Source organism: Anabrus simplex, chromosome X (genome assembly GCF_040414725.1).
Source record: "Anabrus simplex isolate iqAnaSimp1 chromosome X, ASM4041472v1, whole genome shotgun sequence".
Taxonomy (NCBI): domain Eukaryota; kingdom Metazoa; phylum Arthropoda; class Insecta; order Orthoptera; family Tettigoniidae; genus Anabrus; species Anabrus simplex.
The window spans coordinates 144,139,798-144,283,976 of NC_090279.1; positions in this window are offsets into that span (position 1 = coordinate 144,139,798).

Here is a 144,179-nt window from a genome sequence, read left to right on the forward strand (position 1 = left end):
AAATACTAGTACTACTTATACTAATAATAATAATAATAATAATAATAATAATAATAATAATAATAATAATAATAATAATAATAATAATAATAATCATAATCATAGACATCTCGTGCACCAAGTTATGGAGGGCTTATCATTCCTGTAAAAGTATCCACACCTCCAATAACCTAAAGCTGAAGCACTACAACTCAGCAATGAGACTCTGTGTACTCTATGCCTCCGTGTGCCTCTTGATCGAATCGAAAGCCGCCCCCCTCCACGGAACTAGAACTTAAGAGAGGAAGATCTTGAGGCGGATACTAGAACCCATAAGACAGAAGGATGGCACCTACAGGATCAGGCACAACAACGAGCTCTACGAACATCAGGAAGACATGGTCACATGTATGAGGAAAAGGCGATTGTCATTCTACGGGCACATGAGCCGCCTGAAACCCTGCAGGCGCACCAACAGAATCCTCATGGTCTCTGGAGAGGCCTGGTGTGGGTCTTTTTCCCGTAGACGGCCTATTAGGTGACCTGCATGTCTGTGAAGATGAGGGCCCTACCTCGGATTATTTCTAGTGCTGAATACGCCACACAGTTTATGACTGTTACTTCTATCTTATGAATAAGGTACCCTGAGCCCACGCAGTTTACACTCCCGTAAGGCAATGCAGCTTTGAAAACAGACCAATGTAAAGACAGTTTCGTCCGAGTGCTTACAGAATACTGTTATCGCAACTCCGAGCTCACTGCATTACCTTGATTGTTCCTTGATTCAATCTCACTTACTATACTACCATCCTGCTTATGCTCAGGTGGACTAGACTGGATCACATTTCAAAGGATGCAATTAGAAAACGTTTTGGCGTTGCACCGATTAGAAGAAAAGAAGTCGTCTATGCTGGTTTGGGCATGTGTTGAGTGCAGAGAACCATACCTAGGCAAAGTCAGCGTGTACATTTGGAAGTCGCTGGAAAAAGGTCTAAGGAACGACCAAGACAGCTATGGGCTGATACAGTGGACAGTGACCTCTCTTCTTCTTCTTCCGTGCCTTATCCCTCTCAGGTAGGGTCGGCTTTTCTGGTCATTCTCTTCCAGTAGCTTTGAATATGTACTCCACCACTGGCACTATTCAGGTCCTTCCTGATGCAGGTTTTCCATTTGAATTCAGGTCTACCCAGATCTGGGTAGCCTTCCGCTGCCTGCCTCTCCAGTTCGTGAGCCACATAATGGTCTGGTTTTCGCTGAAGCTGATCGAACCATCCCAGTCGATTTCCCCTCAGTGTTTCATAGATTGGAGTTACTCTCAGAGAAGGAGAATCGTGTAATTTTGAATTCTACCTGATTACTCGACAGGTCCAACGGAGCATCTGCATCTCAGTTTCCGTTCTTCTTTGCAGCGCAACACTCCGAATCATACAGAATGACTGAACGGACAACCATTTTTTTGCTAGTTGTTTTACGTCGCACCGACGCAGACGATGGGATAGGGAAGGGCTAGGAGTTGGAAGGAAGCGGCCGTGGCCTTAATTAAGATACAACCCCAGCATTTGCCTGGTGTGAAAATGGGAAACCACGGAAAACCATCTTCAGGGCTGTCGACAGTGGGATTCGAACCCACTATCTCCCGAATACTGGACACTGGCCGCAATTAAGCGACTGCAGCTATCGAGCTCGGTCGAACGGACAACCATTACGTAGATTTTGCCCTTCAGGTGAGGAGGGATCTTTCAGTTGCATATAACTCCGGTAGCTGCCCACCATATCACCCAGCCACTGTTCACCCGATTGGTAATATCTCTGTAGGTGTCTCCGACATCCTGTATCGATGATCCAAGATATGTGAAGGTATTGGTGCACAACGAAATGAAGGCTGTAAATCTCCATCCAGACATGGCCCCAAACCGAACTACATGGAGACAACGAATCCACACAGCGGACCCTGACATCAGGCGGGTCAAACGCTAAATAATAATAATAATAATAATAATAATAATAATAATAATAATAATAATAATAATAATAATAATAATAATAATAATAATAATAATAATAATAATAATAATAATATGGGAAGATTATTATTACTATTATTATTATTTATTTTATTATTTATTATTTTCCGTGTCCGTTAGGGTCTTCTAGGGACCACTCGCCAATTTCAATGCTTCATCCTATTTGTTCTTTCTACTTCTTCTTCTCACTATGTCTCCATTTTCGCTCCTCGCACCATTTTGAGCCTGTTTTCTTTCCCTCCCGATCTTAGCATCCTTCCCTTTTTAACATTTTCTTTCTTCCTTCTTCTTCCCTTATATTGTTTCTATATATACCTATATTTACTTCATGAATCCATTTTGTTCTTGACGTCTTGTTCCAAAGATATTTGAAGATCTATTTGGGTAACCTGTTGTCATCCAATCTGTATAAATGTCCACAAAAGTATCAATTGCCTCTTCCGCATTGTATCTGTTATATTTTCTATCTTCCGGTATGTTTTATCATTACTTCTTGATTTCCACAGTTCTGTAAGTTACTTCTTAGCGGACCAAGTACTTTTTCCGTATAATTCTCTTTTCCAGTACTTCTAATTTTTTCAGCTTGTAATTCGGTACTAGACATTCACTCGCGTATAGGCAATCCGGTTTGACTACTGTGCTGTATTTTGAGATTTTTAGATAAGCACCTTTTTGTATAGATATTCCTTGTTATACAACATGCCCTTTCCATCCGGTGCATCCTTCTTCTACTGCGGATTTTTCTAAACCTTTTTCTTGAAATTGTTTCTCCCAAATAATTTAATTCCTTTACTTTCCTTATTCCTTATAATAAATTCTGGAGTCATTTTTATATTTGACAGAATCTTTTTCTGCAGATAATCCTAAACCTCTTCTGTTGGCTATTTCTTCCAAGAGAATGACGTGCATTACTGCATTTGTAATAACAATTTGTTCCCAGTGTTGTTGCTGATAGCTTGTGTTTTTTCAGTTTTTCATTCCAAATTCTTACTATTTTCTCCAGGACGCAGTTAACGGGGAGTGGAGATAAACTATCACCTCGCCTTACGCCTTTATTTATTCTGAAAGGTTTAAATATTTCACCATAAATTTTACTTTTCATAAGGTGTCTGGGAGGGTATCACGAATTAGGTTTGCCAATTTGCTTTTTAACTCCGAATTATCGGAGTATTTTGTCTAGAGTTTTCCTATCAACAGAGCCAAGAGCTTTTTCAAAATCTGTAAATGTTACTACTATATTATTATTATTATTATTATTATTATTAAATGCGAAAAAGACCAGAAAAATTATCGCGCAATGCTCACTTAGAAGTTCTGCATTTCGCTGGCCTAGATTGAATACCTCGTATCTCACAAAGTTCTTCCTATCCATTATTTCCCATAAGACTTGTCACGCCTTCCAGCCACATTTGAGTATGCAGTCCATCAGAAAATTGTTCGTTGGGTTTATTTTCCTATGCTAGCGAGCAAAGGAAAATGAACCTTATAAACATTATACTCTAGGAGTTAGTAAATAAGTCACGCAAACACACTTTCCTATAGTACGGTACGGTAAAGTTCATTTTCCTTCACACATCGGCATAGGAAAAAAGAACACAACGAACATTGTTCTGATGGACTGCATATCCGTGTGTGGCTGGAAGGCGTAACCAGTCTTAAGGGAAACAATAGATAGAAAGAACTTTGTGAGATACGAGGTATTCGTTCTAGGCTATCGATTTCCTTCTTTGCCAGGCAACCTTCAGTTCTTCTCTCACTGTGGTTCTTCGTTCTTCTGTCCACTTGGCTCCTGTCTTTTTGTGGTTTCTCTCTGACTCTACTTCCCACTTGCTAATTTTCGTTCTGTAGCAGGTTCGGTCTGCGATGTCGGCCACTTTGATTCCTGATTTTTCCAGGTCTTGGCGAATTTCCGATGTCCACCTATTTGTTCTGATGTTTTCTGTTGCCTCTTGTAAGATTCTTATCAGTCCGTTTTATGGAAGGCGTCTGATGTGCCCGTGAAATTTCAGGCGTCTTTTTCTGATGGCGGCCGCAAGGTTTGAGAGCTCCTCGGTTTTTTGTACGAGATTGCAGTCGGTATCCTTCGTCAGTCAGTTATGGGCCGAGAATTTTTCTGATGATTTTACGTTCCTCTTTTAGGATGTCTTCGAGTAGGCCTATTGTTTTTCTGTGGAGATCCAGTGTTTCACTCGCGTATAGAATTTCAGGTTTGACCACGGTGCTTTAATGTCGAATTTTGGTGAAGATTGAGAGGCATTTTTTGTTGTAAATGTTTTGCGTTCGGCCGAGAGTTCTCTTCATTTTCTGGGTGCGGACCTCGAGTTCCTTCTGTTCTTTTCCTGTTGGTAGGTCTACTAAAATTTCTCCGAGATATCGGAACTCTGTTACTTTTTCGATTGTGCCAAATTTCGTGTTCAATTTCTTGAGGTTGCAGTGGTTGCACAAGACCTTGCGTTTTGAGAAGGAGAGATGTAGGCCGAATTTTTCTGAGCATTTATTTAGGGTTTCGATTTGGCTGATTGCCTGTTGTTCGTTTGTGGAGAGGATCGCAAGATAATCTTCTAAAGCGAGACAGGAAATTTTTACATGTTTCCTTGTCATAATTTATTGTTGCCAGTTTCCTTAAGCTTTTATTATTATTATTATTATTATTATTATTATTATTATTATTATTATTATTATTATTACTATTATTATTATTTATTTCGAATAACCCATTTGGAGAGTACGATGAATCAACTTTGGTTACTTTTCATTGTGTTCGATTTCCTTTGCTTCCAGATTTCCTTCATCCTTCGAGAGTGTCGTTCCTTCTCTTCTTGAGTCCATTTTCTTCTAGTTGTTGGTTTCTTCCGCTCCTGAAACGCTGCCTTTTGAACTGCTTCTCTAAAATGTGTTCTGTTTTTTTATTGTATCTCTTTTAATTTCAACGTTTTTCATATCTTTCTCAATTTCAATGAACCATGTGCATTTAGATTGGTAACTATTCAGAAGGTTGAAGATGCGCTTGGTTAGTCTGTTGTCATTCATTCTGCAAACGTGTCCAAAAAATTGTAGTCTTCTTTTCATTACGTCAGATAGTTTTTCCATTTTTAAATATACGAGTATCTCTCTGTTTGGTCTTAACCTGTATTCTGCATTATTATTTTGTATTATTCTTCTTTCAAACTTCTCTAGTTTTTCTAGATCTCCCGTTCTTGTTAGTTTAAGTGTTTCTGCCGCATATAAATTTTCAGGTCTGACTACTCTTTGGTAGTGTCTCAATTTTGTGTTCCAGGATAAAGATTTTTTTGTTATATACATTTTTTGTCATGTGAAACATCCATTCCATTTTGTGCAGTCTAGTTTCTATAGCTGTTTTTTTTCTTTTGTGTCATTCGTTATCCACTCTCCTAAGTATTTAAAGCTATTTTTTTTTACATATTATGTTATCATGAACTGTCATATTTTGCGGGGCATCACTCATGTTTGTCATGAACTTTGTTTTTTCAAATGATATTTGTAGTCCTATTTTGGCTGCATGTTTTTTTAATTCTCTGATTTGTTCTTGAGCATTATCCAGTGAGTCAGTAATTAACGCCATGTCATCTGCAAAAGCTAGACAATCAACAGTGATTTTATTTGGATTTCTTCCTAGTTGAACACCTTTAGTATTGATGGCTTTCCTCCATTCTCGAACTTTTTTCTCTAATGCGCAGTTGAAAAGCAGAGGTGACAAACCATCTCCTTGTCTTACACCTGACTTTATTTCAAAAGGTTTTGAGAGTTCACCCCTAAATTTTTCTTTGGATGTTGTGTTTGTTAACGTTGCTTTAATTATTTCAGTTGTTTTATTATCAAATCCTAATTCCTTTATAAAGTCAATTAGTGCATTTCTGTTAACTGAATCGTAGGCTTTCTTGAAATCCACAAAAGTAACTACATATTTCAAGTTCCTGATTTTCCTCATTTCTATTATGTTCCTTAAGGTTAATAACAGTTCGGCACATGACCTTCCCTTCCTAAATCCTGCTTGATACTCTTCTAGTTGTGGGTCGAGAATTTCTTCTGCTCTTTTTAAAGGCGCCTTGGACAGTATCTTGTAGGTTAGTAGCAGAAGGGAGATTCCCCTATAGTTGTTAGGATCTGTTTTCTTCCCTTTTTTATGTAGTGGATGTATTAGTGCAGATGTCCATTCTGATGGTAAACGGTTTGTTTCCTAAATTGATTTGATGATTTCTGTCAAACACAGTACCATATTGTCACTAGAGTATTTCCACAATTTAGCAATGATATTGTCTTCCCCAGATGCTTTGTTACTTTTAAGTTCTTTTATGATTTCCTTTATTTCGTTTATTATTATTATTATTATTATTATTATTATTATTATTATTATTATTATTGCCATTGAGAAAATATTTAGAATCCTGAGAACAGCCTCGAATCAGAGCAGGTGGGATTTAAGGACAGGAATATGGTAAAAACTGGTGGAAGCCATTTAATATTTAAAAGGTGAATGTTTCGTGTGTGTTCCTCAGAGCCCCCCACGACGGGAACGCTTCAGAAAAACACGAAGCCAGATTAAAAGCTGGTGCAGTTACCATGGTGACCGGGGTGCTAGGCCCACCGCGCCTAGCGGCAGCTTCCTCAATTAAGTTGTTCAGCAGGCTGTCGGCCGCGGGGCATCACGGGTAATGAGCTGAGGACATGCGCACATTGCTCCAGCACACAATTAGAACCTTTTTCTCTTTCTTTTAGCTAAAGGAAGGGAAATAATATTTGGTGGAGATTTTTGCGCCTACATCTTCCATAACAGAATTTTAATTGTAATATCGCTAGAAGTTGTAATTCGTAAAAAAGAGGGAAATGGGATAATTTACTACAAAAATGTTACATATGCATATTATTATTAAAAGGTGATTTAACAACCTCCTAGTAAACAGATGTCAGTTCTAACGAAGACAGATTGATTTGAAAGCAGGTGGTCGGAATGTTTAATGAGCCAAGACACCAGTCACTCCAGAAACGGGTTAGAATTCCTGTGAAACAGAGTAATTATATGTGTGCATCAGAGGTAAACTTTACAGGAGAAGGAAAACACTTTTTTAAAAGTAGGCTTACGTTCCTTGACGACGGGTAAGTGGAAAGAAAAAATTGAAGACGCTTTCAGTGTTTAGTTTGGACGCGTAAATCGCCGAGAGTATTTAATATGATTATGTTTAATGTCTCAGTTGGCAGATAAAAAAAGAGGTTACCTGTGGAAAAAGAAATTTGAAAGGCAGTTTTCATAAAATAGCGTTTCAAATGTAGGCAAAACATGTGATGTCACCGTATAAGATGGCGCTGTGTTGACTGTGTTGTACACATTGAATAACGGAATAGAAAAATTTGATTAGGATTCGGCAAAAACGTGAAAAAGAGAGAGTTGAAACGAGAAAGTGATTGATGAAGGAATTCTGCTGTTGACAAGAATGAAGAAGAGATTAAACTTGAAGAAATCAATGAGCACTTTCCGAAATCAGAAATATTAGCAACTCGCCAACAAACATTCATATGGAATGAAGAGTTCTGTTTAGATAGAGCTCCAGGACAAAACTGATTTTATTTCTAGTAAGACTACGAAACCACCAAAACCCTACGACCGTTACAATAGTGACACTGTCGGCAGCCCTGAAGATGGTTCTCCGTGGTTTCCCATTTTCACACCAGGCATATGCTGGGGCTGCACCTTAATTAAGGCCACGGCAGCTTTCTCCTCATTCCTAGACCTTTTCTATCCCATCGACGCTATAAGACCTTTCTGTGTCGTTGCGACGTAAATCAAATAGTATAAAAAACTACAGTGAGAGTCTGCCCCCAATTTCTTGTCCTATGTTTGTTTCACATGCATGCTTTTTAATGAGAAGATTATAAATTTATTTTACGTGATGATACGAAAACAATTATAATATTTCAACATCAATTTATCAAATTTTCATCTTTGTAATTTGTCCTGGAAATATATACCGTCTTGGTGCATTTTACAACTAATATGAAAAATAGAAAATAGAACTCAAAATTAGCAAACCTTTGTGTCCTTATTCGGCAAAGTAAAGTTCTGTTCAAATAAAAGTAGTTAAAAAGCGCAGTTAATACCGTAATAATGTTGTTGAACTGAGATAGATTTGTGAGCACAAAGTAAGCAATTCGATTACAAATTTTATATCATTGTAGAGATGTTTTATTGTTGTAATGTTCTATTTCGTAAAAAGAAGAATTCTTTGTATACAGTGATGATAATAATCAGATAAAGAAATATTCTTTGCACTCAAGTCATGGTAAAATTTGACAATTAAATAAATGAAAATACAAAATCGTTGCAAAGATAATAGATGATTCACATGATATGCAATTCAATACTCGAAGTGTAGTATTTTTAAGCATATAACATTACAGATAATACTGTAACAGTTGACAATAGAATACAATAAATGTTGACAAAGCAACTTTAAGACATTTACCATTTTATTATTAAATGCAAAACTAAGGGAGTGCAGTCGAACGAATTTAGGTGATGAAGGAAAAATAAGATTTGGAAGTGGTCATAAAGGAAGTAGATGAATATTGTAATTTGGGTAGTAAAATAACTAACGATGGCAGAAATAAGGAGAAAATGAAATACAGACTAGCACATGCAAGGAAGGTCTTTCTTAATAAAATAAATTTACTTACTTCCAACACTAGTATGCGAATGTAGAGTTCTTGAAGACTTTCTCTGGAGCGTGGCATTGTATACAAGTGAAACATGGACGATAACTAGCTGAGAAAGAAAGAGAACGGAAGCTTTCGAAATGTGGTGTAACAGAAAAATGCTGAAGGTGAGATTGGTAAATCGAATCTTAAAGAGTGATATAGTGAATCGACTTCGTGAGAGAAGAACGGTTTGGCAAAATTTGACCAGAAGAAGAGATGGTATCATAGGACACACGTTAAGACACCCAGGACTTGTTCAGTTGGTTTTCAAGGAAAGTTTCTTATTCAGTTTGCTGTACGTCGCACCGACACAGATAGGACTCATAGCGACGATGGGATAGGAAAGGGCTGGGAGTGAGAAGGAAATGCCCACGGCCTTAATTGAGATATAGCCCTAGTATTTGTCTGGTGTGAAAATGGTTACACGAAAAACTATCTTTAGGGCTGCCGACTTGGGTTTTGGACCCAATACATCCTGAATGCAAGCTCACAGCTGTGTGCCCCTAACTGCACGGCTAGCTCACCTTTCCTTCTTACTGACTTTAATCCTAATTTATTTTGCGGTCATTTAATACTTCCCAAGTTTTCTTCCTGTCCCCACTACAACTTTCAAACTGCAATCTGTAATCCTTTTTTTTTTTTGCTTTATTAATATCAGCTATTATATCATTCCTCATTCTTTTATATAAACTTCTAAAATTTTCCTTATTTTCTGGATTTAAATTTGATGCATTTTTCCATCTTTTGAAAAGTCTGTCCATTTCTGTGATTTTTTCTATTATAGCAACCGTCAGCCACGGTTGAGTGTCTTTCCTTTCCTTCTGTTTTTTTGTATCCTTCTAACTGCATTGCAAACTTCTTGTAGGCCTATGTATCATCTCAACTCTTATTCTCATTTATTTCTTTTCCAATAATTTCTATTTCTGTTCTTTACATGGATTTACTCACCCTTTCCTGTATGTTATCTATAACTTTTTCACTTGGAACATATTATTATTATTATTAATAATAATAATTAATAATAATAATAATAATAATAATAATAATAATAATAACTAGAATACAGTAATAAAACCAGAATGCCTCTATGGATCAGAGACACTAATTTTGAACAGGAAAACTGATCTAGAAAATATTCAGAAAAAGGAACGCAAGATCATTAGAAAAATTTTAGGCCCAAAACTCGTAAATGAACAGTACCGCCTTAGAGGGGAACAGTACCGCCTTAGACGGAAACAGGAAATTAAACAATTTTTTAACATTCACAGCGACATCAGAAAACGCAGATTAAGATTCTTTGTACATATAAAAAGGATGAACCCAGATAGACTTACCAAGCAAATAGTTGAATTTTATGAAAACCGAAGTAGAGCCAAAACGGACACAATAAAATGGATTGGCGAAATTAAAACAGATCTCAAACTGGCAGGAATTACACCTGAAGACATCCAAAGCCGGGTTATCTTCAGAGCCAATGTTCATAAGTGGCAAGTTGACCAAGAGGAGGAACCAAGGAAAAAGACCGGAACAACATGGTCTCAAGAGAGAAAAGAAGCAGACAGCAAACGAATGAAGGAAGTGTGGGCACAAAGAAAGGCAAATGCCTGTCTCTAAGTACTTTGCGTAGTCCTAATGGGCTCATTCGCATATAATAATAATAATAATAATAATAATAATAATAATAATAATAATAATAATAATAATAATAATAATAATAATAATAATAATAATAATAATAATAATAATAGATATTGACTGAAATATCTGGCACGCTTATGTTCCTCGACTTTAAATGATCGCAGAACAAAGAATACAGTACAGACAGTTCTCCATTTCTAGAGTTAATTATTTTCAGGTCGGAGCTTTTTGTCTGTTTGTGTTGTGAATCTAGACAGGTAATTTTGCCAACCCAAATGTGTTTGTTAGAAAAAAAAGAAAATTAAATGTGTAAACATATCGTACTCCCAGGACAGACAATAATTGACTTGTGGATGGACAGTCACTTCAGGTTGAGATTTACGATGTCCTTTCCTCTTAAAATTCTGTCCGTTTTTAAGGAGCCACAAATTCACTTATACAGACAGAAGTTTTGTCCACAATGACAGGTTAGGGGGAAAGAAGGAGTTTATTAAAAGCTCATTCCTCCTTGTCGCGCGCTCCACATATGCTTCTCTTATGCTGGTAATTGACTTCACATTCGGTGGCTGTTACTGTTTCTAGGGGGCTCTGGAACAATGGGGAGGAGTATCATGGCCTCCTGGGTGGTCTAACCTAACCTAACATTTGCTGTATTATATTATTTATTGCTGCATTCTTTTGTATGGTTGGTGCTGCTTCTTCTTCTCTTGTGAGTTTCTTTTTTTATGTTTAAAAAAGAGAGAAAATCTTTCTCATCATCATCTCGTTGTGGCTGTTCCATCCATCTGGCCCTCTCTCTAACTAGGCGTGGGTGGGGATGATTATGGGGCCATATTTCAAAACAACAACCCCTATCCATCAGTCTTCAAAATGACTTCACCAAAAATCTGTTTGTTCCCGCCAGCAACCACCTTGACTATAATACTTAATAAGGCTCATGATAACATAATCGATTATCGGAATAAGTCAAAAATAATCACCGCAATACATCAAAGGTCTCAATTGACCAGTCCTCTGTGACAGTCTTGCGCGAGAAAAGTGAAGAGTTCGAACCCCGTGGGGTTTCAAGGATATATAGATAGGATAGAATGAAAGATAGTTTGAGATCATCGTGCTAGGTCTATGCTTCCATGTCCACTCATCAAATTAGAGGAGACAGCCAAGCTGAGTGGCTCAGACGGTTGAGGCGCCTGCCTTCTGAGCCAAACTTGGCAGATTCGATCCTGGCTCAGTCCGGTGGTATTTGAAGATGCTCAAATACGTAGGCCTAATGTCGGTAGATTTACTGGCACGTAAAAGAACTCCTGCGGGACTAAACTCCGGCACCTCGGCACCTTCGAAAACCGTAAACGTAGTTACTGGTACGTAAAGCCAATTACATTATTATTATTATTATTATTATTATTATTATTATTATTATTATTATTATTATTATTATTATTATTATTATTATTAATACCGAGCGAGTTCGTGCGGTTACGGGTGAGCAGCTGTGAGCTTGCATTCGGGAGATAGTGACTTCGAACCCCACTGTCGGCAGCCCTGAAGATGATTTTTCGTGGTTTTCCATTTTCACATCTGACAACGGCTACTTCCTTCCAACTCCTAGCCCTTTCCCATCGCATCGTCTCCATAAGACCTATCTATGTCGATGCGACGTAAAACAACATTGTAAAAAATGAAAAAGTAGTGGTCTTATGTAGCATTGCCATAATTGGTGATGACTACGAAATATGTCAGCCATAGGGAAATATTTAATAGCCGTGCGGAGAAACTGATTTTGAGCCATATGCGGTGACGCCATTGAATAATTCTTGAGAAGAAGTGGTGATTGCAATTCACTTACCGATATACTGTACATAATTTAGAAAGTTTTCAACATTATGCTTTCAATTTCAAATATATATATTGTATTCAAAATTCCGTTTATTTTGTCTTTACGGACGACTTTGTCATAATGACAGATTGTGCTAATAGCCTCCAGTCTAATATCTTGGATATTAGCCTTTCTAAGACAAAATTGGTGTCTAAGAGAAATGACCACCAAAAATCTGTTTGTTCCCGCCAGCAACCACCTTGGCTATAATACTTAATAAGGCTCATGATAACATAATCGATTATCGGAATAAATCTAAAAATAATCACTGCAATACATCACAGGTCTCAACTGGCCAGTCCTCTGTGACAAACTCAGGCGAGAAAGGTGAAGCGTTCGAACCCCGTGGGGTTTCAAGGATGTATAGATAGGATTGTATTGTATTATATTCTATTGTACCGTAGGCAAGTAATACAGTTAAGGAGGCTTTAAAGTAATCTTTGGCTCTCGATAAGTTTAGCAACACTCATTAATCTGTAATGCATGCAGGGTCTTGATGCGAAGGAGCTACGAGTTAGTGGGTATAATTCATATTTCCTCTATTTCAAATTCAGATCAAATAAGCCGTAATATTAAGCACTGAAAATACTTAAAGTTGTGTGTGAATTTGTATATGATGATGCTGGGTTTAGAATGTTAAACTAGTAGTATTTCTTACAATAATTTCTTTCCATGAGATTGCTTCTTGTATTTTGTTGTTGTTGTACTTGTAGGTCATAGTTTAAAATTTTGAAATACTTCACTTACGTGTGTCGCATCCGGGAGACAGTGGGTTCGAATCCCACTGTCGGTAGCCCTGAAGATGGTTTTCTGTGGTTTCCCATTTTCACACCAGGCAAATGCTGGGGCTGTATCTTAATTAAGGCCACGGTCGTTTCCTTCCAATTCCTAGGCCTTTCCTATCCCATAGTCGCCGTAAGACCTATCTGTGTCGGTGCGACTTAAAGCCCCTAGCAAAAAAAAAAACCTTACGTGTGAATTTCTATATGGCGGTGTTGAAATGTTAAGCTATTAGTAAGTCATTGTACTGGGCAACGTTGAGTATTGTAAGCCGTAGTGTTAAGCACTGGAATTACTTTTGGGAATACATAGTTGTCCACGTCCGTAGCGTAACAGTTAACTGCCGTCCTTGGAGGCCCGGGTTCGATTCCTGGTACTGACAGAAATTTAAGAATGTCAGGAGGGCTGGTATGTGGTTGGAATGGTACATGCAACTCACCTCCATTCGCGTTGTGTCTAAAAAAGAGCTGCACCACCTGAGGATGAGGACATGAGTTTGCATTTGCAACACAAAGCAGGAACAGGTAGATCACTTCAAGTATCTAGGATGTGTATTCTTCCAGGATGATAGGCCCTAATATAGCAAGTGAGATTGAATCAAGATGCAGCAAAACTAATGCAGGGAGCTCGCAGTTGCGATCAACAGTATTCTGCAAAAAGGAAGTCAGCCCCCGGACAAAACTTTCTTTACACAGGTCTGTTTTCAGACCAACGTTGGTTTACGGGAGCGAAAGCTGGGTGGACTCTGGGCAACTTATTCATAAGTTATAAGTAACAGACATGAAAATAGTGAGAATGATCGTTAATACAAACAGAAGGGAAAAAATTGCAGGGGGTATTCGAAATGAGGAGATAATTGCTAAGATAGAATTTAAGACAATTGAAATGAAATGTCGTATGGCTTTTAGTGCCGGAATATCCCAGAACGGTTTTGGCTCGCCAGGTGCAGGTCTTTCTATTTGACTCCCGTTGGCGACCTGCGCGTCATGACGAGGATGAAATGATGATGACAGCACAAAAAGGTTAAAATCCCCGACTATGTCGGGAATCGAACCCGGGATCCTCTGAACCGAAGGCCAGTACGCTGACCGTTCGGCCAACGAGTCAGACAATTGATGAAGCTGTACGCATGAATCGGCTTCGGTAGTGGGGTCATGTGAGACGAATGGAGGAGGTTCGGTTACCTAGGAGAATAATGGACGCAGTCATGGCGGGTAAGAGAAGTAGAGAGAGAGACCAAGACGACGATGGTTAGACTCTGTTTGTAACTATTTAAAGATAAAATGTTTATAGAATTAGGGCTAAACGATGCCACAGAATTAGTTACAAAGAAAGGATTGTGGTGGCGCATAGTAAAATCACATAGGCTTGTAGACTGAACACTGAAAGGCATAAGAGTCTATAATGAAGATGTATGTTAAAATTATATTATCCGTCCAATTACAATATTCAAATTATATTACATTAATTATAACATAATTTGCGTCGAAAATGATATAATTGGATTTGAATGCTTTCGACTTGAACTCATGGTTCGACACTAACCTATGTAGACCATTCCTTGTGACATCAAGGGTCTGATGGTCTATATCTTTCCAGGTAAACTGAATTCTTTCTATTGTATTAGGCCTATATTCTACCGTAAACAAGTAATACAGTTAAGGAGACTTCAAAGTGATCTTTGGCTCACGCTAGGTTTAGCAACACTCATTAATTTGTAATGGTTGCAGGCTCTTGATGCGAAGGAGCTACGAGTTAGTGGATATAATTATTCAGATTTCCTCTATTTGCAATTCAGATCAAATAAGCCGTAGTATTAAGCACTGAAAATACGTAAGTTGTGTGTGAATTTTGTATATGATGATGCTGGATTTAGAATGTTAAACTAGTAGTATTTCTTGTAATATTTTCTTTCCATGGAATTGCTTGTTATACTCTTGTTGTTTGTTGTTAATTATGTTTTAACACACTACTGAAGTCAACATTGCCACCGGAATATTTCCCAATTGCGAAGTACCGGTATTTGTTAATAATATTTAAAAAAATTTGGTCATGTATTTAAATACCCACACGTATGAAAAGCTGAACTTCTTTGACCTCCCCCAAGTACGTATCCTTGGTGACGTCGCTCGTTCCAAAGCCTCCTGGTTAGCTCGAGTTCCGGTAGCCGCGGGATGTTTGTTTAATAGCTGAATTATAAACTTGTTATGTCGAAGGTGGGGAGAATCCTTCCTTACCCAACTTGTATCCACTTATCCCCGAACTTCCATAATGTAAGAATGTGTTGAGATAATTTGGTTTTTATTTGTTTGTGTGGATTACCTGCTTGTTTTCTTTTTTCTAGATACTATAAAAGAACAAGTTAACTCGTTAAAAAAATTATTTTAAAACTCCTTCTTGTGTTGTAACGATTATAATTTCATCCAATTTTGTAACCTCACATATGATAATAGGAGGCTCTGCCTTATTAGTGTTGGAAGAAGGGGAAAGGTTCCAAAGTTCGAACGAATGAACAAGTAATCTACTTAAAAATTTAAATTGTTCTCTCTTGATGTTGACTGTAACATCTTAACTTCCTCGATCATTGCTGTATCATATTAGTGTTGAGTTATTAGATTTCATCGATCAGTGAAGTTATGGATGGCATCATAATTCTCATAATTCTGTCCAACGCTTTCTAACCTGACTAGAATTTTAGAGTCACATTCATAGAGACATATACCGGACGGGAAAAATAAAACTGTCGCGGATTTGACCCTTCTTAATGAACAAGAGAACTGCCCAACCCAGGAAATGCTGGAAACCGTGATTTTGATGCACCATTCGGTTGCTGTCACATGTCTGCGCGAATCTTCCGAGTGAGTGAGTGAGTGAGATGAGCAAATGTGTTTAGTAACGAGAAGAATGCAACAAAAAATGTAGCTCACGACCAAACAGCGCGTGTTCATTGCCGAGTGTTGTGCGAAGCACGATTCGTGGAAATCCTGTGCGGAACTGTTTGCACAGTAGTTTAAGCTTGGAAGTGTTTTGGCAAAAGATCCAGCAAAGCCTGCAATGCAAACTTTAGTGGTAAAATGACGTGTAACGGCTTCTGACGCCATAACTATTCGAAAAGAGCTCGAAAATCAGAAAATCAGGAGACGAGCTGCTCGATTAAGTGGTATGTTCCGAGCTGTCAGTGGAGAGATGGCGTGGGAGGACATCAGTAGATGAATAAGTTTGAGTGGTGTCTTTAAAAGTAGGAAAGATCACAATATGAAGGTAAAGTTGGAATTCAAGAGGTCAAATTGGGGCAAATATTCGTTTATAGGAAGGGGAGTTAAGGATTGGAATAACTTACCAAGGGAAATGTTCAATAATTTTGCAATTTCTTGGCAATCATTTAAGAAAAGGCTAGGAAAGCAACGGATAGGGAATTTGCCACCTGCAGTCAAGGGTAGCTTGGAACGAAGTCCGAGGAAGTCTCAACGTCGCTTATCTCTGCAAGCGGGAATTAAGAGATCATCGTGTCGAAACGGTATCAAAAAAAGACGTGCATCTGTGTCCTTAAAAATCGATCGAGTGGCCACCTCAATCGCCTGATCTGAACCCTGCGATTTTTTACATGTGGGACAAATTGAAGGGTCAGGTGTTCCCCAATAATCCTCACACACTGGAAGAGCTATTGCTGCTATCCCTCAGGCAGAGCTGCTACAGTTTGACAAATCAAGGGCAGCGCTGCATCGACGTCAATGGTGGCCAGTCAGCACCTTCTGTGGTGTTCATTAACAAGTGTCAATCCCGCGTCAGTCCTATTGTATTTCCAGGTCCCAATTTATTTTGCCCACCCCTTATACATATTCTATATTTACAATTCACTTTACGTTGCACCGATACAAGTAGATCTTATGGGGACGACTGGATAGGTGTAGGAGTGGAAAGGAAGTATTATTGGACCTTTATGTTTTCTTATATACTGTATATCAATGAAATGTGTAAAGAAATGGAATCAGAGATAAGGCTGTTTGCAGATGATGTTATTCTGTACAGAGTAATAAATAAGTTACAAGATTGTGAGCGGCTGCAGGGTGACCTCCATAGTGTTGTGAGATGGACGGTGGGCAATGGTATGATGATAAACGGAGTTAAAAGTCAGGTTGTGAGTATCACAAATAGGAAAGGTCTTCTCACTTTTAATTACTGCGTTGATGGGGTGAAAGTTCCTTTTGGGGATCATTGTAAGTACCTAGGTGTTAATATAAGAAAAGACCTTCATTGGGGTAATCATATAAATACGATTGTTAATAAAGGGTACATATTTCTGCACATGGTTTTGAGGGTATTTAGGGGTTTCAGTAAGGATGTAAAGGAGAGGGCATATAAGTCTCTGGTAAGACCCCAACTAGAGTATGGTTCCAGTGTACGGGACCCTCAACAGGATTACTTGATTCAAGAACTGGAAAAATCCAAAGAAAAGCAGCTCGATTTATTCTGGGTGATTTCCGACAAAAGTGTAGCGTTACAAAAATGTTGCAAAGTTTGGGCTGGGAAGACTTGGGAGAAAGGAGACGAGCTGCTCGATTAAGTGGTATGTTCCGACCTGTCAGTGGAGAGATGGCGTGGGAGGACATCAGTAGATGAATAAGTTTGAGTGGTGTCTTTAAAAGTAGGAAAGATCACAATATGAAGATAAAGTTGTAATTCAAGAGGACAAATTGGGGCAAATATTCGTTTATAGGAAGGGGAGTTCGGGATTGGAATAAGTTACCAAGGGAAATGTTCAATAATTTTCCAATTTCTTGGCAATCATTTAAGAAAAGGCTAGGAAAACAACAGATAGGGATTTTGCCACCTGGGCGACTGCCCTAAATACAGATCAGTAGTGATTGATTGATTGATTGATTGATTGATTGATTGATTGATTGATTGATTGATTGATTGATTGATTGATTGATTGATTGATTGATTGATTGATTGATTGATTGGAAGCGGCCATTGCCTTAATTAAGGGACAGCCCCAGCATTTACCTGGTGTGAAAATCGTAAACCACGGAATAAAATCCATCCTCGGGGCTGCTGACAATGGGGCTCGAATCCACTATCTCCCGACTGCAAGTTCTGAGCTGCGCGCCCTTATACATGCGGCCACGTCTATTATTATTACTTCCGCCTCCGTAGCGTAACGGTTTGTGTTAATAGCTGCCGTCTTCGGGGGCCTGAGTTAGATTCCCGATACTGCCAGAAATTAAAGAATGGCTGAATGGCTGGCATGTGGCTGATGTGGTTGATGTGGTACATGCAGCTCACCTCCAGTGGGGGTGTGCCTGATAAGAGCTGCACTACCTCGGGATGAGGACACGATATTATTATTATTATTATTATTATTATTATTATTATTATTATTATTATTATTATTATTGTGATGAACCATTGAAATAGAGATAGTTGCCATTTTGGCTGAATGACACTGTGTTCGGCCCGGCGAATACAATGTCTCCATGTGGCTTGTGGCTGCGATGTCGTGAGGAACAAGTGAGTACTGCGTGGGTAAGCCACGGGGTATCGGCGCGTTCGATTATACCCAGATTTTTGGGGTCAAACGTATGGGCTATTATATTTTTTAAATTTTTGGTATAGTAAAAAAAAGTGACAGAAGAGAATATCACAAATCGAGTTCTAATAAACCTTGTAGTATTATTACGAGATCTCGCCAAATTTTGATCCGATATGATATAATTGTTTGTACGTCTAGAATGTTTTTATAAGTTAGGCCTGTCTAATTATTCCTCATTCTTAACTAATAATTTATGTGATGTATTGATTCTGATTCGAATAAATAAATAAATTACGATTGTATTGTCGTCGTCATAATTTATTTCCTTAATGAAATTAATTGTTAAATTGCTTGTAAATTTGATTAGGTTACAATAAATGGAATATTTAGATACTGGATTTCCGTAGATGTAGGCAGAGACAGCGTCCATCCGTCCGTCCGTCCGTCCGTCCGTCCGTCCGTCCATCCATCCATCCATCCATCCATCCATCCAAGCTTGTGAAGTATGTGCTGGAGTTTCTTCTGTTGGGCAGTTCCAGTCAGTGTTGCCAACTTATATTTTCAAGATCCGCTAAATACTACTAAAAATCCGCTAAAATTCCGCCAAGAAATCCAATCTTTTATAATAATAATAATAATAATAATAATAATAATAATAATAATAATAATAATAATAATAATAATAATAATAATAATAATAATAATAATAATAGTGTCCGACTCGTTGGCTGAATAGTCAGCGAACTGCCTTCGGTTCAGATGGTCCCGGGTTCGATTCCCGGCCGGGTCGGTGATTTTAACCTTCATTGGTTAATTCCAATGGCTCGGGGGCTGGGTCTTTTTGTTGTCCCCAACATCCCTGCAACTTGCACACCATACATAACACTATCCTCCACCACAATAACACGCAGTTACCTACACATGGCAGATGCCGCCCACCCTCATCGGAGGGTCTGCCTTACAAGGGCTGCACCCGGCTAGAAATAGCCACACGAAATTATAAATAATAATAATAATAATAATAATAATAATAATAATAATAATAATAATAATAATAATAATAATAATAATAATAATAATAATAATAATAATAATAAATGTCTGTACTCACCTGATCTGTGAGTTTCACTGGGATTAACACCCTGCCTGCGAACCGGCGAGCTAAAACTTGTAGGCGTTTTAGTGCCGGGTGCAAACTGGGTGAATCTCCTACCTCAAGGGCCACACACAGGACAGTCCAATTCATTAAACGGTCTTCCTTCATAGCATAAATATAAATCCTACTCTCTCACAGTTTCATTATCTGTTGTCATTCGTCAACTAAGAGATAAGTACCCTTTCCCTACGCATTACAAATTTATGTTACCACGATCTCATAACATCAAATCCCAATAACATGTTTTCCTCATGTGACTGCTAGATTCTGACAAGAAATACGGAATAGCTCAGAGACTAGACTGGAATACAATTTTTTTTTAAAAGTAAAATGAATAAAACGCTAAATTCCGCTATAATAAATCTAGAATTCCACCAAAAAATCCGCTGTCCGCTAAATTGTATATTTCTCTGCCGACAGTCTTTTAATTCCGCCAAATTTAGCGGAAAATCCGCTAAATTGGCGACACTGGTTCCATTTGATTGGTGTTGTCAGTATTGTGGTGTGGCTGGTGACGGCCTGGCCTCCTTCGTGTTCTGAGACACTGCTTTATTACTTCATGACCGTAGAGAGGATGATGGTTTTCTATCTCTTGTTCGAGTTCCTGGGCAACGTTCGTTAGCAGAGCGGCTAACTTTATCGATACTGATCATTCCTTAAGTTTATTTAATACCCTTGAAGTGAGTATGGATTCTCTTATCAGCAGAGTACTGTTCAGACCGGAGGCAGTTGCATCATTGTATGGGGACTGTTCACGTGGGATGAAATGGGACCCCTGGTATATCTGACACGAATGTTACAGGAACCTGCTGTCAGATCACGTGCACCCATTTGTTCTCTGCAGAACACCTGTACGTACAATAAGACAATCCACTCTCCAGTTGTCGATTGCTTCATGGAACACTCCATGGACATCAGCATGCTTGTCTGGCCGCTAAAGTCACCCGACCTCAATCTCTGTGCGTTACGGAAGGCTGTGCAGTGATCAAGGAATAGTCGACTTTCCTCCCACGACCTACATTATACTACATAGACTGGCGAAAGACCTTCCCTCTTTGAAGAAAATTGAAAGCTGCTCTGCCATGTTCTCTGGTGGCAGCAAGGGAGATGTGCACTCATTAATAAATTATATATTTCTTCTTGTATTCCCTCTAATCGTTCAATTAATCGCAGAACCAGATTTAGGCATCTTTCCTTATTGACAACCAACAGCTATTCAAAGGTATGAGCTTCATTGATGTTTCCGTATTGAACTGAGATCACAGATATGAGATATCTATTAGGTTCAACCTATTCAATACTAATAACGTGTTGATGTTACTAATAAATTTTATTTAACATGGGGCCAGTTTCGACATTTAAAATGTCATCGTCAGCCATAAAATAAATCGCAAATATATAAGCAATGGCATAATAATCAAAACTATTGTGGATACACATTGAAATATGTTCATTAAAAATATTTAACAGTCCATTCACACCATGTGCCACGAGTGCCACCAGGAAACATGGCGGACATGTTGCAACTTTCCTCGGCTAAGAGCCCTGTAGGAGCCCATCCAACCAGTCTATGTAGTGTAATGTAAGTCGTTGCTTCCGACGTTTCCTGTATCTTGTGGTATCTCTGTCACGCCTCATTGTCATTGTCATGAGTGTGAAATGGGGTGTTAGAGGGATCTAGCTAGATATTTCTAATTCAATTGGTCATCAGTGGGTTATTCTGAAAATCACTTTTGGGTGCAGCTCTCTTTAAATTCACCTTTTTCTAGAAGGAAAAAGATCGATAATGTTACCGTACTCAGATGATCCAAGAGTTCTTAATTTGTTTTAATGAAGTCTTATTCCATGTCACGTCATTTTTTTAAATAATTGCCTATCTTTGGCTTTTAAGCTTATAAAAACAAGTTTGCAGAAGGAAGTATTAACTCAGTTTCACCGATTGCGAACTTTGGAGGATCCAAGCTCTTTGCTGTTATGTTCTATCGGCATTTATTCATATGTCCTACACAAAGAGGGTTGCAATGGTATGTCAGCAATGTACCAGCCAGCCAAAAGAACGATATCTACACTGCTGTTTGTAGAAAGTGAAACACCAAGACCAAGAGCTGTGATCACAATGCAATTTTTTCCACATATTAGGGACATGACAAGACACAAATGATTACAATTACAGAACTGTACATGCACGGTGACCGTGGAAATTCAGTACGGCGTAGCACCACCATGCGCTGCAATCAGAGCCACTAGACGTCGTGGCATGGAATCAAAGAGCGCCTGAATATGCTGTTGGGGAATACTCTGCCACGTGGTTTGTAGGCGCGTCCATAAGTCATCAACTGTGGCTGCAGGAGGACCTGAACGAACAAGGTGCTGACCGACCATATCCCAGACATGTTCAATGGGTGACATATCCGGCGAATGGGCAGGCCAGTGAAGCAGTGGTATCCGTCGTTCTTTGAAGAAGGCTTGCACATTCCTCGCCACATGCGGCCGGGCATTGTCCTGCTGAAATATGGCGTCTGGAACGGCCTGTAGGAGGGGCAATGCCTCGGGCTGTCATACCTCCCTGATGTAGTGGTCAGTGTTCAGATTGCTTTCATGATGTAGGAGATCGCATGTTATAGGCAATTGCGCCCCAAACCATCACTCTTGGCGTTTGTCCGTTATGTCGCTCAAAGTTACAGTCTGCGCGATGGCGTTCACCACGGCTGCGTCTAACGCGTATGCGACCATCACTGTAGGGCAAGTTGAAGCGGGACTCGTCCGAAAGATGGTTTTCCGTGGTTTCCCATTTTTACAGCAGGCAAATGCAGGGGCTGTACCTTAACTAAGGCCATGGCCGTTTCCTTCCTACACCTAAGCCTTTCCTATCCCATCATCGCCACAGCACCTATCTGCGTCGGTGCGACGTAAAACAAATAGCAAAATTTTTTTAAAAAAATTCACAGAGTCGGAAGAAAACTAAATGTGAAGGCTTACAATATTGAAAACTCATAAAACTGATCAACAATAACAATAATAATAATCGTATAGCCTCAGCTACCGTGTGCAAACATTTCAATTTGACGCCATCTGGCTGTCTGCTCGTCAATTTCGACGTTCCGTTTTACTCTAGGCCCCCACTAGATGGCAGACCGAGTAAACCGAAACTCTCTTGGGCGTCTATGGCTGAGATTTAATGAATTTTGTCGGGTAAACACCAAATGTGTCACCAGAGATCTTTTACATGCCGACATCGTACGACATGGAGTGTCGAATGGACTTTTTTCCGCCCTTCAAAAATCCGACTACCTCTGCCGGGTTTAAACCCACTATCTTGGGATCCGGAGGCCGACACTCTACCACGGATCCACAGAGGCAGCTAACAATAACAATATATTGACCATTGAGATGGGTTTTGTTTCTTCTGTTGCCACTCATCTCCGATGGATGGGATTACTGCTGTGTCCCGAGTAAAACAGCCTGCCTGAATATTAGCGGAAAGTAGCTGGGGAGTGAGATAACTTTGCACATTATATATGATTGTTCCGCCAACCATGGGTATTATAGCTATTTCTGAAATAAACATGGATTGCTTCATCTGTACGATACTTTGGGACCGTCTGAACTTCCCAGAATATTGTAAATAAAATTTCCCCCTCTATCCAATTGTGTACATCAGGTAATTGGTTTTTAATTACAATTACCTGACCCGATCTAAAATTTAACAAGATCAACGGTAGCTGTCCAATTACTCCCTAAAATCACTGGGCTATTAAATCGTTTCTGAGACGTAGTTTCCCATCGTGTGCGCCTTTCCACCTGCCACACCTCCTAGTTAAGAGCTGATCTCACAAAACTATTTACGGTTTTTTCGTTGAATAATTTTATTTCCACCATATGGCGCTCCCTAAGCTGCTAGGGGGGGGGGGGGAAGAAAACTGATTTAACTCGCTGTAAAATTATGATGTGATGGCTGCCGGTGTTACGCTACTGTCATCTGTTTCCAGAGCCTCGGGCAGAGCGTGATGTGATGAGCCTATTACTGCAGGGGGCTCTGCAAGGATTATGGGGCACGGACAATTCATTACATTTCAAATCTAAATGTAAATTCACTCCTCTGCTCTCATGCAGTAACGAGTAACAGGAAGAGGTTAAAGATATCCGGGTAGATACTTGAATGACCAGGAAGATGCGCTGCATGGTGACATAGCAGTCAACCAGAGACTCAACATTGGTGAGATTTAAGTATTTAACAAATCGACTCCCTGACAAAAAAAAAAAAAAAAAAAAAAAAAGTACCCAGAGGAGGAGGAGGAAACAGAATAAAAATTTGCATATTTGAGAGGGCATGTGATGTTATTTCAGTGATTACAAAATCGAGTCAAATTTACAAAAAAACTTATCACTACGTTGTTGCACTCCCTTTGGTCTGGATATATGCACAGATTCGTTTGGGAAGGCTATCATAAATCCCTCGTATTCTCTCTTGAGGCAAGCTGACCCAGAACTGTTATAACTGATCCTTGATATCCTGGATACTGGTACTGGGAAGGAGTTGACGTCCGAGCTGGTCTCACCCATTTGCTATCGGAGAAGATCTGGAGATCTTGCCGACCACGGGAGTACCTCAACATCACGCAGACGATTCATAGAGACACGTGTTGTGTGTGGACGAGCATTGTCCAGTTGAAAAATGGCACCACGATACTGTCGCATGCGAGGTAACACATGAGGACGCAAGGTGTCCATAACCTACCGTTGTGCCATCAGAGCTCCATAGATCACTTCCTGAAGTTATACCTGATTGCTCCCCACACCACGACACCGAGAGTAACCCCACTGTGCCTCTCCAAAACACTGAAAGAATGGGATGTCTCCCCAGGTCGCTGCCATACTTGCAGATGATGGTCATCCAGATAGTGAAAAACTGCGATTCATTGCTGAACAAAATGCGACGCGATTCATCATAAGTCTATGCTTTCTGATCACGGCACCACTTCAATCGCACCATTATAAGCATGCTGAAATGTGGTGAAATTTGCGCGTACGTATGCACTTATTTTTATGCTATTAAACACTTGTATGAAATGCAAACGTAAGATTCCTTTACTAGAAGTAGCGATTCCCCCACACCAATGCATAAAATCATGATCATCAATAAAGAATTGAATGACAACCAAATATATCACACTCCACCTACAACTGCGGTTGTTGCATAGTTTGCGGTACATAGTTTATCAACCTAACTCAATCTCTCAGTGTTCATTGTTAAAACATATTCGCACGTCTCCTATATAAGACACAGTGCTTAACCCGTGAGGGGTCGCGTCCGGTCGTTCCAACCATTTCTGTTTATTTTGATCAATCCTTCAGCGAACACTGTTTATTATACTTCCCACCCCTCAGTACCTTTCAATGGACCCGTCCATACTTCTGTCACACCACTGTTATCCCTCTCCATTCCTTCAGTGAGTGACAAGCTGGCTATCCGGTCGTTTAGTTCGCAACGTATTCAGCCATACGCAACTCATGGCGTGGACTTATTTATAATGCGGAAAGTGTATTGTTATCATTCATTGTTGAGTAGGAGCATTGTCTAGATGTGTGTTAAATGGGATTAAACATTTTTTCCATAAACAGAACTTGGAATTTTTATTTTCAATTCCACCAGCAAAAGGCAATCTCATTATAATTGTTATTTTAAAAAGTGTTTGTGTGTAAATAGTGTGATATTATATTACTGTAACAATAAATAGCGTATCAAGTAAGCGTTTGGTGTTGTATTGATTTCCGGTCGAAACGACCGTACGCGACTTCTGACGTTACACTCGGCACGCGACCCCTCGAGTTTTAGTCAATTCACATGGTAAATCACAATTAATAAGGTTTAAGAAAATCGTGTAAAAATACAAACGTGAAGAAATACAGTTAAACTCACATTTTTCTTTCATTTTACACTGCGCACTCTACTTTTCCTGTCCATAACTTGCTTTGCAGCACACTAACACAATCTTCTCCTATAAACCTATAGCGTTCGTCTGTTAAAATGAGCTTCAATGTGGAGAATGTATGATCTCTCTACATCTACGGACGTGACTGCACAGCAGTGAGTGTAGGTGTTAAACATTAAAGTAGATCCAATTTATCAGTACTATCAACATATTTGTTTATAGCTATCATGATGTCGTAGCTGGGATTTCGTTTGAGGATATCAGGATATTTTGTTTGCAAACGTAGTCCGGGGTTTCCTGGAATATCTTCCAGCTAATGCTTCGCTTTCTTCATAATATTCAGCGAATCACTAAGATGCAACCCAAGTGTTTCTAGCTTCTTGATTTTTCCTTGAATTATTACCACAGGTGTAATGTTCATTTAGAACAAGGCCACTCATTCCGAATTAGTTCATGGCATTCATTACTTCACATTTTCTTGTAGACGGCTTGTAAAACATGGTAAAATATGCATCATAAAAGTCGAAAACGTGCAAAATAAATCCCAAATTTGAAATGTATGAATTAATATCAAATATAAGCAAATATGCGTGTGTATAACACTCTCTTAACCCTGTCGCTTTCAAGCTCTCAGCTGATGGATGTGTGAAAACTATCAGCCATATTTACCCACCTATGCATACACTTCTTTTAAAATTACATGGAAGGCACACCAATAAAGATATCAACATGAAAGTTTATTAACTTACAGAGTATATATATATATATATCACTTATTATCAGTGCATATAAGTCATGCCCCTAAATCAGAATGCTTCAATTTAAAAAAATAACAAATGCGGAAACAAAGTTAAAAATTTCAGATTTTGAAAGTTTTGAAGTAATTCTGAGAAATGGTGTTCAATGCACAAATTTGTGATTGATGTTTGTAGAAAAGTCGTATTATTGTTTACTGGCATGGTATGTAACAAGATTCTATGTGCATTAGATCAAATGATAGATTAAATTATGTAAAGTGTTGCATCAATGAAAATGTCGGTCATTTTGTATAAAATACACATTTCTTACTGGAGGTGCTGGATTATTATCATCGTCATCTACACTTCCTGATTCAGAGAGAGAATCATCATTACTTAAATAATTGCCAAGATATTCACTGATATCGTCAGCTAAATGAACTCTCTTCGCCATGTCGCACGCGATAAATAACTAGGCCAAACCTAAATGAACTACTATATCCGACTAGGCTATATCTACACTTCGCTTACACTACGCACCTGATTACCTAAGAAAACTATTTAATTTTTGAACTAGCAAATAAATGAATATAATGCATATGATGCTGATTAATTTCCATATATAATCAGTATAATGAACAAAAACAGAGAGAAATGCTCGCATATTTATTGGCAACCACGACGTAAACAAGACTCCGAACTCCAGTGAGCATGTGTTTTAAACTCTAAGAATATCGAAATATCGATAAATACGGATAGTGGGCAGTTCCCGCGGAGTATAACGTGAGTTAAAACTTTGCTCTTCTTATTCCGTGCAAAATGCTGCTATATGACACGTAAATAATGAAATAATAACAAAGGCCAGTAACGATGGTAACGTCAGTTTTCGCAGGAAGCATAAGGTTTAAACTTAATAATTCATCCAATTTCACCTTCAAACGAACTTCCTTGTCGGTTTTGGAGATCTACATATAAGGAAATTTGCACACAAATCCGATGTCTAGTGATCACTCAACATCTGACGCTGTTGACGCCCGTTACATACCCTAACAGGCCTGGTGACAACACTAAGCACGAACAATTGTAATGCACCCTGGTGGCGGCTTTACCAGTCACAGAGAATTGCAACACTGATCAGTTACGTACCCACCGATTGTTTGTACGTATACGAAGTTACATTGACATCCAACCATTTCTTCTGGATGTTTCAATTTATTTTAGTCAGGTAGGTGATGTTGCAGTTGTTGATCAATGGTTGAAAATTGGCCTCCAGATCCTAAGATTATGGTTCAAACTTGACTGAAGTATTTGGACAGAAAAGAGTCCAAACGACACTCCTTGCAGTACGCACTGCTGGCATGTAAAAGATCTCGGGTCACACATTTGGTGTTGACCCTAAAAAAAAGTTAGGATTCTGGCATCTGGTTGAGTAAACAGAGAACTCCAAAACGGACGCGAAAAATTGGCGTCATCAGAATGCCCGCAAACGGTAGCTGAGTCCATACGGTTTTATTCTTTGGTCTTTTCGTTTCGGCCTACTTAGGATCATGGGCTTGTTTTAACTCTTTACACGGCTCTTCTGTTTCTTCCTGGCCCAAAAATCTTACATTTTCTGGCTCTGTGCCTGCTTCCTCTCCCGTGTCCAATTCGGTCTGATGGTACCTGTGTTGTTCTTGCTGGTGAGGAGCAGTGGGAAGACACTCTGCACAGTGATCGGTCCCGTCTGGTGTTTGGTGGAATGGCTAATTATTCATGGTCCGATTTCACTGCGGTGATCCATTTGTTCCTGGAGGCTTTACTTCTACCTTGTCGTCTGTCTGTGGGTGAGAGGTGCGCCATTGCTCTCCTCACTGGGATTGAATAAGAGGAGATCAAAAAGTTTCCGTTCAACGGCCGTACAGTCCTGAATCGGGATGCCAATTCCCAGAAGTTGGCGTGAGCATTGAGACACTCATCTCACTGACCCACCAGGTTGAAGATTCCCGTGTGGCACAATACCGCGTCCTGCTGCGTGAAGAAGTCCGAAACCGCCTGCTGCACATCCTCGTCCGACAGAAAGCGTGATAATCGCATGGGGAGCGATCAGGACTATAGGGCGGGCACTGGAGTGCCTCCCACTCCTTTTTCCGTAAATGATAAGGCTGACCTCCCACATAGACCGGCATCTTGTGTCGAAACGCGACCGTACGGAACTTGTGCACTATTTCACAAAGGTGGTTTTCGATAGACATGCTGCCCTATACACAGTCTTCATTCTCCGAAGGATGTCCACCGGTGTTTGTCCTTCGGCAGCCAAGAACACAATAACAGCACGTTGGTCCTGTTTGGACGCATTTGATAATAACGTTACCATAGTTCACGTGGCCGCGTTTAACGCACGCACCTCGGCACGACACGACTGCCACACTAATCCCTTTGCCTACATGTCCGTACTTAAATGCCCACATATGGGTCGCGCTGCGTTGCATATCGTGCATCAGCGCCTTCAAACGCAAACCTTTTGATCACGCCTGATATGTAGGTGTTTGTTTGATCGAAGTTCTGGTTGGTGTTAGGTTTATAAATACTTTTAGGGTGTGTTTTTGATGAGTAAATGACTGGGAAGAACATTCCTATTGCATCCGGGAACCAGCCTGGGACAGAGGTAGGGTACGGTATCTGGTATACTGGTCGTCCATCCAGGCACTGACCACGCCCAATGTTGCTGTACAAATTGCAACGGGACTATACCGCGGGTATTTATATAAACAGTGGTATGTGTATGTTAGTTTGTGGTTGTTAGAATTTGGAGGGAAAAGAGCAGCGGTCAATTATCGGCATTTGGCGGTGCACCTCGCCTCGACGACCTCCTATCTTTCTAGTGCTTCAAGGTTTGAGTTTGGATTATCGAATTTGCATAAGAAGGAAGCGTATTGCTGTTGTGTTGAAGATCTTGTTGGTGAGCCTTCAGGGATCCAGGCGAGTCAGGTGGCTGTAGCAGGCTAGTCGCCTGTTGCTCATGGATGTGTTTTTGTCTTCCTGATGCTCATATAGCTCATTGTCGTGCCTCATCCTATAAGGGCCATCCTTTTCTCTTATGAGTCCTGATATCCTCCTATGCATCTTAAGTTTTTATTATTTATTATTAACATTATTATTATTATTTCGTTATGCCTATTCATAGTGTGCGTTGGAAGTTGTTCATTGGCTTGATGACTTTCGCCTTCCTGTTCTTCCATAATATCTTCGTGAGCTCACTGTGTTGCCTCTTACGTTCTTCTGAGCACTTTGTACCTACTCCAGTCCCGCTGCTAGTTTTCACCACAAAAGTGTGTTTATTTACTGAGGTCCAGAAGAGTTGGCGGTTTTTCGTGATGTCTTCCCTGATGTTCAATTCATTCAGGTCTCCTCTTGTTTCCTCCAGCCAATTGTACATCCTCTCGCTGTGTTGTTCCTTTCTCTCCTTTGTCCAGAGGTACCTGTTTTCCTCCTTGGTGGTCCAGAAAGGTTTCCCTGCTGCTTGACCTAGCCTTTCCAGGTTATTACAAAAATCTTCCCACAAATTCTTTTTGGATTCAACAACTATTTGTTTTGCTCTATTTCTTTCATCTACGTACAAATCCCTGTCTGGCTCGGCCCTTGTTTGGTGCCAATTCTGATAAGCCTCCTTTGTACGTTTGCAAGCTGCTCTCAGTTCATCATTCCACCAAGATGTTCGCCTTTTCCCATCTTTGCACACTGTTGTTCCTAGGCATTCCTTGCTGTTTCTACTACTGCATCCCTGTATGCCACCCATTCTCTTTCTTCATCCAGAACCTGCTTACTGTCTACTGTTCGAAACCTCTCACTAATCATATCCATGTACTTTTGTCTAATTTCCTCGTCCTGGAGATTTTCTATCCTTATTCGTTTGCAGACAGATTTCACTTTCTCTATCCTAGGCCTAGAGATACTTAGTTCACTACAGATCAGATAGTGGTCAGTATCATCGAAAAATCCCCGGAAAACTCGTACATTCCTAACAGATTTCCTGCATTCGAAGTCGGTTAAGATATAGTCTATTATGGATCTGGTACCTCTAGCCTCTCATGTGTAGCGGTGAATAGCCTTATGCTTGAAGAATATATTCGTAACTGCTAAACCAATACTAGCACAGAAGTCCAGCAAACGCTTCCCATTCGCATTAGCTTCCATATCTTCCCCACATTTACCAATCATATCCTTCAGTTCTATTTCCAACTCTTGCATTGAAATCGCCCATTAGCACTATCCTATCCTTGCTGTTGACCCTGACCACGATGTCACTCAATTCTTCATAAAACCTGTCAACTTCATCCTCATGTGCACCCTCACATGGTGAATACACGGAGACAATTCTAGTCCTAATTCCTCCACCTGGCAAATCTACTCACATCATTCGCTCATTTACGTGCCTAACAGAAACTATGTTGCGTGCAATGGTATTCCTGATAAAGAGCCCTACCCCAGACTCTGCCCTTCCCTTTCTAACACCCGTCAAGTACACTTTATAATCTCCTATCTCTTCCTCGTTATCTTGGTGGTTTACCCTGGAACGTCTTTTGTTGAAGATGTCCGGTCCTTTAAGTCTCTTTCTGTTCCTCCTAGTTCCTGCAGATCTTTGTTTATTTCCATTTACCACGATGACTTGATATTCCTCTTTTTTCCAGTAAACGAGAAGTTGGTTTGCTAACCTGGCATGTAAATAAAATGCTAGCCGTCTCTTCCTGGTCACGTCCGTGATTTTTCACAGCTCTTTACAGCTCTTGGTTGGATCGCCTTTTATACCTTTTTTCTCCTGCGTTTCGGCAATCTTTGGACCACGTTTGAAAACCTTTGCGGTATTTTCTCACTAGTGTTTCTCCAGTCTCCTGGAAACCGGGTATCATCGCCATAAGACCTATCTGTGTCGGTGCGACGTACAAAAAAAAAAAAGCACGAAAAACTGGGGAGCTTTTTGACGAGTTATCTGAATCGATTTCTGTTCATGATGTAATCTTCATTTTCGTCAAGTCCAACCTCACTTCTAGAAAAAATAATTCAGCTCTGTATTCCTCTGCCTGAAGAATTTGAAGATTCTCTTCCTTAGTCTGTTACTGCCCAGCCTCAACAAGTGTCCATAGAACTGTAACCTTCTCTGCGAGATGTTTCAGTGAATAAGTTGAATTTTCTTTCTTTTCAGTTCCTAAACTCAGTTCATTGTGTGTTGTGTACTTCAAGCATGTATCTTGTTTAATTCAATAGGTCACCGTGCCGTACTCAAAGTGTCTACGCCCCTATAAAACAGGCTTTAAATGCTGGAAGGAACTGCGAATATAAACGGGAGTTGATCTTGTCCTCGTATATTATTCAGATGCGTATTTTAGCCCGCAGTGTGGAAATGCATAACAAGACAGTGAAACAATCAGTGGAAACTTCCATTAATAAAAAAAAAGTGGTTCATGATACGGTAAGTATCGAAGTGTGGGAGAGCTCTGTACGCCTAACTGATTTCAAAATGGCAGTTTGAAACTTCGATTTGGCTGGGTACGCTGTTAATCACCCTTCCAAATTTATTAAGTGTTCGCCCTGTGCCCGTTCTCTACTTGACAATAATCAAGGTAAATTTACAGTTCTCACCGAAATAAAAGACTACTGTATGATTCAAGCAACAATGAAGTGTTTTTAACACGTCCTTCGAAAAGTGTATGTGACATTCTCTTCCAGGCCGAGAAAATAATTAATGGAAAACTGAACTCAAAACCTATCTGGAGCGAAATCTTTTCGACTGTATCGATGCCATACAAACAATTTCGGTTGATCTTTAAGCAGCTAGCGCTTGTCTTCAACATGTTATCGATATCATCTCCAGACTTGTTTACCGTTACCTGCAGTGCCGATTTTTCTTCAGAACAAAAGAAATCCGGGGAGATTCACAATCTTGAACATCCGCCAAATCTTCACGCAAGCTTTCGAAAGTCCGGTAACCGACAAACTGGGTTAGTAAGTAGGGTATTACCTTTTAATAGTCCTTGGGTGTTTGTTTTTCACTGACTGACAGAGCAAATGCAACACCAAGAAGGAGTGGTCAGAACTTTATGCCAATTGCAGGGTAGACTGACGTCACTGAGGTATGCTCATGATGTGAAATGCGCCGCTGTGCTGCGCACGTAGCGAACGATAAATGGGACACGGCGTTGGCGAATGGCCCCATAAACATGTATAAGGCCTTAATCAGACCAATAATCATGTATGCAGCCCCAGCATGGGGGTTCACTGCAATGACGAACCTGGATAAGCTGGAATTAATACAAAATAAATGCCTACGAGCAGCGACCAGACTCCCTTTCGACACGCCAATACGCCAACTACGCAGTATTGCGAAAGTCAGCTCAATAAGGCACCAAATACGTAAACAGACACTAAACATGTACAGAAAGTCATGGAGTAATAAGATCAACCCGTTAATAAGCGGGATCGGACGCTACGACGTTGATCTGTACAAAAAGTATCCTACACCGAAGCACATTCTGTTCAGCCACAGGGTTGGGTGGGCGAGGGGCCGATAGCCAACCCACTCCCGCCAAGCTGACACCTATATACCACATACACCCACACACTGCAGACACCTATGTAAATATGTAAATATGTTTCAGCTGTCCTAGACCCAGGGACCAGGCGAGGAAGATTGACAAAAAGTACAACTTAAGAAGACGACGGCAACGCAGCCAGACGGCCAAGGACGTGTCAATCCACCCCCGCCCCCCTACAGAGACATGGGAGCGGAACACCAGCCCGCGCCCTATAAACAGCACTAATATCTATCTGTTATCTCTTTCCTATCTAGGCTGTAAGCTGGACATGAGAGCAGGCAAACAGCCGGCACTCCAATGAGAACTTGTATATACATATGTTATTAATAATCTTAGTTTTAGATCTGCAGTGACAAGTGTGTTCAAACAACACCGCATAGAGGGACATCGACAGGAGGAAGAAGATAGCCCCTTGCATGCAAGGCTTGGCTCTAATTCCCCCCTCTCCAAAAGGAGACTTGGCACCAGGGACTGCTGGCTGCTGGACAATGGGACGAACCTGTGGCCCAAAGCCCAGACGCTAGCAGACCCGAGCCGACCCGGCAGTGACAAGAAGGACTGATCCCCATAATAACAAAAATTGCAAGGAATTGGTTTATGTTTGTGCATGTTACCTGTTCCTAACTAACATAACCTCTGGTCTTTTTCCAGCCCACATCCTTGCATGTGCTATCAAAAGATGTCAGGTTTTACATGTAGGCTCTTTCTTCTTTCTGCCTATGTGGTTTTTCCCTGACCCTTCAATACCATACCTTAACACTATCCAACCAATACAAACTTTGCCGTGGTAGCGAGTCTGACTCGGAAACCGGCAGATACTCCTTGTATCACTTCCCACTCTTCCCTGCTATCTCTTTCTTCTTCTTAGAAATAATAGCATGTCGGAGGCCATGTAGATTGAGTCGTTGGTCACGCGGGGGGAGCGGGCTTCGGGGGCCCCCCCGAAGAAAAAAAAAAGCGAATGGCCCACTTCGTACCGTGATTTCTCGTGATGTGAAATGCGCCGCTGTGCTGCGCACGTAGCGAACGATAAATGGGACACGGCGTTGGCGAATAGCCCACTTCGTACCGTGATTTCTCAGCCGACAGTCATTGTAGAACGTGTTGTCGTGTGCCACAGGACACGTGTATAGCTAAGAATGCCAGGCCGCCGTCGACGGAGGCATTTCCAGCAGACAGACGACTTTACGAGGGGTATGGTGATCGGGCTGAGAAGGGCAGGTTGGTCGTTTCGTCAAATCGCAGCCGATACCCATAGGGATGTGTCCACGGTGCAGCGCCTGTGGCGAAGATGGTTGGCGCAGGGACATGTGGCACGTGCGAGGGGTCCAGGCGCAGCCCGAGTGACGTCAGCACGCGAGGATCGGCGGATCCGCCGCCAAGCTGTGGCAGCCCCGCACGCCACGTCAACCGCCATTCTTCAGCATGTGCAAGACACCCTGGCTGTTCCAATATCGACCAGAACAATTTCCCGTCGATTGGTTGAAGGAGGCCTGTACTCCCGACGTCCGCTCAGAAGACTACCATTGACTCCACAGCATAGACGTGCACGCTTGGCATGGTGCCGGGCTAGAGCGACTTGGATGAGGGAATGGCGGAACGTCGTGTTCTCCGATGAGTCACGCTTCTGTTCTGTCAGTGATAGTCACCGCAGACGAGTGTGGCGTCGGCGTGGAGAAAGGTCAAATCCAGCAGTAACTGTGGAGCGCCCTACTGCTAGACAACGCGGCATCATGGTTTGGGGCGCTATTGCGTATGATTCCACGTCACCTCTAGTGCGTATTCAAGGCACGTTAAATGCCCACCGCTACGTGCAGCATGTGCTGCGGCCGGTGGCACTCCCGTACCTTCAGGGGCTGCCACTGCTCTGTTTCAGCAGGATAATGCCCGCCCACACACTGCTTGCATCTCCCAACAGGCTCTACGAGGTGTACAGATGCTTCCGTGGCCAGCGTACTCTCCGGATCTCTCACCAATCGAACACGTGTGGGATCTCATTGGACGCCGTTTGCAAACTCTGCCCCAGCCTCGTACGGACGACCAACTGTGGCAAATGGTTGACAGAGAATGAAGAACCATCCCTCAGGACACCATCCGCACTCTTATTGACTCTGTACCTCGACGTGTTCCTGCGTGCATCGCCGCTCGCGGTGGTCCTACATCCTACTGAGTCGATGCCGTGCGCATTGTGTAACCTGCATATCGGTTTGAAATAAACATCAATTATTCGTCCGTGCCGTCTCTGTTTTTTCCCCAACTTTCATCCCTTTCGAACCACTCCTTCTTGGTGTTGCATTTGCTCTGTCAGTCAGTGTAATATGCTGGGAGCTATGTGCTATTTATCTGCATCTGTACACTCCAATAACCTGTGCTTTCCACAACGTGTGATGAAGGCCGTAGGTCTTATTTCTATGTATTATTTCATCCATTAGCTGCCTCTGTGGATCCGTGGTAGAGTGTCGGCCTCCGGATCCCAAGATAGCGGGTTCAAACCCGGCAGAGGTAGTCGGATTTTTGAAGGGCGGAAAAAAGTCCATTCGACACTCCATGTCGTACGATGTCGGCATGTAAAAGATCTCTGGTGATACGTTTGGTATTTACCCGACAAAATTAATTAAATCTCAGCCATAGACGCCCAAGAGAGATCCGGTTTACTCTGTTTGCCATCTAGCGGACCTAGAGTAAAACGGAACGTCGAAATTGACGAGCAGACAGCCAGATGGCGTCAAATCGAAATGTCTGCACACGGTAGCTGAGGCCATACGATTATTATTATTATTGTTGTTATTATTATTATTATTATTATTATTATTATTATTATTATTATTATTATTATTATTATTATTTCATCCATTCACCCTGCCGTGGTATTTTAATTGTAATCTCGAATTGTTCTTTAAAAGACAGTATAGGGCTATATAAGTACTTATTATCAGTTACGGAGTAATAGTTTCCTCTGGCATCATTCCTAAGACCAGCTAATCGGTACTGTGGAGCTTGCCCACTGCAGCGCTGCCTGGCGGGGCGCGCTTCAACTCGAGGAGTCCTTACACTTGTTCTTATATGGTTAGCCGGTTCGAGTCGAAAAAAGTGTTCACAAACATTATGTTGGCCAGCAGGGTAGAAGAGGGGTTGGTAAATTATTTCTGATCACTAGATTGTGTGCCAAAAGCCTGGATTCAATTCCAAAACCTCCTCGCAGTGGCCATATGGAGTGAGGGAATATGACGCTGTTGATGGTGATTTCTTCGTCGGATGGAGACGTTAAACCATTAGCAGACCACTTAGTGCCATCCGACAGGAGTAGGCTATGTGCCGACACCGAGTTTCACCCTCACCCTTCTTACTAACATATATAACGTAGTCCATTTCAACTCATTAACTCCTTTGATGAGATTGACGTCAGGAAGGGCATCCAGTCGTAAAAGCTGGCTACGAAGATTCATCTCACTTCATACACAATCCCATAGAGAAAGAGACCAAGTGTTGGACATACACATTTTCATGCATTATTATTATTATTATTATTATTATTATTATTATTATTATTATTATTATTATTATTATTATTATTATTATTATTCCAGTATCGCCGAATACCTGCCTGCTCAAGAGCACCTTAGGTAAAAACAAACCCCATGGTACTACAGCACTTGAAGAGCCTTGGCCTACCAAGCGACCGCTACTCAGCCCGAACGCCTGCAGATTACGAGGTGTCGTGTGGTCAGCACGACGAATCCTCTCGGCCGCTATTCTTAGCATTCTAGACCGAAGCCGCTATGTCACCATCGGATAGCTCCTCGATGCTAATCACATAGGCTGAGTGGACCTCGAATCAGCCTTCAGGTTCAGGTAAAAATCCCTGACCTGGCCGTGAATCGAACCTGGGGCCTCCGGCTAAGAGGCAGGCACTGTACCGCTACACCACGGACGGACAAAATAAACCTGGCTCGGAAAAAATTTATAAGAGTGGCGCCGAAATGGCACTTGTTAAGGAACATGAGAACTTCCCATCACAGGAAATGCTGGAAACCATAATATCGGTGCACCTATTGGTTGCTGTCACATGTCTGCGCGTGCGCAGATGCCGAGTACGTCACTGTGTCATTACGTGTGAGTGATTGAGAGGAGCAGACGTGTTTAGTGACAAGTTGAATGCAAGACAAAATGGTGCACACGATAAAACAGAGCTGGTTCATTGTCGAGTGTTATTCGTGGAACTGTTTGCGCAAGAATTTAAGACTGCAAGTGTTTTGGCAAAACTCCAACAAAGTCTTTAATTCAAAAGTTAGTGACAAAATGAGACTAAAACCCGTAACTATCCGAAAAGAGTTCGAACATCAGGGAATTTTGCTGGAATGAAGGAAAGCGTGGAACGAAGTCTGAGGAAATGTCAACGTCGCTTATTTGTGCAAGTGGGAATTAAGCCATCGTCGTGTCGAAACGTTATGAAAAAGGACCAGCCTCTGTATCCTTACAAATCAATCAACTGGCCACCTCGATCGCCTGATCTGAACCCTTTGACTTTTACTTGTGGGGCAAATTGTAGGGCTGTGTAGCTGATATGAACCGTAACTACCCGACTGGAGTTCTAACACCAGAAAACATTGCTTGAGTGAAGGAAACCCTGAAACGACGTCCGACGAGTTTCCCAGCGCCGTTTATCTGTGCGAGAGGGAATGAAGAGATCGTCCTGTCGAAACATTATTAAAAAGGTCTGCATCTGTATCCTAGCAAATTTACAATTGTTGTGCATGCGTTGAAGCGTCCAGACGAACCTTGGGCGTTGAGTTCTGCCGGTGGTTTCTGAGTGAAGTGGAGTCAGGACTTTTGGATCCTCAGTTTTAACGTAGACTTACATTCCTCAACTACGGGTGCATGGGAAGAAAACTTTTGGTGCTCGGGTTGAACACGTATATCACAGAGAGTGTTTAAGGATTATGTTTAATGTCTCAATTGACAGATGAAAGAGGAGGCGAAATTGGTGCTTAATACACTGACTGACAGAGCAAATGCAACACCAAGAAGGAGTGGTCAGAACTTTATGCCAATTGCAGGGTAGACTGACGTCACTGAGGTATGCTCGTGATGTGAAATGCGCCGCTGTGCTGCGCACGTAGCGAACGATAAATGGGACACGGCGTTGGCGAATAGCCCACTTCGTACCGTGATTTCTCAGCCGACAGTCATTGTAGAACGTGTTGTCGTGTGCCACAGGACACGTGTATAGCTAAGAATGCCAGGCCGCCGTCGACGGAGGCATTTCCAGCAGACAGACGACTTTACGAGGGGTATGGTGATCGGGCTGAGAAGGGCAGGTTGGTCGTTTCGTCAAATCGCAGCCGATACCCATAGGGATGTGTCCACGGTGCAGCGCCTGTGGCGAAGATGGTTGGCGCAGGGACATGTGGCACGTGCGAGGGGTCCAGGCGCAGCCCGAGTGACGTCAGCACGCGAGGATCGGCGGATCCGCCGCCAAGCTGTGGCAGCCCCGCACGCCACGTCAACCGCCATTCTTCAGCATGTGCAAGACACCCTGGCTGTTCCAATATCGACCAGAACAATTTCCCGTCGATTGGTTGAAGGAGGCCTGCACTCCCGGCGTCCGCTCAGATGACTACCATTGACTCCACAGCATAGACGTGCACGCCTGGCATGGTGCCGGGCTAGAGCGACTTGGATGAGGGAATGGCGGAACGTCGTGTTCTCCGATGAGTCACGCTTCTGTTCTGTCAGTGATAGTCACCGCAGACGAGTGTGGCGTCGGCGTGGAGAAAGGTCAAATCCGGCAGTAACTGTGGAGCGCCCTACCGCTAGACAACGCGGCATCATGGTTTGGGGCGCTATTGCGTATGATTCCACGTCACCTCTAGTGCGTATTCAAGGCACGTTAAATGTCCACCGCTACGTGCAGCATGTGCTGCGGCCGGTGGCACTCCCGTACCTTCAGGGGCTGCCCAATGCTCTATTTCAGCAGGATAATGCCCGCCCACACACTGCTCGCATCTCCCAACAGGCTCTACGAGGTGTACAGATGCTTCCGTGGCCAGCGTACTCTCCGGATCTCTCACCAATCGAACACGTGTGGGATCTCATTGGACGCCGTTTGCAAACTCTGCCCCAGCCTCGTACGGACGACCAACTGTGGCAAATGGTTGACAGAGAATGGAGAACCATCCCTCAGGACACCATCCGCACTCTTATTGACTCTGTACCTCGACGTGTTTCTGCGTGCATCGCCGCTCGCGGTGGTCCTACATCCTACTGAGTCGATGCCGTGCGCATTGTGTAACCTGCATATCGGTTTGAAATAAACATCAATTATTCGTCCGTGCCGTCTCTGTTTTTTTTCCCAACTTTCATCCCTTTCGAACCACTCCTTCTTGGTGTTGCATTTGCTCTGTCAGTCAGTGTATGTGACGTCACACGCAATACACTGTTATAAGATGGCGCTGTGTTGACTGGCGCGCTCAGTTGGAGGTTAGCTGTAGCTTTGAATAAAATTTATTATCCGCATAATATTTGTCATTTATTTCTAATAAGAAACCCTCAGAAACCTGCGGGCATTACAATAGTGACAGTCTACCGCCAACTTTTCATTTCTTCAAATGAGGCCATTTCCAGCATCTTCTGTGTTGTTCGTTAACAAGGGTCAATCCCGCAGCAGTTCTATTTTAAATATTTTGTGAGCAGTTTAATTTTGCCCACCAGGTGGATAGGAAAATTATATTCCTTGTAAACGTTGAAGTAGACTCCGTGGCTCGGACGGCAGCGCGCCGGCCTTCCACAGCTGGGTTCCGTGGTTCAAATCCCGGTCACTCCATGTGAGATTTGTGCTGGACAAAGACGAGGCGGGACAGGTTTTTCTCCGGGTACTCCGGTTTTCCCTGTCATCTTTCATTCCAGCAACACTCTTCACCATCATTTCACTTCATTTGTCATTCATTAATCATTGCCCCAGAGGAGTGCGACAGGCTTTGGCAGCCGGCACAATTCCTATCCTCACCGCTAGATGGGGGCTTCATTCATTCCATTCCTGACCCGGTCGAATGACTGTAAGCAGGCTGTGGATTTTCATTCATGGATGTTGAAATGTTCCATTCCGTGTTATTTTGTTTCAGATGGCATTTCATAATATTCAAAGAATTAGAAAGATATATAATTATTAATGCCCATAACACAATGAATAACTTCCTATTGTCTTTATAAACATACATTTCAAGAATACGAGTCTTGTAAATCATCAGAGCAGCGAACACAACCTTGATGTGAGCAATTACCGAGAAATAATGCAGAAATCGTGCGACCAGCACTGTGCTAATATATTAGTAACAATTAATATTAATAATTGTGTGTAATTCTATAATTAACCTATTGTTTATTGTTCCTTAATCGTGATCTGCGGTCGTGTTGTGTAATACCAAGTGACCTGGAGGGTAAGACGCTGAGTCCACGACGGTCAACGGTCCTGTGTACTTTTACTGTGTTTTGTATCTGGGTACCCCTTTCATAATTTTACTAACACTAGTACCCGTCATTGAAGAGACAATCATAATTATCTAAGTCCCCAGCTACTTTTCGCCAATATTCATGCAGGCTGTTTCACTCGGAACGCAGTAGTAATCCCATCTCTAGGAAATGAGTGGTAACAGAAGAGACAAATCACATCGCAACAACGGTCGATTTAATGTTATTGTTGAGCAGTTTTATGAGCTTTCGATGTTTTAATTCTCACATTTAATATTCTTCTGACTATGTAATGCTAGCGCATCCATGGTATAGGTAGTCCTTCCTCCTTTCAAGCCTCTCTCTTTTCTTATTCTTCAAGGGATCGTTCCTTTACCATTTTTCTCTTTTTTATAACCTTCTTCACAATTTTTCTTGTCGATGTGGACCAATGACCAAGCGGTTTATAACTTAAGACAATCATGGCACAAACCATTGCCAGTCAATACGATTGAGACCATTTCACTCAGCTTAAATAAAATTATTTATATCATAGAGTGTAGTGGCTTATTCTCCGATTTTACACACTGGTTTTCATTAATTTATCTTCAGCCATTTTCTCGTGGTGTGCGAACATACAGACAAAGATAACGCAAAATGGGAAAAAGTGCATTTCCTTCTTACTGTGGACACGACCGATACAGAAATACCATTCTTTTTTTTTAAATTCTGAGCAGTATACAGACAAAACTCTTATTTTATATTTGTAGACTAGATGGTGTACCCATGCTTCGCTACGGAATTCTACATTGCCTATAGAATTCTAGATAACGTCGTGCACACGTTGTGAATAAGATTTCAATAAATTGCTTAATAACATAGATATTTAAAATTTAAATTCTAGGCGCCACTATTTTTCAGTTCTTAGCAATGTGCAGTCCAAACTCTTATTTTATATTTATATAGATTTGCTTGCCTTTAGTAGTGGCGAAGTTAGAATACATCATCCTCTCTTAAACTTAACCACACTACAGCAAACATTATAACATCTTTCTGAATTACTAAAATAATTTGACTTCTCCTTTACCTCCATAATGGCTCCATGGCTAAATGGTTAGCGTGCTGGTCTTTGGTCACAGGAGTCCCGGGTTCGATTCTCGGCAGGGTCAGGAATGTTAACCATAATTGGTTAATTTAGCTGACAGGGTGGCTGGGTGTATATGTTGTCTCCATCATCATTTCATCCTCATCACGGCGCGCAGGTCGCGAGCCGAACTTGTTCTCGGACACTCCCGGCACTAAACGCCATACGCTATTTCACTTCTTTTACCTCCACAATCTTAAAGCATTGTCATCTTCACGATAGAACTATTATCTCCAGTGCTAACTTCTTTACTGCTGTGTGCGCTCCTCCATTCTTGATAATCCGTCGTTAACTATTTTCTTGGTCTTCCTCTTTTCCTTTTGCCCTCCATCCTTTCCTCCATCGGACTGGTGCACCAGGTTGAATGTCTTAGCAGGTGACCTACGAATCTATTCCATATACTTTCTAATCTTTTTATCAGAAGGTATTTTTTATTCAAAATTTTCAACACTTCTTCATCTCTTACCCTACTGGTCCAGAGTTTTTTTAAGCACGCGGCGCGAACACCACATTTCCAATGCCTGGTTTTTCCTTTAACCCTGAACAAGGATGTCCAGTTTCCTCATCCGTACAGTCCAAAACGTCATATAAATATTTTAATGTATTTCTTGCGAATGTCTGTGCTAGTTGCCTTAGATGTGAGCAATGATCTTTTCTTATGGAAAGTTTATTTGACTTGTGCTATTCTGCTTCTTACCTTATTTTCCCTCCTTCCATCAAATGAAATTAAGCTGCCATGATAAGGGAGATAAGGGCATCTTTTCCACGCCAAAGCTGAATGCTGCCTTTTCTTTTCCTTTTGTGGTACATTTCATTACTTTTGTTTTATTATTATGTATTTTCAGTTTGCATTTTTCGTTGAACAGATCGTTCATTTATATAACATTATATACAGGGTGAAGCGAAATTTGAGGACTCGGGCGTCGCAGCGCGACACCTCACATGCCAGCAATAAAAAAAAAAAACTCTCTCACAAAAGTTCGTCCTGCGAGTATATCCGGCAGCAAAAGGACATTGAAGAGTGGCAATCTGGCAACACTGTAACCGCATGTAGGGTAACTACCTCTGTCAGCACAGATTAGTCGTGTTGTACAGTTGGTGCAGTGTATAGAGTTTTGGGTTAGCATGCAGGAGGTCGAGGGTTCGATCCTGGGTTGAGGCGCGTCTTTTATATGCTAATTTCCATCGGACATTACATACTGTAACACAGTAAGACACCGTTTCTTAGGTCACATGTAACCTACATTTACAAAATTTAGTAACGCTGAACACGTTGTAACGCATCTAGTAGATGTAGTGGTGCGAATAAATTCACGCCCACGACGTGGAAAGGGCGTCTTTCAAAGCTGACCAATGAAAACGAAAGTTCGTCTGTTTCTAGGATCGTAGTATGTAAGTGCAAATGGTTTCTAGAGAACCCGCTGCAATCGCTGTTGACGATTAAGGTGCCAGATACCATACCACCTGGACTACATTTACCAAATAAAAAAAACATACACGCCTCAACCCAGGATTGACCCCTCGACCTCCTCTGCATGTTAACCCAAAACTCTATCCACTGCTCCAACTGTACAGCATGACTAATTAGAGGTGACAGAGATAGTTACCCTACATGTGGTTACAGTGTTGCCAGCTTGCCACTCTTCAACGGCCTTTCTCTCCCGGATATACTCGCAGGACGAACTTTTGTGAGAGACGTCTTTTTATTACTGGCACGTGAGGAGTCGCGCTGCGACGCCCGCGAATTTCGCTTCATCCTGTATATCAAAAACTGTTTTAAAGTAATATATACGTACTTGTAACTCGTCAAGCCAAATTTCTCCTGACCAGTAGTCATAGCTGCCATATTATGGCTTAGGTTAACTTTAGTGTTCAATCTACTCCGCACATTAGGAATGTATGATTTTATTGATTTTGTTAGCCTTTGTATGTAGGTATAAGAAACGGACTAATTGTTTTAACTAGTTATCTACATCTCACTAGTTTTCAAAAACAAAGAATTTTGATCACCCTTCCTTTCAACAGTAAATGTATTGAGAATCTTTAACCTGTTAAGGAAATCGAAGTTGCAGTGATAAGAATCGAAGGAGAAGGAGGAGGATCATCCGTCAAGAAGTAAGTGAGACAGGGCCGAAGTCAGCGCCTCTATCTTTCGACATGTATATGTCTTGTGGCTGGGGCCTTCCCAAAATTTGTGTAACGTGACGCGACAACAAGTGTGACGGAAGTGTAACCATAGCAACAGTGCAGGCTGTGATGTTAGGTATGGATGGATGGTCAGACAATGTTACCTAGCAGCAGTGCAGGCTGTGATGTTAGGTATGGATGGATGCTCAGACAGTGTTACCTAGCAACAGTGCAGGCTGTGATGTTAGGTATGGATGGATGCTCAGACAGTGTTACCTAGCAACAGTGCAGGCTGTGATGTTAGGTATGGATGGATGGTCAGACAATGTTACCTAGCAACAGTGCAGGCTGTGATGTTAGGTATGGATGGATGCTCAGACAGTGTTACCTAGCAACAGTGCAGGCTGTGATGTTAAGTATGGATGGATGGTCAGACAATGTTACCTAGCAACAGTGCAGGCTGTGATGTTAGGTATGGATGGATGCTCAGACAGTGTTACCTAGCAACAGTGCAGGCTGTGATGTTAGGTATGGATGGATGCTCAGACAGTGTTACCTAGCAACAGTGCAGGCTGTGATGTTAGGTATGGATGGATGGTCAGACAATATTACCTAGCAACTGTGAATTATGGCTGGTTTCCATCCGAACCGGGAGACATATTTAGGATCATTTGATTTTCGCAAAGGGAAAAGTAGTTTCTTATTGATGTTGTATAGAACAAGTGCTAAAGAAAATTAAAGCGAAAGTTGAAGAAAGGAAAACAATTAACGGAAACGAACATACATACATACATTATCATTATAGACTGTTATCCCTTTCAGCGTTCAGTTCTATACCTCTTATCTTTAGATCATTAGAAACTGAGTCTAACCATCGTCGTCTTGGCCTCCCTCTACTTACCTTCCATAACAGAGTCCATTATTCTACTAGGTAAACTATCCTCCTCAATTCGCCTCGCATGACCCCGCCACCGAAGCCGGTTTATGCGTATAGCTTCATCCATCGAGTTCATTCCTAAATTAGCCCTTATTTCCTCATTCCGAGCACCCTCCTGCCATTGTTCCCAGCTGTTTGTACCAGCAATCATTCTCGCTACTTTCATGTCTGTTACTTCTAACTTATGAGTAAGATATCCTGAGTCCACCCAGCTTTCGCTCCCGTAAAGCAATGTTGGTCTGAAAATAGACCGATGTAAAGATAGTTTCGTCTGGAAGCTGACTTCCTTCTTACAGAATACAATTGATCGCAACTGCGAGCTCACTGCATTAGCTTTACTACACCTTGATTTGAACTCACTATATTACCATCCTGGGAGAACACACAACCTAAATACCTGAAATTATCTACCTGTTCTAGCTTTGTATCAACAATCTGACATTCAATTCTGTTGAATTTCTTACCTACTAACATCAATTTAGTCTTCGAAAGGCTAATTTTCGTACCATACTCATTGCACCTCTTTTTAAGTTGCAGGATATTATTAGACTGCCGGTTTTCGGCACAACCTGCCATTAAGACCAAATCGTCAGCATAGCCCAGACTGCTTACTACATTTCCACCTAATTGAATCCCTCCCTGCCAATTCATACCTTTCAGCAGATGATCCATATAAACTACGAACAGCAAGGGTGAAAGATTACAGCCTCCTGTAAGTACCCTGAAGCAAGAACTCATTCTACCATCAATTCTCACTGAAGCCCAATTGTCAACATAAATGCCTTTGATTGATTTTAATAATCTACCTTTAATTCCATAGTCCCCCAGTATGGCGAACATCTTTTCCCTCGGTACCTGTCATATGCTTTCTCTAGATCTACGAAACATAAACACAACTCTCTATTCCTCTCGTAGCATTTTTCGATTACCTGGCGCATACTGAAAATCTGATCCTGATAGGCCATCTGTGGTCTGAAACCACACTGGTTTTCATCCACCTTCCTCTCAACTACTGATCGCACTCTCCCTTCCAAAATACCAGTAAATACTTTGCCTGGTATACTAATCAGTGAGATACCTCGATAGTTGTTGCAATCCTTCCTGTTCCCTTGCTTATAGATAGGTGCAATTACTGCCTTTGTCCAATATGAATGTACCTTACCAACACTCCATGCTAATCTTACTACTCTATGAAGCCATTTCATCCCCGCCTTCCCACTATACTTCACCATTTCAGGTCGAATTTCATCTATTCCTGCTGCTTTATGACAATGGAGTTTATTTACCATCCTTTCCACTTCCTCAAGCATAATTTCACCTACATCATTTTCCACCTCCTCATGAGCTTGGATGTTCGTAACACTACCAGGAAGATTTCCTTTTACGTTGAGATGTTCAAAATATTCCCTCCATCTCTCCAGTGATTCCCTGGGATCTATTATGAGTTCACCTGAATTACTCAGAACACTGTTCATTTCCTTTTTCCCTCCCTTCCTAAGATTCTTTATTACTGTCCAGAAAGGTTTCCCTGCTGCTTGACCTAGCCTTTCAAGGTTATTACCAAAATCTTCCCACGACTTCCTTTTGGATTCAACAACTATTTGTTTCTCTCTGTTTCTTTCATCTTCGCGCAAGTCCCTGTCTGCCTCAGCTCTTGTTTGGAGCCATTTCTGATAAGCCTCCTTTTTACGTTTACTAAGCTGCTCTCACTTCATCATTCCACCAAGATGTTCCCCTTTTCCCATCTTTACACACAGTTGTTCCTAGGCATTCCCTTGCTGTTTCTACTACAGCATCCCTGTATGCCACCCATTCTCTTTCTACATCCAGAACCTGCTTACTGTCTACTCTTTGAAACTTCTCACTAATCATATCCATGTATTTCTGTCTAATTCCCTCGTCCTGGAGATTTTCAACCCTTGTTCGTTTGCAGACAGATTTACTTTCTCTATCCTAGGCCTAGAGATACTTAGTTCACTACAGATCAGATAGTGGCCAGTATCATCGAAAAACCCGCGGAAAACTCGTACATTCCTAACAGATTTCCTGCATTCGAAGTCGGTTAAAATATAGTCTATTATTGATCTGGTACTTCTAGCTTCTCATGTGTAGCGGCGAATAGCCTTATGCTTGAAGAATATATTCGTAATTGCTAAACCCATACTAGCACAGAAGTCTAGCAAACGCTTCCAATTCGCTTTAGCTTCCATGTCTTCCCCACATTTACCAATCATATCCTTCAGTTCTATTTTCAACTCTTGCATTGAAATCGCCCATTAGCACTATCCTATCCTTGCTGTTGACCCTGACCACGATGTCACTCAATTCTTCATAAAACTTGTTAACATCATCCTCATCTGCACCCTCACATGGTGAATACACGGAGACTATTCTGTTCCTAATTCCTCCAATTGACAAATCTACCCACATCATTCGCTCATTTACGTGCCTAACAGAAACTATGTTGCGTGCAATGGTATTCCTGATAAAGAGCCCTACCCCATACTCTGCCCTTCTCTTTCTAACACCCGTCAAGTACACTTTATAATCTCCTATCTCTTCGGCGTTATCTCCCCTTACCCGAATATCACTTACTCCCAGCACATCCAAATGCATCCTCTTTGCTGACTCAGCTGGTTCTACTCTCTTTCTTCCATAAGCCCCATTAATATTGATAGCTCCCCATCGAATTCCATTTCATTCGCCAAGTTGTTTCCAAGGAGTCCCTCGTCTGTCAAATGACTGTGGGACTCCGTTACTCCCATAGGTCCGAGGCTTGCTTAAAGTGTTCTGAGCTCGGTAAATTCATGAAGTAGGATGCTACCCTACTTGCACATAGTCCAAGTGAGGATATATCCTCTAACAGGTTAGGAACCACCGGTGAATTGTATAGTCCTAGCCGCCTGAGCACAAGAAGGGCCACGACTCAGAATATGTCCGAGATGCCCACTCCCATTCCGTAGCAACTGGTATCCCGACTCTCGGGACCACTTACTAGGCCACTCAGCCGTTGCTCATGGTTCACGAACTAGGACGTGACTACAGTAACCCACACCATGAACCATGAACCATGAAAGGAAAGGAAAGGAAATCTCTAGTTAAAGATATAATCTCATTGCTTTTTTGTCTGAGAGGGAATATCCCAATGAGAGCCACCCCTATTAAAGAATCTAAGCAGTTCACATATGTTTTACTGCTAGCGAGCAGGTTATATCTGATACGGTTATCGGCTGAATTTCCTTTCCTTTATTTTATTGTAATGTTAAGCATTTACACAGTCATGTCGTAGAATACGAGTGATGTCTGATAATTGATAACGAGAATGGGTAGGTATTCCAGTCCATAGCGAAGGCAGTGAGGTTGTTTATACTCCTCAGCTAACAGAATCTGGTAATACTCTTGCTGTCAATCCAGGGTAGTAAAATATATAGCTTTGCGAATCCACGTGAAACAAGATTGCAAATCAGCGAGAGGAACAGATTGCAAGTTTACCTTCATATTGAAGGCCCTATAATCCACAACATGGTAAAAGTGAACTCATCTCCTCATCCCGAGGACATGTCTGATGGAAGTGAGCTGCATGTACCATTTCATCCACATACCAGCCCTTCAGCCATTCTTAAATTCCCGGCAATACCGGGAATCGAACCCGGGCCCCTGAGAAAGGCAGCTAATAATACTAACCGTTACGCTATGGAGGCGGACCACAACAGGTTTAAAAACACCTTGTGGTTTAGTCACGAGAAATATAGCAGAATAATAAGCGGACGTCGAAGGGCGGATAATTCCATTATTGAGCATCTGACTGATGATTTTCCTTCGCGCATTCATCTTACGAAGGGCTAAACAATAAGGGAAAAGTCTCACCGGGATCGAATCCGTGACATCAATTTTCCATTCGATCACCTCAGTGATGGGGCTTCTCTGAGAAGACGTCACAGAAAGACTGACAGAGACCCTGAATACAATTAGTCTGTTCCTCAGGTAAATGTCTAAGGTCTAACGTCATTTGACAGATAGGGGACGAAACAACACAAAATGAAGCGGAATTACAATTAAAATGGGGAAGAGAAACGTTGCTGAAAAATTTGAACCAACAAGAACGATTGTGAAGGTCTAACATAAGACCAGAATGGGACATGAAATTGGTACCGAATATAATAAGCCATGAGAAATTCTTAGCAATAAAAAGCTTAAATGTCCAAGTGAAATTCGCTATCCTAATTTTACAGACAATAAAACCTAGAATTTCCAAGGTAGAGGAGTTAGCTTGATCGGTGTCTGAAACTAATGTTTTAGTCCAGAGTGTACTTTAGCCTGGATTATGGATTCCGATGTTTTAATCTTTCTCAAGAATTGCAGAGTTTCTTCAGATATAGTCCAGCTGGTGCTTATCATCAGACCAACCACTTCCCAGTTCTGTATTTTGAACCTGATTTTAAGGTCCTCACATCACGGTTCGTAGATGGATATAATGTGTTTTGTTTGGTGTTCGCTGTCCTCAAATTTTACAGGCGGATCGATCACTATAGCTGTTCCTTTAGTTTGGTCGATCACTATGATGTCAGCTCGGCGTGTTGATTCGTCTTCGGAGAGGCAACCAACTTCTTCATAGACTTCGAGACGGTGTTGTCTACTACGGAGGCTATCACAGAACGCACAGCACTGTGGTTATTGATTATCATCGGCCTTCCCTTGGGACAAAACTCTAATACCTGAGGAAGGATTTCGAACTCGTCATATCTTCTGCAACGGGATGTGTTTAGACTCCTTACGGGAAGAATTCGAACACTCGACAGTCTTTTAGATGGAGCACAAAATGTAAATGAATACATTTTAAACAATGTAGTCAAATAAAGTGAAGTGATGCACGAAATATAAGATTAGAAAATCATGTCTTGAAGGAGGCAGAAGAATAACAAATAATAACAGAAGTAAAATGCAAACAAAGAACATCTTTCTTCAAAAATAAATTCCAGATCTGCCCCATTTTCTACCCCAAAACTGCCCCGTTTAGCAAGAAGGGGACAATTGATATAGGTACAGTTCCTTGTATAGCCTATGGCCGCCTCAACTTCTCCGAACGTCTCCTTCACAGTATCACATCTTCTGGCCTGATAGGTACTTAACGTTTTGTGATGCACAATAGCCCAATCTATACCAAACCCTTAAATTTTCCTTTTTGAGCAGCGCTCAATTTGCTAAGACCATATAAACAGTTACAGCGTCCGACCAGTTCAAATGTTGCGCCATAAGTTCAGGGAAGGTCTAGAGGTCTAAAGGCATCTAGCCGTAAAAGTGAAGTTAGGCCCCTCCATGAGGTTAGGTTTGCTCTCTTACGCGAATCCACATTGGCCAACTACTCAAGATGGCGTAGCGAGTATCCCCATTGCCCTACTAATCAAGATGGCGTCGGGAAGGGCATCTAGCCGTAAAAGTAAGGTTAGGCCCCTCCATGAGGTTAGGTTTGCTCTCTTATGCGAATCCACATTGGCCAACTACTCAAGATGGCGTAGCGAGTATCCCCATTGCCCTACTAATCAAGTTGGCGTCAGGAAGGGCATCTAGCCGTAAAACTAGGCCATGTGTAGTTAGGCCCCATCTATGAAGTTAGACATGCTCTCTTATGCGAATCCCCATTGCCCTACTACTCAAGATGACGTCGCGATAATCCCCATTACCCTTCTACACAAGATGGAGTCGGGAAGGGCATCTAGCCGTAAAAGTAAGGTTAGGCCCCTCCATGAGGTTAGACTTGCTTTCTTATGCGTATCCATATTTCCCTACTTCTCAAGATGGCGTCGCGAGAATCTCCATTGTCCTACTAATCAAGATGGCGTCGGGAAGGGCATCTGACCGTAAAACTAGACCCTGTGTAGTTAGGCCCCATCTATGCGGTTAGGCATGTTCTCTTATGTGAATCCCCATTGCCCTACTGCTCAAGATGGCGTCGCGAGAATCCCCATTGCTCTACTACACCTACTACACAAGATGGCGTCAGGAAGAGTATCTAGCCGTAAAACTAAGGTTAGACCCTCCATGAAATTAGGCTTGCTCTTTTAGGCGAATCCCCATTGCTTTACTACTGAAGATGGCGTCGTGAGAATCCCCATTGCCCATTACTCAAGATAGCATCGAGAAGGGCATCTAGCCATTAAAGTGAGTTTAGGTCTCTTCAGGATGGCGACTGTTGCCGTCGGGAAGGGCATCTAGCCGTTAATGTGAGGTTAGGCCCCTCCAAAGAGGCGACTGTTTCCGTCGGGAGGGCATCTGCCCGTAAAATGGAGGTTAGGCCCCTCCAAGATGGCGACTGTGAGGTTAGGCTTGCTCTCTTATGCAAAATCTGCATCGGGAATGGCAACTCGCCGTAAAAATGTGGTTAGGCCCCTCCAAGATGGCGACTGTGATGTTAGGCTTGCTCTCTTATGCAAAATCTGCATTGGGAAAGGCAACTGGCCGTAAAAATGAGGTTAGGCCCCTCCAAGATGGCGACTGTGATGTTAGGCTTACTCTCTTATGCAAAATCCGCATTGCACTACTACTATACTAGGGGTCAATGACCTCGGACGCTGATGAGGTGGCTTAAAACATACATTGCTATATTACCAATGACAATGACATCAGTGAAGGAGACGAAGGTGGAAAAAGTCGACCTCCACTAGCGAAACGGGAATAAATAAATACGTGATCATCATTTTCTTAAATTGCTTGTCAGTTTATTCCAATACTTCACACTTCCTGTTCACGCAATTCAGATGTTGTAGACAATATATTACGTGATGATTCTCTGAAAATAGATTTATTTCAGTTCGATCTAAAACGAAACTCTAAAGGAATTCAATTGTACAATTTCAAACGTGTATTGAAAAGGTGGATCTTGTACAAACGAATTCTTTTAGAATTTCATAAGTCAATACGGAACCGGAATGAAGTTTATTACTTGTAATTTGTTTAGTTCAGCACTGGTACAGGGTAATATGGAGGTTGCCAATGAATATTACAATAAGGTCTTAACAATTTACCGACTTTCTACGATTTCAGAAGTGGAATGATACGAATTGACCGAAAATGTATGTGTCGTTTGCACTTAACAATGATGACACGCTGAAACAAAGGTCATATGTGTCAGCTATATGATGTAGATTTGTGTATTATACCTTGTTTTGAACAATACCACAGTATTGTCCATTCCTAGGCTTTGAATATCATCACTCTAAATTTATGCTTAATTTGAATTTATTATGTTAATAAATTAAGTAATGAATAAAGCTATTTTTCAATAATTCAATCTTCTTTGGGAAAAAGCCAGCACAGAGGGAGTACGTATACCATAGCAAGGGATATTTTGAAATCCAGAGCTCTAGATACAAAACATTGACACCAAACAAACACATTAAAATAATACCCCACGCTGAGCAAGTATTAATCAAAACAGAATTTACGACACTGGATGTGAACCCAGACACAAGTGAACTAACCGAACGAATGAATATTCTCGATTGCACCTTTGTTACAGGCTGGTATCAACATTAGTATGGTGTGCTATGAATTACGGGCCAGTCACGGACAATAATAATTCCTTGCTCAAACAGACCGACATCACGAAGATAAATATTATATCTCATTAACTTGTTCCTGTTAATTAAGAGATGACATCATCGTTCCACAATAATCAACTCCGCAGATAATATTTACTTTCTTTTCTCGGCGGTATTATGTCTTCTGCACAATTTATTCTTCCCCGGTGATAATAAATATTGGCGTTGCTTAAAAGTACCTGTAATGTTCTCGAAATGACGGATGTGAGAAGCTGATTGTATAAGAAAACTTTCTCCAGGGAATCTCCTGCAAATAATGTTTGAAATGTGATCAGAAGACTTCATATCTTAGGTAGAAATAAATTAGAATTCAAACTAATTTCGTTATTACGAAATGTCGTCCAGGTCGCGCTTCCATAATGTACCAAGAATAACATACATTCTAGGGGTTCTCATAAACCCTACCCCTGCTGTTTATATAAATCTCGTAGCATAACCATTGAGCAGGCTACAGTATACTTAATCTTAAAACAAAGACTTTCTCGACCAGTAAATTGGATTATCTTATACAGTATACACTGACTTAGCAAATGTCATGGAATAGTCACCTAATAGCTTGTGGGGCCTCCTCTGACCCTGCGAACTGCAGTGAGACGCCGTGGCAGTGAGTCGACAATTCCCTGGTAGTCGTCTGGACGCAGCTGACACCAAATCCTTTGCAGAGCGACCGCCAATGCTGGTCTGTCCATGGGTGCAGGATCCATGGCACGGAGCCTGCGTTCCAGGACATCCCAGATATGCTCGATAGGGGTCATATCGGGGCTCCTGGTTGGTCATGGCAGTCGTTGGACCTCCGCTGCATGTTCCTGGAACCATTTCCGGGCGACGTGGGAGCGATGTGGCGGCGCGTTATCTTCTTGAAACACCGCAGAACCGTCTGGGCGCTGGAAGTCCAAAAATGGGTGGAGATGGGCTCCGAGCAGCTCAACATACCGCGTGCCATTCAAAGTCTCTTCCATAATAACTACGGGGCCCATTCCATACCAGAAAAATGCACCCCAGACCATAACAGAGACACCAGCGCCCTGGACTACACCTTCGAGGCAGGCGGGATCCATCGCTTCATGTGGCCTGCGCTATACGCGGTGCCTCCCATCGGCATATAGCAGTTGAAATCGTGATTCGTCCGACCATATCACGTTACGCCATTGTTCCAGTGTCCATCCCTGGTGACTGGCGATAAATGCGCGTCGTTGTGCCCGATGAAGTTGGGTTAACAGTGGCACCCGTGTGCGGCGCCGTCTCCCATACTCCATAGAACCCATGTTCCTACGGATTTTCTACTGGGAGACGTATCTAGCGCGGCGTGTGTTGAATTGAGCCGTGATTTGTTGCACGGTTGCCCGTCTGTCACTGTTGACAATCCGTCTCAGATGTCGCCGGTAACGGTCATCGAGGGTTGCTGGACGGCCGGTCGTTCGTCTGTTGTGGACGGTGACACCCGCATTCAACCATTCACGATACACCCTTGACATGGTTGATCGTGTGAAGCCGAATTCCCGCACCACTTCCGAAATCGCACTTCCCATCCGTCGGGCACCGACCACCATACCCCGTTCGAACGGTGTCAGCTCACGACGACGTTCCATGTTACACCTGTCACATGCACAACCGCTGCTCACAAGGTCTCCTATACAACTGCGGCTGGCACAGGGGGCGTGTGGTGCGCAGACAACACACCTGCGCATCAGTGCTTCGCTATCCCATGACATTTGCTTAGTCAGAGTATATAAGGCCGCATGGCTTACTGACTGACATTAATGTTTACCCATCTCCGAATCAGTCAGGAACTTGAAATTTGGCAAACATACCTATTAGCCTGTAACCTACGGAAAAATTACAAAATGTTCACATTTTTCATTTTTACCCCGTCCGCCAAAATCAAAATTGTGGACGCTACGATGCAGTGCCACAGAAAATTAAAATTTAGAAAAATTATATTTCTTAGCCTGTAACCAGGGAGAAATTCAAAGATGCTCAAATATTTAACATTTTACCCTTGAACATTACCGAAATTCTGAGGCAAATTTAATGACGGTGCAGACCTTCGGTTCGGTGTATTTTGTGGCTAAATGGTAATACCTATCAAACGCGAATTGCCCTTTTGTCTCCTAAAATAAAAAAAGAGATCTACAACTTTGGTGCTATGACTTTTTGTCGTATCTCTACCCCTTCTACCTTAGACTGAGCTTCATTTTCACTTTTTTTGGTGAATTTTGTTTACTTCCCACGCATTATTTTACTGATTCACACACTTATAAGACAGATAAAAGCACGAAATTCTGCAGGATCTTTTGCACCACCATTGGCCATATGTAAGCCAAATTTAATTCTAGCTTCCATACATGTATGGGGAAACGAAAGGAATATGTGGAAACTGTACTGAAATTTCAGCCTAATCTAAGTTTCTAAAGCAATCTAAGATTCAGCTGATGGAGATACGATAAAGACGTCAAAGAACCAATATTGTAGATAGTTTCATCATCGATACGCCTGTCAAGTTTCAGGACTGTAGCTGTCTGCTAGGTTGGCACAATTATTTCTCTACTTGTAGTAAGTTACTTTAAGGCCACGGCCGCTTCCTTCTCATTCCTAGCCCTTTCCTGTCTCATCGTCGCCGTAAGACCTATCTGTGTCGGAGCGACGTAAAACAGCTAGCAAAAAAAAAAAAAGTAAGTTACTCGTATATAATTTTGTCGTGTAATGCGTGTACAGTAATATGCTGACGCGTTTCGAACCTGAATCCAGGATCGTCTTCAGAGCAATAAAAAATAATGTATTGGCAAATGTCACTTCTTATTAACCGGACTCATGGTAGAAGTGAGGTAAGGTAAGGGTGTATTCTGCCCGAAGGCAGGTCCGAACCTCCGCAGAGGTGTGCCTGAGGGTGGCCAGTTCCTTTCCGCTCCTCCATTCCTTTACCCCCACCAACAGCGAGTGGCAACCCATCCAAATCTTTTTTTTTTTGTTAGGGGCTTTACGTCGCACCGATACAGATAGGTCTTATGGCGACGATAGGATAGGAAAGGCCTAGGAGTTGGAAGGAAGCGGCCGTGGCCTTAATTAAGGTACAGCCCCAGCATTTGCCTGGTGCGAAAATGGGAAACCACGGAAAACCATCTTCAGGGCTGCATCCAAATCTTGACCACGCCCAATATTGCTCAACTTCGGAGATCTCTTGAGATCCGGTGTTTCAACACGGCTACGGCCGTTGGCTCATGGTAGAGAGACCCTGTTAAAAACATAGTTCATTCCAGGGCCTACAGAGTGAAGGAGAAAGATGTTGACGAGTTAATTATGGATGGTAGCCATGATCTACTCACTGTATAGCCGTCACTTTTGTTTAAACTATTCGTATCTTTAGCAATTGCTGTCGCCTCACGAATGATTCTAGTTATGCGGCGTGATCAAAAAGTTTCCGTCTGAGGGCGTTGCTGCAACGGACATGCAACGGACATGCAACGGACATGCAGGGGACATGCAACGGACATGTAGGCAAAAGGATTAGTGAAGCAGTCATGTCGTGCCGAGGTGCGTATGTTAAATACGGCCTCGTGAACTATGGCGACGTTATTACCAAATGCGTCCAAACAGGACCAGCATGCTGTTATCCTGTTCCTCTCTGCTGAAGGACAAACACCTGTAGACATCCATCGGAGAATGAAGACAGTGCACTGGGCAGCATGCCGGTGGAAAATCCACCGTTGTTGAATGGTGCATGCACCAAGTTGCCTTTCCGTCGCGTTTCGTCAGAAGACGCAAAGGTCGTCACGCTGAAGGTACGCCAACTCTAGTGGGAGACACTCCAGCACCCGCCCTATAGTCCTGATCTCTCCCCACGCGATGATCACACCTTCGATCCCCTTCGATAAGGAACATCAGAGGCAGGCACATATGTCTTTGCCAGTTAGATAAGTCAACTGTGGCAGAAGATGCCATACATGATGACCATCAAATATGTTTTGTGCAACTTCTGACATCTGTAAAGAGAAACATTCTTGGAAGTAGAAAGTTAGATCATGGATTCAAGAGACAAATATATTTGTATTTGTGCTCGTCACCTTCTGAACTTGACATTCTTGGAGAGGTATGTAAGCTTGTCTTCGACCGTCGAAATATGCTACCGGTATGAGAAAAGGAATCACAATCCAAGGAGAGGAAATCAACATTCTGAGATTTGCTGATGATATTATTTTATCTGAGTCTGCAAATGATCTGGAGAAATTGCTGAACTGTATGGACAGAGTCTTGGTGAAGGAGCACAGGATGAAAATAAATAAAAATAAAAATAATGGTTTCAATTCGAACGAAGTCAGGTGATCCAGAAAATAGGAAATGAAGTCTTAAAGGAAATAGATGAATATTGTTACTTGGGTAGTAAAGTAGCTAACGTTGGCATGAGTAATCATCATCATGATCATAGGTTGTTCTGCCATCCGGCAGGTCCAGTCATGGCTGTAACATCCATATCTCTCGATCTTGTGCCCTTTTCTTCACTTCTGCATAATCTTCCTTTCTTTGTCTAATGCTGTCTAATAACTGTATCGCCTCTTTCCCCTTCCTCGTTTTCCTTTTATTATCCCTTCAATTGCTACTTGTAGTGAAGTGTTGTGTCTTAGGGCATAAGTGAGGAGGACATAAAATGGAGACTAGCACAAGCAAGGAAGACCTTTCTAAAGAAAAGAAATTTGCTCACTTCGAATATTGATACAGGAATTAGAAGTATGTTTCTTAGGACTTTCGTGTGGAGCGTGGTATTGACTGGAAATGAAACATAGACGATAATCAGCTCAGAAAGAAAGAGAATGGAAGTTTTTGAAATGTGGGGTTAGAGAAGAATGCTGAAGGTTAGATGGATAGATCGAATCACGAATGAAGAGATGCTGAATCGAATTGGTGAGAGGAGATCGATTTTGCTAAATTTAACGAGAAGAAGAGATAGAATAATACGACACATCTTAAGACATACAGAAGTTGTTCAGTTAGTTTTTGAGAGAAGCGTAGGCGATAAAATCGGTAGGGGTAGACCAAGGTATGAATGTGACAAGCAGAGCAGATGTAGGATGTAATACTTACGAAGAAATGAAAACGTAAGCACGGGATAGAGGGGCATGGAGAGCTGTATCAAGCCATTCTATGGACAGGTGACCCAAAAAAGTGAGGAATGGAATGGGTAATTTGAGTGGCCTCGCAGTGTAGGGGTCAACGCGTCCTCTTGTAACCCGGTGGCCCCGGGTACGATTCGCGGCCGGGTCAGGGGTTTTAAATTGTAATGTTTAATATCCCTGGCCTGGGGACTGGTTGTTTGTGACGTCCTTAATCTTCCTTTCCTGACACACAACATTCAACACTACCTCCATTCCAATTACACGCAGCTTCATACAATATGGTGCCAGTAGGGGCAAAAGATCCACATGGGTCGACGGCCCGCACAAATAGCATTTTTGTAAATGGGAAATTTGAAATAAACATGTTGCCATACTTATATTTCCATTTACTTTATTACTTATTGTGTTCTCTTTATGTATTGCTTATTTTTTCAGTTTGTATCTTACATTTTCATTATGACTTTGTCTCTTTCTCATTATCTATACGCTCCGAATTTTATTCTATTATATTTGTTGAACTCTGCTTCCTTTCTTCATTATATGTTGTCGAAATCTGTAATTTGTACCTTATCTTTGATTTTATGATAGAATAGTACATTTCTTTTATATATTGTAACCTTTCCAAGGCATCAGTACATGAACCAGTTACCATTGTTCATAAATATGACGTTAGAATGGAGCACCATCGGTGAGCTTCGAACTCAGCCCGGTTTGTCGAAGCCTCACCCTCCCCTACTGGAATAGTTCGCTAGCCGAGTCGGTATCGCATTTTCGGGTCTGTGGACTGTCCGATGGGGCGGTAAGTCCTTTAGTAATAGTCTCTATAGTAGGGGGAAAAGTTAATTATGAGAGGAATACCATTTCATTACTAATGAAAAGAGAGACAATATCTTGTATAACAAATTTTACTTATACTAGTGAAACACATTATTTACATGGGTATGCCATACAAACACCTTACATATAGTAACTTGGGTGATCTTGACGTTTAAATGTTCGGTAGTCCCTTTCTACACTTCATTATACGTTTAAATATTCAAACTTAAGAAGGCGTTCCCTCTTGGGTTATTTACACTATCTCAGATTTATAGAGACGTTTTCTCTCTAATTATTCACTTTACACTTACACTAATCACTTTACACACAAATCTATTCAACATAGGCATACCCAGCTGTAATTCTGTTTGTTTGTCGAAAAATAATATATTCAACTTGCATCAAATTATGATATAAGTTTGCTAGTATCGTATGAACTGAAATAGGCAATTTACACTCCCAATCCTTTGAAAGTCGCGTTACAACACTACCTTAAGTTAAACGTTGCCAAATATGCAGTATGATAAACACGCTCATTTCATTAGGATTTTTATCAACACATATATCAGGACATTATTTACACAACGATGTTACCTATGGACAAGCATTTAGCGACTTCAATACCAGACATCATAAACAAAGTATTATAGCACTACCTGCAACAAATGGACAAGAATATATACATTTCACATACACACAATGGGCCGCAGGTGGCCTTATTTACCTGCCGCTTGTGACAGTAAGCTTTACTGTCTCCTGCAATGAACTCAGGACCTTCTGAGACAGGGTATATCTGACCTGGAATTCCCTATACGCTGTGAATAATTAAAGAAATAAATTGGAGGGATCCTTCATTTAATGCTCATTTGGAATCTCTGCGACGTTGGCTCTACTTAAATTAACACGCGTAATCTTTGTGCCGAAAAGAAAAGAAACTCGCCACTTGTATCTGTTCTATTTCACTGAAGAAAACGCCTTCACTCCCCCGTTTAAAGGGGCTCATAAAACTCCAGCTGTGAGCTGCCCGTGCCACACTTTCAAAGAGCGGTCCACTAAGCCTTCTTGGGCAATGGCTTCACGGCAAATAATCTATTCACTTCTTTCATTACTGGCCACCATGGCATCACACAAATCACGGCCCTATATCCGGCCGTAATCAGCATATTCACATCGCGATATGCGCCTCGCGTGTCTTAATGACAGATTCCAAGGGAATTTCACATTTCATTTCACAATATATATTATGGCTACAGCCTGTTCAGCCATTTCATTTCCTCTCGGTACACTGACCACGATGCAGATCTAATGATGATCTCCTGCCACCAGGGTCCAAATTAACTTGCATATTCGCGAACTAATTAGCGATGTAAGATATATACCCCAATCTCATGCTCTCTTCGTTGTTCCAGCAGTTTTAATTTCTAGTAAGGAGGATTTCCTAAGAGCTTGTGAAGTACAAAAACAAAAAAAATCAGTTACTGAGATATATTTGAGAACTCCTATTGGCTGTAGAAAGATGATAACTGGAGTCGTTTACGTAGAATATTTAAGCCCTTCTACTTGACAGTACTTCACGCATAATTAATCTGAGGTCCTTAAATTTACGTCATGCATTATCAAACCCTTGTAAAAAAATGGAAGTAAAGTATGGTCGTTCCCAAACCATGAAGAAAGTATTCTATAAAAGACCCAAATAAAAATGAAATCATAATTATTATCCCTCTGAAATGGCGTGCTTGCAGTTTACGTTATATCTAAGTGAAAAATTTACATATTTACAATGGGACACGACCTTCAAAGAAATAAATACTTGGAAATGTACTCAGCCTTCTGGATACCACGTTCACAGCTTTACAGGAGGGCACTGCATGGATTTAGACTGCTTGCGTCACGTCATCGGCGATGTGAAGACCCATGATGACTTCCTGGCAGGTCATACACATGACAGCGACGTTCCAGACGTTCTCGGTTACCAGGCGAAATTCCGGCAAACAGCTAGATGACTCGTTCACACCGATACACAGGCAAAATTCTGGCATTCAACTGGACGTCGGCGTTCACTCCGGCGTTCACGTATACATGTAAGTGAGGGGAAATTATCTCAAGTGAATACGTTAGTTTATCACACACCACAATTTGAACATATGGTTGGATTTGCTCAATAGCACGAGCATTCCAACCTAATGTCGGTAATGTCCCAGAAGCCCGACATTAATACCTTCTCATTTATCTATTCTTCTTGTAGGCAGCGATTATAGGCCCAGAAATTTCACTAGCTTCCCTAGAAACGACAGTGGTTAGGTCACTAATGTATTAGCATTCTCGTATTCATGATACTAGTTCAGGCCTGTTCTAATGCACTTAGCCGTGAGTCGAGCTCTCAACTGTACTACGGATTATTTTAACCTGGCGCTGTCCTCAATTAGGTCTACACTGAGCCGTTCACTGACTTTCTTGGTAATTCATATTGATATCAAGCACGTTCGCTCCACCCACTTCGCTAAGTACGTCTCTATATATGTTAACTGAGCCGCATTAACTTAGACACATAGGAGGCTCGATGTACGACCTTTTCTACACACGGACATCGGTTATTACGGTTTCGTACCGTTCCTATTTATTAATTTGCGGCACACTGTACACGATAACATCTCACTCAGAGGGTGATTATTTCCACATACTCACAGACTTTAATGAATCACTGTATTGCACTGCTCGAATTACAAGATTATTTCTTCACAAACGACTCACACACAAACCACGACGAAATACTACCGTACTGGCGCTACATTGCAAATGCACTGGGTAGTGTCTCCTCCTCAGCTCATGAATATATAGGCGCGCTACGCTAGAGACCCGAATGCTGAGGGTGGGGGAAAAAATTCAATCCTTTCTCACACATTGGTCCGTTAATACGCAACGTACAGTGACGAACAGGATATCAAAATGTAGCTCTTGTATTCCCATCTCCACTGAGTGACTGTTATTAAAATAACTTCGTAGGTTTTGAAGCAATCTTAAAAGCGTCCTTTAGTCTCTGGCGGTGAATGATGACGAGCACAGGGGATTCCTTGTGTTCCTTGGCACGGTTAGGGTCCAACATCTGTTAGTCATTAAGACGCGCCCTTGTTTACAGCGTAGTTACTGCTCTGTCAGTTAAGTAGAGCACTTCTCGGCCCCATAATTATGCGTAAAATTCCCTGATTCAAATGAATGTTTGCGCTTAATTATCCATTGGGTATTTTGCGATTTATGAAAATTAACAGAAATAAAACAGTTGAATGCGTTAAGTTGGCAGTGGTGAATAAGCGAGGAAAACATGGTATAATGTTAGTTTTCACGTTGGATCTACCCTCTGGGCTCAGCTAGTGACCTAGATTCTTTGTCGCGTGATAACGCGTATCGTTTCATCTCGCTCGCGGTGGGAGTGAGAAAACTTCGAGTATAAGCGCTCTTGCACCGCCTTGCTGCTAATTACCAGCAACTAGAGCTGGGTCGCGCGACTCTGGATATTGCAACTCGAGTCCTGGAGCGGGCAGAAAAATTCTAACTTGGGCAGTTTTTATCGTAGGATGACGCGGAAAACGGCATATTTCATCTCCTGGATATCATGACATACCATAGGTAACGTTGTGAACGGTCACATCCCTCCCCTGCTTAAAATAAGAAAAATCACGGGTAGGGATTTTTCTTACCAATCACATGGTTCTCGTGTTATTAAATGTGAGTGTATCGTAGGATAGCATTTTCTTGTCTTAGAGCGTATCTTGACATAAGGATACGCAAGTATTCTTGGGTCATGATGTCTCGTCTTTCCGTGCATGCTAGACAATCTTCATCTCCAGACTCGTCAATGTTATCATCCATCCCATGGTGATCTTCTAGTTCCATGTAGTTTACTCCATTCATTTCTTCTTCCGGATCCTCGTCATCCGCGACGTCCACTCCGTCGTCGTCCTCGTCTTCTTCTGGAGGTTGTCCTTCATCTTCTAGGTCATCTGGATCGTTTGGATTCTCCTCCGGTAATTGTCCTGGCACATGGTATAATTTTAGATTTGAGGCGTTATAGATAGCCTCAGTTGTCCCATCCATGGATTGTACCTTGTACGCGTTATTTTCTAAATTTTGAATTATTCGATAAGGCCCAATATACAGCTCTGCAAATTTATGGTAAAATTTCCGTGGTGGATCCGAAGTTGCGGGACGTTTGACCAATACGAGTTCTCCCACACGTAGAGGTCTGTGGAATCGTTTGCGTCGCAATCGTCGTAACCGCTTCTCTGCCTGTTTCTTCAGAGATTCCAACGTATCTCTCACCCTCAACTCTACTGATGGTCTTGGATCTTCTGGACATGGCACGACATCTTTCCATGGTATAGTTTTAGATTTGGCGTGTTTTGATGGCATATCCTCTATTCCTTATACTAGTTAAATTAATATTATTCCATATGTACACAATATACATTTCAAGTCGGATCGTAGCTTATCATTAGTGTATCGATCCTTCCTCTTGTCCACTCAACCCTACTTCCAAAGCACGAGGTCTTGGGCTGAGCACCCCTGGTACTTCATTCTGGCCATGCGACATAGCAATTTTCTCCTTCTTAGTGGGCTCCCTAATTTCCGTAGTAAAAGTGGTCTTCTTAAATCCGTAGTTTGTCTGGAACGCTGTGTTGAGACGGATGTTTCTTGTTTTCCCGTGTCTTCTAAGTACTCTCTGACGTATCCTTTCATTGACGATTTTCTTCTCTAGTTTCTTCCTGACGAACTGAATACCGTCATGCGACCGGCCTGATTCAGTGACGCATCTTCTCAATATCCTAGATAATCGCTGATAACTCATAAGGTTGTCCATTCCTCTGGTCCATATCAAAAATTTCTGGAGCTCTTTGATCATGCCTTCATGAAGACCAACCTTAAGTGTACTCTTCCGGATTACCGGTGATTCTCTCATCTTCTTCTCCTTCCTCCGGTATTTCACCTTATCCGTCTTCTTCTTCTTCTTCCGTCGTCTCGTCATGCCCTTCTGAATTCTCTTCATTTCTGCAGCGTTCCCTTGTCGAATATTCAGTTGCCCTGTTGCTTCATTCACTGCTTTAATAGCACCAAAGTCTGGTGTGCCATTTACATCCCTTTGAAGTGTGTCTAAGATCATTTCCTGTTCCTCTTCCTCGGCGGTGATCCTAAATTCAACCTTCACTCGGTCCATCTGCTGGTCAATATATTCTTTGCACTTAGTCTCTGTGCTGTCCCGAACCTGCGTTATTTGTCCTTCCATTTCTTCAGTCCTTAAAGACAGGTCCTAAATCTTGTTTGTAGGTCTATCATGGCTTCCGTGCTGGCGTTAACCTTCGATTCCATTTTTTCCATTTTGCTTTCCTGAGCTGTCATTTTTATTTCTATTTCGGCTGTACGCTCATCCAGACGGCGACTGGTTTGCTCTAGCTTCAACGCGAGGGAATCTATGCGTGTCGTCACGTCATCAATGCGGGAGTTAACATGTCCTTTGAGCTCCGCGGCTTGGGCTTTACACGACGCCTCGTATCCGTCTAACCGTACAGTGAGCTGACCTACTCGACTATTGTGCGGTCTAAACGTTCTTCAATTTGTGTGGTTGCCTGTCCTAGTTTATTTAATAGTTCTGCCTGCCTATCACTATCAGCCTTTAACTGCTCCTTTAAGAGTCCTGCCTGTCTTTCACTATCGGCCTTTAGCTGCTCCTTTAAAAGTCCTGCCTGTCTTTCACTATTGTCCGCATTAGCCTGTTCCAATTTCGCAAGACGCTCATCAAACTTCGCACTCTGTTCCCTGAAAAGCTCTGCCTGCTTCTCACTTTGTTCGGCCAGTAAGGCGGCCATCAACTGTTTAATACCTTCCACATCCATAATACTTCACTTCTTGAGAAATTTGTGCCCCCCTGAATTAAGCTGCTCGTGGTATTTCAGTTCATACGATTCAGTTTCCTAAACTTAGGAAGGTGTGCAATTTTTGCAAATGACCAAGTCGTTTTACGCCAAAATTAGCTTCAAAACAGCTGCGTCACACCTCCTAATAATTACTTGTGTTTCCCTAGTATTTTCTTACGTAACTCATAAGCATTATCCCGACATATTGTTTTTTTAAATAATTAAATTTATGTAGCCCTTTATTAAAATAAATATTACCTAAATCCGCGACCTAAACGGGCTCGGTACTTCACGTGTGCCAAAATTGTGATGCACTTAATAAACATTGGATGTTTTCAGCCTCGAGATTTGGAAGATGCTTTAGCAGACAATTCCCCGTCTCGAACTGACAACATTGCACTGTTCATTTTGAGAAAAAATTAAGAGTGATGAGGTTTCCACTCTAGTCCGCGATATCTACTCTGTTTACATTGGATGAATCCTCTAAACTACCAAGGCCTGCTACAAGCGCATCGCCTACGGCATGAACCTGTGACCAGAAGAATTTGAAGAACTCAGTCCAGTCATTTTATCCTCAACAATGGGAAGGTCATTTTATTGCTCCCCTGAAGTTACACAACTCCATAACTTTTTTTAGGTCCGCCATACTTCTGAGTGACCATCGTATATATTTCCACTTAACCTGGTACACGATCTCTTCATTCTTCTCCTTACATCCGTTAAATTTAATTTATTCCAGTCACTCATTCAAATATCATTGCGCGTAACGTAACTGTCTATGGTAGCGGCTTACGCACTCCATCCGACACATTATCCATATTACCTATCACGTTCACACGCTCTGATTCTATTTTGTATTCCTCTCTCCTAGCAAATTTAATATACGGGTAAAATTTGGTATTTCCATTCGTTCAGTTCTTGATAATCCAACTACCTTAGGTACTCCTTTTATAGTAGTGGTATTCGAACTTGTGCCATAATATTGGCTATATCAATATTTATGGTGCCGTAGGGCTTTACAAACTTGCCCCAACAACGGGACGCTAAATTATGCGTCGCGAGAACAATATGTAGCTCGCCCCAAACAACAATAAGGCCACACGTTACGGGACGCCAAATATGTAACCTTTCCAAGGCATCAGTACATGAACCAGTTACCATTGTTCATAAATATGACGTTAGAATGGAGCACCATCGGTGAGCTTCGAACTCAGCCCGGTTTGTCGAAGCCTCACCCTCCCCTACTGGAATAGTTCGCTAGCCGAGTCGGTATCGCATTTTCGGGTCTGTGGACTGTCCGATGGGGCGGTAAGTCCTTTAGTAATAGTCTCTATAGTAGGGGGAAAAGTTAATTATGAGAGGAATACCATTTCATTACTAATGAAAAGAGAGACAATATCTTGTATAACAAATTTTACTTATACTAGTGAAACACATTATTTACATGGGTATGCCATACAAACACCTTACATATAGTAACTTGGGTGATCTTGACGTTTAAATGTTCGGTAGTCCCTTTCTACACTTCATTATACGTTTAAATATTCAAACTTAAGAAGGCGTTCCCTCTTGGGTTATTTACACTATCTCAGATTTATAGAGACGTTTTCTCTCTAATTATTCACTTTACACTTACACTAATCACTTTACACACAAATCTATTCAACATAGGCATACCCAGCTGTAATTCTGTTTGTTTGTCGAAAAATAATATATTCAACTTGCATCAAATTATGATATAAGTTTGCTAGTATCGTATGTACTGAAATAGGCAATTTACACTCCCAATCCTTTGAAAGTCGCGTTACAACACTACCTTAAGTTAAACGTTGCCAAATATGCAGTATGATAAACACGCTCATTTCATTAGGATTTTTATCAACACATATATCAGGACATTATTTACACAACGATGTTACCTATGGACAAGCATTTAGCGACTTCAATACCAGACATCATAAACAAAGTATTATAGCACTACCTGCAACAAATGGACAAGAATATATACATTTCACATACACACAATGGGCCGCAGGTGGCCTTATTTACCTGCCGCTTGTGACAGTAAGCTTTACTGTCTCCTGCAATGAACTCAGGACCTTCTGAGACAGGGTATATCTGACCTGGAATTCCCTATACGCTGTGAATAATTAAAGAAATAAATTGGAGGGATCCTTCATTTAATGCTCATTTGGAATCTCTGCGACGTTGGCTCTACTTAAATTAACACGCGTAATCTTTGTGCCGAAAAGAAAAGAAACTCGCCACTTGTATCTGTTCTATTTCACTGAAGAAAACGCCTTCACACCCCGTTTAAAGGGGCTCATATAACTCCAGCTGTGAGCTGCCCGTGCCACACTTTCAAAGAGCGGTCCACTAAGCCTTCTCGGGCAATGGCTTCACGGCAAATAATCTATTCACTTCTTTCATTACTGGCCACCATGGCATCACACAAATCACGGCCCTATATCCGGCCGTAATCAGCATATTCACATCGCGATATGCGCCTCGCGTGTCTTAATGACAGATTCCAAGGGAATTTCACATTTCATTTCACAATATATATTATGGCTACAGCCTGTTCAGCCATTTCATTTCCTCTCGGTACACTGACCACGATGCAGATCTAATGATGATCTCCTGCCACCAGGGTCCAAATTAACTTGCATATTCGCGAACTAATTAGCGATGTAAGATATATACCCCAATATCATGCTCTCTTCGTTGTTCCAGCAGTTTTAATTTCTAGTAAGGAGAATTTCCTAAGAGCTTGTGAAGTACAAAAACAAAAAAAATCAGTTACTGAGATATATTTGAGAACTCCTATTGGCTGTAGAAAAATGATAACTGGAGTCGTTTACGTAGAATATTTAAGCCCTTCTACTTGACAGTACTTCACGCATAATTAATCTGAGGTCCTTAAATTTACGTCATGCATTTTCAAACCCTTGTAAAAAAAATGGAAGTAAAGTATGGTCGTTCCCAAACCATGAAGAAAGTATTCTATAAAAGACCCAAATAAAAATGAAATCATAATTATTATCCCTCTGAAATGGCGTGCTTGCAGTTTACGTTATATCTAAGTGAAAAATTTACATATTTACAATGGGACACGACCTTCAAAGAAATAAATACTTGGAAATGTACTCAGCCTTCTGGATACCACGTTCACAGCTTTACAGGAGGGCACTCCATGGATTTAGACTGCTTGCGTCACGTCATCGGCGATGTGAAGACCCATGATGACTTCCTGGCAGGTCATACACATGACAGCGACGTTCCAGACGTTCTCGGCTACCAGGCGAAATTCCGGCAAACAGCTAGATGACTCGTTCACACCGATACACAGGCAAAATTCTGGCATTCAACTGGACGTCGGCGTTCACTCCGGCGTTCACGTAGACATGTAAGTGAGGGGAAATTATCTCAAGTGAATACGTTAGTTTATCACACACCACAATTTGAACATATGGTTGGATTTGCTCAATAGCACGAGCATTCCAACCTAATGTCGGTAATGTCCCAGAAGCCCGACATTAATCCCTTCTCATTTGTCTATTCTTCTTGTAGGCAGCGATTATAGGCCCAGAAATTTCATTAGCTTCCCTAGAAACGACAGTGGTTAGGTCACTAATGTATTAGCATTCTCGTATTCATGATACTAGTTCAGGCCTGTTCTAATGCACTTAGCCGTGAGTCGAGCTCTCAACTGTACTACGGATTATTTTAACCTGGCGCTGTCCTCAATTAGGTCTACACTGAGCCGTTCACTGACTTTCTTGGTAATTCATATTGACATCAAGCACGTTCGCTCCACCCACTTCGCTAAGTACGTCCCTATATATGTTAACTGAGCCGCATTAACTTAGACACATAGGAGGCTCGATGTACGACCTTTTCTACACACGGACATCGGTTATTACGGTTTCGTACCGTTCCTATTTATTAATTTGCGGCACACTGTACACGATAACATCTCACTCAGAGGGTGATTATTTCCACATACTCACAGACTTTAATGAATCACTGTATTGCACTGCTCGAATTACAAGATTATTTCTTCACAAACGACTCACACACAAACCACGACGAAATACTATCGTACTGGCGCTACATTGCAAATGCACTGGGTAGTGTCTCCTCCTCAGCTCATGAATATATAGGCGCGCTACGCTAGAGACCCGAATGCTGAGGGTGGGGGAAAAAATTCAATCCTTTCTCACACATTGGTTCGTTAATACGCAACGTACAGTGACGAACAGGATATCAAAATGTAGCTCTTGTATTCCCATCTCCACTGAGTGACTGTTATTAAAATAACTTCGTAGGTTTTGAAGCAATCTTAAAAGCGTCCTTTAGTCTCTGGCGGTGAATGGTGACGAGCACAGGGGATTCCTTGTGTTCCTTGGCACGGTTAGGGTCCAACATCTGTTAGTCATTAAGACGCGCCCTTGTTTACAGCGTAGTTACTGCTCTGTCAGTTAAGTAGAGCACTTCTCGGCCCCATAATTATGCGTAAAATTCCCTGATTCAAATGAATGTTTGCGCTTAATTATCCATTGGGTATTTTGCGATTTATGAAAATTAACAGAAATAAAACAGTTGAATGCTTTAAGTTGGCAGTGGTGAATAAGCGAGGAAAACATGGTATAATGTTAGTTTTCACGTTGGATCTACTCTCTGGGCTCAGCTAGTGACCTAGATTCTTTGTCACGTGATAACGCGTATCGTTTCATCTCGCTCGCGGTGGGAGTGAGAAAACTTCGAGTATAAGCGCTCTTGCACCGCCTTGCTGCTAATTACCAGCAACTAGAGCTGGGTCGCGCGACTCTGGATATTGCAACTCGAGTCCTGGAGCGGGCAGAAAAATTCTAACTTGGGCAGTTTTTATCGTAGGATGACGCGGAAAACGGCATATTTCATCTCCTGGATATCATGACATACCATAGGTAACGTTGTGAACGGTCACAATATGTATTATCTGTAGATCAATTATGTGGTTAAGTGTAAGAGAGGACCACGAGCCCTAACTTCGCCACTGCTAAAGTCAATAAATAAATAATAAATAATGTATCGTACACGGGGTCGAAACTCAACACAGTTTTTCCAACGTTACCTTTTTGGTAACGTGGGTAACCAACATAATAAAAACTATTCCGGAGAAAGTTTTATACATTTGCCCTCTTCCATGCAGAAAGATTTCGTTTGTAAGATGCCACATGAACCACGTATCATATGGTTACACATGTAATGATGAAGCAAGGGCGCTCATACACGGTGGGACCGCGGCCCCGCTCTAGCTCCCAGAGAAAGGCGAAAATCTAATGTAGTCCGTTGTTTTCCTTTCAAGAAAATGATTTAAAAGTCAGTATTACGTAGAAGTGGTAGTACCGTCCCCCAACAATAGGCAGGGGATACCGTGGATTATTCTACCGCAGAATACAAGTCGCCATTTATCGTGCTAAAAATACTACGTTCCCTTAGGTCTGGGCCGATCCCTACAAACTGTCATATTGGCGCCCATGTGATGAAGTACCGCATCGTCGGAATTTCTGCAGGGAAGTTTGTTTCAACGTCTTCCTTATTTCTCAGTTTGTCTTCCATTCTCACGGACAAACAACCACCAGCCTTGAACGTCCTCATTTTAATATCGCTGAGGAAGGTAGAAGAATTGAGGGATAGACGAAATTTGAAATGATGCCGACAGATGGGGCTATGTGCGTCGACTTGCAAACATGGCAGAACCACTTCATTAAAAAGAACATATTTTTCTTTCAATAGCACAAAAGTTGTAGTCGTAAGAGGTTTATTGTATTTTTCTTGTAAAGAGGAAATGAAACAAATTTCTAATGTCAATTTTAGTTGCTGAAACGTTGTATTTGCTGAACAACGCTGTGAAAGGCGAACATCGGAATTATATATTAAAAACAATATACTATGCTCCTATCGCGATGAAATGTATTTCACCGTTTAATTCCAATTTTTTACTTCGAAAGAAACATCAGAGTAGAGATAGGTACTATCGACTGAAAACCGCTATCGAGTAGTCGGGCGATAGTCTCTTCGAGAAGACTGAACAGTCGAATGAAAGTATCCACATAACGTAAGTAGTCATTCCATGGAAAACATTCGAATGTTTCCTGTCGAGACTTTCCGTATCAAAAGTGAAGAGTCGTATACTTTTACGAATTCGACTAATTTTAACGCAATTTACAAATAATTAGAAATCACTTGTATAGACACGCATTAAAATCCGATTTACGCACTCGTTCGTACACGGGGCTAATAGACAGAGAGATGCCCTTAATACGAACCAACATCACACGAATGGCCTTTCTTGGTGCTAAATGGACAGTGAAACGTAGAAAGACGACAATGAGGCTCTATTCCCGAACAATGTTAACAATAATAATATGTAAAACGCGTTGCTGTAATACACAATCAAGATATACTGTAGATGAGAACAGCCGAACACAATACTACCGTATTTTCTAGAGTATTATTATAGTTATTCAGATTATTATTATTATTATTATTATTATTATTATTATTATTATTATTATTATTATTATTATACCATAGCGATACACTATGGTTATACCTTATGTATGAATAGGGCTTAACGTAATTAACGTAAACAAATATGCAACGAAATAAAGAGCATATAAACGACAAGAGAAAATCGCCATATATCGTAGGTACGTATGAAGTTAACATAATTATATATTACATATCCGAAGTGACCATAAACCGATAGTTCCATTCGCTTCCATGTCGCTGTGACTTGAGTGCGACTGAATTCAGTCGACTTGTTTTGTGCTGACTGGACAGTGAAACGTGGAGAGATGCGTGGCGGGAATGCGACTGAATTCAGTCGACTTGTTTTTTAAAGCAGTCGACTGTTACGATAGTTTAAACTATCGACTAGTTCGATAGTTATCAGTCGATAGTGCCCATCTCTAATATAACGTAAGTAGTCATTCCATGAAAAACATTCGAATGTTTCCAGTCGAGACTTTCCGTATCAAAAGTGAAGAGTCGTATACTTTTACGAATTCGACTCATTTTAACGCAATTTACAAATAATTAGAAATCACTTGTATAGACACCCATTAAAATCCAATTTACGCACTCGTTCGTACACGGGGTTAATAGATAGAGAGATGCCCTTAATACGAACCAACATCATACGAATGGCCTTTCTTGGTGCTAAATGGACAGTGAAACGTAGAAAGACGTCAATGAGGCTCTATTCCCGAACAATGCTAACAATAATAATATGTAAAACGCGTTGCTGTAGTACACAATCAAGATATACTGAATATGAGAACAGCCAAACACAATACTACCGTATTTTCTAGATTATTATTATAGTTATTCAGATTATTATTATTATTATTATTATTAATATTATTATTATTATAGTTATGCCTTATGCATGAATAGGGCTTAACGTAATTAACATAAACAAATATGCAACGAAATAAAGAGCATATAAACGACAAGAAAAAATCGCCATATATCATATGTACATATGAAGTTAATTATATATTACATATCCGAAGTAGCCATAAACCGATAGTTCAATTCGCTTCCATGTCGCTGTGACTTGAGTGCGACTGAATTCAGTCAACTTGTTTTGTGCTGACTGGACAGTGAAACGTGGAGAGTTGCGTGGCGGGAATGTGACTGAATTCAGTCGACTTGTTTTTTAAAGTAGTCGACTGTTACGATAGTTTAAACTATCGACTAGTTCGATAGTTATCAGTCGATAGTGCCCATCTCTACATCAGAGGTTTTGTGGGATTCACCGCCGTCTCAATCTCTATATACTGCCCGCTCTGTGCCGCGAGAATTCCGTTTACAACGACATTGCAGATGGCAGCACTTACCGCACACAGAGCACATGTTGGTTAAATGAGAGTTGGTCCGTAACGCCAATATAAAATGAAAAATAATCCTTGACATGTAACTAATTGAGAAGATAATGCGTATACAGAAATTAACATTTCACATTTGAGCTTGGCTTAAGATATAGAAACGTAAAATACATAAAATCTTACCAGTTACAGTAAATATATTAGGATCATCCCATGCTGCATGGTACATACAAAGTTCAGAATTTTCTCGACACGAGTAACGGAGCACCTTTTCAGTCCTTTCTGAATTTCATTTAAAAAGGCGGTCGGTTTTCCTTTATATTTGGCTGCTTCCTTTACTTTATTCAGACGATCAATTTCTGGGTTGTCTTCGAATTGTCTCTGTAGTCTTTTAACTTCATTATGGTAACTCATCAGCTGTTATCGCAGTCTCAGAATTTTTAATCGGAGCCTTTAATGTCTGTTTTCATTACAGATTTCTTCCGAAGAAATATCTTGTCGCTGTCTGGTCATTCGTGGAGCTATTTTTCTGGTTGAAGGTGATGGAGATAATTCGAAGACCGACTTGGCACGCTCTCTGGCATCAATACATTTTCTTCTAGTTTTATATTTTATCACCATCTCTAAAATTCAGTCTACGCACACGATAATAATCGGATGGAATCCACTGATACCCTTGGTTGATCCTTGTTTTGATATAGCGTTAAGCCAATTTTCCCCAAGTTCTTTACTGGGGAGATAACATGAATCCTCACACCTGAAGAATTTGGATTTCCTGCTTTGATATACAGAGAGGAACGCAACAATTAAAGATTTTACAACCAGAGACACATACATAAATGCTCGATGCAAACGCACTGGAACACAACAACGTGGGTGCGGAGATAAGTTGGGTGCGTTAGCTGGCGCTCCTAGCGGAGGTTCGTAACACTAAGAGCTCACGCTGAGAAGCATGTTAAACGCATACCATAGAGCAGGCAGTATATAGGATTGAGACGGCGGTGGTGGGATTTCACGAAATGGTGGCTAGGCAGATTCCTATTGGCAGTTAGGTGACACAAGTTTACACCTGACCATTGGCTAGTTACAAATTTGGAAGTGCCATTCTGTGTCAAAATGTTTGTTTGAAAGATTGTTTACATTCTCGCATTTTCTCTAGCAGATATAGTGTAAATAATTATCTTATTTAATACTCATTTATGACGTGTCGTATTGTTTTGATTAAATATATAATCTATATATCTAATATGTGAGAACTTTGTCTATACATTGCTCACAATTTGAAAATACTGGATCGGCCGTGTCCACAGCAACAAGGAAACGCAGTTTTTAATTTTTCATCATATATCTCTGTACATACGCCTATATACGCGCATCACGTGAAAGTGGCTGAAAAGAATTTAATTAAAATCCCAATCAAAAAAAGCGGAATAAGGCTCTACAATGTCGGCTATAAATAATTTTATTCACCATGAGTGAAATGGTAGTTTATGGGAAGGCCTAAAATGTCTTCTTCTCTTCCTATCGGCTTTATCCCGCACCTGTGTGGTCGCGGGTGCTAACTGCGTCGCACATAAGGATTTGGCCCTGTTTTACGGCCGGATGCCCTTCCTGACGCCAACCCTGTATGGAGGGATGTAATTACTATGGCATGTTTCTGCGGTGGTTGTTAATGTGGTATGTTGTCTGAATATGAAGAGGAGAGTGTTAGGACGGACACAAACACCCAGTCCCCGAGCCAGAAGAGTTAATCAGAAGCGATTAAAATCCCCGACCCGGCCGGGAATCGAACCCGTGACCCTCCATACCGAAGACCAGTACGCTGACCATTCAGCCAACGAGTCAGGCGGGAAGGCTTAAATGTGAAAATGAAATCCTACAACCTGTTATCCAGTCAATGACCGGGTCAGGTATGGAATGAATGAAGCCCCCATCTTACGGCGAGGATAGGAATTGTGCCGGCTGCCGAAGCATGAGTAATGAATGACAGATGAAATGAAATGATAGTGGAGAGTGTTGCTGGAATGAAAGATGACAGGGAAAACCGGAGTACCCGGAGAAAATCCTGTCCTGCCTCCGCTTTGTCCAGCACAAATCTCACATGAAGTGATCGGGATTTGAACCACGGAACCCAGCGGTGAGAGGCTGAAGTGCTGCCGTCTGAGCCACGGAGGCTCCACGAAGGCAGGGGAGTTGCAAGTCCAACTTATCGTAAACTTACGCCTATCCATAAATATAACTGACAAAGCTCTGTCCAAATGTTCACATTCTTTACGAATATTTCGCTCTGATTCGATTCTTCATTTGTCCTAAAGAATCGTTGAATTGTCCTATAAAATCGAATTTGACATGTAAGAATGGCCTCATTTGAAATGAAAGGCGCGTCTCAATTGCAGAATGACATTTATATGCAATATATGCAATTCTCTTTTAATCGTAACTGCAAGAGAATAGCCTTTAAGAAAGAACGAAACAATGAATAATAATAATAAGAAGAAGCTATATCATAAAGTAACAAGTCCGTTACTCTCATCAACACCATCAAATTAATTACCTCCCTTTCCACGGACACTTGCGTCGTGGACTAAAAAGAAAGGACTCTTTGAATGGCTGACAAGCGAGCAAAGGATTTTATGACGATGAGTTTCTTCAAAGGGCTCCCGCTTGCTGCTCTATGTTCAAGGAGGCCATGGCAGCGCTAATAATTCCCACAGCCTGTTACATCACTGTGTCCTGCCATCTGTCTCAAACTAGGAGCATCCTTCTGGGCAGTACGTAATTGCTTGTTACAGCATTAACCATAAACATAAACGCGATAAAATAAAATTTGAAGCAAATTTTGAATTATACTAGTTACGTCCCAAAAAGAGGAACATCTGTTTTGGGACCTCGGAAAATTCCTAGGTACAGTCAAATAATAATAATAATAATAATAATAATAATAATAATAATAATAATAATAATAATAATAATAATAATAATAATAATAATAATAATAATAATAATAATAATAATAATAATAATAATAATAATAATAATAATTGTACCGGGCGGTACACCTCCACGCCGCTAATTCAAAATTTGCGCCTGTTGAAATTCCTCTACTGGAGGAAGCCTGAACTTTAACAACCATGTTAATTCTAAAGTTTATCAGAAGATGTCATTACTATAAATTTTGAAGTGTTCTGAACGGTGTCAGTTTCGATTCATTTTTGTTTTCTCTGTAGCAAGAAGTGTGAAAGTTCTCTTCTAGATGACACTACTTAATAACTACTATTGTGCACCCTAGTGCGAAGTGAAGGAACCTTGTTTTTGAAGAAATTTAGTATTTATAAGTTTGTTCTTTATTAAATTTCTTTCAGCCCTTGTTTAATTTGGCAATGTTAATCCGTTCGTTCCGCCAGTTTTGAAATTAGCCAATCCAGAATTTCTTAAATTAATTTTCGACCAATCGGGGCTTTCTTCCCCAACCTACTCTGTAACTGTGTTCGGTAACCAATAAAATTTTGTGGGCGGGTTGTAATCATTCATGAAACGTCTCGAATCTTCCGCGAGGGTATATAAACTGCTGATTTTCTGGTCTCCTCGCCACTTCTGTAACATCTATCATTGTGTAAATTATGTAGCAGGGGGCGGGAAGCGCCTCTCTCTTCGGGCAGCGGTTCATCAATAAGGTAATGGCCTTTTAATAACTTCTTTTCTTGCTAGCTCAGCAGTTTAACTCTCGGGGCAGGTTCGATACTTTTTACCATGTAACTTTCCTCTAAAATGTAAAAGACTCTTGGTATAAATTCTGTCTCTTTAAACTACAAATTGGGATAGAGAGAGCCTAACCCTCTCGAGCTCCCATTCATTTTGTTTTGAGGTGACTACGTTTTCATAACTGTTTCCCTTCTACTCGTAATGTCATAAAGTTTTCTATCGTGTCACCTCCGTAGAATGGGATTAGCCCTTGCATAAGCGGCCTAGGGCCAAATTAGGTTTTAATAAAGTGTATTAGGAGTGCAAGTACGCCTCCACTCAAGTTGGTATTTTGGAGGCCATGTAATTGTCCTGTTTCTTTATTGAGTAGTCCTCAGTAGGTTAGGTATTTTTATCCTTGTTTTCATGTGCCTGGAGGTCAGCTTGAAGGTGGAGTTTGGTGTGGCCTTTGATAGGCTTGAACTTTGAGAGCGGGTTGCTCTTTCTTAATGTTGGTTTATGTGTGCCTCGAGCTTTACTGAGTAATAGGGAGCAAGTGCTCCTGGGCATGATTGGGGTTTTCTGCCCCTTTGTCAAACCTGGTATTTGGCTAATGTTGGGCTAATTGCTCAAGAATTGTGTGTCTGGCTCTCGGAGCCCAAATCCTGTAACAACTGTAATTGTACATTCTCGATTTGTTGCTAGGCTACTAAGTACCTGTTATATTTGTTATTTCTTGATATTGAAAAGAAAATATAACCTTGTTGAATTTTAAATTAACTTTAATTGCTTAAGTTGAGACCTGTTCATCCCAGCACCTTCTTTCACCTCTAACTACCACGGAGAAGTCCGTAACAATAATAATAATAATAATAATAATAATAATAATAATAATAATAATAATAATAATAATCGCACAAGATCACAGAAAAATACTCAAACATTGAAACAGATTTCCGTAAGCGACGATTGAAATTTATTTTATGGACACATTATGAGGCTAGATGACAAGCGACTTACAAAGAAAATGTTGGTGTACTCGCAAACATTAAATACGACAACGGTTTGGATCAAACAAGTCCAGACTGATCTCAATAAGGCCAACATCACACCTACAGATGTCGAAGACCGCAAAACCTTCAGACATGAGATCTACACTTGGGAAGTTGCTTCAGAAGATAAGTCCAGAAGATCTAGGAGAAAGTGGACTGGAGAACATCGAGCTAAACGTAGCGACATGATGAAAGAATTCTGGAAGAACAAGAAAAATAACAACAAATCATAATTTGCTTTATGTGATCCTTTATGGGGCGAAAACTAAATAAGTAACAAGATAATAATAATAATAATAATAATAATAATAATAATAATAATAATCATAATTTTATTTATTTATTTTATTTATTTATAATTTATCTAAAATACATTTGCAAATATGCAGTAGGATATTATGCATTATCTTTGCAATTATTTACACCTGCAAAGCACTTGATGTGCTTATCTGCCGGTGTAGTTGTTTCACATTTATATACATTGTTGCAATCCTTACTGTTTACAACATTAATAAGGTATGTATATTTACATTAGCATTGTAATTTTGTCCTGTGGTGTGAGTTTTTCTTAATCACTGAAAGTATCACTCAAAATAGATAAGTCTTTGGTACATTTTTCATTCATGAACAAATATTTAAACTGTAATTTTATTATCTATGATCCATAGTTTCACATGTTTTTTAGTTGATATTTGGTTTTCAAGTGTGTCAATTCTGAGGGCAACTTGTTCAAAAATTTAGGAACTACAACTTGTAGTGTTCTGGATCCATATTTGTTGTAGTACCTCATGACCTGAAAATAACTTATATGCCTCAGTCTTGTTCCATGTGTATGTTCATTTACAATTCTATAGTGAGGTTTCCAGTAATTTTCTTTAATTATGTTGTACATATAAAGTTGTTTTACTCTCAAGAACCTTTCCTTCTGGTACATTACTGTTAACATATCCTCACTTAAGCTAAATATTCCTCTGTTTTCATACCAAAAGAATGCTTTGACAATACGATTTTGTAACATTTGTACCATGTTTATGTCTGTAACAGAAGCTGATCCCCATACACTTACACCATATGATATAAGTAACAAGTGAATGATAAACCATTTTTAAGCTATCATGTGGTATTATATACTTAACCATTTGCATTTTGAACAAGCTTAGCCTCAGTCTTTCACACAACTTATTAATATGTTGCTTCCATGAAAAATATCTATCTATTATTATACCTAAATATTTCATGTTATCAACTTCCTCTATTACATAGTCACAATTGCATGATTTTTGTTCACCATCATGAATGCACTGAACTGAATGGCCTGTTATTTTAATGTTTTCTCTTTGCATTTTTGGCGTAGTAATGTACAAGACTTTTGTTTTTGAAGTGTTAATTATTAGACCCTTATCATGGCACCATTCTTGAAAGTAGTTGTACTCCATTTGTAAATGTTAATAATAATAATAATAATAATAATAATAATAATAATAATAATAATAATAATAATAATAATAATAATAATAATAATAATAATAATAATAATAATGTTGCAATAAATTGCCTAGCATTTGCAGATGGTTTTGCCACATTCTCTGAAAGCCTGAATAATGCAGCAATACAAGTAAATCTTCTGGAAGAGACAGCCAACATGGCAGGCTTAAGAATTTCGGCAGAGGAAACAAAATTCATGACGAATATAAAAAATGCTCCAAAATTGCTATTAACAGATGTTGGTTCAATCAAATTCAAATATTTGGGTAAAACAATCCAAGAAAATGGTTTGGAAAAATGTGCTATAGAGGCAAGGATGCACAAAATGGAAAGAGCATATGGTATAACAAAAAATACAACAAAAATGTTTATCTAAAAATCTTAAAATAAAGCACTACAACACAGTTGTTAAACCAGAATGCTTACATGCCAGTGAATGCTTCGTACTTAGTAATAAACTTGAAAGATTGGTAGTACTAGAAAGAAGACTTATAAGAAAAAATATTAGGCTCTCTAAAAACTACAGAATTTTGGAAATCAAGAAGTTATAACGAAATTGATCAGAACGTAGAAAACACATCTATAACAGTACGGAAGACGAGACTGCTATTTTTTTAACATATTTACAGAATGGATGACAATAGACTAACCAAAAAGATCTTCACATATCTTGATGATGATGATGATGATGATGATGATGATGATGATGATGATGATGATGATGCTTGTTGTTTTAAGGGGCTTAACATCGAAGGTCATCGGCCCCTTCACATATTTTTGGAAGAGAAAGTCAACAACCACCTGGATTCAAGGCACAAAGTCAAATGATGAAGGAAAAAAATTTTTTTTGCTAGTTGCTTTACGTCGCATCGACACAGATAGGTCTTATGGTGACGATGGGACAAGAAATGGCTAGCAGTGGGAAGGAAGCGGCCGTGGCCTTAATTAAGGTACACCCCTAGCATTTGCCTGGCGTGAAAATGGGAAACCACGGAAAACCATCTTCAGGGCTGCCGACAGTGGGGCTCGAACCCACTATCTCCCGAATGCTGGATACTGGCCGCACTTAAGTGACTGCAACTATCGAGCTGGGTAGAAAGAAAAAAGAAACATAGTGAAACAATGAAGGAATATTGGAAGAAAAGGAAGGAACAACAAAAGAGGATGAAGAATTGAAATTGGAACGTGGTCCCTAGTAGGCCCTAACTCAATAATAATAATAATAATAATAATAATAATAATAATAATAATAATAATAATAATAATATCCTCATCCCGAAAGCTGGTTGGATCCGCAACAGCTCCAACATCAGCTGTCATAGATGGCCTAGCTTCAATGAAGAGGCGAATTAGGGAAATGAGGAGTGAGGTAGTTTCGCGTTGGTTTCCTCACCGAGCCAGCCGTTGCTATTACATATCAGTCTGCCAAGCCCACTGAAATGTATGCATCAAACGACCCTATGAGCAACACATCCGCACCATTCATAGCAGGGACTGGCTGCATAAGGAATGGCATTACCAACATCGCTAGTGATTTAAGCGCACTTGGAAGTGCTTATATCCAGTTCTTTTTTGATACTCGCTTTCGTTCCCAAAGCCTCCTGACCCCTGCTATTAGTTTTTCTTTCTTTCCTGTGAAAGTGGTTTGCGAGATTTAACAAACTTGTGTATGTGGGGGAGAAAATCACGAGATTACCATTTTATAAAATTTAGGGCGGTCTGAGCCATCAGTATCAGAATTCCCAGCGAAAGTTAACTCTTTTTTTGTTTTTGTACTTCATTGAGCCAAATGCTTCCAGTCTTGTAGCATTTGATGAGTGACAAAGTCGTTGTCCATTCTCAGAAGGTGTCCGTAAAACTTGAGCCACTTACGTCGTATTCTAGTGTTAGCCGTTTCCAACCGTTGGTACATTTCAAAGTTCGCTTTCAGTCTGTAGATTACATTCGGGAGCACTCCTGGCCCATGAATTTTCCGGAGGATACGTCTTTCAGCGTTTTCCGGATCGTCCATTGGTGCATTTCCTGTTCATCAGTAAGGTTTCCGCAGCATATAAGAACTGGTGTCTGACAACAGTTTTGTAATGGCTTATTTTGGAGTTTTCGAAATGCACTTCTTGTTGAAACGGTTTTGCGACTGTTGGTATGCTGCATTGAGTGTAGCACATCTGTCTAAGATGGAGGTTCCGTCTCTACCATTATGAAATTAATAAAATAAATGACGAAAGTCAGTATGGGTTCAATGCATCCCCTTCTCGCGAGAGTTTGTCACTCTTTTATAGCGTTGTCTGTTGTGATTTTCACATTAACAACAATTAAGGGATTGTATCCTCTGGTAAACGTGATTTAGTCAACAATGATACTTTTCAACAATGCCATTGTTTTCTAAGCACCTACATTGTTCGTATATTTCAATCGTACAGAGTATAACAGGCGAAAGCAATTCTTTTACAAGCTTTACTGGAAATAGTGACACCTCAAGTGGATGACACTTTCTTGTTGTGATCTTAATGAGCATGTTCGTCACACCACGGATTGTTATAGCTGCCATAGTGATAGTAGCTACGGTATCCGAAATGATGATGGAACTTAAATTTTGTATTTCACCGAGGCAAATTACTTGGTCATTGGTGACACGTTTGTCAAAAAGCGCGTCGACATAATTGACAAGCAAATGTCTGGCCTGGCCAAAGCGGTAAAGGCGATCTCGGTTCGCCTGGAAGGACGCGGGTTCGAATCCCCTTCAGGAAGTCGTAAAATTTAAGACACGAGATTTGCACTTCCGGAGGTGCACATGGCCCTGCGGTTCACTCAGCCTACACCCAAAATGAGCACCAGGTTAATTCCTGGGGGCAAAGGTGGCCGGGCGTAGATCTAACCACTCTACCCCGTCAAGTGCCGAGGTTACGAGTAGTGAAAGCCTTTACCTTCCACCCCTCCAAGGGCCTTCATGGCCTATACGGAGATGACTTTGCTAAATGTTGTTGTGGACGGTCCAAGAAAAGATGCATGAAAAGAAGAATGGATATAGAAGCTGGGTTTAACAAAAGACTCCAGAGAACACCGAAAGATACGTCATAACCAAACGTGAGTTTATGATAGTTGTGGCTGAAGATAGGCGCAGTTACTATAATGACCTGTATATAACACTGGACTCATAGGAAGGAGAAAAAACGATCTTCCAGCTGGCCAAAGCTAGAGAAAACTCAGCATAAAATGCAAAGATGCTCAGCAATTACAGAACAAACAGGCCATCCTGAAACGTTGGCAACAGCACTTCGAAAATATTTCCAATATTGAGTTCCCACATTCCTATTCCAAAATGTTACCCAATAGCAGGTCCTATCTTACACATCACGTCAAAAGAAGTCACCAGCGCCATCAGCAGTATGTCGAACCAAAAAGCGCCAAAACCAGATGACCTTCGGGCAGACTGAAGGAATTGAGGGAACCCGCGATCAACTGGCTGACTAACTTTTTCGTTGCCACAGTTGTATCAGACTCTGTTCCTAGCGACTAGGCTACAAGTATCAAAAAAGTGATCCAGCAAATTGTGAAAATTTTTGAGAGAATCCTCCATCGACGACTGCGTGACATCATCAGCATTAGTGCCAACCAGTGCGGCTTCGTCAAGGGTGCCGGAACATCCGATGCAATCGTCGCTGTCAGAATGCTCATTGAAATGCACTGAGAGGAACAACAACCATTGCACATTTCCCCCCCTTGGTCCTGATAAGACCTTAGACTGTGTTCCACATCATGTCACCTTCTATACACGTCGTGGCCGTGCTGTGCCAGAAATGCGCATCAATTGGATCAAGATACTGCACACGAACACCACAAGTCGTGTACGTTGCGCTGTCGGCATCTAGGAGAACTTCGCAGTGAAAGTCAGGATACACCAAGGCTACTCACTGTCCCCACTGGTCTTTATCCTCGTCATGGACACAATCACACGGGGCCTGCAAAGGAGTGTCCTTTGGACCCTCTTATATGCAGATATTGTCAAAATTTCTAACACCAATACAAGAGGATTGCAGCGTTAAGTTGAAGAGTGGACAGCCGTCTCTCACAAGACGGTCTTAGACTGAACAAAAAGAAGACCGAATACCTGGAAACCATTCCCAAGCAACGGCTCCATCCAAGTTGCAAAGTCAAGAAAACCCCACTATCAGATTAGAGGCTGACGGCAGAACAACTGAATTAAATAAAGCATGGCCAAAGGAATGGTACAATCCTGACAATCTTGTCTCTCTTTATTTCGGGTGGAGTGGCTCAGATGGTTGAGGCGCTGGCCTTCTGATCCCAACTTGGGAGGTTCGATCCTTGCTCAGTCCGGTGGTAATGCAAGGTGCTCAAAAACGTCAGTCTCGTGTCGTTAGATTTACTGGTACGTAAAAGAACTCCTACGGGACTAAATTTCGGCACCTCCGCTTTCCGAAAACCGTAAAATACTTAGGGGGACGTACAATCATTATTATTATTATTATTATTATTATTATTATTATTATTATTATTATTATAAAATTTGCTTTACGTCACGCCGATACAGATTAGGTTTATGGCGACGGTGGGGAAGAAAAGGGCTAGGAGTGGTAAGGAAGCGATCATGGTCTTAATTAAGGTACAGCTCCAGCATTTATCTGATGTGAAAATGGGAAACCATGGAATAACATCTCTACGACTGTCGACAGTGGGTGTCGAACCCACTATTTCCCGAATACAATCTAACAGCTGCACAGCCCTAATACCACGGCCAACTCGCTCTCTGAATCTTGGTTTGATCTTGGATCCAGTTAAGGATTTGATCTTGGATCCAGTTAAACGTCCATCTGGTTTCGATCTACCTAGGAAGATGTGGACGCCATAGAAGCTTTAATTTTTTTCGACACACCTTCGTTATCCGCCGGGATGAGTGGCACAGACGGTTGAAGTGCTGACCTTCTGACCCCAACTTGGCAGGTTCGATCCTGGCTCAGTCCGGTGGTAATGGAAGGTGCTCAGATACGTCAACCTCGTGTCGGTAGATTTACTGGCACGTGAAAGAACTCCTGTGGGACTAAATTCAGGTACCTAGGCGTCTTCGGAAACCATAAAAGTATTTAGTGGAGGCAAAACAAATAACATAATAATAATAATAATAATAATAATAATAATAATAATAATAATAATAATAATAATAATAATAATAATAATAATAATAATAATTCGTTATTCGAATGATTAGCTTTGAGGAGAGTTGTCAAACAAGAAGGCATGCCTTGAGCAGGGAGAGCCATTCTACAATTTTGAATGTGGAAAACCCAAAACTTTATCAAAAGAGGCAAACGTTTCCAGAAATATGTCATTTCTGATCTAATTCCGAACAGGATCAAACTGAAGCCAGCTAAAATAAAGGACATCAAGAAGCTCCTAAAATAGCACTTTGAGGAATCAAGGCCTCAAGTGGAGAAGTCGGATTTCTTCAATGAAGTGTTTCTGCAGCAAGAAAGCTTGCAGTTAGACGTAGCACCAAATGAGGAAAACGACGCTGAAGATCTTGATTTCAAACATATGGATGATAACGATACAGAAAATGTTGCTTGAGGCTACAATTTTTTGTAAATACTTTCATTATTTTTTATTAATTCTCTAACATCGTCTTCGTGGATATTTTTCAACGTTTAATTAAAATATTTTTTTCCTGCGAGCAATGTTCATTACTGATTTATGTTTTGGGAAATTATTTTGCAATCCTAAAGTGAATCCTATTTTAACATGGGAACTTGAATATACTATGTGCAAGCGACTGTGTCAGAATAACATGAAAATAGAAAGAAAAAAATCTCCGTTAATAACATTCTATTTTTAAATAAAAATATTTGGTTATTACATTTTCCCTATAAACTTCCCGACCTACTAGTAGCAGACTGGAATGTTTCTGACAGGACCGGTTTTGCAGCCGATTTCGCAACCATTATGTCCATCCAGGCGTTTGAAAACCGTGTTAACTCCATTCTTCGGCTGCAAAATTGGCTAATATTAAGCTATAGGAAGGGGAGTTAGGGAAACGTTCAATAATTTTCCAATTTCATTTAAGAAAAGGCTAGGAAAACAACAGATAGGGAATCTTCCACCTGGGCGACTGCCCTAAATGCAGATCAGTAGTGATTGATTGATAACCTTTGACCACAGATTTCACAGCTTCAGCTGTTTAAACCGCTTATTTGTTAGGTATTGTCTTAAATAAAATTACGATTTCAGGTTAGCTGTGATAGTGGAAATCGGTTCTTCCTCATTTACCAACATTCTGTTAAAATAGAGTTGGTCCACTTTGCAAATGGGTGTTTCATACAGTATATTCACACACAACACTCTATATTAATAACCCCCACAAAAACAAGCACTAGGAAATACATCCCTCTATATAGCTTAGCGTTAGGAAGAGCATCCATCCAGAATATTGACCCAATTCCTTGTGAAGTGCTGGTCCAGATAAATTGGTGTCAAGGCCATATGACAGGTAGGTTTCTGGCTCTACGCTCGTTAAAGTCTCTCGCTAGGACTACCACTCAGCATGAGATAAACTGTTCATGTTGCAGAGTAAAATGGTGCACTCGATGATTCCTCGTGGGTTTATTAATGAAAGATATTATTTCAGCCGATTATACATACATATTCATCCATTCTTGCAAATACATTTAACAAAGAGAGACATTCTAGTACGTAGGACTTAGGAAATCTCCCTGAGCTCAAGTTAATATTCATGGTTCTGCGAAGTAATGTGTTGAGCGGAGAGCAGTATTACTGGTACTACTGACAAATTCATACCATTGATAACATTCATTAATTTTAAGTCCGCGTATATGCCATGTATGCGAGTGTAGTGTGGATTCTATGGCGTGAAATTATATCAGGTTAATTGAAATGGTCCAGAGGCATTCCGTAAAATTTTTAGACTGTAAAATAAATTGTGTGTATCATTTTATGGTTCATACAAATCAGCTGTTGTAGAACATGAAATAATTAGCATGGAAGACCGTAGACAATTTCGTGATGCTGAATTCCTCCACTAAATTGTTCACAGTACGGTAAACAACCCAGACGTTTTATCCAGGACACATTTTGGCGTCGTCCTGAAGAAGCTACCAAACAGAAATGAGTAGGAGAATTGCTTTATGTCGCACCGACACAGGTAGGTCTTGTGGCGACGATGGGCAGGAAATGGCTAGGAGTGAGAAGGCAGCGGTCATTGCCTCAATTAAGGTACAGCCTGCTATTAAAATGGGGACTACGGAAAACCATCTTCAGGGCTGCCGACAATGGGGTTTAAACCCACTATCTCCCGAATGCAACCTTACAGCAGTGTGACCCTAACCGCACGGCCAACTCGCTCGGTCGTCATAAAAGAAAGGTAATAAACAAAACTGTAATAATCTTCTGTGTTCAAGCTTCAACTCCTTGAGGAAAAATAGAGACACATGCTCGAATTTAGTTTTGAATTCTATCTCAACTCCTTTTCTAACTCTAACAGCGTACTTGTTTAACTGAAAGAAAATCTGCCATCAAGTTAAAGAAATTAATATTATAACTTCAGTTTTGAATAGGTCTTAATACAAAATCGCTAGACAAAATGTTCGTCATGTAATGCACAGTTTTCAACAACAAAAATGTCTTAGTTGCTTGAAGAATACACTTAGGAATTATTCCGTTTTGAATACTTCTGTTACTACTTTGTGTAAGTAAGAACAATATTATATTAAAAGTTGATAAACGAGGTGGACAAAATAAGAATGATAATAATAATGTTATTTGTTTTACGTCCCACTAACTACTTTTTAAGGTCTTCGGAGACGCCGAGGTGCCGGAATTTAGTCCCGCAGGAGGTCTTTTACGTGCCAGTAAATCTACCGACACGGGGCTGTCGTATTTGAGCACCTTCAAATACCACCGGACTGAGCCAGGATCGAACCTGCCAAGTTGGGGTTAGAAAGCCAGCGCCTTAACCGTCTGAGCCACTCAGCCCGGCAAAATAAGAATGGCGTAGTGTTAATAACGTGACGCACTTTTATTTTACGAAGTAATCTTATGATCTTGATTATTCTGTTTTTAATACTTCTGTGTAAGTAAAAACGAAGTCATATGAGAAGTTGATAAACAAGATGGACAAGAAAGGATAACAATAATAATATTTTTTACTTATTCTGACAAAGTTAGGTATATACTCCCATTCTTACACTTAACCAGTCTTACTTAACCTAGAACAGTGTTAATAATAACTGCTGATGCCAATAAGATGAAAACAATAATAAGAATCATAGTATTAATAAAATAATCGAACGCAATGATATTAAGGAAGAATCATATCATATATAAAAAAACAAATCGTATCATCTATATAATACGCATCGTACGTAGAGTACGTAAAAAGAAATACTATTTCCTACCTTGTACAATGTACAATTTCAATTGCAGAATGGAAAGTCCGCGGAATGAAAGCACTACCCCAGGTGGTAGCTCGGAAGAGAAATCCACCATTGCGTTATGCAATGCATTGGGACCTAGGGTTCTGGGGAGTCCCAACATCTGCAATAAGGGTGAGTCGGAGCATCCTTGGAATCCTTTCAGACTTAAATTTAAGAGGAAATTCTTTGCAGGCACTCTTAATGTAAATTCCTTGCTAAAAACTGGCAAACAGAAAGAACTGGAAATTTTCTTAGATAGACATGAAATCCAGATCTTAGCAGCTCAAGAGACACGGTTTATGGATGAGAATGTAACAGAAACCAAAAATTATAGAATCTTTAAAGGTAAACCAGCAGTCAAAATTATGAAAGGAATGCCACTACTAGGTACCGCCTTTTATGTCCATAAAGCAATAGTTGATAATGTTATGGAATTTAAATCTAGTTCAGAAAGGTTATCTCTTCTCACACTTAAATGCAAGAACAAAAAGTATACATTTGTTAACTGTCATGCACCAATAAATGAAGATAATAGCAAGAACCCAAGTAAAACTGAAGAATTCTGGAGTCTTCTAGATGATGAAATGTCAAAAATTCCAAAATCAAATGTTATTATTCTACTCGGTGATTTTAATGCACAGGTAGGCAAAGAAAAAGTTTTCAGCAAAACAGTAGGGGCATATCCGGCACACAAAAGAACAAACAAAAATGGCATGAGACTAATTAATCTCTGTAAATCCTTTCACCTAAAATTAATGTCTACCTTCTTTAAGAAACTTCCAAGAAAGGCTAAAACATGGGTGTCCCCAAATCCGATGTTAGGTGAGTTTCAGTTGGACCATGTAGCTATTTCTCAAGAAAGTATTAAGGAAATTATGAATGTTAAAGTAATAAGAAGTGGGGAGTTTGACTCAGATCATTACCTCTCTAAAATTAAGCTAAAGCTTCTACCTCGCAGGAATCAAAGAAGGCCGAGAAAATTAATGAAATACAACATAGATAGGCTCAACATTACACAAGCAACTATAGAAAACTTTCAGGAAGAAATTAAAATAACTCAGCATGGCAAATGGCCAGAATTATCTAAACAGATTAATAGTGCAGCGAAGAAAGTATTTGGATCAGTTAAAACTAAAAAGAAAGTATGGTGGAATAACGTATGTGAGGAAGCACTTATGGAAAGAGTGAAAAAGTGGAAAAAATGGAAATGTTCCGGAAAGAATGAACACTATGAGCTATTTAAACAACAAAGAAAGGAAACAACAAGAATAATAAGGCAGGTTAAAAGATCTTTTGAAAAATCGCAGCTATTAGAAATTGAGAATAATTTTGTAAGAAATAACTCCCGAAATTTCTATCAGACCTTTAAGAATAACCTGAAAGGTTATCAATCCCGGAGCATTTGCTTCAGAGATGCAAATGGTAATATTGGCCTTAACAATGCCGAGAATTGTGAGATTCTGGCAAAACACTTCGAACACCTGCTGAACTGCCCTGAGCCAAATCATAAATTAGAATTTTCAGAAATTCAGGAAAATCTAGAAGCTGATTCACCTCCAACAGCGGAAGAAATAAAGGAAGCAATAAAAAATCTTAAAAATAACAAAGCTAGTGGGGAAGACTCCATAACAGCTGAACTTTTAAAATGGGCTGAACCAAAAATTATAGAAGATCTACAAATAATCTTTGAAGAAATTTGGGAAACAGAAAAGATCCCAGAGGATTGGAAAGTGGCTCTAATACACCCATTACACAAGAAGGGTAACAAGCAGGATGTCAACAACTACAGAGGTATATCTCTCTTGCCAGTTGCTTACAAGATATTCTCAACAATACTACTAAATAGAGTAAAATCGACACTGGACAGTCAATTGGGTGAATATCAAGGTGGATTTAGAGAAGGAAGATCTTGCTCCGAACAGATTTTCAACCTGAAATCTATAATTCGACACAGATTAATAAACTCCAAAGACATAGTTGTAACATTTATTGACTTTAAAAAAGCCTTTGACTCTGTTGATAGGGAAACCCTAGATAAAGTAATCCGTGAATTTGGAGTTAAAACTAAATTGGCAAACCTCATTCGTGAAACACTTACAGACACTATCTCGAAAGTAAAATTTATGGGTGAAGTATCTCGACCTTTCAAAATAAATACAGGTGTCAGGCAGGGCGATGGTCTATCTCCACTCCTTTTCAATTGTGTCATGGAGAAAATTGTAAGAATTTGGAATGAAAAACTGAAAGAATCTAAAATATTGCCACTCATGCTGGGGAAGAAGAACAAAGGTGTTGCAATAAATTGCCTAGCATTTGCAGATGACTTTGCCATACTTTCAGAAAGCCTTACAGATGCAGCAATGCAAGTCAATCTCCTTGAAAAGACAGCCAACATGACAGGCTTGAGAATCTCTGCCGAGAAAACAAAATTTTTGACGAATATAAAAAGTGCCCCAAAGTTTTTAGCAACGGATATTGGTCGAATAGAAAAGGTTAAGAAATTCAAATATTTGGGTGAGACAATTCAAGAAAATGGTTTAGAAAAATCTGCTATAGAGGAGAGGATACAAAAGATGGAAAGAGCATACGGTATAACTAAGAATACTTACAACAAAAAGTGCTTATCAAGGAAACTTAAAATAAAGCACTACAACACAGTAGTGAAACCAGAATGCCTTTATGCCAGCGAATGTCTAGCACTGAACTACAAGCTTGATAAATTAGAAATATTAGAAAGAAGAATTATAAGGAAAATATTAGGTCCTCCAAGAATTGCAGAGTTTTGGAAATTAAGAAGTAACAATGAAATTTACCAGAACGTAGAAAACATATCAGAAACAATAAGAAAAAGGAGATTGCTATTTCTTGGACACATTTACAGAATGGATGACAATAGACTAACTAAACGAATCTTCAAGTACCTTTGGGAAAAGAAATCAACTACCACCTGGATTCAAGAAGTCAAGAAAGACCTGGAAAGGAACAACATACGAGAAGAAGAATTATTGGAAAGAAAGATTTTTAGGAAGAAAGTCTTACAAATGGAAGGATTCCAAGGGAGGAAGGAAAAGAAAACAGGCACAAAGTGGACTGAAGACAGGAAAAAGAAACACAGTGAAACAATGAAAGAATACTGGAAGAAAAGGAAAGAACAACTAAGGAGGAACAATTGAAATTGTAACGTGGTCCTTAGAAGGCCAGAACGCAAGAAGAAGAAGAAGAATATCTATATACACTATTTAAATGAACCTTTTAAAAATATATAAATTTGAAGACGATACAGAGATAACGCCTTCAATTGAGAGACGAAGACAAGGATTGGTAAGAAGAATAACAATAAGAAGAATATATATAAAAGGAAGAGGGAAATAATGATGAAGAGGGAATAGCAGGAGGTATTTTCAGGTCAAAACTTGATTTATGCATGTTTACCAAAAGTTGACTAAAAGAATGGCCGAGTGCCAGAATGAACCGGTGAGTGGATCACTTCATGAATGAATCGTGCTCATGCATGAATGAATGGATATACCCTGTCATCACTCATTCAGGGATAGCCACCACCAGGGGAGAGAGCTTTCATGATTGAGTGGATGAATGAAGAACTGTCAAAACTTGAGCAGTAATTAGGTACTGGATAAGTTAAAACTTTGCCCCTTATCTACTCGCGGGAAAGTAGCCGACCTCACATCGCTATATAACACTGTTAACGGTTTATTTCTTTCTCCCGAACCTGCATTCTTATTTTCCCTACATGTCCCAACTCGCAAAACAAGGATAAATTCACCCCTTCAAATTCCGTATTCCCGCCTCTCTCTTGTTCAAAGAACTTTATTTATCCGCATTCCAACCCTCTTTAACTCTTTCTGACAGGAACTTGGACGATTTTTCTTCCCATGCCTCTTTTAATCAATTCTTCCTTAACATTCCTTTTTCCTATTCTCATTTTTGTCCCCTCTATTGGACATAATGTAATATTTATTTATTTTTACTGCAATATACCGTTACTTACGTGTCATACCTGTATTTATCTTGCTGTGCCTAGGTGTAAGTTCTTCTCTCCGTTTTACTTTCAATCTTTAATTTTCCCCGTTCTTCTCTTTTGTCTTTGTCTAATTGTTAATTGTTGTGTCTCTACAGTTATTTAGTTTCTAATTTTCTTCCGCTACTTTTATTATTAGATGATTATTTTTCCTCGTTGTTCCTTCACTTATTTTTGGGTTTGTTTTGTGCTACTCCATTGTAAATATACTTTTCATTACGGAACTCTGTAATTCAGCCTCTCGCAATTTTGGTTTCCAAATTAAATAAATAAAAATAAATAAATAAATTGCTCTAACCCTCAGGCACGGCTTTTAGTGCCGGGAGTGTCCGAAGACAAGTTCGGCTCGCCAGGGGCAGGTCTTTCTAGTCGACACCCGTAGGTAACCTGCGCGTCGTGATGAGGATGAAATGATGAGGAAGACAGCACATACACCCAGCCCCCGTGCCATTGGAATTAACCAATTAAGGTTAAAATCCCCGACCCGGCCGGGAATCGAACCCGGGACCCTCTGAACCGAAGGCCAGTACGCTGACCGTTCAGCCAACGAGTCGGACAGGAAGACATGTAATACACTCATGATATCGTCTCGCTGACCAGGAGACTGCAGACTATCCGTCTGGACAGTCCAAGACCCCAATAGGATAATATAGCATAACGAGTTAGTTAGTTAGTTAGTTAGTTAGTTAGTTAGTTAGTTAGTTAGTTAGTTAGTTAGTTAGTTAGTTAGTTAGTTAGTTAGTTAGTTAGTTTGTAAATCGGCAATGCCTAAATCATGTGGCTTCTGAGGACAAAATCGATGTTGTACAAAATCACCGGCTTGATTACTTCCCTTACTCACACACATAAACTCAAGGACAGTGATGCTGGTGATGATGGTTGCTTTTTTTACAATTTGCTTTACGTCGCATCGACACAGAAAGGACTTACGGCGACGATGGGACAGGAAAGGGCTAGGAATAGGAAGGAAGCGGTCGTGGCCTTAATTAAAGTACAACCCCAGCATTTGCCTGGTGTGAAAGTGAGAAACCACGGAAAACCATCTTCAGGGCTGCCGACAGTTGGGTTCGAACACACTATCTCCCGAATACTGGATACTGGCCGCAATTAAGCGACTGCAACTATCGAGCTCGGTTATGGTTGTTTTAAGAGGAAGTTCAACTGGGCAACCATCCTTTATAAACACTAATCAGAGAGAAAAAAATGGAAGGGTGGGACACTTTGAAAAATGAAGGTATCGGCCAAAGAAGGACAAGGCCCACGAAGGGGGTGAAAATGAAAGAGTCCCTAGGCCTCGCAACATAATACCGTCGGGGCGGAAAAGAACAAGAGTTAACTAAAGGAGGTCGGATCGGATAGATTAAAATGAGGAGCCTGGCACAAGTAAGTGGAAGCAATGAGAGGACTCAACTCTGAGCCCTGCGGTCGCCAACTTACGTTCCGAAGTTGAGAGCCTCTGAGGATTTCAGTCGCCTCTTACGACAGGCAGGGAATACCGTGGATGTTATGCTACCGCCCCCACCCACAGGGGTACTCAAGGACATGAGACTGTTGATCATAGTGTCCCAGATCACTGACATGGTTGTTAAGCAACATAAATTGGCGAGCAGTGCTGTAGAGGTAGGTATTTTCACACACCTAGGCACGAATGACGTTCTGAACCAGATCGCAAGCTGTTACATAGTTACGAAAATTATTTGAAATGATAAGTGTTATATGACATCGCTTTTAAAATCACGATTATATATAAATTTATTTGTGAATTCTGCCTTATTATTCGTTCCCTTTTTGTGGCCGCAAACGAGCATTCACAGAACACTAGGCCATAAAAACCCAGTGCTGAAACAATGGACGGATACTTGAGCGTGTTGGCGCTTTAGATTCTTCTTTTGTTTCCCGTGTTAGCGTAACAGCAGACAGACTGTTTATGAAGACACTTCTCGAGTTAGAACAAGCCACATATTGCCTCGCGATAATCAAGAATTCCTTACGCAAACAGGAATCGAATTAATGACCCTCGTTCTCTTTTCTTACCGTCAACATCCACTGGTCAGGTTTTCGGTTCTCTTTGGTGAACGTTGTGTGAGGTTATGTAAATAAATAAAAAACCAAACAAAATGGGAACGGAACAATTGAACATCACCACGAACATTTTCGCCTTCCCCACAGTCAATTGTCATATTATTTCACCTCACTTCTGCTGGAAAAAGTTACGAGATTATTTGTGAAAAGGTTTGTTGAGTGGAATCCTTATTTTTCCTCCAATTGATGGCGAAGCTAAGGCAATATCGTAGCTTTTTAGTCCACTAAAAGTGTTGGTATCTGTTAATGATTTTCATGGCCACTTTGAAGAGACGCCTGTAAATTTGCCATGACAACATATAGCAGGTGGACATGAATACAGTTGCCATAAGAACTGATAAGAAAACAGTTCATTGGCCACAACGTAGCGGTATTGCTGATTCGACATCATACTTCACACGCTGTGAGAGTCGGCAGATTTCGCAATAGAAAAGAAAACACGCGTATTTGGAAGTCGTTTCTCAACGAAAATTGGCAACCACAAAATTGTTGCTGCTTCTACTTCTGATCTCTAAATGTTTCCATATTTCTGTTTTGTGATATATTCTTAATTCCTTTAACAGTGTTTACAAAATGACGCTCGAGCTTCTCTCTACTAAAATTATTATCTTAGAAACGGCCAAATGACAGACGTAACATTCATTTAACTACCCTTATGCACGGTTACCAAATTAGCCACTATGTGACAGACTATAACTGCCCACTTATTATGAAGTATATTATTTATTGCTATGTTAGCCATACATTTTCGAAAAAGCTACATTTTGACCACTTTGTTTTCCTAAGTTGGCATTTTTAGCCACATTTATTCTGGACGTTTATATCACGATTTTCAGAGCAATAACATGTTGTAATATTTCTTGTTTTGGCAATTTGTGAAATCATTCTTTTACAAGTTGTTATTGTTGTTCTTGTTGTTCTTATTGTTGTTATATGAGTCATCAGTCTCGTTGGCTGACTGGTCAGCGTACTGGCCTTCGGTTCAGAGGGTCCCGGGTTCGATTCCCGGACGGGTCGAGGATTTTAACCTTCATTGGTTAATTTCAATGGTTCGGGGGCTGGGTGTTTTGTGCTGTCCCCAGCATTCCTGCAATTCACACACCACACATAACACTATCCTACACCACAATAACACGCATTTACCTACACATGGCAGATGCCGCCCACCCTCATCGGAGGGTCTGCCTTACAATGGCTGCACTCGACTAGAAATAGAAATAGATACACAAAATTAATTAGTCATTAGTCCGACTGGTTTGGCGCAGTTTTTCTATTTTGCCTGCACCATTTCTACAGTTTGTATACCCATTCTCTTTTTGAACACGGTTTCCCAAACATTCTCTCTGGGAACACTATCGTATGCCTTTGTTAGGTCTATGAATGTCATGACCAGATCCTTTCCATATTCCTAATTCTTATCCATTAATTGCCTCATGCTGAAATTTGGGTCCAGTATAGTTCTTCCACTTCTAAAGCACTATTGTTCCTCTTTCCACTGTCCTTCTATCTTTCTTCATTCTCCTCTCTAATATCCTTTCCATTATGTTTTGCCACTTTTGATGAGAGTACGATTCCTCTGTGGTAATCACACACTTTCTTGTCCCTCTTCTTAAAGACTGGTACTATTATTCCCTTTCCCCAATCTTCTGACTCACTTTCCTGTCTCCACGTGGTTCAGTATCTATCCTATAAATACCTGTCCACCGATCAACCTCATATCATCGATCATTCACAGTCACGCCCTCAGGGTGGTGGAATGTTCCCCAAGAAACATCAAGGCTGCTGCATTACCGGCAATTACTCGGGGGTAACTCGGGGGGAAACTAAAGAGGAATACACTTGTTATAATCCAAGCTTGTGCACCTACAGAAGCTAGCACGGAGGAAGAAATAGAAAATTTCTGCGACCTTCTACAAGACACACTAAGCCATTACAAAGCGGATAAAACCATTGTAATGGTAAAATAGGTTTCAAAGAAATAGATGAAGAGAAGCCGGTAGGACCTTATGGTTACGGAACAAGGAATTAAATAGGGGACAAACTCATACAGTTTCCACAGGGGCAAATGTTAAAAGCAATAAATACCTTTTTCAAGAAACCCCAAGTATTAGGTGGACATAGCTGGCTCCAAACTGGAAAACAAAATATGAAATAGAATTCATACTGACAAACTTCAGGGCATTAAGGATATCCAGGTGGTCAATGGTCTGAAACTAGACACTGATCATAGAATGGTTCGCTTGAAAATGCTTATTTCGAAGAAGAGGCGCCCATACATCAAAGCTCAAAGACCAAACCCGAAAGGATCAATCAAAGCCAATACAAAAAAGAACTGATGAAGAACCTACAAGAACTAGATCAACAAGAGGAGATGAACCCACAGAACCTATATAACAAACTAGGAAAGTTCATACCAGATGCTGCAAAAGAATCATTAATGAGGGGGAAACAGGCAGGAAAGGGAAATAAGCTGAAGGAGAGCACTAGAAGATTGATTGCAGAGAGAGAAAGACTGAAACTGGAAGCAGAAATCAACCATCAGAAAAAGTCTGAATACACAGAGTTGAACAAACGTACAAAAAGAGAGATTCTGGAGGACATCAGGGAGCACAACACAGACTTGGTCAAGAACGTTATGGAAAGATCGACTTCAATAAGAGGATCAGAAAAGAGATGGCAGATGGCAGACATTGGATACTAGGAGAGAGGACAAAAATGGAAAAGGAATAGCCTCAAGACAAGAGATAGTGCTACACGCCACAGAATTCTACGAGAAACTGTACTCCAGCACCCTCTAGAATGAAAATCTGATCCGAAAGTACGAAGTTCCAGAGGGCAGACAAGAAGAGAAGCTGTCGCCAATCCTCCCCGGCGAGGTGAGAGCGGCTATAAAAGAAACAAAGAAAGGAAATTGCCCAGGAGACGATGGTATATTCAACGAATACTTAAGATGGGGAAGTGTGGAACTCGTACTAGCCATCGCGAAACTGTTCAACGCAATAATCGAATCCAAAGAACTACCAAAGGAACGGAAACAAAGCACAATAATCCTACTCCATAAAAAGGAGCAACAACTATAGACCGATAAGTCTTTTTTTTTTTGCTAGGGGCTTTATGTCGCACCGACACAGATAGGTCTTATGGCGACGATGGGAGAGGAAAGGCCTAGGAGTTGGAAGGAAGCTGCCCTGGCCTTAATTAAGGTACAGCCCCAGCATTTGCCTGGTGTGAAAATGGGAAACCACGGAAAACCATTTTCAGGGCTGCCGATAGTGGGATTCGAACCTACTATCTTCCGGATGCAAGCTCACAGCCGCGCGCCTCTACGCGCACGGCCAACTCGCCCGGTACCGATAAGTCTACTGCCAAGTCTATCTAAACTGTTCACAAAAATCCTAACTAAGAGAATGTCAAAGGAACTTGAGGAGAACCAACCTATGGAACAAGCAGGTTTTACATCAGGATTCAGCACGGTGTATCACCTACAAACAGTAAACCAACTCATTGAAAAACTACAAGAATTCAAACTCAAGGTGTATATAGCGTTTGTAGACTATAACAAAGCCTTTGACTGCGTGTAACACAAATATGTCCTACAAGCTCTAGAGAACCAAAACATTCAGAAAGGATATATCATACTTTTATCAAAAATCTACGAAAACAGCCGGGCAAAAATAAGGACAGAGATGGAGGGTAGGAGCTTCGAGCTAGGGGGAGGTGTGAAACAGGGAGACCCATTATCACCGAAACTCTTCACACGCCTACTAGAAAACCAGTTCAGGAAAATGAAATGGGAAACTAAATACGGCATCAACATAGATTGACTAAGACTGACACATCTGCGGTTTGCGGACGACATCATGTTGATAGGAAAATCAGTATCGGACTTCGAACAGATGTTAAAGGAACTAGACAAGGTCAGCAAGGAAACTGGCCTATCCATGAATCCAAGAAAAACGAAGCTGTTGACCAATGAAACAGCAAAACCTATACACATAGACGGTGAACCATTATAGTACGGACAGGACTACACGTACCTGGGCCAGAACATATCATTCCACAATAATATGGAGAAAGAAATTGAAAGAAGAATTGGTCAAGCGTGGAAAATATTCTGGTCCCTGAAATTCATTTTAGGGGACAAATCCTTGAAGCTAAGTATGAAGACCGCTGTCCGGGAGAAGTGTGTACTACCAGTAATGCTGTATGGATGCCAAGCCTGGTCTTAACTTCGAAGCAAAGAAAAACGCTGCAAATAGCCCAACGCAGGATGGAAAGGTAAATCCTCAACATCATGCTGAAACACAGAATGAGGAACGAGGAGATACACAGAAGGACCGGTATAAGAGACGCGCTCAACATAGCGGACAGATTGAAGTGGAAATGGGGTGGCCACATACTAAGAATGGAGCACAAGAGGTGGGCACACGGACTAACATTGTGGGATCCTAGAATCGGCAAGAGAAACGTAGGAAGGCAGAGGATCCGATGGGCTGATGCGTTCAAGAAAATGGCTGGTGCACAGTGGACAAAAAGAGCAAGAGACCGAGAAGAATGGAGGACCCTTGAATAACTCCTCTAAGTGTACACATGTAAATGAAGATTTTGTATGTGCTAAGATATATGAACAAGAACACATAACAGACAAGATGTATAGCTTAGAAATGTATGTGTCACTAACAGGCAAGAAAAGTGCACCACATGATGCTCACCTAACGAGATTATCTGAGCGAAGCCCCGCTTAGCAGGAGGCCATTGCCCTTAAGGGATTTCGAAGGCTAGATTTAGATTTAGATTTCCAGCAAGGTATCTGTATGAGTGGAACAAGTGATTGTGTTTGTAATGGTGATGTGAGATTAATATACAGTTAGAGAAAGTATTAAGTTAAAATTAGGCCTATTATTTATTCTTCCTCAGAAAATTGATGCTGCTAAACCGACAAATCATATTATTACGTGCCAGCCCCGTGGTAGCCCCTTTTGGTACTTCCAGGAAGGGGCTGGTGACTCAGACGACCTGGAATCTCCGAGCCAGCTTGTGGGGAGGAGCCGGCCTTTCCGTGTATTGTTTCCGGCGGCCGGCTTACCTGTGAGTTTCTTGGAGATCCAACAGGAATATTCTGCCTCTAGTGACATCGCGAAATTTCTGGGTCAGATCACGCGAGCTATAAAATGGGAGGCTAGCCGCGGACAGTCAGTCAGTGTTGGACTGCTTGGTGAAGTCAGTGAGAGTCTCAATGCGTTTGGGTTCGGTGCTTGGGTTGAGGGTGATAGAGGTGTTGACTGTCACTAGTGTCCTACCGAGGACTGAACCAGGAGCTGTTGTTGTGGTGTCGGAGGGACCAGTACGTGTGTGGACTGTAGACGACAGAACGGAAGACTGTACTGTGTGTTAGTGTATTTCTGTGGACTGAGGCAGAGTGAGTGTGAAGGTAAATAGACCTGTGTTAATGTTCGCTGTTGTGAGTATCGTCCTATTGTTGAATACTGTTAGGCTGTTTACTTGTTCACTGTATGTGACTGTGTGAATTACTGGACTGTCTGTGGAATCGAACCAACGAACAGTCATCGTGTATCGTGTAGCCAGCGTCACTGTGTTTAAATCCAGTGGTCTAAGCACAGCGGCCGTAGGAGGTGATTGGACTTGGGGAAAGTGAAAGAAAGGAATATAGCCGTCCCCATGTATATGATTCCAACCGCTCGGGACTCCCTGGTGTGTGTACAGAAGAGAGATTTGTAAACAGACAGTAATCAGTAATTGGGAACATGCATCATTATCAAAAATATTTTTTTTGAAAAGTACACCAATGAAAGAGTACGTAAACGTATTACATTGTGGTGTCTTGCCTTGTTTTCTACCATTAAAAAAATATTTAATAGTGCCTTTCCGCAAGGCGAGTGAAACGGCCTCTGACGTAAGCGGCGCGCTGTGACGTCACGATCCAGTACCGCATGGAGCTCTGCCAGCCGTTGTGCATCAGCCGTTGCTAAAAGCCGATTGTTTATTATTCATGATCGCGAACAACTTCGAAATGACAGAAGAAAGGTTCAAAACAGCACAGTCAGACAATCTACCATGTGTAGATGTCATCATTCTTGAAAAATGTGACTTTTGTGGCCGCAGAAATTAGCGGATAACAAGCAAGTTTGTAAGTGGTGTCCTTTATATACGTGCAATGTACTGTAAACCCTAGTATTAGGATAACAACGAACCTGGATAGAAATCACATCACTTTCAACATTTCCTTCTAGACTGATTCCCCTATTAAAGAATAACATTACATTTTCGGGCTTTCAACATTAGTAAAGTAAGAAATCGGATTTCAGCACTAACATAAACATATAGGTAGCATTATAGTACTAGTCCGCTTCTGTGGTGTAGTGGTTAATGTGTGCCACTCCCCGAGGCCCGGTTTCGATTCCCGGCTCTGCCATGAAAGTTGAAAACAAATAGTACGAAGGCTGGAACGGGGTCTACTCAGCATCGGGAGGTCAACTGAGTAGAAGGGTTTCGAATCCCACCTCAGCCATCCTCGAAGTGGTTTTTCGTATTTTCCTACTTCTCCTCCAGGCACCTAAGGTCACGGCCGTTTCCTTCCCTCTTCCTTGTCTATCCCTTCCGATCCTCCCATCCTCCAACAAGGTCCCTGTTGAGCATAACAGGTGAGGCCGCCTGGGCGAGGTAATGGCCCTCCTCACCAGTTTCATCACCATGCCCAAAGTCTCACGTTCCAGGACACTGCCCTTGAAGTGGTAGAGGTGAAATCTCTCGCTGAGTCCGAGAGAAAACCAACCCTGAAGGATAAACTGATTAAGAAAGAAAGAAAGAAAGAAAGATCATAGTACTGTAGGTCTATAACCTATCATTTCTGAAAAAAATATATATTTATGGTTGGGGCAACTGGCCTACCCACTTCCGGGGCCCATGAAAGAGAATTAAATATCTTTGTGGAGGGAAAAAGTTAAATATGATAAAGATGTCGCCCCCTTTTTAGTTCTCCTTAAGTGGATTTTCCAGAAACAAATCACCCATGTCTCTTTACTTTTACAGGAGTTTCCAAATACCAATTTTTACGTCTGTAATATTTTATGTTTCTGAGATATGCTGTAGATAAAGTCTTTCTAAAATTTCACCGTAATTTGTCACTCATGTTTAACCCCATTATTTGGATTTTTCAAAAATAAGAAATTCGTGTTTCTTTATTTTTAAAGGAGATCCGAGATACCAATTTTCAGGTCTGTAATATCTTCAGTTTCTGAGATATAAGCATCCACATTAAAGGCATTCAATCCCTTTTTTTTTCCTTTTCACCCCTCCTATTGGGATTTTCAGAGAACAAATAAATACATGTTTCTTTATTTTTAGAGGAGATTCTAAATATAAATATTTACATCTGTAAACTTTTAAAGTTTTGAGATATAGATACACTCATTTTAAAAATTCACCCCCCCCCCCTTTTCACCCTCCCCCACTATTTGGATTTTCCAAAAACAAAAATTTAGTTTTCACAAGTTGGGCTGAGTGGTTCAGACGGTTGAGGTGCTGGCCTTCTGACCCCAACTTGGCAGGTTCGATCCTGGTTCAGTCCGGTGGTAGTTGAAGGTGCTCAAATACGTCAGCCTCGTGTCGGTAGATTTACTGGCACGTAAAAGAACTCCTGCAGGACTAAATTCCTGCACATCGGCGTCTCCGAAAATCGTAGAAGTAGTTAGCGGGGCGTGAAGCCAATAACATTAATTACATTTGGCTTTTAACAAGCTGAGCATATCAGGAAAGAAAAGTGTCCTGGTGACATTTTAGTCGCTCAATACAGGAATGTCTTTGGGTGCTGTGACTTTTACTTTTTTTTTTTTTTTGCTGTTTGCTTTACGTCACACCGTCACATATAGGTCTTATGGCGACGATGGGACAGGAAAGGCCTAGGAATGGGAACAAAGCGGCCGTGGCCTTAGGTACAGCCTCAGCATATGCCTGGTGTGAAAATTGGAAAGCACGGAAAACCATCTTCAGGGCTACCGGCAGTGGGGTTCAAAACCTTCTATCTCCCGGATGCGAGCTCACAGCTGCGCGCTCCTAACCGCACGGCCAACTCGCGCGGTATTTTTACCCTTCGGTTTATTGACTGGGCTTGTATAACCTAAAACTTAGGCTAAGTTGGATAATATTTTAAACACCTACATCACTATTTTCACCTGTGTGCAATTTTGTTATTTATTTCATTAATATTATGATAATTATTATAATTGAGCATTGTTAACTTATAAGACCCCAACAGACAAGCATTGGTTTTGTGTAGAGTTATACATTTGTTAAATTCACGTTGTTTCCTTTCATGATGTACACGCCTTTGTTACATTATAGAGTATTTAGATATAGCCTAAATTTCTTTACCAATTAAGCTCTTCCATAAAGACATGCATAACTGTCCCATGCCAAGGTATATTGGTAGAATTAGAGCTGTCAAAATGGTTCATAACCCCTTTGATTTATTATCTTGACATGGATCACCCAAAACATAGGTTAGGTTTGGAGAATACTTTAATAATCAGCATTATTTAATGCACTGTTTATTATTTTCATATTCCAAGATGTAATTGAAGCATTTAACTAAAGCATCATACATTAAAATTAAAAGTTTTACCACTAGAACAGCTGACATGGAAAAGTGATTTGAAAATTCAAACAAATTCATCTTACGTTAAAATCTTCAAAAAAATTAAGTGTAGACTTTTCCGACATATCACCAGCATTTCTCCGGCTCGCCAAAATCCATTTCTCCCTAGATTTAGCGTCTTTGGAACATGTATAAACTATTTGTTTGGTATGATATGCGATGTGTATTGCACATCGGAACTCTACACCATTTACAAGTTTTCTGCCTCACTGTCTGCGCAGGATTCATTTTAAGTCTAAAATATACCACTCAGATTATTATCCAATGTATAGACCTCGAATTTAACCATACTAGACCTAACGTAAAGTAGAAATACGCGAAGTGTATCCTGCTTCTCACAGCACACTATGTGTTATTTCGTCTGCTAATTCAGTCAACCTGTACGATGACGTCAGACCAATGAGATCGCGTACTTGCGTGACGTGACATTTTCGTAGATTTTTATCATGTTTGGAGTTATTATTTGTACATTCTGATCACATTTTTGAATTCTGCATGAAATTTTGAATCAGATTAGCATATTTTTAATTAAAACCCCGGATCATGCATGTTCCCTATTGTGGCCATTCACAGCTGGTTAGAATAGTGTATGTTTATATTTGTGTGTGTGCATTTATTAGGTCATACTGAAGTAAGTTAGATTAATGAAACAGATGAAGTCTTGTTCGTAACGATATAATTTATCTATCTATCTATCTATCTGTCTATCTGTCTATCTATCTATCTATCTATCTATCTATCTATCTATCTATCTATCTATCTATCTGTCTATATAAAGCAGAATATCTGTCTGACCACCCGCCTGTCCGTTCCTTATGGACATCCATACCGTTCCACCAATATGAACCACATTTTGTATACTTACCTGTTAAGACCCTTCGGGTAATCCCATCTACAATAAATGTTAACAGCCCTCTATATTTCCCAGGGGCTGCCTGGCCGAGGCGGTAAAGGCGTGCTCGTTTCGCCCGGAAGGACGTGGGTTTGGGTTCGAATCCCCGTCAGGAAGTCGTAAAATTTAAGAAACGAGATTTCCACTTCCGGAGGTGCAAATGGCCCTGAGGTTCACTCAGCCTACACCAAAAATGAGTACCAGGTTAATTCCTGGGGGCAAAGGCGGCCGGGCGTAGAGCTAACCACTCTACCCCCATGACGCGCCGTGGTTAACAATGGTGGTAGCCTTTACCTTCCACTCCTCCAAGGGCCTTCATGGCCTGTACGGAGGTGTCTTTGTTTTTTGTCTATATTTCCCAGATTTAGGCCCTTTGGCACATTAACATAGGCTAATACAGGCGAAATATCGAATTTGTCGCACATGTATGAGACAATGGTCATTTTAAGTCCCACAACGCGAAGAATAGAACTCGACAGGGCCCTGCGGGTCCCGAAAACCATGTTTTAAGAGCCTAAAACCAACCGTTGAGGAGATATTGGCATCACACTACCCCGCTATACGAATCGGATGCAGAAATGACCAGCCGTCACCATTATAGTTCAAGGATTCTACAGTAAAATACAGGCCTGGTGTTCGGATTAGGCACGCGCGTAAATGTAGGCTAGACCAAGGAGAGATTCTGCTACACATATGACTGGAAAAAAACAGTGTCAAATCCATAGGTTTCGGGGTCGCTGAGATAAACAAGGACACTCCGCATGTCATTTAAGTCCAAGTTCAGCGGGGATTGATTTATGTGTGTGCACCCCTCTGGGTGAAGGAGGAAAGTATCAGTCAACGGCACAATAACGAAATCTGCAAAAATTTCTTTCACACATAATTAACAGCTAATAAAATACCTTAAAGTGCAACGCTGGGTAATATAGATAATACAATACGAAATTAATATCTAACATAATTACGATACAGAACCAATATAGATGATTATTCTACTGATAATGCAGAGAATACAATCGTTAGTGGCAAAGAAGACTCCAATAAAATAGTTTAATTGATTTCATTAAGTGGCTACTGAATACAGTAGAACTCAGAGAATTAGAGTAGGCGAAGCTTTATCTGACCCTGTAATATTTAAAAGGGGAATTCCTCAGGGCAGTATTCTTGGACCTTTATGTTTTTTGTATACGAGTACGTATAAATGTTATGAATAAAGAAGTGGAATCAGAGATGAGGCTATTTGCAGATGATGTTATTCTGTATAAGTTACAATATTGTGAGCAACAGATGTGAGATGAACAGTAGATAATGGTATGATGATAAATTGGGTTAAAAGTGAGGTTGCGAATTTCACATATAGGAAAAGTCCTCTCAGATTTAATAATTGCTTTGCTGGGGTAAAAGTTCCTTATGGGGATCATTGCAAGTACTTAGGTGTTAATATAAGGTTAGAGATCTCTGCACATGGTTATGAAGGTGTTTAGGGGTTGTAGTAAGAATGTAAAGGAGAGGGCATATAAGTCTCTAGTAAGACCCTAACTAGAGTAATGTTACAGTGTATGGGACCCTCACCAGAATTGCTTCATTCAAGGACTGGAAAAAATCCAAAGAAAAGCAGTTCGATTTCTTCTGCGTGATTTCCGAAAAAAGAGTAGCGTTAACGAAAATGTTGCAAAGTTTGGGCTGGGAAGATTTGGGAGACAGAAGACGAGCTGCTCGACTATGTGGTATGTTCTGAGCTGCCAGTGGAGAGATGGCGTGGAATTACATCAGTAGACGAATAAGTTTGAATGATATTTTTAAAAGTAGGAAAGATCACAATATGAAGATGAAGTTGGAGTTTAAGAGAACAAAATGGGGCAAGTATCCGTTCATGGGAAGGGGAGTTAGGGATTGTAATAACTTACCAAGGGAGATGTTCAATAAATTTCTAATTTCTTTGAAATCAGTTAAGAAAAGGCTAGGAATACAACAGATAGGGGATCTGCCATCTGGGCGACTGCCCTAAATGCAGATCAGTAGTGATTGAATTGAATTGAATTGAATTGAATTGAAGTGAATTGAATTGAATTGCATTGAATTGAATTGAATTGAATTGAATTGAATTGAATTGAATTGAATTGAATTGAATTGAATTGAACTGAATTGAAGTCTTTTGTGCTACTGCCACTGGATACTACGGGTCCCTTATACCAATATACTCCCTGAACAACCTCCTAAGGTTTGTCCTTGGAGTTCGGCTTCACCCTGTGTATATTCATCGTTGCATGATAAGCTTTTACCATTCTGTGAAATCTTGCCTTCATGCTCCCCTTAGTCTGGAGGTGCTTATAAAATGACATTGGCAGGAGGTTTTGGAGTTTGTTCCTACCACTCGTGGTGGCGACTATGGATGATCCGTTGTTTGATGTACAGGGATTTATATTGTTTGGCCTGACCGAGTACAGAACAGGTGCAACTAACTTACGTAACGAGACCTGGAGGACAGGTAAGTAGGAGCGTGTTTTCGGAGAGCGCCTGGTACACTAAAGTAGTCGCATGCAGTCTACGTCTGTCGTCCAGGCGTAACTAAGGTAACAGTCTATGGAAAGGTGATACGTGGACATATGGCGAATATGTATCTGTTTCATATACACTGACTGACAGAGCAAATGCAACACCAAGAAGGAGTGGTCAGAACTTTATGCCAATTGCAGGGTAGACTGACGTCACTGAGGTATGCTCATGATGTGAAATGCGCCGCTGTGCTGCGCACGTAGCGAACGATCAATGGGACACGGCGTTGGCGAATGGCCCACTTCGTACCGTGATTTCTCAGCCGACAGTCATTGTAGAACGTGTTGTCGTGTGCCACAGGACACGTGTATAGCTAAGAATGCCAGGCCACCGTCAACGGAGGCATTTCCAGCAGACAGACGACTTTACGAGGGGTATGGTGATCGGGCTGAGAAGGGCAGGTTGGTCGCTTCGTCAAATCGCAGCCGATACCCATAGGGATGTGACCACGGTGCAGCGCCTGTGGCGAAGATGGTTGGCGCAGGGACATGTGGCACGTGCGAGGGGTCCAGGCGCAGCCCGAGTGACGTCAGCACGCGAGGATCGGCGCATCCGCCGCCAAGCGGTGGCAGCCCCGCACGCCACGTCAACCGCCATTCTTCAGCATGTGCAAGACACCCTGGCTGTTCCAATATCGACCAGAACAATTTCCCGTCGATTGGTTGAAGGAGGCCTGCACTCCCGGCGCCCGCTCAGAAGACTACCATTGACTCCACAGCATAGACGTGCACGCCTGGCATGGTGCCGGGCTAGAGCGACTTGGATGAGGGAATGGCGGAACGTCGTGTTCTCCGATGAGTCACGCTTCTGTTCTGTCAGTGATAGTCACCGCAGACGAGTGTGGCGTCGGCGTGGAGAAAGGTCAAATCCGGCAGTAACTGTGGAGCGCCCTACCGCTAGACAACGCGGCATCATGGTTTGGGGCGCTATTGCGTATGATTCCACGTCACCTCTAGTGCGTATTCAAGGCACGTTAAATGCCCACCGCTACGTGCAGCATGTGCTGCGGCCGGTGGCACTCCCGTACCTTCAGGGGCTGCCCAATGCTCTTTTTCAGCAGGATAATGCCCGCCCACACACTGCTCGCATCTCCCAAGAGGCTCTACGAGGTGTACAGATGCTTCCGTGGCCAGCGTACTCTCCGGATCTCTCACCAATCGAACACGTGTGGGATCTCATTGGACGCCGTTTGCAAACTCTGCCCCAGCCTAGTACGGACGACCAACTGTGGCAAATGGTTGACAGAGAATGGAGAACCATCCCTCAGGACACCATCCGCACTCTTATTGACTCTGTACCTCGACGTGTTTCTGCGTGCATCGCCGCTCGCGGTGGTCCTACATCCTACTGAGTCGATGCCGTGCGCATTGTGTAACCTGCATATCGGTTTGAAATAAACATCAATTATTCATCCGTGCTGTCTCTGTTTTTTCCCCAACTTTCATCCCTTTCGAACCACTCCTCCTTGGTGTTGCATTGTCACTGTCAGTCAGTGTATTTTGGTCGCGTTGCAGTCTGATTGTATGTTCATTACTTATACCAATTAAAAACGTATCGCAGCAATAGACAACTGGAAACAAAAGTGACTGAATGAGCTTTAATTTCAGGGATCAGGATACATAATTCTGAACAGCTTCAGGAAATGCAGGATTGGATATATATATTACACTTTCGTGATATGCAGCGACCAATTTTATGCTTCGCTTATGGCCACATCAAGATTCATGACATTTACAATATGGAGTAGTGGTGCTGTTGATTTCTACAGGAGGAACATGAGATTGTTTAAATATGTTTAAGTTTTAAGAAATGCCGACGATTATTTTCGGCGTTTTGAGGGGATACTTAAATCTGTCGTAGAGCACTCTGAATTGTATCGGTTCTTGAAGGGTAGTAAATCTGTTCATCGGCATAAAGGTGGTTCATATAGTGTGTAATCGATCTGGTAAACTCTTGTATGTAAATTACAAATAGCAATGGTACAAGGGCATATCCTTGGGGGAATCCCTGGTGTTTTATTAAGCCGCTTAGGTCTGTCGTATTCCGAGCGAGTTGTCTTCGTAGTAATGGTCACAAAGCTGGGATCTTGTATTCGGGGGATAGTGGTTTCGAAAGATACCGTGGGCAGCCCTGAACATGGTTTTGCGTGCTATCCTATTTTCACATCTAGTAAACGCTAGGACTCTACTTTAATTAATGAGTAGGTACTTCCTTTGAACTCCTTGCCCTTCTCTATCCCATCATCGCCATAAGAACTGTCTGTATTGGAATGACGTAGGAAGAAACAGCAAAAATGAGATGTATCATTATTTCCTGCAACGCAATGCCGGCGGATTGTGAGGTATGAATTGAAAAATATTCTTGCTTTTGGAGGAAATTTTGTGAAGCCAACTTCGAAAGTAGCTGCTGGGCAACGAAGATATCAAATATACAAGAAAAATCAAGTAGGACTAATACAGTCCCTTGATGGCTACCAATTGCTTGTCGGATAGCATTAGTTAAGTTACTTTCATAAGAACAGTCGCTTTAATACGTCGATTTTTGAAACCGGATTGGTAAGGATCAAGCAGTGGGTAGTTATTCAAGTCGGTAAGGACTTGCTCATGTACGAAGCGTTTTATTATTTCAGAAAGGGAGCACGGGAAGAACATGCAATACCTATGGTGAAGACGGATCTGAGTGGGTTAAGAAACCCTTGGGAGCCCCAAGGGTATGTCTTGGGACCTCCGTTATTTGCAATTTATGTACATTCACGATGTTGCGTTGATAAAATGTAAGCATTAGTTTAGGTAACACTGCATTAATTGTTTCATTGCAATATAAAGCAGAAAGCAGCGAAAAAATCTGTTAATATTAGACGGAAATTAAATTTCTCTGAGTTAATTACTGTGAAATCTACGGTACTATTATTTTACGGGTATTAATCTCCAAAGTTTATTAGTGGTAGAGTGACAAAACTGCGGCAGAGCGTCCTGAAAGTGAAGCAGGCTGTCAAACACCAGATTGATGGGCTACTCGGACCAACAGGTCTGACCCAGCAGGGGTTTGTGTACAACCTGTGTAGACAGTGTCGCAAGACATTGGTCATCTAACCATAAGCAGAAGAGCCTACAACGAGTCTTGTTCGGGCCTATTCGCCTAGACCAGCCTAAAATGCCGAGAGAGAAAAATTCTATTGCTCGAACGTGCCGCACTCTATCGGCTGAGGAGACATGACACTCGTCTAATGTAATGTGGGATATTTATTGCCATGTGTACACTCATTACACTTGTCTCGTTACAGACGTGGTTAAATTAGGTATAACAACTGTGCAACAAATATTCTAGTATATTTATTGGGATTGTTTTACGTCTTCTTATTCTTCTTCGTATTTTTTCTTTCGTTTCGGCCATTTTCTGTCTTGATCTTTAACACTCGCCCAATATTCCCTCATCCTTCTACGGTGAGCTTCCTTCCTTTCTTCGATCCAGATCTTGCCCGTCTTCATTTCAGGTTTTGTTCGAAAACTCTGTAGACCTTCAAGTTAGCTCCTTAAAGGGTAACGTTGCAAGATGTCATCACCTAAGATCCCCAATTCTTGTAAATGCTTTTCCAGCTCGGTGAACCAGACCCCTTTAGTTTTCTTATTCGGGCAAACATTCGAGTGGACAATATTTCTGGTCTTATTCGTGTTAAGTGACCATAGAAGGAAATTCTTCTTCTCGTAGTATGTCTGTTATTTTCTCCATATGTAGATATTGTTCATGACTGTGCCTTCTCCTGTATTCTCCTTTTTCCTTTACTGGGCTCAAGATCTTCCTTACAATTTCCTTTCTTTGGCTTCTAGTTGTTCTGCCAGACCTTTGTTATTCATTGAGAGACATTCTGCTGCATATAGAGCTTCAGGCCGAATTACTGTACGGTGTCCGGCTCCATGGCTAAATGGTTAGCATGTTGTATTTTGATCACAGGGGTCCCTAGTTCGATTCCCGACAGGGTCGGGAATTTTAACCATAATTGGTTAATTCCGCTGGCTCCGAGGCTCGGTGTATGCGTCGTCTTCATCATCATTTCATCCATCACGACACGCAGGTCGCCTATGGGTGTCAAATCAAAAGACCTGCATATGGCGTACCGAACTTGTCCTCGGAAACTCCCGGCACTAAAAGGCATACGCCATTTCATTTTTTTACCATTGTACAGTAATGTGTAAGCTTGGATTTTAAATATATGACCGTTTGTTCTAGATATCTTTAGTAAGGTGGTAGGCCATTTATAACTGGTTGGTTCGTGATTTAAATGCCTCTTTTTCATAAATATTAGGTTCTATCCATTCACATAACTATTGGTGTCCGCACTCTACATATTCAACTGTTATTTATTTTATGAACAGTTTTATTTATTTCTACACCCTTCCAGAGTCTCCGTAATATTTATTTATTTATTTATTTATTTATTTATTTATTTATTTATTTATTTATTTATTTATTTATTTAATGACTTCATCGGTGGCGAATTTAGGGCTCATGGCCCTCTCTTACACTTAACCACATAATTTACAGATAATACATACATAAAAGAAATGTACTATTCTATTATAAAATCAGAGATAAGCTAAAAATTACAGATTTGGACAACATGTAATGAAGAAAGAAAGCAATTTTCAACAAATAAAATATAATAAAAGAAAAGAAAAGAAATCGGGAGCGTAAAGATAAAAAGAAAGAGAGAAAGTCATAATCAAAAGTAAGATACAAACTGAAAAATATAAGCAATTCATAAAGAGAACACAATTTCCCCCTCGTTCTCCATATATAGCAGTGTTTTGATTTTTATTTGTGGGTACTGAAAGAAAAAGTGTATCGTACAAATTCTTAATTATTGGAGGAACTGAAAGAAAACATTACGAATGTAATCAGAAACATTACAGTGACAGAACTCAGTCGCGTCAGCCAGAATGTGGTTACCAGATAAAATGCCTGGTAACCCAGGAAGGACGACACTTTCAACTTATTTTATAAGGTATTTCATGTAATATTGTACTGTACACACGCTTAAAGCAGGGCGACCGCGTGCGACGTAACTTCGACTGAGGCAGCTGACGTAGCGCAGAGTACAAACACTTAGGTGTTAGTTTAAATGAGAGATCCTGTATGTGTACAGGAAAATGAAGTGTATCTCATCCTGTGTTTCAACACTCCACCATCAATTTTCAATTTATATGCCATTTCTAGCCTACTATTTTTGTACGGACTCAAAGTAAGATCGAATAAAGTAGCCTAAGTGGTTGGTGGGCGTGGTTGCTCTTGTTGATTTAAGGTGGAAGGGAACAGGAAGGAAGGAATGGAACAATTGTCGAGGTATTTTATTCATCAGTATACCAGGCAAGGTGTCCATTGGCATTCTGGAAGGGAGGGTGCGATCAGTGGTTGAGAGGAAGTTAGATGTAAACCTGTGTGGTTTCAGACCACAGAGGGGCTGCCAGGATCAGACTTTTCAGTATGCGGCATGTAACAGAAAAATGTACGAGGGGAATTAACAGATATGTGTATGTTTCGTAGATCTAGTGAATGGATATGACAGAGTACCGAGGGAGAAAATGTTCCTCATAGTGTGAAACTATGGGATTAAGGGTAGTTCATTAAAAGCAATCAAAGGCTTGTATGTTGTCAGTTGGGATGCAATGAGAATTGGAGGTATAATAAGTTCTTGGTTTGTCAAGGTACTTACTGGGGTTACTTCGTTGTTCATAGTTTACGTAGATCATCTGCTGAAAGGTATAATGTGGCAGGGAGGGATTCAGTTAGGTGGAAATGTAGTGAGCAGTTTGGCCTATGATGATGACTTGGTCTTAATGGCAGATTGTGCCGAAAGCCCGCTGTCTAATATCTTTGAACTTCAAAACAGGTGCAATGAGTGTGTTATGAAAGCTGGCCTTTCAACGGCTAAAGTGATGTCAGTAGGTAAGAAATTCAAGAGAAGAGAATGTCAGGTTGGGAATACAACAAACCTAATAGAGTCTGGCTTATGGAGATCGGACAGCAAAGTGAAGAGCCTGGTAGAAGGAAGTGGAAACAATACGAGACTCCGGTTGGTTCTGACGATCGGGAAATACGTGAAGTATTGCTGGTATCCAGCGACTTCTACGGGTCTCCAGAGGGGCAGCCAGTAGCTCACCTTAACCAACAAACTCTCTCTCTCTCTCTCTCTCTCGATCACTCTACATTTTATCTCACATCTGCTCCTTTTTCTCTATTTCACATCTACCATTATCTGTGTTTCTTATTTCCATTTATCCTCCTGTTTGATTCTTATTTATCCTTCTATCTCTTTCGTATTTCTATTCATCCATCTGTTGGCTTCTTATTTCCATCCTTATGTTTGCTTCTTATTTATCCTTCTATCTCATTCGTATTCCTATTCCCATCTGTTTACTTCTTCTTTCTTTTTATTCTTCTGTTTGTTTCTTATTTATCCTTCTATTCCTTTCGTATTTCTATTCATCCATCTGTTTACTTCTTCATTCCATTTATCCTTCTGTTGGTTTCTTATTTATCCTTTTATTCCCTCCGTATTCCTGTTCGTCCATCTGTTTGTTTCTTATTTCCATTTATCCTTCTGTTTGCTTCTTATTTAGCCTTCAATTCCCTTCGTATTTATACTTATCCTTCTGTTTCCTACTTATTTCCATTTGTTTCTTATTTCAAATTTTCGTTCTGTTTTCTTATTTCAGTTAATTATTCCACTTCCTTCTTTGTCCTTCTCTGGTTTCCTTCCGTTTTCCTTTAGGTCCTCAATTTTTTCTTCATTTCAATTTTTTCTTTCCTTCCTACCATTTTCCTTCTTTCATGTATTTTTTAACAGTTTTATTACATTTCTCTTCTTTCTTGCTTTATTTTTTCTTTCCTTCCATTTTCCGTCCTCTCCACTTCTCTTCCCACTAGCACATTCGAACCACTGCAAGGCACATTCAGGCTCCTCACTGGGCGATATTTTACAGCCCCAGTTCTCGATACAAATTGTCGGAATTGTCTCATGGACAATGCAGTTTATTTACTCTCTACTATTTATCGGCTGCCTCTTTTATTTCCTTCTGGATTTCACTCGTATGGGCTGGCCTCTTCCTGAGGGAAATGGATTCATTTAACTCACTCCATTTCAAGAGTATTTTTAAGCGAAAAGAATAAAAAGAGCTCTTCTGTTCTTTCCGCGAGCAATTGGCTGGTCTCCAACACCAGTAAACCAAAGTGTTGGTTGGACTGCCCCACAGTTTAGAAAGACTCTTGTAGTTTTTTTTAATTTCTCAGTCTCCACCCTTCTCCCCCTCCACCACTTAGTTTTATAGAACGTTTATCACCCACAATGAATCGACGACTCCACGTTTTCCTTGTATTTTAAACGAATCTATTTAAATTCTAGCGGCTCCTGGCTGCCAGTTGATTGCTTCTTGCGAGGGGAGGGACCAGCAAGTGTGGCTGCATCTCGTTATTCGCCTCCACTGCACCCAGCTCTTGCCCTTGGTGTCATATGCAAACCTCGCTATAATCTTATTTAGAAGGCTATGAAGTTGCTTATCAGTACAAATACACATTAATTCATTCAAATGGACATGGACCTTGTTTTCATGACAGGAAAACGTACCTATGTTCAGGAGGCTATGGACTTAGGCGCCATCAGAGCTAAATAGAGGGCAACTTTATATTAGAAGGCCATGCATCTGAACCCGAGAACAGCGTTATGTATCTATATGAACAGGCGGTGGAATGACCGAGGGGCCAGTGCAACTAGGGAGGGCACTGTTAAGTTATTTATTTATTTATTTATTTATTTATTTATTTATTTATTTATTTATTTATTTATTTATTTATTTATTTATTTATTTATTTATTTATTTATTTATTTATTTATTTATTTATTTATTTAAATGTTGGAAACATTTCATAGCAGACAAAAACGGGTCCCCATACTATGAAAAGCGTAAGATTAAGCATTTTCCTCAATTGTGCCGAATGTTGAAGGGTTAAAGAGGCCGGCAAGATTTCAAATTGTAAGTCTCGGATAGCTCTATCAAACTGTAAAAACAATTTTCGAAAATTACTTCCAGCCTGAAAGCAGCTCCGAAGAAAAAGCCAAAAATTGTTTGTTCCTTTGCTCGTTTACTTTTCGAGTCAAATCCTAGCCAAATTAACTTATTTGCATAATTATTTCTGTAATGCGTTCCTTGGTTCAATTCCTTCAGGCGTTTTTGATATTATTAATGTCCACACCAAATGTAGTGGTAGAAAAATGAAAACTGCTAATCTCTTCGACCGGATAACGATGATTAAGAAAAATATTGCAATTTTTAGAAATAATAAAGAATATTTTCTTATACATTATTATATTTTATTTAGCTAAAATTCGTAGGTCATATCCCTAGGATGTTTTCAGCATTGAGTTGCTTGCCTGAAGACCTTTTATTTGTTTCTTAACACACCAATACTTATAATTCGTATGTAAAGGTAAATACAAAATAAAAATAATGAAAATAAAGACAAGGAAGAAGAATAAGTAAATTCATATACAGAGAAAATAATGATTTAAAGTACATCAAGGAATTCCCTATACTATGAAAATACAGATATTAAACAAAGCAATTAGCGACTACAATAATAAATACCTCAGTGAGCACCAATTATATATATATATATAAAGAGAATAACATATGAATTTTTAAATTATAAGCACAGGTCTTTAAATGTTCATTAGTGTGTGATTCTGAAAATAAATCTATTAGTGCAGCGAATTTGTTGTGTAAACGTAGCATATTAATAAATGGCGAATTTAAGTAATGAGATGTTCTGGATCTTTGAACGTGAAATACTGTGTTCTTGCGAGCTCTAACTCGTGGAACATGAGAGGATATAAAAATCAACAGTCATATGAAATCAAATTTATGGTGGTAAAGGTGAGCTCGATTTGGGTTCGAGCCATCATCGAATTGGAAAATTTAGAAACTTCTACTCCTCGGTAAATATCAGGCGTTACGAAACATTAGTAAAACTCATCATCATCATCATCATCATCATCATCATCATCATCATCATCATCATCATCATCTACTTCTTCTTCTTCTTCTTCTCTTTTAATCCGTTTACCGTTTTCCCTCGGGCTCAGGGACGGATCCCACTACTACAACTTCAAGGGCAGTGTCCTGGAGCGTGAGACTTTGGGTCGGGGATACAGCTGAGGATGAAGACCTGTACCTCGCCTAGGGGGCCTCATCTGCTATGCTGAAGAGTGGCCTTGTGCGGGTGGGGTGGGTGGTAAGTTTGGTAGAGACAGACAAGGAAGAGTAAATGAAGCGGCTGTGTCGTTAAATTAGGTAATATACCGGTATTTGCCTGGAGAAGAAGTAGGAAACCACGGAAAACCACTTCAAGGATGGCTGAGGTGGGATCGAATCCCCTCTACTCAGTTAACCTCGCGTGGCTGAGTCCTTCGTGGAAGAGCCACGATTCGAACCAAGGCCTCCGGGAGTGACAGCTAATCACACTAAGCACTACACAAGAGAGGTGGACGGTAAAACTCTTACCGTTGTATTGTCATTAACCTGTTGCATCATTGCTAATTCTTGGTTTCTTGACGCTCGCTTTTCTCGCTGGTATTCCTCTCGTAAGTAATTCACAATAGCATTCAGAAGACAGAATTACTTGCATTTAATTTATTTAAAAGGCAGTGACAATTTCGACAGTCACGTGTCTCTAATACGCTAACAGCGAAGTCCAATAAATTACCACGACGAAGATGTTTACGTCTGGAACTGTCAACTGTCTTTTTATTTCTTGGGTGAGTAGTATTTATTTAAAATATTTTACACTTTTATAAACAAACGTTATAATCGTTGTTCTATTTATCTGAATCATTATAGCCAGTGTAGTCATATCTTCTTTTACAGTCCCTTAGTTATAAGATTAATTAGCTAATTTTGTTTCCTTAGGTTAAGTTTATCAGCCGATATGGTAAAGGAAGGGTGAACGGGAGCCTCAAATTTTAGTTCATTTGAAACTGAAATGCTCAATGACTTAGATGATTTCTTGGTGAAGCAGGATTATTAGTACGAGTAGAGAACTCGAGTCGGTCACCTGTTAATTGTAAAAAGGACGTCACAGTCTCCTCCTCTAAACGAAACATGTGTTGGGATGAGGAATCCGTCCAATCTTCAAACGGATTGCTCCTATCCCTTTCTCTCCATTCATCATCCTCAAGATGTCTGACTCGTTGGCTGAACGGTCAGCGTACTGGGCTTCGGTTCAGAGGGTCCCGGGTTCGATTCCCGGCCGGGTCGGGGATTTTAACCTTAATTGGTTAATTCCAATGGCACGGGGGCTGGGTGTATGTGTTGTCTTCATCATCATTTCATCCTCATCACGACGCGCAGGTCGCCTACGGGAGTCAAATAGAAAGAACTGCACCTACCGAGCCGAACCCGTCCTGGGATTTCCCGGCACTAAAAGCCATACTATGACATTTCATTTCATCCTCAAGACACTATAGATATACGAGATGTGGTGACAAATACATTTCATGAATCAGATCATGGCATTTTTGATGCACGCAATGTACAATTTAATCGTAAGGGTACGTAGCCCTTAAGGCGACACTCCGGAGATAAAAGGATATTTTTACCTAACGCATGGATTTTCATGATATTTTGTGGGAATGTCGCCTACATAAAAGTAGAAATATCACGAACATTTCTTTAATATACAATTAATAGATTTTTCCAATTATTTGAAATTTTTCATTCAATTTTTTCATGAAATTTATTTAAAATGTTGATGTAAATTCGTAATTAGGTATATAATACGTCTTTTAAAAGTACTGGGTATCGATTTTTCTGTACATTATTTATATAAGAAGATATATCGTACTAGAGTTTGTGGAATTTTTACATTCTAAAAATTTAGACTGCATCCGGGAGATAGTAGGTTCAAATCCCACTATCGGCAGCCCTGAAGGTGATTTTCCGTGGTTTCCCATTTTCACACCAGGCAAATGCTGGGGCTATACCATAATTAAGGCCACGGCCGCTTCCTTCCCACTCCTAGGCCTGTCCTATCCCATCGTTGCCATAAGACCTACCTGTGTCGGTGCGACGTAAAGGCCCTAGAAAAAATTTAGACTTAGAAATCCCTACTCCTTGAAAATTTCTGCAATAAAAAAATCCATACGCAGGTTTCTTAATATAGCTGTGATAAATATACCATACAAATGTTGTTACATTTGTCAGAAGTGATAAATTGTTTGAATTCAGCGGATTAACTTACTGACAAGAAAAAAGAAACTCAACTCTTTCAACTTCAGTCATAAAAAGTTTCACCAAAGTGACCAAAATATACATTTTTACATCCGGAGTGTCGCCTTAAGTGGAGTACGTACTGCCTGTGCTGAAAATGCTATTTTTCTCATTTGTAGGCGCGTTTGTTTACAGATTTGTAACTTCGCAGTATTGATGTATGAACGTTGTGATTTTCATTACTTGCTTTAGTTTTGGATTAAATGCATAGTTACTTTTTAGGGATATTTCCCAAACTTCAAAATTTACTCAAAAACTTTCAGGAATAATAATATTTCCTCATGTGTGAACGTTATCTAAAGGAAAGTGGCAGTTTTACAGAGAGCAGATATGGAAATATCGCTGATAATTATTTCAGATTTCTTCCTTTTAAAGTTTTTAAACTGAGCGTTACTAAATAAAAAGAAAACAAAAGCTGAGAAAATTAACTTTAAAATTTAGCTTATAAATATATTATTTGAGATGTGGTTTGTAATACTTCTGCTGCATATTCCTCATCTTCCTTGTCGTCCAGACTCCTTTTCATTACTCTTCTTGACTTCTTTTTGTTTTCTTCCGAAGCCATATATTCTATGGATCGCGTAGAACCTAAGGCTTGTTTGCCTTCCTCCTCATCTTTCCGTTCGGGCCGCCATTTTAGTGCTTTCTCTTCAAGTGATTTTAGACTGTCAGTTCTTCTTCTGAACTCTCTTCTATTGTGGATCATTTGTAGTTCTTACAACTTATTCCGCACCCTTCTTGACCACTTAGAGGTGGCCTTTAACCCCGTAAATTTTTTAATATCCTTTTGGTCAGCCGTTTGTCATCCATTCTTACTAGGTGCTTGACTTCCTTATATTGGCTTCCGCTGTTGGTTGGATCCCCAGCTGTTCTAGTACCTTTATTCTACCTACCATATTAAATTAGACAAAAGTGACAAATTAATGTTTTGTACTCCTAAACATATGTTTAGGTGCTCGATTTTAAATAATGCTCTTGAAAGACTCTCTTACATTTTGGAGTTTCTCGTGCAAAAATGCAATAAATCAGGATGGGGAATATATAGGCTTGCTTATAAGCATCACTTCTTCAGAAAGTCCGTAGTGTTTGTAGTTTTCCTTGTCTCTATTATACTTGCACCAGGAACCTCATAGAGTATGTTGAGGTTTCTCATCAGTAGAAATCTTATGAAGGGGGAGGCAGTCACTTGCGCCAGCTGCATCAGGATCTTCTTCCGAAAAACATGTGACATTTGTATGCCTCCATGCCTGCCCATACCTGCACCTTTCTCCGTGCTACAAGTCAACCAACACTATACCAAATGCATTCTGCAGGTGTTTATTACCCTGTAATAAATACTTGATAATTTTTTACGTGCCAGCCCGTCTTAGCCTTCTTTGGTGTTTCCTGGAAGGATAACCTAGCCCGGGAACCTCCTTGCTGGCCTCCCCTGTATTTGTCCCTCTTCATGGCTTCCCCGTGCACCTTCTGGAAGGTGTAATGAAAATGTTCCGTCTCTAGCCGAGCACCGAAGATTATAGTATTCCGTTATCAGAATATATACTGTAAAATGAGGCTAGCTCCAACAGTGAATCAGTGTTGTGTTGAGTAGTTGGACTGGACTGCTGTCAGTGTCCCACCGGAGTCAGAGTACATACGGTCTCTCTTATAATCCCCATACCGAACGCACGGGTTTTGTACTCTGCACTACGGCAGCTGTCTTACCCGAACGTATGTCACGCGCGGCCTCCCTGCTTTAAGCGTGTAGGCCTATATCTATATATATAAAATAAGAGTTTTGTCTGTACATTGCTCAGAATTTGAAAATAATGGTATTTCTGTATCGGTCATGTCCATAGTAACAAGAAAATGCACTTTTTACTCTTCCGTAATTTCTGTCTGTCTGTCCGTCTGTAGGTCTGTATGTATGTATGTACACGCATCACGAGAAAACGGTTGAAGAGAATTTAATGAAAATCCGTATGTGAAGTCAGGGGATGAGCGTCTACAATCTAGGCTATAAATCATTTTACTCACGCTAAGTGAAATGGTAGTTTAGGGGAAGGCCTAAAATTGAATTCTCAACTATTTATGTTATTAGTGGTCTAATGAAAATCGCTATGTGAAGTCGGGGGATGAGCCTCTACAATCTAGGCTATAAATCATTTTACTCACGCTGAGTGAAATGATAGTTTAGGGGAAGGCCTAAAATTGAATTCTCAACTATTTATGTTATTAGTGGTCTAATGAAAATCCGTATGTGAAGTCGGGGGATGAGCCTCTACAATCTAGGCTATAAATCATTTTACTCACGCTGAGTGAAATGATAGTTTAGGGGAAGGCCCAAAATTGAATTCTCAACTATTTATGTTATTAGTGGTCGTATTTTAAAGAAAATGGGTATGCAAAGTTGGGGAATAAGTTGCTGCCATCTAGACTATCAATAATTGTATTCACGCTGAGAAAAATGGTAGTTTAGGGGAAGGCCTAAAATATAATTCTCAAATATTGTTATTAGTAGTCCTATCTTGCTGAAAATCGGTATGCAAAGTCAGGAAATAAGTCGCTATAGTCTAGGCCGTAAATTATTTTATTCACGCTGAGTGAAATGGTAGTTTAGGGGAAGGCCTAAAATGTAATTCTCAAATATTTCTTATTAGAGGTGTAATCGATGAATGTTACATAACTAGGGTTATATAGGCCTAGTATTAAATTTCCTATTATTCATGTCTTATACATTGTTACCGTACTGGCTATGATCACAAAGATATTTATAATTTTGGATTTTTGTTACTAAGTCCATATCAGCGCCGAGTAACCAGAAATGGGTAAACAGTATTTAATGAAAATCGGTATGTAAAGTCAGAGAATAAGAAACTACAGTTTATGGTATAAAATATTTTACAAATCACAGAGTCGAAAGAAAACTAAATGTGAAGGCCTACAATACAGAAAGCTCATAACATTGATCAACAATAACATTACATTGACCATTGTTTGTCGTGATGTGCTTTGTGTCATCTGTTGCCCTTCATCTCCGGTAGATAGGATTACTGCTGCGTACAGAGTATTTTTTATTTGATTTACGTCGCACCGACATAGATAGGTTTTATGGCGACGATGGGTTAGGAAAGGGCTAGGAGTGCCTTAGGCCTTAATTAAGGTACAGGCCCAGCATTTGACTGGTGTGAAAGTGGGAAACTACGGAATACCATCTTCAGCGCTGCCGACAATGGGGTTCGAATCCACTATCTCTGCGATGCAAGCTCACAGCTGTGCACCGCTAACCACACGGTCAACTCGCCCAGTCGTACAGAGTGTAACAGCCTGTCTGAATATTGATGGGAAGTAGCTGGGGAGTTAGATAACTTTCTTCTTTAGCATGACATTCCCCTGGTTTATAAATTTTCTGAGACTACTGGTACGTAACACATTGGATCATCATAGTATTAGGGCTATTCAATCCCTACTCTGAGGCACTGATTGGAATAAACAGTGTGCATATTTAGCGGAATAATGGCAGATGAGTGTTCATGGCAATCTGCGGCCTGGTCATCCCAGCTCTGGAACTTTGGACTATTAGATTGGCACCGCAATCTAACCGCAGCACTGTTCGTTAAAAGTGATAAAACGTGCGGCTTTCCATTTGATCGAGTATTTTATATGATAGCATTGCTTTTAATCGCTACATTCATACTTACGTTTTTGTAATGACCTATGTTGATTTCAGGTTAAGAAAACCACAAAGACAGTCTTTCTGAGAATCCCGTAGCGAAGCACGGGTACATCAGCTAGTACTATTATAAGTTATGTAATCTTACCTCATAAAACATGCTGAAAGTGTCGTCCTTCCTGGGTTATACAGGCATTGTATCTGATAATCACATTCTGACTGACGCGTGTGAGTTCTACCACTGTTATGTTTTTCATTTCATTCGTATGTTTTCTTTTAGTTCCTCCAATGTGCGAGAATTTGTTCTCAGGTTCAGTAGGCTAATTGGTGACAGCCCCCATGACAGCTGAAATAGTTTAAATCATATTTATTGCGCCACGTGTAAACACATACAACCATTACTTAAGTTATTTTTATTATTTGTATGGAAGGATAATCTAATTTGTAACAAGGACAAACTTCCACCCGTAAGATGGTTAAACTTTAAATAGAACGCGCAACAATCATTCTAAAACTACGAAAGTTCGAAAAATATCAATCAGTGTCACAATAAAAATTCACTTGACACATTAACAGGTAATGTATGTATGTATGTTTAGTCCTCAGCCCGAAGGCTGGTTGGATCCTCAACAGTTCCGCCATCAGCTGTCATAGATGGCCTAGGCATCACTGAAGAGGCGTACTAGGGAAATGAGGAGTGAGGTAGTTTCCCGTTGCTTTCCTCACCGAGCCAGAAGTTGCTATTACACATCAGTCTGCCAAGCCCACTGAAATGCATGCACCAGCTGGCCCTATGAGCAATATTTTCACACCATCCATAGCAGGGACTGGCTGCAGAAGGAATGGCATTACTAGCATCGCTCATACCTCAGTCACTTTCATTTTGTCAAAGCTAAGGATAAAGCTGAGACAGATCAATGAAAGTAACAAAATTGCTCTAGCCCATACCAGAAGACATAGTGCACTGTAAACACTAGGTCCTGCCAGCAAAGGCACTAACAGGTAATATAAATCCTAAAAGTAAATTTAAAAAAAAAAAGTACCAGGGCAACGCATGGTGCAATTTCGTAACAAGACACAGTATTTAACCTATCTATAATGAATTCTGCTGAACAGTACGGGTCCTCCAGTAGAAACAGCCACTTGTGCTAATTTTGTGAGTAGTTTATTCGGTGGCCGTTCAAGATTCGCATCTATGTCATTTAGCTTTTCCTCCGTTAAAACTGTTCGTGTGCGTGCATGCTTTTTGTTAAGCACTGAGCCAGTAGCTCAAATGTATTTACAATTAAGTTACGTTAATCTGTGTTCGTGAAGGTGACACTTCACCAAACAATTGCTGAACAAATGCATTGCCTACTGGTCGAATCGACTCATACTTAAAATAACATTTACATACGAAAATACTGTTTTGCAGTGATAACTGTCTCACCATGTTAACAACTGATATTCAGACTGGCGACTGATGCTTGCGAGGTCGAACGTGTGCAAGGTCAAGAACTATGCGCGCGCCTCCGATACTACAGCTTACGTATCGGAGAGTAAAAATGCCGCTTGAGCGGTCTTGTTTTATATGAGAGACCCTGTAGTCATGTAGTGAGCGGAGTGCTGTGTGTGTCCTACCGTGCACAGTACGTCAACTTGGAGTTTGTATGAGTAGAATGAAAGCTGTACTAACTATCGTTGTTGTGAGGAATATTTCAGCGCTGACTAATATTTCTGTGTTGTTGTTGTTGCGTGACCGCTGTTCAGTTTTCAGTGTTAAGTAGTTCACTGTGTGGAGCAGGCACGGGAATTAACAGTGTTGGCTGCGTGAGTGGCGGACTTTCTCCGGAGTCGAGTCAAGGAACAGCCGTGTGTTGTAGTCTGTCCATCTGCAGCTGCTGCACGGGGTGTTGGACTTGGGAGACAGTAAGGGCAGCTGTCAATCAGAATTATCGCCGTCTCAGGTACAGTAATACGAGCGAACCCGAATGCCTGCTGTGTAAGAACTAGAGATGTGTAAACAGACAGCAATTTTCGGAGTGTGCCCATTCATCGTTGAGTATAATTGTGTGTTCTGCATTTGGTCTTTTAATGAATATGGGAAAAACCAAGCTGACTGTATTTTTACAAACACGTAAACAGGCCTCCCTGCACATCAAAACACAATCGTTCAGCAAGTGCCATCCTTAAAATATCTTGAGATTGAGCAAGCGAAAAATGTGTTCAGCAGTATGAGTTCACTAGTAGAGATGTCAACTTTCAGCTCCGAGTTCGTATGTTGCGATGCTATGTTTTCTCTGCCCTTCTGTATGGTTTTGGCTTCTGGATGCAAAGCCCTTCGCTGAAGAGACGGATTGAAGCTTTCGAAATGTGCTTGTTTACAGAAGCATGCTCCGAACATTCTGGATAGAAAGGAAAACCAGTTAGGAAGTCCTCAACTTGTTAAATAAGAAAAAAGAGCTTCCAACAACCACCAAGGAACGAAAGCTCAGGTACATCAAGAGAGGTGAGCGATATGAACTTCTCCAACTCATCATCGAGGGGAGAAGGGGAAATATTTCGAGCCGCTGTTTCAATGGTTATCATAGCCAATTGGATTGCCAACCTTCGTAGGGAGACGGCGTCCTAAGAAGAAGGAGGAAGGAATGTGTGTATTAAGTTAGATAATCCTACAACTCGATTAGACCGATAAAACATATTATAACAATATTCTTCCTTTACACCAGGGCCTCTCAGGGTGCATGCGCGTGGTGCATGCACTGTGCACGGTGCAAAAGACTACTTGGCTTGGTTGACCAGAGTGCAGACCCCCCACTCTTTGATTTGGAGCAATAGCGCTTACTCTCTCTTTCCTTACGCCTGTCTCGCTCGCTCCGCCTGTCTCCCTCTGCCCACTTGCGCCGTAGCGCTCCAAATCCGGGCTGACTTGAGCCGAGTATAGGCGAGTTGAGCCGAGCTTAGCCGAGTAGCCGAGAGACGAAGCGTTGATCCGAGCCATGCCGAGCGGCAGCGATCCACAGTGCACGGAGCTCTTACGCCTCTATATGCACGCGTGAGATTTTGGGCGTTTGAGAGGCCCTGCTTTACACCATCATGCCCAGTGCCTCTGACCCACCTACGTGGCCCTGCAATGGCTCCTTCATGAAGTGTTTCTTTCGTAGACTTATGTTCGTTGGCAACGGATGCAGGGAAAGCAAAATTGAATACTATAAATTAGAAAGGGTCTAAGTGCCAAAGTAAGCGAACTTGAGTTAAATGGTTTAAAGAGGTCTATGTGCCGAGCGGAATACTTTTATAAAGGGTTTATAGCTTCAAAGTTTGTCTTGTAGTTTTTAATGTCCTCTGGAGATGGCAGAAGCTGTATCTCCAGCGGTACGTTCAGTTAATAAGGGTCTAAGTGCCGCTTGTTCTCACCAGTTGATAGTAGCGTGTGTACCGCGTGTAACACAGAATGTCGTCCAGCGGTGATGTTAACATTCTAAAGAGGAGAAAGAGGGACACTGGAAGTGCACCGGACAAACCAAAAGTTAGATGATGGTTGTTGCTCTTCTGCATCTCGTTGCCAAAGGTCACTGTGATGAAATCAGTCACAGGTTTCTTGTTAGTAGTGATTCCTTTCTTCCTTGTGACCGTGACTTTGCTATGATTGAGAAGGGGAAACGTTTGTGCCACATGATCTCGAAACGTTAATAACAGCTAGTAGACCAAATCAACCTTATATTGTTCTAAATGTGGAGGAGAATGATTTCAAGGATTTACACAAAGTTGCAGATAGCTATGTGAACACAGCAAAATTTCATATATCCCGGGTTTCTTGGATTAAACTCACGAAGGAGAATTCTTCCCTTGTGCAAGTGAAAACATCCTTCTCTTATATTACCCCCTGGAGAACATGCAGCATTATAAAGAAGGGAAGGAGACGAGAAGACGTACTTACGAAGAAACTACAACCACTGTAGTGCAGAAATCACCTCACAGTTGTAAAGAAAACTGATTTGAAGAAAACGATTAACTACTTATCAAATGAACACAAGCAATTTTATGACAGTATAACACAGTGGACTCTCGTAAATATACGTTAAATTAAGCTGTGCCACATATTTTACAAAGAGACATATTAGTAATATATGTTTCGACATAGCCCTGTGTATATGTTAGTCACCATGGTACATAGACCCTTTTTCAAATATCAGTTTCCAGATAGGTTTTTCTAGTGGAACAGTGAATTTTCTTGAATTTTTCTTACTTAACACGCTCCTATGAAGCATGTCCGTCACAACATGTAGTTTATTTTCTTACTACTAACCTTGTATTGAAATAAAACATGTTTAACGCTTTTTAACAGTTCTTTATTTTTCTTTATTTTTGGTGCATAGACCCTTTCTAATTTATAGTATTCAATTTTAAGACCCTTTTAGTGTTTGGAAGAGTGAGTATACCGTCGAGAGTATTAACTTTTGATTATGTTTAATGTCTCAATTGACAGATAATTGAAAATATGAAATGCACTTTTCATGCATGATATACCGTTCCAAAGTAAGGCAAAATTTGTGCTAAATATGTGACGTCACAGGCATACTTTGCTTTATAAGATAGCGCTGTGTTGACTCACGCGCTCAGCTGGAGGTTAGCTGTCGTTGTGAATACATCCTGGTCAGTTGTATGGAATAGCAAATTTGATAATGGAAAAGGTAGATTACGATTCGGAAAAAAGGTGTAAAGGTAAGAGTTGAAACGAAGAAAGTGAATGATGAAGGAATAAGAGAAATGATATCGAAAAAGTGCAGTAGGCGTTACTATGAGAAATTGAAACAGGAAAAACAATTTCATAAATAAGTCTAACGCTTCGACCACAGTGTAGGCGGCGAGCGGAGCGTTGCCGCTATCGAAAAGTTGTAGAGCGGAGAGGAGGGAGCGTCTGTGTGGACATGTAGCGGCGCGGCGTCTCCCCTGAACGTGGCGATTAAATAATGACAGCATCAAAATTTTCTCCTTTGTCTCTGCTTTTAGAATTTTAAAAATCTAAACAGAAAAATTCGACGTAGGACTAGGAGAGAATTTCGTGATCATCAAATACTGTAAATAAATAACGTGAAATGCATGGGGGAATTTCAACATTTATACGGAGAACTGAATTGATTACCTGATATGATTTTTCAGATATTCTTGCATGTCCATTCAAACTTTTGACTTCTTACTCAAACTTAAAGCGCGACTACAGAAGCATGTCACCAAACTTCCAGAGACCCATAAAGGTCAGATGTAATGCCGAACACAAGTCTTCATCTCGGCAATATATTACAAAGGATAATAATATTAATTGAATGATAATAATAGGACGTATAAAATAATAATATGCATTACGGAAATATTTTCATGTTCATAACCGTACTTGATTTTAAATTGAATTTATCTGGTAAATTTAAGATCGTTCCAATCCTTTTCGAGGCTTCCCTTGTCACTATAATGTTTTCGAAGTTCTTCTCTTTGTCGTTCCACAGGAAAGTTCGGGTTTTAACTTCAGAAATTAGTACGTTCATCTCTTCCCTTGTTAATTCGCTGACAGTCATTGCGAGTGGCACAGCTGAAATCTCATACAGGAGTGAGCGGCTAGCGATGGGTAGCGTTGTCCTTGAACCAACTTCCCCTCCAAAATGACGCGCCGCTAGCACTGTGGCCGCATTCATTTGCTGACGCAGGTTTGAGTTTCATATATGCCGCCACATAACGCAACGCTCCGCTCGCCGCTTGCACTGTGGCCGCATTCATTTGCTGACGCAGGTTTGAGTTTCATATATCCCGCCACATAACGCAACGCTCCGCTCGCCGCTAGCACTGTGGCCGCATTCATTTGCTGACGCAGGTTTGAGTTTCATATATGCCGCCACATAACGCAACGCTCCGCTCGCCGCTTGCACTGTGGCCGCATTCATTTGCTGACGCAGGTTTGAGTTTCATATATGCCGCCACATAACGCAACGCTCCGCTCGCCGCTAGCACTGTGGCCGCATTCATTTGCTGACGCAGGTTTGAGTTTCATATATGCCGCCACATAACGCAACGCTCCGCTCGCCGCTTGCACTGTGGCCGCATTCATTTGCTGACGCAGGTTTGAGTTTCATATATGCCGCCACATAACGCAACGCTCCGCTCGCCGCTTGCACTGTGGCCGCATTCATTTGCTGACGCAGGTTTGAGTTTCATATATGCCGCCACATAACGCAACGCTCCGCTCGCCGCTTGCACTGTGGCCGAAGCCTAAGGAACCCTCAAAAACCTGCGGTCGTTACAATAGTGACCGCTTACTGTTTTTCTTGTTTTATTTTTTAATTTTTTGCAAATGAGTGTACATTGTGAACTTTCTTTTGGAACGCCCCCTCGTATTACAGCCATATGTCTGTGTGAGCTTTAGCAAAGGAAAATACTGAATCCTCAAAAAACGACAATAAATGTTACACTTGGTAAAGGTAGGCTGTTACTGGGAGAACGGGCACAGTGCAGTATCCATGGCAACCAGGAGAGATTTTTAAACCAAAGTAGTGGAGCTCCTTTACTTGCTGTGGGCGGGTGGAGTGTTTCTGTGTGTACGTGGAATACAAATGGTGAAGAATTCAAATGTGAATTAATTTAATTTTCCTCCTTTTTGTGTGTTTTGTAAGCTGTGATACAGAATTAGCTTCTCTTGTCTCGATTGGCAGTCCGGGAGGGAAGGGAAGGACCTACGTAGGCTCCTTGTGTAAACCAAGGGCCTTCATTATCATATATCGACAGCTAGCACTGTGGGCTCTTGTGTTTCCACTGTGAGCGTACAATGTGACTAACTACAGCCTATACTGGGTGACTCAAAAAGTATGTCAACTTCAAATATCTCCAGATCCGTTATATTAGCATTCGGTTTTCGTATTCCTAAATTATATTAAAGAGCATCTAAAGTAGTATGCTCTCCTCTTCCGTAAAATCTCTCTACAGGATGGTCGTATACAATGTGAACCGAATCTGTGAGCGTTAGAGGTTTGGTCATACTGATAAATAATTTGAAGAAAAAAATACGTCGATATCTCGAGCCGTTGTAATTGTATCAGGTGCTGAAGTTGGCCAATCAGATCGCTTCGTGGGTGAATTCAAATGGGCGGTGTTGCTAAATCTGCACATGGCTTGGTCGGGCTTCAGAGCCATGCCGAGAAATGAGTATCAATGGGTTTCAACCAATGGCATTGTAGTGTGCTTGCTGTGGGATGAGCCTATCAGCAGGGAGGTCCTTGTTCTAGTTCCTCCCCTGGAGAAGTTTCTTTCTCTTCTATGTATGTTTGTATGGCATTCGAGGGGCGTTCATTATATAGTGCACATATTTCTCGGCCAGTATGGTTTTAAAAATTTGGAATTTCATTTGAGACATCTTTGAATATTTCCGCTTCGTCTCATAGAGTTTTATTAATTTCCGATAGGTGGCAGCGCTATAAATAGCCTTCAACTGTAACGCAGGTGCGTACCAAACTTACAGCAATTATTGAGTTTCTTTTGGCAGAAAACCAGGGCATCGCAGATATTCATTGGCGCTTGCAGAATGTCTCCAGAGACCTGACAGTGGACAAAAACACGGTGAGCAGTCTCCATGACAACGCAAAACCTCACACAAGTCTGCGCACCCGACAGGAGCTCACAAAACTTCAGTGGACTGTTCTTCCTCATCCACCCTACAGCCCGGATCTCGCGCCTTCTGACTTCCATCTGTTTGGCCCAATGAAGGATCCACGCCGCGGGAAGCACTACATGGATGATGGGGAAGTTATCGATGAAGCACGACGTTGGCTCCGACATCGACCAGTCGAGTTTTACCATACAGGCCCTCACATTTCTGTAGCGCAAGACCGTAGCATTGAACGGAGATTATGTTGAAAAATAGGATATAGTAGGAAAAAAGATTGGGGAATAACATGGTGTATTTGAATCTTCAATAAAACCAACCTGCCTTTAGAAAAAAAAAGTGTGCTGCATTATTTATTGAACTCGCTTCGTCTTTAGCCACTTCTAGAGGATGATGCATTTAAGGTTCATTTTCCTTTACACGTTAGCATAGGAAAATGAACACAACAAAATTATTCTGATGGACTGCATATCAATATGTGGCTGGGAGGCGTGACCAGCTTTAAAAGGGAAGAGCAGTGCCACATTCGCGGTTTTGCGATAGGTTCGACGATGTATACAGAAAATCGTTTCCATGTGAAATGCATTAAAATAATTACGATAATACCATCTTCGTTATCTTTAGTGATGTGGCCGTGCTCAAAGTGGTTTTCACTGAAAGTGTCCCAAACTGATCAGGAAAATAATGACATAATACCTTATTTCTGTTTCTCGGGGAACTCTTCAAATTCTTGCCGTAATATCAGTCAAGATTTCACATACTCGTATATCTGGAGATGATGGCTTTCAAAATCCTAAGCTCCCAAAGCTAATCATTAATAACATTACATTGACTCAGGATCGTTTATTTACCACGCCCATGTTTCTTCAGCACCGGTATTTCCATTTACTAAAAAACAACTTACTCCTGTATTTACAGGTTGCTATTAAGGGAACCGCGAAGTGTGAAATGATGTAACTTCTGATGTTTAGTTACATATCTCAGAAAGTAAAAGAATTATTACCTTGAATGTTCTTTTGGTATATATCAGAATATATTAAGACTTTCCCGTCCACATTTTCACTCCGCTTATCCCCAGGTTTCAACCTATTATTTAGGAATAACTGAAACAGAGCGCATTGTTTCAGATCAAATTAAATATAATAAATATTGATTACAGTGTATTCTAATTTTCAATAATATTAGAAAATACACCATCACATCCATTTCTCTATTCATAGTGTCATAAAGGTTATTCTTCAAACCTCCACACCCCTACTGCTGATAATCGACACAGAGGTAGGCTGCATTTGTCACAGTCTCATGTTGTCTCAATCCCTCTAAACCAACAATCACGTCATTTTGGAAGTGGAATGATGCTCATGTATATAAGTTTTTGTATCATCTCGGCAAGTGTCTTCCCATTCTGTATCTATTTTACCGGAATGTGCCTGTTTGATTATTGCATTGATATATATTCAATAGGCTATGTCACTGAATAGCTTGTTTCCTCCTAACATACGTAAAAAGCAATTTGTGTCTGTTAACACTCTTTCCGAATTATGGATCGGTTCAGCATCATCCATATAATCATTCGGAGTAACGAAACGAAATGTTCGTATTACCTGAAAAGCCGCGGCATCGCCATCAGGTCCGATTTCTCGATATCCGTTTTTACTTATATCACTATTATTACTAAAATTATCTTCGCTGATATGTTATTCACTCACTAGAGGTTCTCCTCCACCCCCACTCAACGATTCTGTGTCACTTTCTTCGCCTATATTCGGCTCAGTTTCAGAACACGCTGTATTCAATCCTGTCATGTTTACGAACGAAACAGCTGACCCACGCTCGGGGAAGTTCAGGACCGTTGCCTAGGCGACGTCAAGACAGATTATCGCTCTTCTTTTATTTCTTTAGACTTGTAGATTGTACTTGGGTGATCATAATTGCCTTATAAACACTTCACTGTCGAAAAAATGCAAAACTATCGCACATATCGCAGACGTGTGCAAATAATGCAGCCGGGCACTTTCGGGCGCTAAGGAGCGGAAGGCAAAGTGAACAGTCGGGTGCTTTAGGGCGCTAAGGACCGGAAGGCAAAGTGAACAGTCGGGTGCTTTCGGGCGCTAAGGACCGGAAGGCAAAGTGAACAGTCGGGCGCTTTCGGGCGCTAAGGACCAGAAGGCAAAGTGAACAGTCGGGTGCTTTCGGGCGCTAAGGACCAGAAGGCAAAGTGAACAGTCGGGCGCTTTAGGGCGCTAAGGACCGAAAGGCAAAGTGAACAGTCGGGTGCTTTCGAGCGCTAAGGACCGGAAGGCAAAGTGAACAGTCGGGTGCTTTCAGGCGCTAAGGACGGGAAAGGGTTAATCATTATTTGGGTAGCATATGAAGCTTCCGTGTTTAATATTTTGTGTTACAAAGTACATTATAAAAATACTGTTAAAACTTCCCTTAAGGGGATACGGAACGGTTAAAATGGTCAAAAACATCATTTTTTATTCTTTTATATTTTATGAATCTCTGTAGTCTGCTCTTTAAAATGATGTATAATACATTATAGTTTAACAATTAAAAGTTGCCACAATTTTAATTTAAACTTGCTCTAACAATGAGAAATTCATACGTGTGGAAAGTTTCAACTGCAGTTTTCACAGTTTCCAATTTTTTCAAATGTATGTTCCTTTTTCTAGGTGACTATTTATCACAGAGCTGTGTAATTTTCATCATTAATTTGTCTCATATTGTTTAACATTTTAACGGAGGGATTTCCTGATTTAAATAAAACTGTTTGAGATTTGGCTGTTTTTTTAGGGAAAAATAATTTTATTTATTGACTGTTTAAGAAACATATGTATCTGAGTCCCCTTAAGTTCAATGACAAAAATGCTCCGTCAGTATGTCAAGTAAAGTTTGAATAAAATGTGACATAAATATCTTTTTCGTAACTTTATTAGATGCTGAGAAAAAGGAACATGAATTAAACAAATTTAACATTGTTAAGATAGGCCGCTCCGTATCCCCTTAACAGATGCACCTTTTCTGAGAAAATACTCAAACCAGACCCAAGAAACGTTGCGCGCATAATATTTAAACCATTTATGAGCTGCTGAAGTAAAATTATTGGCCTATTGTTTACAGTAGTTGAGAAATTATTAGTTTCGTATATCGTAGTTGAAAACTAAAATTTTCTGTCAAAATTTTCAGTGCTCTTCAAGCTGGCCTCCATGATCTAATCAGGGTATGTGATTAAATTTAATTCCACCAGCAGATCTGTATAGTGTCTAAGATACTACAAAGTTTCAAATACATTTATGTGATGGTTTCTGAGAAGAAGGTACATAAATTTTCAAAAAATATGACTTACGGAAAATCCAAAAACAATGTTTGACTGGTAACTGGCATCTAATCACACTCAGCGTGAAGAGTTGTGATTAAACCTAATAATATTGCCCCAAATATAACTTCAGCACGATAATTGATACACCAATTTCTTCAGGGAAATTGAGATTTTTAAGCTCCAAAACGAAAATTGCCATTTTTTGAGGCGATAGATAGCACCACACTTGAAAGCAAGAAGTCGCTGAAAATCAGTCTAGCCAACTCCGTATATCGGTGTCTATCTCCGGGTAGCTACCTAGCGCTTGCACGGAAGTGGTTGCACGCAAGCCAAAGTACCAGCTGATTTACAGCCGCAGGTAGTTTACCTCCCGGGCAGCTGCCAGCCATTTTACCAGCAGATGGTCGAACCGGCCCTTAGTATGTAAGATGTATGAGACAGGAGAAGTGCCATCCGATTTTCAGCAGAATGTTGTTATACCTATTCCCAAGAAAGCCGGTTCCCTTACAAGAAGGTGATACATGTGAACCTTTGGAGGATTTATGAAGATTTTTTTCTTAAATTAGACACGAACTTACCCGTCAACTACTTATACAAGAGGTAGTATAAGATAATACCAAAATGTGGGACAAAAATTCAAATCCCACAGACAAAGGGATACAATAATCTGTTTCAACTGTATCACTGACTATTTTCTTTATTTCACATCGGACTCTAATCCTCCCATATGATGCCGTAGATACAGATTACAATACGGTACTCTTTGTTGATACTTGTAATATGGCTACTGCTTGGAAGTGAACCAAGGATCGTCAGCATCCGCCTCCTGCCTACTTTGTATGCGGATATCCTCCCCCAATTGCAGTGAATTTGACTTTCTATTAGCCTGCCTTGGGATTAATGTAACAGAGCTTCCTTCTGATCACGGCCCCCTGTGCGCGCTGCTCCGGCCCGCTTTACATTTCAGAGTCACGTACAGAGGGTGCCGCAAGTCGCACGACGAGCTGTAATGTAATGTATTCCTCAAGGCAGTATTATTGGACCTTTATGTTTTCTTATATATAAAAATTATATGAGCAAAGGACTGGAATCAGAGATAAGGCTTCTTGCGGATTATGTTTACTGTATAGAGTAATAAATAAGTTACAAGATAGCGAACGACTCCAAAAGAGACCTCGATAATATCGTGAGATGGACAACAGGCAATGGCATGATGATAAACGGGGTTAAAAGTTAGGTTGTGAGTTTCACTAATAAAAAAGTTCTCACAGTTTTAATTACTGCTTTGATGGGGTGAAAGTCCCTTACGGGGATCGCTGTAAGTACCAAGGTGTTAAAATGAGGAAAGAACTTCATTGGGGTAATCACATAAATGGAAATGTAAATAAAGGGTACCAGATCTCTGCACATGATTAAGAGGGTATTTAGAGGGTGTAGTAAGGATGTAAAGGAGAGAGCATATAAGTCTCTGGTAAGACCCCAACTAGAATATGGTTCCAGTGTATGGGACCCTCACCAGGATTACCTGATTCAAGAACTGGAAAAAATCCAAAGAAAAGCAGCTCGATTTGTTCTGGGTGATTTCCGACAAAACAGCAATGTTACGAGGATGTTCCAAAGTTTGGGCTGGGAAGACTTGGGAGAAAGGAGACGAGCTATTCGACTAAGTGGTATGGTCCGAGCTGTCAGCGGGGAGATGGCGTGAAATGACATTAGTTGACGAATAAGTTTTCGTGGTGTCTTTAAAAGTAGGAACGATCACAATATGAAGATAAAGTTGGAATTCAAGAGAACAAATTGGGGCAAATATTCGTTTACAGATAGGGGAGTTAGGGATTGGAATAACTTACTAAGTGTAAAGTTCAGTAAAGATCCTAATTCTTTGCGATTATTTTGGAAAAGGCTAGGAAAACAACAAATAGGAAATCTGCCACATGAGCGACTGCCCTAAATGCAGATCAATGTTGATTGATTGATTGATTGATTGATTGATTGATTGATTGATTGATTGATTGATTGATTGATTGATTGATTGATTTATAGATAGATAGATATATAGATAGATAGATAGATAGATAGATAGATAGATAGATAGATAGATAGATAGATAGATAGATAGATATATAGATTGATTGTTTGATTGATTGATTGATTGATTGATTGATTGATTGATTGATTGATTGATTGATTGATTGATTGATTGATTGATTGATTGATTGATTGATTGATTGATTGATTGATTGATTGATTGATTGATTGATTGATTGATTGATTGATTGATTGATCTTTTCTTCTTCTTTTCTACGTTTTATATTTAAAGTGTTTGTAGTCGCTTTAACTTAATCGTCATATCGCGACTTACATTAAATGTAATCATTATATTTGGTAATGTAAAGAAGTACCTTTAAAAATGTATTAGTTTGGAGGCATAGTGAAGGATAGTTCAGTTCCTTTTGGAGCTCATTATGAATACTGTGGAACTTTCGCCGTTGATTGTACAGTTCACATTCAGTGATTATATGCTTGATTGTCAATGGTGAGTTTCATACATTGCAAATGGGATGTTGCTCTTTTGTTAGAAGATAACTGTGGGTTAACTTTGAGTGTCCTATCCTCAGTCGTGATATAAAAACCTGGTCTTGTCTGCGAAGGTTCTTAACTAGGTATTGTGTTATGGAATTGGATGTTATTTCACGGAGTTTGCTTTTTTAAGTGGCCAGCCAGTCCATCTTCCATTGTTGGCAAAGCATTCTTTTAACATATTATGTGTTCATGTCTCTATGCGGTACAGGTATTATTAGGTCACTCAGTGGATGTCTCGTCGCTATTTTCGCTGCCTGTTCAGCGGACTCATTACCTTGGATTCCACACTGTGAATGTATCTACATTATGGCAACATGTTTTCCTACTTTCTTGATTTCTCTAACAGAAACTGTCGATGAAGAATTTTTAATTGCAGTTAACGCGCTTTTGGAGTCAGAGCAAATTGAAAATGAATTGGAATACTTTGTTTGTAGAATCTGTAACATAGCCTGTTTAAGTGCGAAGTGTTCGTTAGAAAAGATAGTGTAGACGTCAGGCAATGTAAAGAGCATGTTGTGATCAGGGTAAATTATGGCACAACCATTTCTTTCATTGCACATTGATCCATCAGTATAAGTTAGACTGTGTTTTGGGTATCTGCTGCAAATCTCATTGAATAGCTGTTGATAAACAGAGTCATTAGTTTGATCTTTAGCATTAACGACTATCTTTTATTCGATCATATATTTCAAATGTTCTTCTTCTTCGTATCCTTCTTATTATTATTTCCATCGTTATATCCATTAATGTAGCGCTTTTGAACTCATTAACTGATTTTTTTCCTTTCTTCTTCACCTAAAATCTCTTCATCCTCTCAGCAAGCTTTTCCCTGTCTTCTGCCATTCTCTGCAGTATTTTGTTTTCCAGATTGTCACGTCGTGAGTTGAGGCTTTCATCTATTCTATCATTTTCTGGGTGCTCTTCCACGTAGCATGATTCCATTTATTTTTCATAGGACAACAAGTTCGTCATGTCTATGGAACCTACTACTTCCTTACAACGTGTCGAAAGAACTATAGGGTTCATTGTCCGCCATGAGCTGAAAATTGATATTCGTTGCAGAGGAGTTAGATGTTTTCTCCATCCCAGTTATTCGTAACATAATCCACCAACACCACATTTCAAAACATCGATGCACTCAAAAATTATACGTCATCGCTTTGGAAAAGAGTTTATCACGAGATGACAGTATTCTTACGTAGGGCACTAAAGAGTTTTGATTCTGATATCCAAATATGAATTCAAATTCATTTCCATTATTACCTCCCAAGAGAGGTAGGCTTAACATCATGATCATTATGATCGTAATTCAGGCCAACCTACTGCATTTCTTCATGTATTGGTGTGACACCAAAACTATTTCTTACGTAGACATTTGTGCAGCTGTCGAATACTTGTTATGGCAGTACACCAACGCAGCATATTCATCTCCATGGTGTGCAGGATTTGCTCACATGTGTTGGTTACTAGCCAACATCCAGCTCCATATAACGCCACAGGTTTGATCGAAGAGCGGTAGATTTTGGATTTCAACAGTACCAAAAAGAAAAAAACCATCCGAACACATCCGACCTTACTCACCTGCCTCCATGTTTCACAGGTTGCGTGTGTTCGCATTCGCACATTTTCTCATCTCACGTTACTCATAGGTATACCTCGGATTTGTAGGTGGTAATAGGTTAGAATGCAAAATAATTTGGTTTAAAGGAAGTGTCATGTAACCCGTTGTACCATAATGTAGGAAGAGTAGCATAACTCCAAGGAGCTCTATAGGCTGTACCCCTAATATCTATGCAAATCTCATAGCATACCCGTTGTACAGTGTAGGGTATACTTGTTACTGGCTTAAGTAAGTTTACATTCTAACCTATCAGCACATGATAATCCGGACTCTACTCATAAGTAAAGCTTGGATGTTTACGCAGTGATACAAAAGGTTGTTCGCGATCACCGGGTACGATGTTTGAAGGGTCCTTGGCTTACGAAATGTCATGACTCCACCAAAGATCACCATCGAATACGTATTTGCTTTATATGGCTAGTCTATGTAAATATAAAACACATTCCAGCTTGAACATTGACTTGTTGAATGTTATAGCTCAACATGAAGGAACATTATATGGCGTCATCATCATCATAATCATCATCATCGTCATCTCCAGCTCCATGGCCAAATGGTTAGCGTGCTGGCCTTTGGTCGGAGGGGTCCCTAGTTCGATTCCCGGCAGGGTCGGGAATTTTAACCATCATTGGTTAATTTCGCTGGCATGGGGGCTGGGTGTAAGTGTTGCCTTCATCATCATTTCATCCTAATCACGACGAGCAGGTCGCCTACGGATGGCAAATCAAAACACCTGCACCTGCCGAGCCGAACTTGTCCTCGGACACTCCCGGCACTAAAAGCCATACGCCACAGCATTTCATTTCATTTCATCATCATCATCATCATCATCATCATCATCATCATACGTGTTTTTAATTCATATATGCCAATTTTTGTATCTTTACACACCTTTCTTAGCTGAATATGTTCCTAATCTGGAACGAAACATGTACTTTTTAATCATTAAACTTGATTTTAAGCTGGAATATGTTTTATAATTACGAATAACAGCAATAAATAGCAAATAAGTATTGGAAGGTGGGATTCTTCCTTCAACCTAACCTTACTTGAGCCCACGATTTATTAATATGGACAATAAAGTTGATCCTAACGTCAATCAAGCTGTACGACTGGGCAGTAGCCCTGCGTCCCATATCTTAAAACTCCCAAAGTTAATTTCCACCTCGAGACCAGCGACATGTCAAGTGTTACAAGAGCTTCTCTTCTGTTTAATTAACTTCAAAGAGATTAAAAATAAAGAGAGAAAACTCTCTACCTGACTGTGCGTACCCTTTATGATAAAAAAACATACAAACCAGAGTACAAAAACTCCCACAGAAAATCTCTTAAATGAAACGAAATAGAATAGAAAAGGGTGGAGGAATTGGCTAATGTTACTTGTCAGAGCGTAGGCTTCGTTTAAAAAAAAGGGAAAGGGAAAGGTTTTAAAAATATCCTGTTGTAGACAAGGAGGGACAGTGAAATGAAATCACGTGTATATGTGGGGAATACACAACACGACTTGGGAGAAAGGCAGGCAGTGATAATTGAAAGCAAATAAAGTCTTTTTTCCCTCTTCCAAACCCCTCCCACCAAAATCTCTTCATCCGTACACTCGTGTACCTTGTCTAAACCTTTCATCCCCCTACACTTTGTATCAGCCTGTTTTTAATGAAAAAACGTCCACGAAAAGTCCAGAGATGTCGTGGTGAAAGCAGCGAAGAGAGTAAAATAAAATAAAACTCTGTAACTAAAGAGTAATTCAGTCAAACAGAATGGTGCAATTGTCGAGTTACTGTCTTCTATTGCAGTGTTTCTGAACCGTCCTACGTCGGCGTAGTAAGGGGACATGGTATCAATTATAGCGGGCCGTGAGGTTCCCCTGAAGTTTGATATTTTACTTTTGTAAGCATTTTTCATAGTGGAAATATTCTTAAGAGAAGAATTATCGTGATTTTGTCGAAAAGTTCGGGAACAGGTCGTCTCAAAACTCTAAATAGAATGAGGTAGAGCCCGGATTTTTATGCATTGACAGGTTAGAATACAAATGTACTGAAGCGAGTAGCAAGTATAGTCTACCTTCACAACGATTATGCTATGGAGTTTGCATAAACATGAGGGGTACGGCCCATCATAACCCCTATAATTTATGTTATCCTCGCTATATTATGGAAGAGCGGGTGACCGACACTTCCTACTAACCAAATTAGTCTGCAATCTAACGTGTTACTGCATAAAAATCCGGGCTTTAAGAATGACATTGACTCAGCCACTTCCTTTTTGAAGGGAATTGTCAGATATAAAGTCTGTCAACATTCAGAAAAGGATTTACTGCTGTTTATGTAGAGATGGCAAACGAATATCGATATATAGGAAATATCGATATTTTGAGATGAAAATATCGATATATCGACATCGATATTTTGAGGTTCGATATATTGTCCATATCGATATTTTGTGCGCAATAATCGATATTTCTGTCCAATTTAATACTTTTGGCTACGATTTGATTCGTTTTCAGACCCTTTCAATATGTGCGTGCTACTGTTACGAAATTTGGATTTTCATTTCTCAATTCACTTCGGTAAATACAGTGATAATATCACAACTCATTCATCGTGCATAGCTTTCCACGTTATCTAGACAATACTTGAGCATTATAGCGATCTCTGTCCCAGCAGAGAGACTGTTTTCAAAAGGCCAGTAACACCATCGCGGAACAGAGAAACCGATTAAAAGGCAAACTGTTATCCAAGCTGCTTTTTCTAAATGACTTATGTAAGAGGTATTGGAAATAGACCTAAGATCATCATGTTTCTTTCACGAACAAATGGAACTGCAGTGCTGAGGAAGAAGTTGGGAAGGAAATGTTTTATTATTTTATAGAGCTCTGATAATTATTAGATGTACTTCGTACACAAATTATATGGTCGTAGTGTTTTTCATATGTTTTTTTCGGTGTGAGTTATTAGCTCGTTACTAGACAACTTACATGTACTGTTTTTTTATGTATCATAACATATTTCGGCTCTAAACGTTTTTATAATGTGTCATTGTATTGAAAAAGTTATGTTACTGGGTCATTGTTTTAAGCTTGTTTTTTGATCTGTGTCAAGACTTATTAAACCTAATGAATCCTTTAATCATTGTGTTAAATGCAAAACTAGACTTACAATAATGGATAATAGCACTAATATATTTTTAAACATATATATATATCGGTGATATATCGATATTTTGAATATCGATATTTCAATGACATCGATATTTTAACACCGATGTATCGAAAAACCGATATGTCGATATTTTGACAAGTTTTCTGAGAAGGAAGTCATACTTTCCAGTTTCGACTTAATTAAATGTAACTTAAAACCGTTCCAGTCTGTCTAACACAAAAGTTTAATATAAAACAAAGAATAAGAATTAAACAGAAATAAACCTAGGGTAAATATTCTAAATATCTCGACGTGACTTGATAGAATCTGACGATGTCCTTTTAAGAACGAAACATGTCATTCCTTGTTTAATAATATGAGTGTTTATTCCTTGTTTAATAATGTGTTATTTTATAGGTACAGATAAACCCCGTTGCACGTGGATTCGTTATCCGCGATTTCGCACATACGCGATTTTGGTTTTAAGTCTGATGCTGCCATCTGTTAACAGTATTTGGAAGATGTAATGCCTTAAGGCGGGTACAGACATGCGTGCCGAACTCTACAACGTACGCACGGCAAGATTCGACGGAGCAAGCGAATCTCTATGCACAACTTCTGTCGCGTTTGTCGAGATGTAAACGTCGGTTCCGGTCAGTAGAGCTGTCAAGTTGCACTTGACAGGTTCCGTATTTAAATCGTCAGGTAAAAGAAGAGAAAGTCTGCCTCTCGAAGGAAAGAAGCATATAGCAAAGTCGTATTCGTTAGAAACAAAGTTTTGGATCGCTATCAGAAAGGTGAGCGTATTGTCGACATTCAGCGTGCTTTGGGACTTAAGTGAATCCACTGTGAGAACTATTCGTGACGATGCGCAATCAATTCGAAACACTTTTCAATCTTCTACTAACATAAGTGTGAATAAAGTGACCAAATCTCGCTCGGAAGCGATGGAAAGAATGGATAATCTAATCACAACCAACTACACAATTCCTCTCTCTGGAGCTGTTATTCAAGCTAAAGCCAAGAGCTTGTATGCAGAGTTTATTTTTTTTAATAGTGTGTTTCTGTGCTAAATGTTTAAGTGTGTAAATTTTGCATTGAAATGCGTTTCAGAAACGTGATAATGGTTACTTTTGTAAAAATACTAAGAATCTGTGCTATTTTAAACTTAATATGTGAGCAAACGGAAACCCAACCCTATAATATTACTCGATGTACGCGAATTCGGTATGCGCGGTAATTGCGCGGAACCTAACTATCGCGTATAGCGAGATCTAAAATGTATATTTAACTTGTGTATTCGGCAGGCTGAAAAGCTTTCAAGTTACATTTCAAACCATGATTTCAAAAACATCCAGAGAGTAAGCTTTTCAAAAGAAACAAAAACGGGATTTTATTATAATATTTATTGCAGCCAAAAATGTTTAACCCCGTACGATAGTCGTACATTAGGTCAATATTCCTAGAAAAGTGGAAATTTCTAAGTTTTGTCTGTGACGTTTGTGGATGTGCAAACAAGTGAACTTGGAATATTTTCGAAATCAATGCTCCTTATATTACTCTGATCGAATATTATTTATTGCAAGACTGTGTGTTATTACAAGACACAAGAATAAAAATTACATACTCTACGTATACTGCTGTTCTCAGTAAATACACACCAAATAGTTCCAAACATACCCACCCCACAATTCTCAGAACATTCCTTAAAGTATTCCTTCACGGCTTTAATGCAACAACACCATAATCCCAGTCCTTTTCTTCGTCATCTGGAACATCAGACCACCCAACAAGTGATTAAATGAACTTCACATCATTTAGTAGGAAATACTTCATCAGAGACTAAACGACAACAAATTTATTTTGCTAAATTTTGATTGCTTTGTTTTAAGCCTTACATTCAGGTGCTTTATATTGGAATTTAAGATGTGGAAGTACTCTGGCATCATCGCACTTGCTGCTTTTTCCACTCTAACTTAATTCACATGGCGACTATCCAAGTAAGTTTATACTTTGTAACGTAAAACCTCCTTTTTTGTCTCCTGTTATGCTGTTATGTCTGAAACCTTCTTTGAAATCAATATATTCTTCTCTTTGTATGTAATACACGGGAAATTTCTCCTTTGTAATTTCAACCAATCCTTCATTTGGTGAAAGCAGGGCTATGCGAGACGGAAGGTGAGTTCAAGAACCTCCCAAGTCCTGGAGTTGGGATTCTCTTGAAATCACTGTAACATTAAATTGTCGTTATACGTGACAGTGGAATGCGAAGTTGGGTAGTTTTTCTCGTCACTGGATGCGATTCATTTCATACAACATGCCGTGGAAACCTCGATTTGGCTAAAACATGGACTTGGGATGTTTTTGAAATCACCGTTTCAATGATTTTTACATTGCTCCGGTCTCGTTGTTGATTAACATTATGCATGCACTTGTACAAGACAAACAATTTGACCATTTCTACACACAACCAAACCATCACATTCATACAAACGTAAATGTTTAAGACAAATAATTACACTACAATAATACATGGAGACCAGAAATACTTTGTTACATATAATTACGCAGAAAAAACTTTCCAGAAGTTCATATGTACTTCGTATCATCTAGTACTTAGTCGCGTGGCAATTTGCTTATACAACTGATGCACATCGAGTTGGCATTGAGTTCACCAATTTCTCAAGGCATGAGACATGAATTTTGGACCATTCTTCCTTTAAAGCTTATAAATATGCCTCCTTGTTCGTGTATGGTTTGCGTTTAACACGTCTTTTGAATTCCTCCCATAGATGTTCAGTTGAGTTTAGGTCAGGGCTTTGACTGGGCCAATCAATAACCCTCACTCTGTTCTTAGTGAGACATGTTTTGACAAACTTGGAGGTATGTTTAGGATCATTGTCATGCTGATACAACCATCTACGAGGCATGTTTTGTTTACCATACGGTACCATATGTTGTTCAATAATCCTGCTATATACAAATTGGTCCCTGATGCCTTCAATTTTCACCAGTGGACCGACTCCAGTTCTAGAAAAAAAAGCCTCAATCCATGTTTTACTGTGAGTTTTTAGTACTGTATATCATTGCGTGTGTTAATTGGACATCTGACAAAGGAATTTCTATCCGAGTTGAAACAAATTGAATTTACTCTCATCACTCCACGATACTTTACTCGATTCCTTGTTTGTCAACGCACCATTTTGCTTAGCAAAGACAAGTCGGGACTTCCTGTTCTTTGTTGAAATTAAGGGCTTCTTGCTTGGTCGTGGGCCCAATAGACCATGGTGTTTTAGGTCTCGTTTCATTGTAGGTAAGCCAAGTTTGATCTTATAATTCCCTTCTAAATTATTTCGTACTGCTACTGCCATCGTACGAGAATCAGCAACACATTGCCTTCGAATAAGTATCTTAACGGGTAACAATTCTAGGGCGACCAAATCTAGGCTTATTTAAAAGTGTTCCGCGATTGTTATAGACTCTTTTCCAAACATTTACAATTTTTCTAGAAAGGCCAAAGTCTTTTGCAACTTGCGCTTGCCTATTGCCTCTCTTCAAAGCCGTAATCACTGCTTGCCTAAGATCTAATGAGTACCCTTTCTTTTTCCCCATTGTAATATCTGTTTGGGTGAAAGAACTGCATGCCAGACATAAGTTATATGTAAAATCTCACATGTCAAAATACTTACGGCCTCTACCTAAACAGTTTGTCCCATTTTACTGCCAGGTTCGGAACGTAAACAACACTGAACTCTCTACTCAGACACATGCAGAGAAAGTTTAAGAACAGGTCTCCTGTTTGTTTTACATCGTGGGTATCATTTACGCTATCTAGCTAGAAAATATGAATGTGAAAATACTTGGTCTGTCAAAAGTCTTGGTCTGTCATTCAAAATAATATTACTTTTCTCATTACACGCATAAGATCGTTAAGAACGGTCACACACAGTCACAATCACAGGAGAATACTTGACCAGTCAATTTAGAAGCCACGCTTGGGGAGTGTAGGGGAAAGAAGAAAAGCAAAATTTGCCTTTGTGTCTAGCCGGCAAATAATGCACGATACTAAACGCGACTAACTCTCACCGTGGCACTGAAAGTCACTGACGCCCCCAGCCGCAGCAAGTTTGCCGTTGAAGCACTGCTGGCAACATGTGCCGTAAATCGGACACACTGTATGTACAATGTATCAGTTCAATTCCTAGCCACTAGATGGCAGTCATATCTTTCCCGACCTCAGTAGGGAATCTGGTGGATTTACATTGTTGACAAAAATACAAATTATATCAATCAATCAATCAAGCAATCAATTAATCAACCAATCAATCAATTACTGATGATCTACCTTTAGGGCGGTCGCCCCGGTGGCAGATTACCTATCAGGTCTTTTCCTAGTGTGTTCTTAAATTACGTCAAAGAAGATGGAAAATTATCAAATACTTCCTTCGACAAATTCTTCCAAGTCCTATAAACAAATATTTGCCCCTATTTGTTCTCTTGAATTCCTCCTTTATCTTCATTTTCTGATCTTCTCTACTTTTAAAACTTCAACTTCAACTGATAACTCTTAACCTTCCGATAAGTTGAAAAGCTCGTCTCCTTACTTCCAAGTCTTCCCAGCCCAAAGTTTTTCTGTATCTTGCCGGCAGCAATACGCTACGCCCTTGCCAATTCCCATACTTGTATCAGCCACCAACCTGCTGTTTAGGTCAACAGTACATGGACTGGCTTGATGCAGCTCTCCATGCCACCCTATCCTGTGTTAACCTTTTCATTCCTACTAAATCCTGCATTTGCTCTAATCTGTTTTTCATATTCATATATTGGTCTACTTCTACTGTTCTTACCGCCTACACTTCCCTCAAAAACCAACTGAACAAGTCCTGGATGTCTTAAGATGTGTCCTATCATTCTATCTCTCAGGCGGACGGTTAGTGTTAATAGCTGCCGTCCTCGGGGGCCCGGGTTTGATTCCCGGTACTGCCAGAAATTTAAGAATGGCAGGAGGGCTGGTACGTGGTTCAAATGGCACATGCAGCTCACCTCCAATAATGGGGGTGTGCCTGAAAAGAGCTGCATCACCTAGGGATGAGGACACGAGTTTACTTTTATCTGGTCAAATTTAGCCAAGTCGATCTCCTCTCACATTTTCGATTCAGTATATTTTCATTCGTGATCCGATCTACCCATCTCACCTTCAGCATTCTTTTGTAACCGGGCGAGTTGGCCGTGCGCGTAGAGGCGCGCGGCTGTGAGCTTGCATCCGGGAGACAGTAGGTTCGAATCCCACTATCGGCAGCCCTGAAAATGGTTTTCCGTGGTTTCCCATTTTCACACCAGGCAAATGCTGGGGCTGTACCTTAATTGAGGCCACGGCCGCTTCCTTCCAACTCCTAGCCCTTTCCTATCCCATCGTCGCCATAAGACCTATCTGTGTCGGTGCGACGTAAAGCCCCTAGCAAAAAAAAAATTCTTTTGTAACACCACATTTCAAAAGTTACTATTCTATTTCTTCTGAGCTAGTTATCGCCCATGTTTCAATGTCACGCTTCAGACGAAAGTCTTCGTATATCAGTGTTCGAAGTGAGCAACTTATTTTTTCAAGAAAGATCTTCCTTGCTTGTGCTAGTCTGCATTTTATGTCCTCCTTAATTCTCCGATCGTTAGTTATTTTACTACCCAACTAGCAATATCCATCTAATTTCTTCAAGACTATTTCTTAATCTAATATTTCCAGCATCACCTGACATCGTCCGACTGCACTTCATACATTTTGTTTTAGATTGATTTATTTTCATATTGTACTCCTCCAAGAGAAGCCTCCGTGGCTCAGACGGCAGCGCGTCGGCCTCTCACCGCTGGATACCGTGGTTCAAATCCCGGTCCCTCCATGTGAGATTTGTGCTGGACAAAGCGGAGGCGGGACAGGTTTTTCTCCGGGTACTCCGGTTTTCCCTGTCATCTTTCATTCCAGCAACACTCTCCATTCTCATTTCATAGCATCAATCATTCATTAATAAATCACTTTGGGAGTGGCGACCCCATCGTACTAACAGCCTATATCTGCTTCATTCATTCCATCCCTGACCCGGTCAATGACTGGAAAACAGGTTGTAGGT